The sequence below is a fragment of the Myxocyprinus asiaticus genome, chromosome 30, assembly GCF_019703515.2.
Source record: "Myxocyprinus asiaticus isolate MX2 ecotype Aquarium Trade chromosome 30, UBuf_Myxa_2, whole genome shotgun sequence".
Lineage (NCBI taxonomy): Eukaryota > Metazoa > Chordata > Actinopteri > Cypriniformes > Catostomidae > Myxocyprinus > Myxocyprinus asiaticus.
Window position 1 is genome coordinate 12113224 of NC_059373.1, and position 144179 is coordinate 12257402.

A 144179-nucleotide genomic window follows, 5' to 3' on the forward strand; every position below is an offset into this window, starting at 1 on the left:
TTCCGAGCGGGATTCAAACTGGCGTCAGCTGGTATGGGAGGCAGGCACACTAACGAGGAGGCTAAAGGCTACAGCCCCTTGAGGCCAGGGGAGTGAGGTTTACACATACCGCACAGCTATCACGTACCAGCTGGCTCCCGTTACACTAGCATATTGTTGTGCATTTAAACAAACTCATTGTGTTGGGCTTGCAATGTGTTGAGCAATGTTTTGATAGCGCTACAGTGTTTCCCTTCTTTTGGGGGAAATCGACCTAAGAAAGGCTTACTTATACTTATCTATGCACATTAAGCTTTGAACATATGAGAGGACCAATGTCGTGTCAACATACTTAAAAGATAATACAGTAACTGTTTTAAAGATTGGTTCTCTCTAACCACCTTCAAAAAATCTGTAAAATAATCTTACCATTAGGACATAAATAATCCATGACGGTAATTTTGTAGGCCAAAAGTTGCCTGCTTAAACATTAGCTAATTGGCTTGGCAACGTAAACTGTTGCACAGATGACTGGAAATTTCTAGTCTTTAAGTGAACACATGTTTGCTCTCTCCTACCCCTCTTATTACAGATTTAGCCATAAGTAATTTTACAGAAATATATCAATGAACAATTAATTAGATTTGTGTGTTTAAAGCCCCACAGGGCAGGTCATACAAAACATATGAGCTTTAAAGGAATAAGTAGTTCACTTCCCCTCGTAGTCAGTCCTGGTCAGTGTGGGGTTTTTTGCAGTTTGTCCAAGGACTTGGCTGGTCTCTGTCCATATGGCTTTTCCACATTCCTGTCAGCAGGGTGCTGGTCATATCAAAGGGTTTCAATCCCATGTCCAGTCAGGGGCCCTGTCTCTCTCTGATCATCAAATCTCAATATGTTAGCAAATTAGTCCAACAACATCCTCTATTGCAATCGGCTTAGGCTAAATCTGATGTCTGAGAAGCAACTCTGACAATTAAGAGACATTTGTTAATGAAGAAGATTAAAGGGTGATATTAAAGATTTAGAAAGAAAAAAAAGAACGAGCATTGAGATGGTTTTGAGCAGAAGCATCATTCCAATTTCAATGTGCCCACCTCAGATTTTAGAGGCAAGTCGATTTCGAGTGCAAGTTCAACAGATATGATTTGTTATGATTTGTTGACAAGTAAGCTGCATGACAATTATAGGTGAAAAGGGTTTGTTCAAAGCACTGTAGCAGAAATTCAAGTCTAATTTGGTCAGTCCATTCGAGTCCCACCTTCCGCAAATCAATTGCTTAAACTGAACATTCTGTCATCTATTAACTAGGGATGCTTCATCAGGATTTTTTACAGCTGATGTGATTACTGATTTTCTTGTCATCATATCAGCCAATTCCGATCATTTAACCTTTTTCAGGAGCTCTGTCATAATCAGTTGTATGTAAGCTCACTGTTAACTGTGAATTATCCTGTTGGTAATAAATACCACAGTGGTCACCTGTTTTTTGCTGACAAAAATAGGTTGGTTAATTGATAATCAAATAAACAAACAACATTTTTTTTTAATATGAATTATTAATTAATAAATCACTTATAAAATTAATAATAGAATATTAATTTTCACGTTTTTTTCAATAGACCTTGGAAAACAATACCCTCACACAACATATTCTCTGTATTAGCATAGATAGCCCTATTGAGAACGAAGCTTAGTGTCAAATGAAGTCGAACTGATAACCCATGTTTCATTAAACATAATGTGACAGTTTTACTCATTTGTCATCATTTATCATTAATTATTATTAATAATTGTTTATTATCTCTATTGTATTTATTTTTACATGTTATTTATTGCATTATATTATATTATCTAAATATTTTAAACAGAATTATTTTATTCATAGCTACGTTCCCTGCCTTTTCATGTTGTTGGGTGTTGGTAATATTAGTTCCTGTCTTAAAGAATCTGCTCGTCTTTTGCGACCTGGGTGATCTGTTTATGTGATTGATCAAATTAGGAGACCACAGATCGAGTCACAGGACGTGAATATTGGCTGATAATATCAACTGGTGGATGGTCGATCAGAGTATCCCTACTATTAACCCTCATGTTTTTCCAAACCCGTATGACTTCCTTTCTTCTGTGGGACACAAAAGGTGATCTATCCCATTAAAATTGATTTTTGGAATGAAGAATGAGAAGCAAAGTGTCTATCTGAGACATCTTTGGGGTTGACAGTACCAGTGTGAGCATCTTATTACAGTTTATAAATACACAAAATGAGAATGACCAATAAGACAGAGGACTGAAAATGAGAAGAGACTAGGACATGTTCGACATCAATGCTTTGGAAAACGAGCTATTCCCATTTTAATGTATCGGTGGTCATGTCCTGGAGATGACTCGAAGACTCACCACAGGCTATCATTCAGGAACAATCTCTTGCGCTGCTATGCCATGTAAATCATTGCACAGGGCTTAAGGATATCTGCAAATAAAGGCTTTCAAAAGAGATTGATAACAGCTAATGTAGCCCTCAGGAGTCAAGAGACAAGTCATATCCAACATTTACTAGCCCGAAGGCTGGGCTATTATTGTACACCCATGCTGCGTATGGAAAAGGCTCAATGCAATTCAACATCCACTTCATACTCAGTACAATGTGTTGGTCCAGGCTGTCATAATTGATGTACATTTTATATAAATGCCTTTGGACAATGGTACGGGGGGAGACGTGTGGTGGGTTTGCAGTGCTGAATAGCAATCCATTTCACTCAGCTACACTGCACTGGAGAGCTATTGCTAAAGTCACATGGATGAGGATTGCATGCATGCCCACTGATGGCACACATCCTCTTGAAATGGATAACAGACATGCCCATATAATTAAGCGCATCAGATAAGCTGGGCTATTATGGTAATTAGGAGATGTTATTACTGTGGATGTTGATATGAGATTTGCCTTTAGGCCCCCCCCCCATCAAATCCCACCCATGCCCCCGAATGTGATACACAGACCCACCATCTGACCCAGTTACAAACACTCAACCTCAAACTGACAGCACATTCTGATCATGCAGATACACAACTGATTGACTGTAGTGAATGCTTCAAAAATATAAATCTACATTTATATTATATGTTTAGTGCCGGTTGGTTCTTTTTATGAATCACGGACTGCAACTCTGGAGTTTTATGATTACAAATGCTTCCAAGGCAACACTCTATTGAAATTCCTCAATTATTCTGGTTAGGGTGTGTTCTCAACGCCTAATTTTAAGTATTAAACTTCTGCAATTAATTCAGTATGAACCACTTAATGTACAGACTCATACATTTAAACTCTTTTTTTATAGATCCTTTCAGCCTTAGGGGCCCTTCAGATTGAACGCGGTCTTGCACTAAAAAAAGCTAGAAAAGCTGTGTTTTGAGACACGATTCTAAAAGATGATGTTCCTTTTTTAACCCATCTTGGCATTTTAAAACGTGCCACTCTTGTGCGAGACACTGAAAAAACAGCTGGATATCAGTCCAAGACATCCATCTAGCACATGTTTATATAGAAAAACAATGGAAAAAGAGCGCAGATGGACACAAAAGCACATTTGGGGTGAACGGCCCTTTAGGTGTGTTATTTATTGTTACATTTGTAAAGTTCACAAAATCTAAGATTAAAGTTTGAACAAATCAAAATTTTCACTTATACTGATAGAATATTTGCCATTCAAAATCTATATATGTATACTGAATTCCGATTGGTCTTGTTTCTTACATTTGTTTACATACGGTCGATCAGAGTATCCCTACTATTAACCCTCATGTTTTTCCAAACCCGTATGACTTCCTTTCCACTGTGGAACACAAAAGGTGACGTTAGGCAGAATGACAGCCTCAGTCACCATTCTCTTTCATTTCAACTGAAAAAAAAGAAGAGGAATTGAATGGTGACTGAGGTAGTCATTCAGCCTAACATCTGCTTTTCTGTTCCATGGAGGAAATAAAGTCATACAGGTTTGGAAAAGCATGATGGTGATCACTGAATTTTCATTTTTGGGTGACCTATCCCTTTAAAATGGATTTTTGGAGCTAGGATTACCACTGGTGCCCCCTCCACAAAAAAAAAAAAAAAAAAAAAAAGAAAGAAAGAAAAAAGAAAATGGTGCATATTGCCCCTGATCCCTGAATGAAGAATGAGAAGCAAAGTGTCCTTTTGAGACATCTTTGGGGTTGACAGTACCAGTGTAAGCATATTGAATATACTGTTTGTTTTTCTTAATACAGTTTATAAATACACAAAATGAGAATGAGCAATAAGACAGAGGACTGAAAATGAGAAGAGACTAGGACATGTTCAACATCAACGCATCTGTAAAAACGCAAAAGTTGCTGTGCAGTGTGCACATGCAGAGATACTCCAGTAGTCACGCACGCATGTGATCGGCAGAGCAAAGACATTTACACTTAACGCGGATGTTTACATGGATTTATACAGTAGGCTGATATATTTCAGCACTGATATAAAAATGTATACTTAGAAACTGGGGTCATTAGAGCCCATAGTTACAGCATCACCCTAAAAATAATCATCACCATGACACAGTCATGTTATCACAATCGGCAAAACTCACCGCAATGATTTTTCTTAAGTTGGAGCTGTAATTCTAATCTTGAAATATCTGCTTGTCTTGGTGTAAAATTAAGGCATTGCCTAATGAAAGAAAGTGTTTGTTTCGAGCACTTGTTTCTGCAGCTGCAGCCATGAACTTGACTCCAGTGACAAAGCGCAGCTGCTGAGTTCTGCTGTTGTAAAAGTCCCATTAAAAAATCTCTCAATAAATTACGCATTTATTAACACTTATTTAATTAAAACCAGTAATGTAACGACAGGAACGTTACCCATTATAACGAAGTAAAAGTATTTTTTTTCATTCTAAATTTACTTGAGTAAGAGTAAAAAGAACACACTATTAAACCTACTCTTAAAAGTACATTTTGTCCAAAAATGTACTCAAGTAAATGTAACAGAGTAAATGTAGCTCATTACTACCCACCTCTAGTACTGAGTGTCATGAGAAAAGCAAAACAGCTCTGATGTGGCATTTCATAAACACAGAACAAAGTCTAAAATCAAATCTTACCTAGCACTATACTTTTGCTACCTTGCAAGCACTGGTATTTCCTTCAGGAACGTAAATGTGGTTTTATTTGACACATGTATCAAAGCAAGTTAGGACTGAGTGCTAATTTGTCATCTGATTACTCAATTTGTACAATATCGAGGCAAATGTCATGCAGTAAAACAATAAGTTATTCAACAGAGCCTTGTTCAGTTCACATAATAAGCACAATCAGTCTTCCTTTAACTGATATTCATTAGAAAACCAAAACAAAAGCTCCAAGTTGCTATTCCCAGATCTATAATAGATCAGTCCATATGTTAGGTTGCAGCTTCTGCTATGGCACCATCTCCCTGCATTCTATAAATACACTGTACCATCTCTGTGCCAGAGTCCCTCCCCTTGTCACCCACAAAGCAAGTGCCATTCTGTCCACCCAGCCTTGCTCTGTGTGCCACTTTGCCTTTCTCTGTGAGTTCTGGCCACTCTCCCCCCTCACCCACTGTGCCCTTCAAAATGCCTGCCCTCTCTCACACCTGCAACGCTGTCACAGTGGCACTCGTCAGTCCTAGCATTTGCAACATGTAGACTATGTGTGCAAGCACTTGTGTGCATCAATGCTTCTTCATGTAAAAGTTACTTTTTTTTAACAAAAGCATATGCTATATTAGATGGGCCGACACCTACACTCAATACAAAGTCTGCTATGAACTCTTTTAGTCAAGCAATTGCAACCCATTTTACATCTGTTATCTGACACATTTTAGAGTTAAACAAGAAATTCAACAAGCAAACAAGGGTTATAAGGCCATGGAAAACCTGGAAATATCAGGTTCATTTTGTGATTTATAGGCATGAAAAAGTAATAGAAATTGTCATGGTAAAATGGTTACAGAAATCTCTAATAAAAATCTCTACAGTGAATATACTGTACATTTTTCTAGGTATGCTCAGTTCTAAACAATCCCATTGTCTAGACATTTCAATCTGTGAGTGCAGTGTCTATCAAATGGTTTTAAAAATTCTTTATCCATAAATCATAAAATGACAGGGAAAAGTCATGGAAATGAATGGGGCTCAAAAATAATTTTAAGATTTACCATTTCAATTTCATAACAAAACTCAATCAAATTATATTGAGTAATCTTTAACAAGATAAAATACAAATAAAAAACTAAGTATTTTAAGTTTTATTAACTGAACTTTGCAATAAATTACACAATTCAATTTTATGGAATTTTGTTATGAAATTGAAATGTGCAAATCTTAAAACTAGCTTTTTTTTTTAAGTATACAGGGCAGGATTTTATACATTCCAGAATGGAGCAAGGTGGCTGGAAGGACATGGTTAAAAAATAAGAGTTGTGACATCAGCTGATGAGGAAAATAATGTCAGAGGTGGAGCAAGTTATGATACTTTGATTAAAGACTACATAGACAAACTTTCTTTTCTCATGAATAACGTGTCGTGCACCGATGAATTGTGCACAACAAGACCAGGAACGAGTATCGGGAAAGTAAATATGGTCAATTTGAGACATTAAAAATGCTCATGGGAACTCAGAATACTGTCTTTTTGACATAAGACAAATACTATAACTCTATAAACAGGGTTTAAAATAAGTTGCCACGTGAATGATTTCCAGAAACAAACACTCATGTAAAAACCTATAAATCCTTTTTGTTGAATGACAAGTGGTTAATGCATGTGACTTTGGAAGATTATAAGCTCCTTACTGTTAATTCCAACCTGGGCTCATATTGTTCAGTATCATTATTCGACCAGCTAAGAAAATGACAGACTGCAGACAGTAAAAACAGAGGGTTGAGGGGAGTGAGGATAGAAATGAATAAATAGCAAGCAGCAGACGTAAAGATATTGTAGGCAGCAAACAAACGAGAGACAAAGTGTGAACGAAAATTGATTTTTGAGTTTTGTTTGTTTCAATAAAGGCAGCATTCCCTCAAAGCACCATCTTCAGAAAGACTTCTCAGAACAAAATGTGCTATTAAGACAATAATAGGATTATTATTCCTGTTTGTTTGTTATGGTGGATCAACTAAATCAGGGTTAAAAGAGAAGAGATTAACTCAGCCTCGTTATCAGTGCTTCATGAAATTAGCACCAGACGCAAGACTCATCTGCATATTCATTTATTGTTGTGAGAATCTATCCCTTTAATTAGACATTGAGAGGAGATAGGCACTTGTTTGCGATAAACACACAGTGACAAGTACACACCCGAGTGTTGATTTATCACAGAATATTTTTCATATTTGTTTATTCCATCAAAAACTTGAGCATTCACACCACCTCGATGAGGCAAAGTGAGAGAATCAAGTGGGAGGTGATAAATTGGTCTTAAGTTGCGTCAGAAGTTTTAAAGCAGATGACATGTATAGGAATGTGACACAGAAGTGTGTGTGTGTGTGGGGGGGGGGGGGGGGGTGCAGGTTTAAGTGGTTTACGAGGACTTTTTTTTAGGTTACAAACTGGTAATTACAAGGGTTTTATGAGGACATTTCTAGTGTCCCCATAATTTAAATCGCTTAAAAAAACATACTAAACAATGTTTTAATGGAAATGTAAAAATGCAGAAAGTTTTTTGTGAGGGTTAGGTTTAGGGGTAGGGTTAGGTTTAGGGGATAGAATCTATAGTTTGTACAGTATAAAAATCATTATATCTATGGAGAGTCCTCATAAAGATAGCTGCACCAATGTGTGTGTTTGTGTGTGTGTGTGTGTGTGTGTGTGTGTGTGTGTGTGTGTGTGCATATCCATAAAAAATACCAATTAGATCTCTTTAATATCTCAACTGTTAATATCAGTTGTTTATATGTTAATACAATCTTTAATATCTCAATAGTAGATTTAGATTTTTACTCAAGTCTTCAGTAAGAGTCTCCTAGAAACAGAACTTTCAAAAAAGATCAACAATGTCTCACTGTCTGTGCTTAGATTTGCAAAGATACCAAAGTCTGAAATCAATCGCCTGAGATTTCAATCAAACATTTCTCATCAAATACTTCCAAGACCAAATTATCAGAGCTACGAAATCCACATTAATTTTATAGCTCTATCTCTCACTATAAGTCAACAATTGTCTCTTTAAAGTCCGTGTTAAAGCCATTTTAGGAGAAACATCTAAGGAATTGATACTTAACTGAAATCTCAATGTAGTCTCCTGAGCTATGAAAGACCTGAGCAAGAAAATTTCCTCTGGGTATGAGAGAAGTATTGTGTGTATACTTCTGTTTACACTCCATTGTGCGTACCTGTACATATTTCTGCAAGGTCTGTTCTTAACAAGCAATTAAACAGTCAAATGAAATTGTCATTTGATTTTAATTACCATGTACACATTGAGACAGCCCTTAAAGTCAGCTGTGTTTCTTTCCAATTCTGATATGTTGTTCAATGTGAGAGGATAATAAGACAGGCTGTTAATTAAAATCCCTCGTTATTGTCAAGCAGAGTGACTAAACATCGTCTATACCTTCAATGAGTAATGCTGTTGACACACAATATCATGCAGACTAAATACATTAAATCACACCTGCAGTAATTAGAAGCACTCCACTCATTCACAGCTTAATATATCTGAACTCAGATCAGATTCTTGTTTGTCTAATCCTAATCAGGGCCATACAGGTCACACAGAAACACTGTTTACAAAACAGATGACACTGATTATTAACCAAAACAAAAGGGAAATAAATATAAGAAATTGAAACAGCTGTTTCAAGTTGTTAAGAAAGCCAGACATGAATTGAAACACTTGAATTGTAACAATAGGCCTAAATATGAAAAAAATATATAAACAGAATAACTTTATAAATAAGGTTATATATACTGTATATTATGTAATATATACAGTATACATTACTAAAATAAAAAGTAAACAATTTTGCCATTGCTGATGGTCCACTTTTATGTATTTTACAGTGAATATACTTATTGTCATAATCAGCTGTAACAGGCAGCATATACCTAAAACATTCCAAGGCTAATCATATAAAAAATGTGCAACCCTTTTAACCCTTCACAAAAATTTAACATGGTGACTATAGCTTCTGCCAAAATACTACTGTTACTATAGCGTATTGTTATTACCGTCATATTAAATTAATATGGGATCACCTATGGGACACAGTGTAATATGGGACACAGCGGACACACTGTGTCCTAGCCACGCAAAGCGCGACAAGTTTCAATTTTCAAGCACCTAGTAATTTGTTCACATTGTACGCAAAACTACTGTGTGACACAAACACAAACGATCAGAATATATTTGAGGCTGAATATACCATGTGATGTAATATTTTGTCTCAAAGACAGCTGTCTTTTCCTCAGTGTAACGTTTGAAAGTAGACCCCAAGTGATCCACAAAATGTCTAGTCACGACTCCCTTGTAGTGGGGATGAGGTTGCAACTCCTTAGGACAAAAATGCTGATTTAAATAATTTACAAGAGCCTTTATCTCTTAGGATATGACATGGAAGCTTTTAAAATCATTCTGTCATTTTGTATCATTTCTTTTATGATGACAGTAATGTCTATGAAGTGATCACAGTTTAACCATAGTAACTATGGTTTTTGCCTCAAATAGTGATCAACTCAAATATTTTGCCATGCTTCTGTAGCTCAACTGGTAAAGTCTGGTACTAACAATGCTTGAACAATGTAGGTTCGATTCCTGACAAGCACAATGATAAAATGTATACCTTGAATGCCCTGTAAAGCTCTTTTGATAATGCATAAATGTAAATGTACATTTCTGTGAGGGAGGTTTAGTAGCAGCATTCTCCTGTATATTTTATGAAACACCAAAAAACTAGTTCTTCAATTATTATTTTTTCCCTGACTTAATTTTCTGAGCTTTGAGAGGCCTGAAAAGTGAGTCTAAACCCAAAAGATTTCAATTTTGTCCTTTTTTCAGAACTACTATCTAAAAAGTGAAGAGACCTCTTTAAAAACCACTAGTGTGAATTGCACTTCATTAAATTTGACTTTTTTTATTCCCTCTGCTTCACTGCTTCCTCTCTGTCTCTCTCTCTGTAATGTAATGACCATTTTGGACTCATTTTGGGAGAGGGCTCTATTCACATCACTGCACAGAATGGGTTGGTACAGCAACCCCCTCCTTCTACCTGCTCTCCAGAGAGAAAAATCACACACGACAATCTCACACAACACTCAGCAGACAGACGGCTGGAACATCAGAAGATGGACAAGATGCCATGCTGTATGTCTTTCCCCCCTTTATCTCTCTCCTTCTCTTCCCTTACTTCTGTCTACTCCTCTTTCTCTCTCTCTCTCTCTCTCTTGTTACATGCTGTGCCCTGCCGCTGTTGAATATCTGTCCATCACACAGATCAAAAAGCTGCTCTTCTGCCCCGCAGCTTCATGGCCAGACTGTTCAGATTAACCCTGTCACTGCTGGGGCAACAATAGTCTTTTCTATCAAACCTCAGTTAAAATTCATGATACCGGGGGGAAACCGGGGCTTGTTGTCACATGTTTTACTCCAGTGAATATTTATCAGGTAAGGTTTATTTTTAAAAATCAATTTCTGTATAAGCACACACCTTAATGTCTTTGCTACAGAAAAGCAATTTAATATTTCCACCCTTACTGGCCAAGTAAAAAGACACAGCTTAGTGCATTTGGTGGGCTAAATGGGGCAAGTTGTCTCAATGGATCCTGTCACTAAACAGCCTATATAAGCAACATTTAAACAGTAAAACAAATATGAATATGATTGGAAACTGAGAATGACTCTTTTGAGTCAGTTCTTTTGAACTGCGCCACAAAACATGCATCGTTACCTCCCACATGAATGACTATTATCTGTCTTTTTTTTTTTTTTTTATTGAATGAAAAATGGACAGAAACGCAAGTCTGTCATGTCCGACTCCAATTGAATCAAGAACTGTTCCTGTGTTATTTGTACTTAAAGCTTGTGAGACTTAAATTAGAGTAATGACTGGAAGGTTTTTGGCAATGTGTAGTTAAAAATAAACTTGATACATTTTATTGTATTTAGTGGTATTTTTTTTTAATATATATATATATATAATAACTGTATAATTCTGTTTAACACACACCTTTTGCAAGAATCGGTTCTATTAAAATATAAAAATAATCTCATCATGTGTTAACATGCTGTTGAGGGCAGTAAACTGCATTTCTTATTTCCAAAGTTGCTGTAAGAATAGTTAATGGAACCTTTAAGGACCCAGAATCGTTCAAAGGAATCAGAACCGGAATTGTTCAGTTCCTTACTATTGATATTTCTAAATATAAAACACTAAAAAAAATTGAAAGATAACATTCAAAAATAGCAAACCATTGGTCAACAAATATTGTAAAGAATAATATTAAAACTAATAACATTTACAAAATATGCGACAACTTACCCAGACTGGATATCGTAATCTACACCTTCATTATACTGTATAGTTGAGCCTTGTTTAAAACCTAACATATAAAACCACTGCTAAAGAAAACACACCTTATAGTTACTGAGAAATATCCCCTGTGATGTGAGAAAACTAGCGCCCATTTCCCCTATTTCATAGTCAAAACATTTCTAGCACTTTGGTTAATGCTAATTACCAGCAGTATCAGCTTCACTTACCATGCTATTCAAAACACAAATGGTGCAATAGAATAGCCTTGTAACTCATTTACAGTCATAATATGTGGCCCATAGCTGTGATAAAAGCTATCATTTTCTGATTTCCATAAGCCCCTGGTACGCCCAGCTGTGGTAAATTTGGATTGTAAATCTGGATGGTTTGAATGATGTTTTGAATGTACAGAGTGACTGATGGTTAGCATCAGGACACCTATGAAGGGTTATGTGATCATCTGCGAGAACAGGTGGGGATATTAAGGAGTAGCTCACCCAAAGATTAAAATTCTGTCAGAATTTATTCACCCTCATGCCATTTCAAACCCATATGACTTTACATTTTACTTCTATGTTGCCATTTTCAATAAATATCCCGGTTCATCTTTTCAATACAATGACACAGTGGCTTGCGTATTAAAAAACAGCTTCTCTCATAGTGCTCATGAACGTGTGATGGACATCAAGATTTTATAGAAAAATTACTTAAATTCCAAGTTGTTTCTCATCTAAACCTATCTTATGCCTAAAAAACACTGCAATATGATGCACAAGTCTCATAGACTACTTACATGATGATTTTGTGTCCTTTTATAAGTGAGTTCCATTCAATTGCTATTGTGTTGAAGAGACGGACCAGGAATATTCATTAAAATATCCTCTTTTGTGTTCTGCACAAGAAAGAAAGTCATTCAGGTTTGGAATGACATGAGGGTGGGTAGATTATGACAGAATTTACATTTTTGGGTGAACCAAATTAAATTAGACCTCTACCTCTCTCCAAAATCCCACCCTGTCAGCAAACCCAATGGCAGGAAACCCAAATGTTCAAAATGACTGACAGGCAGGGAGTGTATAAAAGTCTTGTGATTGGCTAAACAACAGCATCCCACGACCGGATGTTTTTTTGTTTTTTTTTTTTTTTGTCTTTTTATAGAGCCTAAGGCTACAACATGTGTGATTTCTCAGGACACCTTTTTCAGTAGTATCTGTCAGGTGGTAGTGAAATTTTCTGTGTGATATTCCATAAAAAATAAATAAATAAATGCTTACGATACTTTTAAGAGATTGTGTCTGGTTAGGGCTACAGTTAAGTAGTGGTTTTATTAAGGCTGCTTTTGAATGCCCCCCCCCACACACACACATACACACAACCTTTCCTATTTTTATATGTTAAATAAGACATGGTTTAGTACCTTAAAGTAAATAATTTTCTCATGGAACTAACTTTTTTGGACATGTACAAATACCATGGTATTCTTTGAAGTAATACATACTGAATGTGAATACCATGATACATAAATATGGTATTCATTAAGTACCATGGTATATATCAAAGTACCATGACATTGCCATCACTATACACTATAAAGTACTTTGTAATGCTATAATGGTATTTGTACTTTTTAACCCTTAAATAACTGCAAAACCTACACACACACAAACATATACAGTACTCCATTCATCATGTAATTTGACAGACAGATTGCTGCGTGACACATTTTTAAGAAGAAGAAAAAAACAGTTCTTGACTCAATTTCTCTTAAACTGATAGTAGTATTTGAGCTCCGCCTCGCTATGTCTGTAACACTCACTCTGGGTGGCACATGGCTCTTCTGACATGTTTGATTTGCTGGCTTCCAAGTGTGTGTGTGTATAAATAACAAAAGTGACTCTCGCGACAGTGCTGTATGGGGAGGAAGGTGAGGATTGCCAGTCTTCAGCTTGTCTCCCAGCTGCCTTGCCACTGACAGTTCTGATCACAGAGTGATGACAGCCTATGATTGTCAAAATACATGTCACTGACTGGCAGCCCCAGTTTTGGCATGTGCTGAAGCTCAATTTTCCCTTTCTTTTTTATTTTGTCATCTCCCTCTCTGTCTCTCTCTTGAAAACTTGGGTTTGGTTAACACTAGGCGAATGTGGAAGAAGAAACATACGCAGGTGGGAATTAACTAATTAGTGTGTGTGGAAGAAGTTGCAGTCGAAGTCTGTGTCACATGTTCGTGTGCGTGTGTGCATGTGAGGTGACAGGGAACAGCATTGGGACGTGTCAGCCCTGGAGTAGAGACCGTAGTGTCTGAGACAGCTTTCAGATAGAGCTAGATCTACCTCTCAAACTCCAGAGAGCAAGGAGAGAACGTGACTGACAGCTTGCCTTGTGGTTGTTGTTTTTCAAAGAGTGTCAATAGAAACAGAAGCAGACCACAGACCGAAGGTATTGAAACAGGTCTTAAAGGGATAGTTCACCCAAAAAGGAAAATTCTGTCATCATTTACTCACCCTTATGTCTTACAAAACCAGTATGACTTTCTAAAAAAACGCAAAAGGATATGCTTTTTTTTTTCAATTAACATTTTTATTGATTCATAGATTTAACACAAAGAAAAAACCACAACATATATGTAATGAATTACATTTAACATTAAACCCCTACTATAACCTCTTTTGTCCATACCGAGTGCAAATGCGAGTTAACGAGGTGTAACTTAACTTCTCCGATTAGTTTGATAGAAAGGCTTTGCAGTGGCGAAATAGGGGCAAGGACTTCCTGTCCAATACAAAACCAGGGAGGGACTCTCTCAGGTGGAAGCAACCAATGAGCCAAATGTCTGAGACTGAACGCATAATAATAAAATAAAATCTTGGGTAGGCCTAGTCCACCTTTGTCAATCAGCCTATGCAGCTTACTGAAATGTAATCTGGGACATTTATCATTCCAAATGAAGGAATTCGCTATGCTATCAAATTGCTTGAAATAAGAGAGGGTGACATCTACAGGGAGAGACTGTAATAGGTAGTTACATTTTGGAATACAATTTAAATACATTTTAATAACATTAACCTTCCCAATCATAGATAAATGTAATGACGCCCACCTGCCCACATTGCTTGAAAAATGTTTTATTAAGGGGTCAAAATTAACTCTAAATAAATCAGACAAATTTGCTGGGAATAAAATGCCAAAATACTTAATGCCCTGTTTGGGCCACTAGAAGGTGGCCAGCTGGAAAGCCGTTACTGGGCAGTATGCTGTCAGAGCCAAAGCTTCGGATTTAGACCAATAACTCCTGAGAAAAAAGGAATTAATAATTCTGTGGAGGCAAGGTATAGATCTAGTAGGGTCGGAGACGAATAATAAAATATCATCTGCATAAATCAGAAGCTTATGCGCCATACCTCCCTCCACCACCCCTGGAAAATCATCTTTCCTTCTTATTGCAGCTGCTAATGGTTCCAAGGAGAGACAGAACAATAATGGGGAAAGAGGGCGACCCTGCCGGGTGCCCCTATCTAGAGTAAAATAATCTGAAATTAATCCATTTGTTTGTACCGCCGCTACCAGGTGTCTGTAAAGTAACTTAACCCATCCAATAAAAGTATTCCCGAACCCGTATATTTCCAAAATCTTAAAAAGATAATCCCATTCTACCATATGAAATGCCTTTTCAGCGTCAAGTGAGATGGCCGTGAATGGAGTCTGATCATTCGCCACTGATCACATAATATTTATGAGACACCTAATATTATCATAAGAGCTGCAGCCCCGAATAAACCCCACCTGGTCTATAAGAGATGTCATAACTTTACTTAATCGGTTAGCCAGAACTTTTGACAATATTTTAACATCTAGCTGGATCAGGGAAATTGGACAATAACTCTTACACTCACTTCGATCTTTGTCCTTTTTAAGAATCAGACTGATCCGGGCTTGTGTCATGGTTGGCAGAAGCTTTCCATTCTTTAATGATTCCGTATAAACTTCTAACAAAAGTGGGGCCAATTCTGTAGCATAAGATCTAAAAAACTCAGTGGCAAAGCCATCTGGCCCCGGAGACTTGCCTGTAGGCAAGGCCTTAATTACCTCGTCAAGCTCCTCCAAGGTTATCTCAGAATCAAGAGAATTTTTTTGCTCAGTCATCAGTTTAGGGAGTTCTAATGGTTCCACAAAATTTATAATATCTTCATCAGTAGATGAAGGCGTGGAACTATAGAGATCAAGATAGAATTCTTTAAAAGCATTATTAATATCAATGGCCAAGGTAAAAATTTCACCACCAGCAGAATTCACTGAGGGAATGGTAGAAAAAAAACTCTTTCTGCTTTATATATCAAGCTAAATGCTTTCCTGCATTGTACCCCGACTCAAAGTATGACTGTCTTGCCCTGAATAGCCAAAACTCCACCTTCCACGACAAAATAGTATTATATTTGTATTTCAATTGGGTCAGTTCTCTGAGGCCATCAGACAACATTCGGTGCTTCAGCTCTGCCTCTGCACTTTTAATATTCCCTTCCAACTCCACGAGTTCTCGTGTTTTGGATTTTTTGTTGAATGAGGCATACTGTATGATCCGACCCCTAAGACCCACCTTAAGTGCCTCCCAAGCCATGCCCACAGAGCATACTGAGGACCAGTTGGTCTCCATATAAACATTGATTTCAGCCTTCAACATTTGTTGGAAATCAGGATTTTGCAAAAGGGATACATTGGCGCAACTATATGTTTTCTTTTTCTCCAAATGTGGCAACACCTCTAAACTCACCAGGGCATGATCTGAGACATAGTTGTTCCCAGTTGAGCAATCAACAACAGATGAAACGAGGGACTTAGATCTATTCTAGAATAAATCTTATGGACTGATGAAAAAATGTATAGTCCCTATCAGACGGGTTCAAAAGTCTCCAAATATCTGTAAGACCAAGATTCCTACACATTCTGTGAAGCGTCAGTGTTGCTATAGGGGGTTTACACACTTTTGCTTCACCATGATCAAGGACTGAATCCATCAATAGATTAAAGTCTCTTCCCAATATTATATCATGAGGTGTGCCAGCAGCTTGCAACATCCCTTCAAGATCTATAAAAAGCCCTGATCATTAGGGTCAGGTGCGTAAATATTAGCCAAAATCAACCTTTGCCCCTGAATTTCTGCTAAAACAATAATGACTCTTCCTAATTTATCTTTAATCTGTTTGAGGAATTTGAATTGTAGATGTTTACTTATCAATGTAATGACTCCCCTACTCTTACTTGAGCCAGCACTAAAGAAAACATGTCCACCCCATATCTTCCCAAATTTTTCAGCTTCCTGCGAGGAAAGATGCGTTTCTTGAAGAAACACTATATCAAATGTATTTCATTACGCCTACGAGAGCCCCCCGCAACAACTTTGCTGTCAGTTTGCTCAAGTCTGGTGTTTCTATACAAATTTTGTATGTGAGACAGAATTACATAACAGAAGGAAATCTATAAAACAAACTCCAGCCAATAGGCAGAATAAAAACAAAGAAAGTGTAGATTCACAAGACTGTCCCAAAGGTGTGTTCCTCCACAAAAAAAAAAAAAAAACTCCAGTCTCTAGCGGAACAAGCAAAAAAAGAAAAAAAAAGCCATTCAGTTTCCTAGGACAGTCAAACGAGTGCTCAGTGAGCCAGCTGTTCATGAGTGCAGCGATGACCTAATCCTTTCAATGTCCTGCAAAAAATACTCCACAAAACAAACTCCAGCCAATAGGAGGCATAAACACAAGGAACATGCAGATTCATCCACAACTGTCCTGAAGGAGTGTTATTTCACAAAACAAACTCCAGCCGCTAGACGGAACCAGCACAAACAGACACAAAACAGGCGCCCAGTTTCCTCAGACAATCAAGTGAATGTTCAATGAGTCAGTCCCACTTGGCTGCAAAGCGAGTGCCACACAATGACTCACTCATTCCATAGACCCTATTAAGGATATTGCATGTTGGGGACAAGTAAACACTCTACGGCCATCCTTAGCCTCTATTCTCAACCTGACCAGAAACTTCAGTACAAAGCTACCCTCCGTCGATGCAAAAGTTTCTTGAAGGAGTGTTATTCCACAAAACAGACTCAGGCAGACTCTGGACCAGCACAAAAAGAAACAAAAAGGCGCCCAGCTTCCTCAGACAATCAAGTGAATCTTCCGTGAATCAGGCCCGCCAGGCAGCAACATGAAAATCACCAAATTACTTACTCACCCCATTGTCTCTATGAAGGACAATGCTTGCTGTGGGCATGTAAATATTTTGCGGCCATTCTTAGTATCTATTCTCAATTTGGCCAGAAACATTAGTGCAAAAGTGACCTTCCGTTGATGTAAGAGTTTCTTGCATTCCTTGAATTGATCACATTTCTCTCTTGTCGAATTAGCAAAGTCTGGGAACAAGAAACTTTTGTGGTTCTTCCAAGAAAGCCTTCCTTTACTCCTCGCGTAACACGAGATCTTTATCGGATGATCTCAGAAATTTGGCCAAAATTGATCAGGGCCTGTCTCCTTCCGTGGATCTCCGAGCCGGAACCCTGTAAGCTTGCTCGATTTCCAGCTTATGGCCTGTTATGTTGAGCAGACTCAGAAAGAGCTCGTCTAGGAATTTTACCATATCTTGGCCTTCCTCATGCTTAGGGATTCCAACAATTCGGACGTTGTTTCACCAATTAAAAGGTCTTCCAGCTTTTCCCAAATGCGTTCCAAATCTACTTTTGTCGCTAGCGGGTTAACAGCTAATTCCTTCTCCGATGACTCCAGATAATCGATCCGTTTCTCGACGTCCCTGATTCTTGTAACCAACTCAGAGAATTGAATCTCCATCGCAGTGATCGATCGACATATTACATCAAGATCCTCCAAGTCCGCCACGATCTTCACCAGCATTACAGACATGCTTGCCAGATGACGTTGAATCTCTCCCTCTGCACTATCCAAACTGAGTCCCTGGTCTGCGGCCCTGTCTGGTGTATCAGCTTGAGCACATAAGTGTCTTTTAATATCTCCAGAGCCCAAGGATTTGGAATTCTTTAACATGTTTACTTCATAGAACAGTTATGTAGCAGGGTGTATTGAATCTCAATGGTTTAAGACACAAAAATAATTAAAAACTAGCAAAGTGTGCAGAGCTCGTCATTCACATATCTGACCCCTGCATGGTGCCACGCGACTCCCCAAATGGATATGCTTAGCAGACTGTTCATGCTGATCTTTTCCAATGAATGAAAGCTAAAAAGAACTGGGCCTGTCAAGCTCCAATATGGACTAAAAAGCACCATAAATGCATCATTAGAGTAGTCTATATGATTCATTCTTTACATTCCATGTCTTCTGAATACATGTTTGGATAGCTTTGTGTGAAAAATAGGCTGAAAATTAAGTCGTTATTTACAGAAAGTCTTGACATCTGGCCTAGCTACCCATCCCACAAGACTCTTGTGAAGAAGATAAATTTGATAGGTTCCGTGGTACAACAAACCGGGACAGCGTTACGTACCCCAGGTTCCTATTCTGACTTGTCAAGTCTCACTGACTCATGTTGCTTGGCATGGCATGCTTTTAGTGGAGATGATTAGGAAGTTTGAAGTGACAGCCATCCGATCTATCTTCTCTTCAACTTTCCTATTTATATAGCCATTCATATTCATGAAGCGCCAGTGCATTTAACGTTATTGCAAAGATGAACTTCACCCTCACTGGCAGCTGACGGAGAGAGATTACTCTGGCCGACTGACAGTCAAGTGGCAGGTGGTGTGCTAAATCAGAACATGGACAGCGCCCATGAAAGTGAAGCTCATCCACAGACTTATAAAAACGCCTCTCCACATCACTTTGGGCATTAAGTGGATTGTATGCATTCGAGCAAGCCTGTTAAAGTAAGGTGAGACGTGGCACCTGATACCCCTTAATGGGCCTTGCCGTTATCTGGCTTGACGTGTACTGTGGACTGCGGAAAACTTGTGTGCGGTGATGATGGTAATGTTCTTGCGTGTTCTAAGCCTTAGTGTGTGTGAGAAATGTACTCTTCACAAGCAAGAAGGCAGTTAACCTTTAAACAGATGGATAATTCCAAACAGCACTGTAAAATTAATAGACTCTAAACACTGCTGCTCAAAGCAGCCAGCCATGTCATCCTGAGCATTCATACATCATTCCAAGCCAGCATCTGTCTGTGACAGTTATGGGACGTGTGCTTTTGAGGAATAAAAATTGCTTACGGTGAAAATGTTTATGAATCTCAAGTACATGCCGAGCATACCTGAACTTGAATAGGGTCATCACGCCACTGAGCGATGCATCGTTCAACTCAAGAAGAACACCGGGAAGAATTCTCAAAGCGTAGCACTTGGATGACTCTATGTAAGGAAAGAGGAAGTTTACTAAGCCAGGGAAGAAAAAAGCTCACCTAAACATACTGTATATATATAAAAAAAACTGTCTCCAAACCTCTTAAAATCAAAGTTAAAAGTATGACCAAAAGTATGCATATGCCCCCTTCTTAGTAAGGGGTTTGGATTTTTCAGCCTTACCCATTAATAAAAGGTGTAAAAAATCAAGCATACAGCCATAAAATCTCTTTAGACAAGCATTTAAAATCAATAAAAGTGATTTGATTTGATTTGATTTTCAGTAGAATAGGGTATACCAAAAAGCTCAGTGTTTTTTTTATGACACTATAGTTTTCAAGGTTCCCTTTCGGTCAGTTGTTGCCACTGCCCCCAACCATGTCCCAACGTCTATTAGAAAGCCTTCAGAGAAGAGTAGAGGCGGTCATTGCATCAAAACAGAGGACAAACTTCTTGTTAATGTCTATGATTTTGAAATTAAAGCGCAATAAACACATATGGGTGTGGTTCACAAACTTTTGTCCATGTAGTGTATACATGTACAGTGTTTGAGTACTATTCTCCAAACCTCTAGTAAAATCACCCTGGAGTGCAAAGTAATCGGATACTGAAAAATGTAGTTGGCGACATTGAACATCCATGGAGGAGAATTATCGTAGGCATCATAAACCTTTATGACCACACAGAGCTGGTATGAGCTGCCTAAAGCATCACTTCTATCCCAGCTTGTCCAAGTGAATTCCACTCAGCACCACTGGCGTGACATTAGCTCATTCTGTGTGGAGCTAACTACCGTTTAACAGATGGAGTCCATACACTGCGTCAAACACAACCCCAGGCCGATTTAGTAAGTTAGAGTAATCAATGAGCTCCGTTGGCGCAGTATGTGGGATTTCCCCATCGGTTTGGCCTTGTCAACCTCACTGCGGTCAGAGCAGGACCCCCAGCTACCCCAATAAGCCCCTCAGCCAGCCTAATCTTGTTATTACAGCTAAGATAAGGATTAACGCCTCTGCAGGGGAGGCAGCCACCAATATGACCTCTGATATGCATAATGCATGGATGGACTGATGGATGAGGCCTGTAAAATACCTACAGAGCAGTACTGCTGCATATATTAGCACTGAGCTGGAAAACAGGAATAGTATCTTTGACCTTTGATCGATTGTGCATGGATGCAACTTGAAAGGTAATGTACTGTTCGCAAAAGCAGAACTCTCGTTACCCGAGAAGACATGACTCAAGTACAATTGAGTTTGATTGTTGGTAATAGAATTATGGATCACCCATGATAGGTTGGGGTATCGAATCGTGCAGTGGAATGGTTGGTATACAACCTCTGTTTTCAACCACCCACAACTTCAGACCTGGCATTCCAAAAAACAGCATATATGAAAACCATGTTAGTTTGTAAAAAAAAAAAAAAGTACAAATATTTTCAATTAGCCTGTGCATTTGGCAGATACTTTTATCCAAAGCAACACACACAATGTCCTAACCAGATGTGATGCTATGGGATTCGAGCGATAAACAATCTGTCCACAATGAATGCGATAAAGCTGTATGTCAAAGCACAATCAAAGCCAATCAGAACATATTTAATGTTCCATGTGGATTTTTTACTAATGACAGTTCACAGTGGGTGGGGCTACCTGGCAAGACAATGCAGTAATAGAAACCAAGCAATCAACAGAATGTCCTCTCGCTTGTCGTGAAGCTAGTTTCGACAAAACTCTAATTAACGTGATATCTTTTATTGCATGTCGCTTTTTTGTGTCACATTAGGATCCAGTGCATTTGAGGTATACAGTACATTCTATCAGTGCATCGATTTCCTGGGAATCACCCCTTGACCTTGGAATTCCAAGCCCAATGCTCTTCCAGTTGAGCTACAGAACTATAAAAAAGTCGAGACTTTTCCAACAAACTGCAATGGCAGAGCCATAATTGTTTTCATTACGTTCAAGCTGTATTAGAAGAAGAAACTCACAGGTATGTTCCTTCAGGAAGGCAAAGCGCAATTGCTCCGGCAGGATGGCAAGCACAGCCCACTCCATGTAATAAGGAGGCAGCCATTGAGGGACCACTCCAGCTCTCTGGATGAATTTCTTCCCCTTATCTGTCTCTTCTTGCCTTTCCCCAACCCAGTGTCCCCTGTTCTCCATGGACCACTGACAGCATACCTGCACACAAATGTGGTGTTAGCTTAAAATTATGCAGGAGCGACTCGTGCTCGTCCGTGGGTTGGCTGCACACCGCTCGACATGTGTCAGGGCCGCCACTTCTCCGCTGAGCTAATGATGCTACACTGGACAGCCCACTGTCCTTCTGAGGGTGCGTATGTGTATGAGCGTGTGAGCCCAGATATGACATCGTCAGAGGAGACCCTACATCTGATTAAAACAAAACCAAACCAGAGAACGCAAGGGGGGGGGGGGGGGGGGGTGGACATGCTCGCATTGTTTGTAGAGGTTGGAGGTGGATTGTGTGGAAAACAGTTTTGAGTGTTTGACCTGCAACACAACAAGGAAAAAAACACAATGGACATCTTGCAAGGCAGGATGTTGTGTGAACTTTTCTGTATTTTGTCCCGAGAAAAACTAGACTGAAGCCAAACAAATTATAATAATAATAAATGCAACAACCGGCCGCACACTGGACGAGAAGCACCATGGAGTGTCACGGGTAGGACATGGCACAGGTTTCAAACACAGGGCACGTTGATGTGATTCAGGTAACAGATGGTACACGCAAAAGTTACCAAGGTTTTTCCCATCTTCAAGAATGAACAAAGTGATGATGAGTTTGCAGGTTAGTGCATGAAACTGGTGTAACAACACAAACTGAACGATTGTGACGTTTATAATTCGATTTCTCTATTGTAGCATTGAATGGGTTTCATTCAAGCTGTCAAACCCTAAAATACATACTCTTAACTGAAAATACATTGTGTAGGCAATATGAAAGACACATATACACAATATGTCATCCAGTGATGGCTAGAGTAAATAATTTATGTTCTTCAATAAAGATTTGGGTCCAGTTTAATGGAAAACTATTCGAGTTACAATTTGTGGTGAGGCAGAAATTTGAGCAGCCTCCGGAGTTGTAGCTGGGTGCCATCGACAAATGCTGAGCAACGGCGCCGGTGTGTGTACCTTCATAGAAAAAAGCTGTTTTGAATTTTAGAATGAGCCATGTGGTCCATCTGGTGTGCGACCCCCTTAAGAGTGTGGCCAAAGTTAAAGTTCGCAATTTCAGAACAGTCAATCTGAAACGAAAGAACTAATTGTCAAATTAGCCAGGGTCATCGAAGCCATTTTTACTTGTCCGAAAATGTTCCACACCTTTTTAAAATAACATTTGTGTTTTTGTTTGTTTGTTTGTTTGTTTTTATTGTTGTCGTTTTTAATTTATTTATTTTGCTTGTTCACAGTGTTATGAAAATTATTATATTATATTATATTATATTCGATAATTTTAATAAAAACATTAATTCAATAGAATGAAAAAATGTCATTACTGTTGCAATGTTTTTTTAATTTATTCTTTATTCTTTTTTTAAATGATAGCCTACTGATTTAAGTTTCATATAAGTAAACAAAACAAATCTTGCTTATTTTCTGAATGTAGCTTATTGATAACTTCAGTTCAGAGAGTCAAATATTAATTCAGAAACTGCAGTGAGTCATTCAGTGAAGATCTTAGTGAAGATTCAATGCGAAAAACTTGTGAGTGTGTGAGTATTTTAAACTATGCATTAAAAGAATTGGTTCAAAAGAGTCTGGTTGCACTGTTTTTTACTGTTTGCAGCCATGCAGAGGACAACTCAACCCATTACTCTGTGATACTTGTTTTGTTTTCATTTTATTTTTTATCTAATTGCATTCAACAAGACTGCAGGATCACAACTTGGGTACATTTTCTTTACAATGCAATTGATCTTGCTTTGGATTCAGTAGACAAGTGTTTGTTTCAAAGTGAACTTTTCACTTTTAATGAAAGATGCAAACATGAGTCATTTAAACTATAATACCCTTATTGTAATGCCATTCTGTCATTTTAGTCTTTCACTTGCTGCTGATGAATACTGTATTGTATGTAAAGACAAAACAAAAACATTTTACACTTACCAGTTTAGCAAGGAGACAAACAAATGTGTTCAGCCTGTCGAAACTTTCTTAGAGGAAACTCAGCTAAATTTGAAAGAACAATCACACAACAACAAGTGCTCAGGACGTCAGGGAGTAAAAATATACATTTTTCACCAATACATATGTTCATGGAAGCATGTTTGTGCTCATTAATTCACAGAGATTTCTCTCTTTCACTCCCTCCCTTCTTTTTCTCACTCTGCATTGCTCGTTGGCTTTTCCCTACATTAATTTAATCTGAAATTGCACACAAATCCCACAGCAACATTTGCAGAAGCTTTTGTTTCACAATGCATTGCAGTCTAGCAAAAATCACGGCAGGCTGACAAAATTCAATCATTCACCGTTGAGTGAATGGCAAAAATCACTCTCAGCTCAGCTTCATATAGATATTTTAACAGAAGGCCAGGAATTTTAAGCACTTTTTACAATTCCGTTTAAATGCCAACCCTTCAATGTAAAAGGAGGAATAGTGCACAAGATAATACAACGATTAAGGCAAAGGTATATTAGACTGATGTTAAACATACAGTCACTTTACAAGGTGTTGCAAAACTGCCTTACAAAGCATAAAGTCTGATCCACTTTGTAGCTTATTCTGGCTAAAAACTGACCAATTAGACAGAAAGTGGCCATCTTTACGCTTACATGATATGAAACAATAGACTGGTGTGCACCAAAATGGTACAGAGACAATTTAGCTGAGATAGACCACTTGTATTAAAATGAATGGGAGAAGCTGGAACAAATTCAGTGAGTAGTTCCTTCTACTACAGTAAGTGTTCAATGTAGCAGCCTTCAGTGTTGCAAGCACAAATTTGTTTCCTTATGACACAATAAAATATGTGCACTCTGACTCCCAGAAACAGATGCAGCCAGCCAATCAGACTGGAGTCGGCAGCTTTGAGAAAGCTCTTGCTATTTTTTTTATTTATTTTTTATTTTATTTTAAATAATGTGTGTGTGTGTGTGTGCAAAATGCATCAGTTTGTGAATGAATGAAAGCAGTTTCTCAATTCTGGAAGATTCCACACTGCACATTTTGAATGTCTCCCTTATTTGACACATCTAAAATGTGTATAACTGGCTGTTCTTTAGAAGAACCAAGATTGAGAAACACTAGTATACAGCATCCCTACACAGAATGAAATGGGATCCATTATATTCAGTGTCTCTCTTCATACGTTCAGCTTCAATTTGCCTGTGGAGAAGATGTTGGTCTGTCTAAGCTGCTTTAAAACTTGTGCTTCTTCATCTGCTACCCAACTTGACATATCCAACACTGGGGTTGATGCTCTTAACCTCTGTATAAGAAAAAGTCAGAGAAGACCAGCACTTGGGGGCAGGTTTTAGCCCGGGCTGTGGTGGTGACACTCCTCCCTTCTGCTTTACGTCTGGTGCAATAGCATTATGAGTGGATAGGACTAAAGCATAGCCAGTCCTCTCTGCTCTCCGTGAGTGATGAGCAACAGAATAGACAGGCTGTCACAGTACACCTGTAGAACTGGCAGCCAAGTCTATCACAGGGCTGAGCCTTCAGTGAGATTAAAAACACTGCATCCATTAGACCCAGTGTCAGCCGTCATTATTCTATAAAGAAGCGATTTTGTCACATCTCCATTCTTCAGGCCGCTATCCACACGCAGATGAATAAGCGGGACATTCCATCTCCAAACACGGCTCACTTCTGACAGGAACACAACCATTTGTGATGCCTCATACCCAACATTTCACACATCCGTTGGGAAGGAAGCATCAAATAATTCTTAATGCAATGATCTCACAGTCTATCACCTGATGGGACTTTTTTTTGAGCCATGTTTATTCTTCAAAATGTACGTTTCGTCCTTGAGCTGCCAATCAAACAGACTCACAATTTATTCTGCCACATGCATTTATCTGACAGCCCTTTGTTTTCCTTCAGTGTTCAACTGCGATTCAATTTTACACACTCTGCTTTGTAGTTTGACAGCTGTCATTTGACAGGAACATGGGCCTGATTGCGGACAGCTTAAGAATAACAAATCCCCTCTCAAAATAGCCAGTGCAGCGGGTGGTAAATGAGTTTTTAAAGGCTTAAAACATTTAAAATTTAAAGGAGGAACACCTTTATGTGTCATTGCTGTTGCACTTCAAACTGTGTGTTTTCAGAACTGTGCATTTGAACTTGGATTTATTGATGAGGACTCAAGGAAGCACAATTTGGGGTGAAGGTTATTTAGACCATTGTTGTGGTTTACAAAAATGATTCTCAATTGTTGGGTCGCTGGTCTACAGGGTTGAAAACAATGCAAATCACAAATTATAAAATGGAACTAACTGTATAACTGTGTACAGTTAGGATAGCAAAAGTTAGGCTTATCAACTAAAAAGGGAGGAAAAACATTTCCGATAAATTTTGTTGCTGACATCAAAGGCTGTGTTCAAATAAACTTGAGTTTATTTGTTGAGTTGTTTTGGCACAAATGCATCTGTCATTTATAGTATATAATTAATATTTATTAGTTGTTATTATTTAGTATAAATATATATAGTAATAATTAACCATATTTAATCATTATTAATTTAATAATTATTATTAATATCAAAGGAATATTCCAGGTTCCAAGTTAAATTCCAAGTTAAGCTCAATCAACAGCATTTGTGGCATAATGTTGATTACCGCAAACAAAAAAATTGACTTGTTCCTTCTTTTCTTTAAAAAGTGAGACACAATGGAAGTGACCGGGGCCAATTTTTGGAGGGTTTAAAGGCAGAGATGTGAAGCATTTAATTTCCTAAAAGCATTTACATGAATTCTGTTAAAACTGGTGTATTATTTAAGCTGTAAAGTTGGTTAAATTGAAGCTTTCACAATCATTTAAGGATTCGAGCGTTAGGTCATCATTGCAATGAAGTGGTAAAATTGATCATAACTTTACACAGAAAAGGTTAGTAAGTGATTTTGTCACAATAAAACCATTTTTATTGTGCATATTGTTTGTCTTGAGTATTTCAGTGTTTACTTTTTGTCCCCATTCACTTCCATTGTAAGTGCCTCGTTTTCTACTCTCCACTGTTTTCACTCGCACCAGTGCATGTTTATGTAATGTGTAGTGTATTATTTACCAACAAATACAAAGAATAATAATAAAAAATGGGGCTCCATAGTGCCGATAATTAACAGAGTCACAATGACCAAAGAGAACTGACATTTAAAAAACGTTCACGAACGTAAACAGCCATGAGAACCTCAATGACATGACACTCAATATCTCAACCAGCCAATTTTAAACCAAAGTCTTTTAGTAAACATATTGTAAGCAACTGACAAACTAAACTTACTAGTGATCATTTGAAGTGAAAACCCACTATAAAACATGGCATCTTTCCTGAGAATTTGCATTTATGAATGTGGAATTTAGCCATTAAAAGAATCAAACTTATCAAATATATGTGAGTCTGCCTGTCTTTATGATTCACAGTAATACCAACCAAAACATGTTTCCACTGTAAAGTTTTCATCAGTATTCGACATGCCTGAATGCATAACTGAAAGCCTTCACCAGGTATTAATAAAACAATTGGATTGGCTGACGAATCTGACAATCTGAAATTTAGATTCCTATTCATTTACACAGTTGAAGAAAATACAGACAGCCCTAAGCTTGTAAATCTATATATTATATTACATTATATTATATTAGTAATGCTGGTAAACCACACTTTTGCCATTATATATTTACAAAAATGGCAATTATTCAGAATCTCAGCTGAATAATTTTCCATACTGTTCAATGTTTGCTTTTAAGAACTTTGTTATTTACTTTAATACCATTAGCAATGTTGGTACTTAGTCGGGTCACAGCTTGATGCCCAATGTAAAATCTGAGACCTGAATCCCAACAAGATGAGAGCCACTGGTTTACTGTGTCCAAGGAATTGTGAATTTCATGTTGTTGATCAAATCAGCAGTCCATGTGTGGGTTGATGAAATGTGATAAATGTCACTTGCTGGCCTTCTTAATTGTATTCTATTGTATATTCAGAAATTCTGACATTCATGGACCATGACGTCATTTTCCAGATTCATTCACTATTTTCAATGTCACATGATTTCTCTCAGTGAAAGTGTGTAATTTCAACAGGTAACAGTTCAATTACATTGAGGCTCTCGGTCTAATGTGTTTTTTGAGAACAGCAAACTGTTACCAGGTAAAATTCATCATAGTCCCTCTATCAATCAATTCTTTTGTGTGGCATCATATTTGTGCTTCTATCTCTGTATGAGTGGTCGAGCGGCAATGAAATAGTCCAAGATGATTTATTTCCTGTTTGCTTAAAGTGAAATAACAAAACATGAGACACTAGTTCAGGCTGATGAACGCACAGTGATGAGTTGCATCAGTAATGACATTGATGTTTGACATGCTGTGCAAAGATTTGTTATTCGAAATTTAATTTGTCTATGAAAAAGTAAAATCTTGAAGCAGATTAATGAACATGTTTGTCAGACTTGAGTAAGTATTCAGAAAATATGTTTTGAATTCCAAATGTGTTCATGCACAAACAGAAATTTATCTCTATGCTGATTAATGTCCATAGAAGGGATGTTCTTGGCAGGGATGCATACAGGCCGATTAAGCATGGGATGCCGCTTGTTTACTGCTCAAGAACTACAGTATTTGCCACTTATAGTTGCAAGTTGCAAAGTGTTTACCTTTTCTGTCTTTAACATTGTCTCACCTAAAGCTTTGTATTTGCATTTGCATTTAACTGGAGATTTAAGAAAAAAATGCATGCTGTGAATTGCTTTGACAACCTTTTGTTTCAGTACATGTAAAAGATTTCTGCTGGAAGGCAGCAAGTCAATTCTTTAAAAGAGACCTGGCATGGCCCTTTATCTCTGTGTGCTTCAGGACCCCAGATGTGAAAAGAAATGGAAGGCTTAATTTTATAATGCACTTTCTGCTCAGTACTTTAAAGGTATGATTTCAATAACAATATTGCTTTCATGTTTTTATATTGAGAATTTTCCAACTTGTGGAAAGTTCTGCTAGAACTGTGACTTGAAAAGATTAATAATTTTAAATCTACTATACAGCCTAAACTTGCGTCTTAGCCACCCATTTATGAAACAATTCTCTGGATGACATATTTCTCTCAATTTATGCAAAAATACTTTTGGATTTATACACCTTAATATTTTGATAGTTTCCACTGATATCCCGCCACAGTGTCTTTCGAAGGAAAACAAAAAAATAATTGCAGTAATTGAGGAAAGCTAAACTACCAGATGGAGGCTCAGAATATTCAGTATGGTACCACTGGGAAATCAAAATATGCCAATCTGAGTGAGAGGATACTTACAAATAGGGTAAATAACAAGGGTTTTGATACTGCAACTCCCCAAAGCAGCTTCAAATGGAGATTGAGATTGTGCAAACACTACACATTTCAATCATTGCCCCTTCTTGTTTCGTTTCCCCTCAAGCCCCGTGTCCACATGTATAATCACTCAGTAATGGAGCTGAAAAGTGTAAATCTTTGATTCCCATGAGAAATTGGGCATTTATTTCTTCATCTGGAAAACCTGTGAATCGCTTGGAGAGCACTTGTGTGAGCAAGGAAATAAAAAATAAAAAAATGCAAATCTGCTTAAACTGTGTCTATCTGCCGATGTTTCACTCTGCTCTGCAGGTACTCACAATGTCGCAGTTGTCATGATTGCTGTAATTTACATAGATTATGTACAGGGACTTCACTAAGATCCTCCAAAAAAGGGGAGGGGCTGGATCAATGCTTCAGACTCGGTCATGAGAAGCCAGATATACAGGCTTTATGGAAAAGGATTAAATCCATAAATTCTTTGCCCATTTTGGCTACATTGAGAGTGCTCGCTATTTACCAGCAGGATTTGGGCCTGGAAACATATCTCTCATTTACATGCAAGACAGAAGAGGTAAAGCTGCATTCTTTAACAAAGACTAACAAAGGTAAAATGGACAATAAATATTTCAACTCAAAGGAGTGCTTAGCTGAAATAATTCATGAGCAATTCAGTGCATGTTTGCAAGATTGACATAGAAAGTTTAAGAATTAAAATGCAAAATGAACTAAATTAATTGCTTTCTGTTAGTTTGGCTTCCTTAAACAGAGAGTATTATGGGATAAAGAGAAAACGCATGAATGAACATGTGGAGAACAGCATTAATCAAGAAATGCTTCAGGTTTTATTTTACAATTAATGGACAAAAACATTTTTTTTTTTTTTTTTTAAATTAGGGAATTGGTGGGGATTTTCACAATGGCATGATAAAACATTGAAATGTACTGTATTTCATGTTTTGCATTGCTTGGTTTCCCCTCACGCATCATGCATCAACACAGATGCAACTCCTTCAGTCAATTCATATTAACCACATCCCAGAACATAGTTCATTGGAAACTAAAGGATGAATTGTGGTTCTACAGCACATATACTGCATATACATCTCTGTACATATTTCCTTTTTGTTTACTATATATAAAATGACAATATAAAAGAATGCACACCATACAAACAATGTTGAGCTGCTGCAACTGGCAAGATATGATGATGAAAATTTACACATCTTCGCTGATCTTTTAAATATATGTGCTGTATATAAGATTTCAATGAAGTCTTTACATGTCGAAACTGATGCGAAACCATAGAAAGAGAAATAGTGGTACAAAGAATACATTACAAATTGCTACTGTATAAAATTATATTAAAAAAAAAAAAACAACAACAACAACAACAACAACATAAAAACAATGATTATTAAAAACAAATAAATGCCTTTGAAAAACCAAAGTGTATAATCATAGGCAGCTGCCTATTCAAGATCTTGACAAAAGTTAAAATCTTCAATATCCTTCGAGGTTTAGAAGACTCCACAAAATCTATGATGCACTGTTTTAACTTCAACGGGTTGCAAAGTTTTGAGTTGTTTCAAGCCAATATCTGAAATTCTGAGCTCAAATTAACAAAATAGGCCTGTCTCATTTTGTACATATTCTCATAACATTCAACACTACGGAGTGCTTTAATGAATGTCTTTTTTTTTTTTTTTTTTTATGAACAGTAAGTGTTCATAATGCAATTAATTCTATTCTATAAGTTCTTTTGCCTTTTTGTTTAGAACATGCCCACGGATACCATGTTTGTTTCATTCCCAATTCAACAGAGTACAAACTGTAAATTCAGTTTGAATATGAATTTACTCAAAAGAAGAAAGGGGGAAAACAACATGCACATAACCGACACATTTTAGATAAATACAATACAAAGCAAGAGACTCAAAAACAAAGGAAAATTGAAAAAGAAATTGAAACAGATCATGGTCCAGTCAGGCAGTTTCACGATATAAGTTGGACTGAATCTGAAGGCTCAGTTCAGGCGCAGTGCAGTACAGTGATGTAGTGCAATGATTCTCAATCCAGTCACTTCACTGCCACCAGCCTGCTATCTTTAGGGCTTTTCTAACTTTTCCAGCTCAGTAACAAAGACCAGGTGGTCCTCTGGTGACTTTCCATGCGTTTTGCTGAGGTGCAGTTTTACTGCGTGCTTGCTGACAAAAGTCCTATTGCACAGTTTGCACTGAAATATGGAATTCGAGTCCTCCTCAGTCAAGCCAAGGGCACTGAATGTCTTGTCTGTGAACATTTTTGTGACTGCTTGCTGGTCTCTTATGAGGTCTATTGATAACTTGGACAGGTCCTTCAAGCTAAAGCCCAAGTGGGATTCTAAGTGGTTTATGTATGTGGAGGGAGTTCTGAACTGGGAGGCACAATCACTACACAAGAACAGTGGCTGGCCCGAGTCTATGTTCTTCAGAAACTTGGTCCCACCTGTCCGCCTGAGCTGGTACTTGACATTTGCCAACCAGTGGGAGATGGTGGTCATGGAGAGACCTGTAAACTTGCAAATATGTACTCGCTCCTGAGGACCTAGGTCTGTTATGATATACTTTCCGTCAGGGGTTTCTCGAAGGCTGGATGCAAATTGAGCCTGGAGAATGAGCAGATGCTGAGGGTTCCAGTTTGACTGCCTGCCTTTCCTCTTCTGAACAGGGCAAAGATCTTCCAAGCCATCCTCAAATGCACAGCCATCTGCATCTGACTTTTCAGATATGGAGGAAGGTGTTGATGACTTTGGCGTCAAGCGACCTGTGAGGTTCTTCACCATGTCAGATATGTCCATTAACGCATTCTCCCGAAGAGGAGATGAGATTGATTCAGCCAAAGTGGATAAGATGGGCCGGGAACTGTTTGTGATGCTGCTGTTGCTGTTGATGACAGTAGATGAGCAATTATTGGTGGGCCCATTGCCACTTTTGGACTTGGTCAAGTCCATGGGCTGATCATCATCATTGTCGTAATATCTGTTGATAGACTCAACTTGCTTGACCTGAGCTGGACTATACATGGGTTTCTCTATCATGTTGTTGCTGATCTTGTACAGCATTGCTAGTGGGTCCAGGAGTGGACTGACAGTTTTGGAGGCCTTACCCAAATGAGTGTTCATGATAGATTGCAATGCACTGAGGGGGTTGACTAAAGGCTGTTCTGGTGAGTGGTCAGTGATAATTCCTAAATTACTGCAACCATTGCTGACTGGTGTTTTGAGGGCATCCATTCCATTCTTAACGGGAGTATCTGCATAGCTTTCCTTATATTCCCCTTCCCGAAGAGAAACATGCTCCAACACTTTATCTGCTGTGCCGTTCTTTGTTGGCTTGCTAAGATCATCTGGTCTTGGCAAGTCTTTTCTGTCTTTCAGGACAGGAGAGGGTAATTCAGCAGTCAGATGTTTGGAACTGCGTTCAGTAGATTTCTCATCCCTGTCCTTCTTGGATGGGATTTTGCCTGTTACTTTCTCCACCAGCTCCTCCATGGCTAGGACATTGCTTTTATGGTTTGGAGGTGGAGAGAGGCTGCTTGGGGAATGGATCAGAGCACCGGAGTCAGAGGTCAAAGATTTCAAGCTGCTGGCATTGAATGTTGGCTGAATCTGGACACTCTGAATGGCAGGGAGAGATTTCACAGACCCTTGGAGCTGGTAGGCGGCATGAATGCTAGGATATCCACCCCAAGTTGGTGTACCTGTCTGAGCCTTACTGATTGCACTGGAGACTGTATTTTCTAATGACTTAAGAATATCTAGTCCACCTTTAGGAGTCTCTTCAAGATCCTCCTCTCTTAGATATTTGTAATGGCTAGGCTTCTCTGTCTTTTCCGTTTTCTCAGAAGGATCTTCCTTCTCTTGCTTGATTTTAATCTCTTCACTTTCCTCCATTTTCTCATCTTCTAACTCCTTCCTTTCATCCATGGTGGAGGGGTGTATTGGTGAATTTGGTTGGGACTTGATAGTGGGAGCTGGTAGACGTGTTGTATTGGGTGGAAGAGGAATCGATTGGATTTTCTCTTCCACCACAGGGTCAAACACTAACTGCTTCCCCTTTTTAGAAGCAGAATTTGTGACTTTGAGAAAATGTCCAGTTACCATCATATGGGCTGTCAACTGTTGCAAAGTGTCATGGGAGCTCCCACACTCCATACACTTCAGAATTTGAGCTTTTCGGGCCTCAAACTGCCAAGTATAACTTGCACCATTTTGGTAACCATAACGGTTATTAGCCGTGACATATGGGTTGGAAATCTTCTGATCTTTGGTGGGCGCAGTTTCTGCCAATGGAATACCAGTGGTGCTCGAGATGGACTCCGGTGAGCATGGAGACATCAGATCCTGGAACACTCGCTTTTTGGTGGAGGGCACCAGCTTTGAGGCAAGAGCTGGCATTGGTTCTTTGAGAGGCACTTTCTGGTAGTGTTTCGTTTTGATCATGTGGACACTCAAGTCCTGCAGGGATTCGAATGAGTGGCCACAATACATGCATTTCAAGACTTTCTGAGCATCTTCTTTGCCCTCCATCTCCATCAGGGATCGCTTCCGTGGCTTGGACCACTTCTTGCCCCTGTCCTCCTCTTTGTCCTTATTGTCATCACGGTAATGGCCTGTTTCATTCATGTGCACTGTGAGACCAACTAGTGTGTCATAGGCTGCACTACAGTCCTTACATCTGAACTTGCTGGCACCTGTAAACACAGGCCCATACAGCTTATTGTTTTGCCGGTACAGCTGCACTGTGCTGAAGAGACTCGGTTCAGGCATGAGGTGGTAGGGAGTATGCTGTAAGGTTTTAGCAAGTGCTGCTTGGTGCCAGTCATATGCAACACCCCCACTATTAGCACCATTGATATTTCCATTGTTGGCATTGTTTAAAGTGGTGGTTTTTGTCGAATTGCTGTTTGCTGTCACATTTGTCTTAGTGCTAGCACTAATGTTGCTGCTGCTGCTGCCGGCTCCACTGCAAGCAACGTTATTTGCATGGCTATTCACAATGCTGTTGTTTCCCTTGTGGCTGCTTGGAGTACTGCTTGTAGTGCTGCTAGCACTAACCTGCTTGCTTTTCATAATGTCTCTTGTGATACTTGACCAGGAAGCATCTGAAATCAGGTTTGCATAGACGGCTTTCATCTGTGCCAGGCTGTCCTGCAAGGACAGTCCTGCATCGGTCTCCATCTCTTCGACCTCCTCTTTATCCTGGCCCTCTTTGGAGGAGGTGCTTTTGAAGTCAGCCAGGTGATCACTGGTGTCGCTAAGGGGTGAGCCATACCCAGCATCTGGGTTGGTGCCATTGCTGAGTGGGGAGTTCTGGTAGCTCAGCTGTTCACGGCCATCGTCATCTTCATTGCACAGGTATTCTGCATCCTGACCATCTAAGGAGAGACCGTCGTCTTGCAGGTGCTCCTCATCGATCTTGGCTGCCTTAAGCTCGTCCTCCGGCATGTAGGCTGTGAAAATAAAGCAGATGAAAAAAAATTAGATAAGACAAAAGAGCCCCAAAATGTGCAAGTTCAACATGAATTGCGATGTTGAATAAGTACATTCACTATGATTTTTTATTTTTTTTTTGTCCAAAAAGATTGTAGGGTGTCACTGCAAGAGTGCGTGTGTGTGCATGCCTACATAATGATCCTAAAGAGATATTTTGTCAATAGTCTTGGCAGAGGACGAAGGTTTGCAATTATAAAGTGGCAAACATCCATATCTTGACTATGATAGATAGCACCCTTCACTGCTGAGACTAACAAAGCTATCCTGTGTAACAGCTCAGCAAGGGTAAAGAGGGCAGAGAAGAGTCCTCCTTTGAAAAGCAGCCCTCTTAAGCAAAAAAAAAAAAATGGGATTTATAAAAAAGAAATGGTTAAAACAGGTGAACATTTTTTAAAGGACACACTTAAAACAAACAAGTAATGCCATACAAAATATTGCACAAGTAGAATTGTGCTCTGACAGGAAAAGGGCCATAAAATCACAAATGTTTTCAGCAGGATTGTTATGTGGCGGTAATTGCAGACAATAACTAAGGATATCTTTATGAAAGCAAAAGCTCTCATTTCCAAGTGGGGGTAAAAAAGAAAAAAAAAAAATATCCTAGTAAAATTGACTGTCTGTTCTCAATAGTCGACTAATTTACAAAACATAAACTAACGATGAACACCATATTGACTATTTTCTCATTCTCTCTCTCTCTCTCTCTCTCTCTCTCTCTCCTTTTCCCACTAGTTAGAGGGCACAGGCTGTGTGTGACATTGATCCAGTTCTCCCATCCACAAGCCAAGCTAGACTCCTCTGAGTGTGAGATTGCATCTGAATTATTGCCAGGGATGCAGCGCAAGGTTCAGCTTGCCTCAATGCTGTTGGCAGAGGTGATGGAAGTTCTCGCAGCGAATCATGCTAAAATGCAAGCGGAAATGTCATGTTGTCATGGTCCATGCTGTACTAACTCCCATGGAGTCAGGAGTGTGTGCAGCCACAGGAAGAGAGAGAGAGAGAGAGAGAGAGAGAGAGACGGAGGAAGCATAAAAAAAATCAAATAAAAAAAATCTGTAGTTGCCGTACATTCTAATAATAGACAATATATCGGCTAGGCCAATTATTCAGTCAGTATTTGGCAGTTTTTATTCGACCAATAACCAAGCCTGAACGAGAGCTTAACAGAATGTGTGTACATTGCCAGGCCAAAAAAAAAAAAAAAAAAACGTTTGGATTTAAATAAGCAGAACTTAAGAGCCTATGATTAGCTCATTATTGCAATGATTAATATGTTTCAGCTGGCAACAATTCTTTTAACCCTAACTGATGCAGCGTGTAGCTTCTCATTTCTTAAACAACAATGTTGCAAGATGCATCCCGTGGTCATGGAAAAGATGTTACTGCGTTTCAGAATGGGCAAATTATTGGCCTGCATCAAGCAAAGTAAACAACTAAGGAGATTGCTGAAATCACTGGAATTGGGTTAAGAACTGTCCAATGCATTATTAAAACCTGGAAGGACAGTGGTGAACTGCCAGCTTCACGGAGGAAATGTGGTCGGAAAAAAATATTGAATGATCATGATCAGAGATCACTAAAACGCTTGAAGTCACATTGCAAAAAAATCAACAGTAGAACTCACGGCTATGTTTAATAATGAAAGTAAGAGCATTTCCACACGCACAGTGCAACGAGAACTTACAGGATTGGGACTAAACAGCTGTGTGGCCACAAGAAAGCCACTTGTTAGTGAGGCTAATCAGAAAAAAATTATTTCAATTTGCTAGGAAGCATAAAGATTGCAATGTGAAAAAGGTCATGTGGTCTGATGAGTCCAGATTTACCCTATTCCAAAGTGATGGGCACGTCAGGGTAAGAAGGGAAGCGCATGAAGCAATGCACCTGTCATACATAGTGGCCACTGTACAAGCCTCTGGAGTAGTGCCCGACTGATTTATTGGTCGGCCGATTATTATCCTTATATCCTCATTAGCCTTTCACCGATATATCGGTATCGGCGTATATGTTTACCGATATGCGGAGATATGAAAACTTTTTTTCAGAACATATAATACAGAAAACAATGCTTGAATTGGTGTCATAACATAGTTTGTCCAGCAGAGCGCGCTCCGAGCTGAGCTGATGGTGGCTCTGCAGACAGGGCGGAGCTCAGCGGTGCGGTGTTAAGTGGTGTCTTCTCTGTAAGTTGCTAACTAGTTTGTGAAATACATAATGGAAAGTTAATAAACAATGATCCCATCATTTTCCCTTTTCAATACAACTAATAACGTTAACCCTGTCGCTGACAACCATGTCACTCATGTTTATCACATCTTTGTTTGCTGTTAGCCAGCTATAGTTTGTCAGTGCAGTCAGTAATGTAGCAGACTGAAAGGTAAACATCAGAACATCTTTTTGCAGCTCAGCAGACAACGGTGCGGTGGTGGATTGTGTCTGTTGAGTGTTGATTTCACGCTACGTTGTTACCTAGTTGGTGAGACGCAATGCTGGAAAGTAAATATTGTAAATAACGTCCATTGTTTACTATCCGTGACAACGAGCTTATAGCTAACTAGCTAACCATGTAGCTACTTTCATTGCTTGTCAGCTGAGTGGAAGCGTGTGTAAACACGTATTCACCAAACTGTTTTGTTCAGGATTCGCAGTTTGGTACCCCCTTCAACTGAACAATTCCAGTCGTTGCATTTACAAAATGTAATATTTAAAAGTATGGTTTTCCACCGGAATATGGTGTAACACCGCTGCCGCTGTTTATCTCGACTCGGCAGCAGCGAACCATGTGTTACTGTTTGTGACTGTTTTGTTATAAATTTACAGTGAAATATTGCTGATGATGTTTTGATAAGCAAGAAAACTGTACTTCAGTACAATTTAGATGTACTTGTACTTTACTTGAGTATTACCATGGCATTTTCTATTACTTTATGCTTCCACTCCACTACATTTCAGAGGGAATATTGTACTTTTTTCAATGCTGACAATGTATAATAATAATGTCAAATATTCTTTGATACAAATATTTAAGAAAGCAGCCTTCGGAGTACCTTTTTATAGTCAAAATCGGTGCACAATCCACATAGAAAAGGTCTGTTCTCATTTCAGCTCAAAAATGAACTATATCGGCCACCATATCGGTAATCTGTGAATTTCCCCTCTAAAATCAGTATCGGTCTCAAAAATCCCATTTCGGTCAGGCTCTACTAAAGATAATGTTAAAGAGGTGTGTGAACTTGCAAAAACGATGTCAGACACTGTAATATGCTCTGGCCCCCTCCCTGCTTGTCATGGTGACAAGGTTTACGGTAGATTAGTGTCACTGAACGGCTGGATGTCTGAGTGGTGTCCGGAGAATAGCATAGGATTTATAGACAGTTGGAAGAGTTTTTGGGGTAGACCTGACCTGCTAAAGAGAGACAGACTCTAGATATCATATATAGACTGTCTGTTTCCTGAACTATCAAACACAAACCCCTCACTAAATCATTTAGAAAAATTTTATTAAGGTCAAACTTGAATTTTTTTTATTATAAATAAATATCACATAAAGGTAGGGCTACTAAACATTAGACCTCTTTCAAAGCACTAATTGTAAATTAAATTATTACAGATCATAGTTTGGAAGTGCTCTGTTTGACTGAAACCTGGCTTAAACCGGATGAACATATTTAAATGAATCTACTCCCCCAGGTTATTGTTATAAACACAAGCCTCGTCTGAAGGGCAGAGGAGGAGGTGTTGCTACAATTTACAGAAGTTTTTGGTGTTACTCAGAGGACAGGATATAAGTTAAGTCTTTTGACCTAATAATGCTTAATGTGACACCGTCAGATATAAACACAAAATCTCTGTCGTCTTGTGCCATTGCTACATTACATAGATCACCCGGGCCGTATTCCGATTTCCTTAGTGAATTTGCACATTTTCTATCAGATCTAATAGTTACTGTAGATAGAGCTTTAATTGTTGGTGACTTCAACATTCACATAGATAATGAAAATGACACATTGGGATTTATCGATATTCTCAATTCTCCTGGAGTCAGACAAAATGTGACAGGACCAACTCACTGCCATAATCATACGCTAGATTTAATTATGTCATATAGAGTTGATGTTGATATTATAGAAATTCTACCGCAGAGCGATGACATCTCAGATCATTACCTCGTCTCTTGTTTGCTGCGATCAGCTAATGTCACTCAATCTACACCACGTTATATTTCAGGTAGAACTATTCTTTCGACTACTAAAGATAGCTTCACTAATAATCTTCCAGAATTGTTTCACATAACTCAGTAAGCCAAATATTCTAGAAGAACTTGATGTAATAACAGAAAAATACAGCCTTCTCTAGCACTCTTGATAGTGTCGCCCATCTTCAATTAAAGAAAATTGAAGAAAAAAGCCCCTCACCATGGTACAATGATCACACTCATGCTCTCAAGAAAGCAGCTCGGAAAATGGAGCGCAAGTGGAAGAATACAAAATTAAGAGTTATTTCGTGGTGCATGGAAGGATAGTGTCTGTAGCTAAAGACAGGCCAGGTCAGCATATTTTAACAAACTCATAGAAAATAACCACAACAATCCTAGGTGTTTATTTAGTACTGTGGCTAAATTCGTTAGGAATAAAGCCTCGACTGAACCAGATATTCCATCGCAGCACAACAGTAATGAATTCATGAATTTCATACACCTAATTTGTCCATCAACTCACAATTAGGCTGCTTTAGTTAGGCCTGCCGGAACCAGAAACATTTCTCAGAAACATTTCTCTTAATCTATAACTCTGCAAAAAATGTTATGGCATCTATGCTAATAATAATTCTATTTGTTTCCCTGTCTCAACCTCAGGATTCAAATCCCAAGGTTACCAGAGCCGGACAGACCCAGCTCCGTTCCTGCTTGGTGTTGGAATCCACTGCTATGTGTCGCTGAGTGATGACGACAAACTACAGCCGGTGCAAGCTAGACATCACTTCAGTCTTTTACGATGGACTTCAGATGATGAACTGATGCCAACTCCAACTGTAAGACATTGAATACTTCATATGCCACTGCCTGAACCTTGGACGTAGGATGGACCCCACTGAACCTCACCGAAAAATGACCTGCCGGTTGAACTGCGATGCACCTCACTGATCTCTGCCTGCATCATCTTCGTTTATTGATGGACTACACTCTTAAAATGGAATACATAGACAATCAATTAATTGCCAACAAAAGACTTCATCAGCCAACTAACAAAAGACAATGCATCTATGTGAACTTCTGCAGTTAATTCAGGATGGACTTCAAAGACATTAGTCATTAATCTTACAGTTCATACAAAATCTTTGTTTAAACACTGGCCCTTAACAGTTACTTAGTTTACAAACTTTTAAACCATGACTTGCAATGCACACAAATAACTAATACTGGCATTACATTCATGCTGCCAGAGGGGAACTGGCCCCCACAGTGAGCCTGGTTTCTCCCAAGGTTATTTTTCTCCATTAAACAACATCTTATGGAGTTTTGTGTTCCTTGCCACAGTCGTTTTTGGCTTGCTCACTGGGGTTCTAAATACAATTATTATTTAATTATTTAATTATTTATTTTTATTGACAATTTACAATCATATTTAATCAGACTACACAATGCCGACTAAGACTTTAACAGAAAATGAAACCGTAATATCTATAAAGCATGATTTTCTATAAAGCTGCTTTGAAACGATGTGTGTTGTGAAAAGCGCTATACAAATAAAAATGACTTGACTTTACAGAGTGGTTCGACTCTCCCATCTTCAACACAAGATCTCGACCAAAAATTAATGCAAATCTGGATGGAAATAAATGTTGTGATGTTGCATAAGGTTGTCGAAACAATGCCACGACAAATGCGTGCTGTAATCAAAGCTAAAGGCGGTCCAAAGAAATATCAGAGTATGCAACTTTATTTTTGGCCAGGCAGTGTATGTGTCGGTATTAAATTCAACTTACAAAATATTTATTATTATTTGCCAATTTTTGCAAATAGGCCTAAATTTGGTGATTCTTAAAAAAAAAAAAAAAAAAGTAATATATTAGTATATTGCCATTATATGCTGAAATGTATCGCCCACCCAGTCCTCTAGATATTGGCATTTATGTCTTCCTTGTCTACATTTTGACCAAAAGAGTACCAACATATTGAGAAGAACCAGTTAACGCATTGATTTTTAGCAAAAACAGCAATGGGCCAGAAGTGTGCTTTTCAGCACAGAAATACACATTAATGCCTATTTGTGCAAATCAGGCTTGTTCGCACTGCGTATTACTGCTAGGTGCACATTATTTCTCAAGGTAAAAAAGGACACTAGAAAATGTTGCCTATGCCACAAGGCAGAAAATGCTTATTTTCCTCTGCTAAATGAGTGGTAATAAGATGTACTGTCAGATGCATTACACAGGGGGAAAGGAACAGAACAATAATGTTCACAAATGTAAGGTTTCATGTTTCAGCCACAAAAAAACTCCTTCACTCTATTGTGTGCCGACAAAGCTATGACAGAAAACAAAGTGATAGCCCACTGTCTGCACCCACGGCTGCAAGACAAAAACACAGAGAGAGAAAGAAAGAGAAGAGAATGCTACTCATTTAATTCGCTTAATGAAAAGAGAATAAAGGTCCATGAGACCAAGTGCTTAATGAGGAGCGGTAGGATTAAATTCCTGTTTCATCAGCTGCTTTCGATCTGCATTGAGAGATAAACAAAATGAGCTCTCCATCATCGAAAAACATCAAAGTACCTCTTTTGAGTGTGCTCATGTGTGTACGTGTGTGTATCTTCACAGCATGTCCTGCTATAAAAAAAAAAGCCTCCTATACGCTTTGTGAGAGCGGTATTGTTATTATCAGCCATTTTGAACACAAGAAGAAAAGCTACAATGACAGCCTGCACAACTTTGAAGGCAATAGGAAGAGAGCAGGAAAAGAGGGGAGCAGAGGAGGAGATTTAGGGAGTAAAGAGAAGAAAAAGAGACAGGCAGCGCTTGAAGAGTTGTTCCTTTATCTCAGCGAGCCACCAGGAGATGTCTGTCCGAGATGCCAGGATCCGTCTCAGTGGTTGAAGCAGATGTGCTGTCAGCTTCAAACGCCATGCAGCTGAGCACACGTAATCAGAACGGACTCCGTACCTGATGTTTGTAAGGTGCCATTTACTGCTGCATGGAGGAAGCTGTAGGGGTGTGAACAGCTGGGAATGTGTATGTGCAGCGTTTACGTTATTTGCATGTGCTCTTGGATATTCGTAAAGGACGGCTTCTGATCCAACTGAATCTCGCTCCTAGATGGATTTCAATCCGTCGATTCCTCTGAGAAATCAAGTAGGCGGTATTAAAGCGAAAAGGATTTAGTTGAAATAAACATTACAAACTGTCAAATAAATGACTTTTTCAAATATCACTTTAAAAGAAATGTTCACGCCGCAACACGGTTCAGTGGATTGAAGCCCTGATAATTCCCTCAAGTCACTGCAGCATTTAAGACAGCTTATCACGTTAAAACAAAGAGAGAAGTTTTTCATCTTTGCTATAATTACAGAGAGTGATAGAGCGCTGGATGGAGGAGCAGAGAGAGCAAGAGTGAGAGAGAAGAACGTGAGATGGGGAGTGAGAGAAGAAAGCGGGAAAGGGCTTTTTCCCGCAGAAAGATGGGCAGAACCTGACACTAAATCGAGCATGTCTTCTCAGCCCCTGACACCGCATGGCATCTGACAGGCATGCGCGTTGGCATGTCACTGTCCTCACATCAAGCCATCAAACCACACTTGGCAATTTTTTGCCATCTGCGTCAAAAAAAAAAAAAAAAAAAAAAAAAGATAAATGCAACGACAGCTCACACTTAATAACCCAATCAGAAGTTTGACTGGTGACATCTCTTATTGGGGGCCTGCTTTTAAACATCACGGCGAACAATGAGAGAGGGATTAAGATAAGAAGAGGGGGGGAGGGGCTTGTTGTTTTTGTCAGTCAAAAATAAGCCTGCATTGTACTGTCTGGAGAAAATGGCAGAAATAAGTTGTTAATACACACAATTAAAAAAAATCAATAGCTGCTATAAAAAGAAGATGCTTTTGATACGGAGGGGACAAAAAAAGATGTGAGAAGTTTGATTCACTGAGTGTAGCCGATTGAGAGGCGTTCAAATGTGCAAAACTACACATCTGCAAAATTGACTTGCCAGAGGTTGTTTGCGTGAATGACTAAACAAATCGATTTTAAGGCAGGCCTGTATATTTAGGCTGGTTTTGGGTTTAACTGACCCCGATCGGACATGTTTGGGGGCCATTCACGTAAGATAGAGGGCAGATAGATGGATGGCCAGACAGATAAATAGTTCGATAGATAGAACAAGTCAACATTGCTAATTGACTAGTCGGTTGTTGGATGACTTGTTGATCATCTTGACCTATCCCTAATTTAGTCCACACTACTATGTCTTTGTTTTAAAATGCATTGGTAATGCTACATTTAAACTAGAGGTGTAAAATAATATTGAATTGTACTGTTTTGTACGATGCAATGCACACGATTCGATACCAAATGAATCATACAATATATAAAGACATAAATTATAGTGTAATTAAAACCAAGCAGTGCAACGTTTAGAGCTGCAAACCGTTTCTTCCCAGAGAGCGCTGGGCGCTCACAGGCAAACATAGGCGAGAAGAACGATGGCAAATGCCAAGTACTGTAGATTGTACTGTAGGGGTACAGGTTGATGAACAGTGTCATGTCCTGATGCTACAGTACATCAAACATGTTGTTTTATTTACACCAACATCACCACACAAATCGGTGCATTTGTGATGCAGAAACAGCAGCAGCAAGTTTAACAGCTGCCTCTCCCAGCCGACACGGAGCGTGACATGAACAACGAGACACTCAAATCTATCAAAAAACAGCTTTACCAAAAAACTGAAGAAGTATGAAACCCGCGATTACATGAGGCATAATTCTCTTCTCTTTTTTTTTTTTTTTTTTTTTTTGGCCTTTTGTATGCTTTTATTGACAGAGTTAGTGGAGAGGAGACAGAAAATGATAGGGGAGAAGAGTGGGAATGGGATCGGGAAAGGACCTCATGAGCCAGGACTCGAACTTGGGTCACCTGCGATGCATCAGCACCACATTTCATGAGCGCAGCCCGCTTGGCTACGGTTCTGACAATTCTCTGCTTTTGCCGTCAAATGTAAACGGGCATGATGAGCATCACTAGCGTGCATTGGATAAGCCGGTAAAGCTTAAATTTACATTTTCTCATAACAATAAAAAAAATAAAAAAATGCAGTGCTGTTGTTACTTTACAGTAACAACGTTACGTTACTTTGAGTTACTTTATTATAGAGCTCTGCTTTTTGTAGTTAATGTCAATGTTGTGGCATTTCTTTTTTTCTCTTTTTTTAAAAAAATATTCCGATTTGGAATGCCCAACTCCCAATGCGCTCAAGGTCCTCGTGGCGGAGGACGAATCTCAGTTGCCTCCACCAATCAATCTGCGCATCTTATCACGTGGCTTGTTGAGCGCGTTACCGCGGAGACCTAGCGCGTGTGGAGGCTTCCATACACAACTCACCACATGCCCCACCGAGAGCGAGAACCACATAATAGCGACCATGAGGAAGTTACCCCATGTGACTCTACCCACCCTAGCAACCGGGCCAATTGGTTGCTTAGGAAGCCTGACTGGAGTCCCTCAGCACGCCCTGGATTCGACTCCAGGGGTGGTAGTCAGTGTCTTTACTTGCTGAGCTACCCAGGCCCCTAATGTTGTGGCATTTCTGAAATAAAAGACATTTATTTTGAATCCTTGAAGGAATCCTTCCATAGCTGCATGCTTTGGAAAATGATGATGTTTGGAAACTGAAAACAGAGTTTTCAAAACTTAAATGGATTAGTGTGGATGTGGCCTCAGATTAGCTCTACAGTATACGGATTCTTAAAACTTTACCATTGTTCCCCACCACTATTGAATATTTGGATGTATTCTTGGTTTCAAAAAGCTTGCAAGCAAGAAGACACTGTGTGTGATTTTGTGTGTTCTTTCAAACACAACACACCAATATGGACAGATGGAACTAAGGTGTGTATGTTCCTGAGTGCCCACCAACATCTAAAACGTTCAGCTGGAGCACAGAGGCCTTGTGGTTGTGTACATGTATGCAGTGTGTGAGATGTGAGAGGTGTGTGTATGTGTGTGTGTTGTGCAGGAGAGCGTGGCCATCTGTGTCCAGAGTGGAGCTGTCAATGTGGCTGCTGAGATCTCACTGAGTTTAGACAGGTGACACAGCAACGGGACATGAGCGGCGCACACACACACACACACACACACACACACACACACACACACACACACACACACACACACACACACCCCCACACACCCATCTCAGCCACAGAGTGAACCTTCTTGCTATATACACCAATGACACCACACACACAAACACAGCCAGTGCCAGCTCTTAGAAACACTGCCCACATAAGAGCACTCGGGCATTGCAGTTCGCATACAGTTGCCCAACAAACAGTTCACAGTTACCTAGCCTTGACACCTAATGGCCTTAGTTGGTTTCGGCAATAAAAAGTCTTCCAGAAATAACCTTTTATTTATTTTTTTATTCTTTGGGGCTTATGCCATTTTAAATGGCAGTGAAAGTGGAGAAATGACAAAAAATGTTGGCGAGAAAGAGGGAATGGTATCGGTCATGTTGTGGGCCAGATTGGACCCAAATATTTCAGATGAGCTCCATGGCTCAATGCTAAGTCACAGCTCCGATGTACAAATACACATTACATGACAAACTCTTTCATAAAGTCATAAAGACTTCAAAAAATGTCATGTTGGCCAAAACATTCATACACATCTCATGTCCTTGTTTGCCATTTCTAAACGTTCAGCTGGACAAAATCAGGTTTGTCTGATTGCTGTAGCTGTTGGCTTGAAATCTGTCAGGCCTAAGTGTTCAAACTCGAAGTGAGGAAAGAGAAGAGAATGCTCATGGACAGACCGCAGATGCCGATGGCCTCTCCTTCCCTGACTGTCATTGCTCGGCCCCCCGTCGCCTCCCCTTTCCCCCTGCCTCCTTGCTCTTTTTTATTTATTTTATCGAGGAGGAGAGGGAGCAATCACTACAGTCATTTGCACTACTAATGTCCAATTCTGCCTTGCCTCAGTCTGCTGATTTAGCCGGTCAGAGTGGTTTTGCAGTGTGCAAGGGAAAGCAGCACCGTTTACCCGACATTTTAATGGGAAAACTGGCAAGTCTTATTTGGCTGGCCGATGTGGTTTGTCACTGGGTCTCCATTACATGCCACTCAGCTTTGATGCCTTTGGACAGGGTTGATCAAACCATGTCTTTTGACCTACGCAGCATGCTGAAGGCAGACAGGAAGAGAGATGGGGGGGGGGGGGCAGGACACTGAAGGCTGTAAATAAAATGACATTATTATTTCCTCTGTCCTATCATGTAGAAAAGCCAATTATGGTAATGCTCTGCATGTCAGTGAAAATGCAGCAATCTCTCTCTCTCTCTCTCTCTGTCTCAGTCTCAGTCTCTCTCTCTCTCTCTCTCCCCCTTTTCCAGGGCAGTTAAAACAAGGCATGATGCCGTCTGGCCCAGTCCACTTATGGCCTGCTGCAATCTGCCAGGGCTGTCTGCGGAATTGGCAATGGCAACTGCGCCACCGTGAAATGCGCCGTTTACAGAAATTACTATATAGTGTGTGTATTACAATTGTGCTTTGCAACTTTTTTGTCTTATGTCCCCCACAGCCCCAACAGGAAGTATCCTTTCATTGACACAAACCAGAAATGTGCCCCTATTTACTCATTTCATATTGGATATAATTTAGTATTGTCATTTTAAAGTAGTTAATATTATTAAAATCACATTGATACTGGGGATGGAAAACAGGCTCACCAAATAGCACGTATATTCTGCTACGAATGTCATCTACTTAAATGTATAAGATTTAGCAGCACAAATTATTTTGATTTCTAATACTGTAAAATATTTAAAATGGTGAGATTAGGAATGTTGAAGGTACAATACAAGTCAAGCTCAATCGACAGCATTTGTCCCTGTTTATTTAAAAGGCATTGGAAGTTTAGTCTATAAACGTGTGCTAAAATCTTGGATTTATGGGTTTAACAGAGTTAACGTGGCATTACATTGTCATGACAACAAAGTTGTAATATTGGATATAACTTTATACAGATAAGGTTAGTAAGCGATTTTATCACACTAAAATCATGTTATGCATTTATAATGTTTAGGGGTGGGTAAAAATATTGTTTTTCCGATTAATCGCAATCTCATTTGAAAGATCTCGATATCGTTTCTTAAATTCCAAGATCGATCTTTCACTCAGTGCGCAACCCTGTACTACAATGAGAGGAAATCACTCGCATTTGCAACCAAATTTTGCGCTATGCGACTAAAGTGATTATATTTGGCAACTGTCTGGTAAATGATTAAATTTCACTCACCAGTAATTGTGTAGTTTAGCTGTGACGTGTTCAGCAGCGAGATCCTTTCACAGCGTGTTGAGAGTAAAAGTTTTTCCATGTAATGTGTGTCCAAGACGAGATCCACGCAGCCCATTTGTCATTGAATACTATCTCTTTTAATACCCTTTCTGTTCTTTACACTCAGTTGTTGATAAAAAACCACTACAAAAAAAAACATTTAATTCTAATCATGCATAGCACAGATGAGGTAAAGCCATTCGAGTCCTCTCTAGTTAACATGCACTCATTTAAAGACACTGTTTACACAGTTTTTGTTAAAGAGACAGTAACGGTTTTAGCACGTGTTCAACAAATTAATGTAAATAATTGTAAATAGTACAAATTATGCAATTAAACAATAAATATGTAACAAAAATAATATGAAATATAATATCTTATTTATTGATTGAATACAGTTATTTGTTCATTTTTAAAAAGCAGAAATGTGACCAAAATGATGAAAAAGTTATTAAATATAATTAGTAAAATTTAAATTTTCCTAATGTACCTAGTTAAAAAGTCCCCTGTATAATTAACAGCATTAGCTGGGAGATAATTTATTTTATATGTAAGCAAAAGGAACATTATAACTGAAATAAACCTATAAGAATCGAAATCAGAATCAAATCGAGAGCTTGTGATTCAGAATCGAATTGAATCTGGAAATCTGTATCAATACCCAGCCCTAATAATGTTTATGTCTTGTGTCTATACTTTTGAAATGGTGTATATTTTAATGCTTATGGACTGGCCCCTTTCACTTCCATTGGAAGTACCTCATTACAACCTCTATTATTGTTTTTCTAAATAAATGAGGGACAAGTCAAAATTTATTTTTGGGGTAATCAACATTATGCAACAAATGCCCAGATCATTCATGTTATCTATTATTTTCTTTCTGTTTTAAAGGTTTAACAAAGCAAAATCAAAATCTTTCCAACCACCCCCCGGGGTAAATGTACCCCTTGTTAGAAATCACTGTATTACAACATATTACAACAACTGGACGAGAAAAAAAATAAAGCGAGAAGCACAATATGTTGTATAGGTGCAGCAATCTGTGGAGGCTCCTCCTGTAAACGTGTTTGCAGAGGTTTTTTTTAGCACATTTTTCCCCAATCAGTTTATTCTGAACACTGAATAAAGATCGTTGTTTCTATTCTGTGGATGCACATTGATTGATGGTTGCTTTTCAAAGTAATGAGGGCACTGCGGAGATGGACAGATTTCTGGGGGGGTTTGGCTTGTAGATCTGACCCCCACCCTCTTTCTCTCTCCCTGGCCCAATGTGAACCTACGAGAGTAGAAAGCCTTCACATTTTTCACAATCTTGCACACAATCGTCCTCTCTGAGGACTTTCTTTGTGCTCTGTCTCTGGGCTTTTTTCATCCCTTTCTCTGTGAGACACATCTAACTTTATTATAGACTAAACAAAAGAAGGCTTTGAAGTGCAGACGGGCGTTTTACATGGACCCTGCCCACCTCTCCGTATCCGCTGACAGTGATTTGTGCTCCTGCGGACACACTGGAGTAGGCTCTCTGAATTAATATCTGCTTTGCCTCTTTAAGCATCTCTTGTAAAAGGCTGGCGCTGGCGCTGGCGCAGCGCAGCGCAGCCCCCCCCCCCCATCCTCCATGTGGAATAGGCCACCATATGGCGGAATAGCTTTAGGCCTCCGAAGAACTGGTGTGGCATTCCATTCTGCGCTCCAAATTCATCTTTTCACTTTAGATACTTCTGGACGAGTATGGATTGAGGTATAGAACTAGGACAACAGACTGTTCAGTAAAAATCGAGTGATTTGCATCAAAGGGAGAGGAGGAAACAAGAATAGATAATAATTGCACAGTGATGACAGCTCACTGATATAATGTACGCTGACTTGTTCTATTAACTTTGAATTACATTAGATTCCCCGCCTATTAACCAAACATAAAGTAGAACTGAATCTTTTTCTATTTCACTTAGAGTTAGATTCCCTACCGATTAACCAAACATAAAAATGCAGGACTAAATCCTTTTTTATTTCACTTTTAAAAGAAAAGATATTAAAAGTTAAATAGATTAAAATAGTAAAATAGATTTTAAGTGAAGAATATTATGGCTCCAATTGTGAACGAATATTTTAGAAATACATAAACATACAATTAGCCTACTCAAAATGTAGTTCACCATTTACATCTAACATTTCACTCTATTCCTTTTCAAGTCTAAAAGCCATTAACAAAAATTTGACTAATGCCTTCCGTATCTTTAAATAATGTTAAAAAACAGTAATTGCAAAGTAGATGAGGGAACTAAAATACTAACGTGTCAATGCTTTCACCTCACCTTGCACTGACAGACATGGCAATATCACTCACTAACACGCACTCATGCATGCTCCAATGTCAAGTCCATACTTATGCAAAATGCAGCCTACTTTGTCATTTAATTTTTAAAAACCCTGAGGTCGTATAACACACTTTCCCTGTCATTTGCAAGTACATTAACTCGGTGGCCATGCGACAGCCAAATTATGCTAATGGGATGCTAAAATGGGTCATATAAACAGTGCGTTTTACATTAGCTTCAAACAATAGGGAGGCACAGTAGCACCGGGGGAGTGAGATGGGGTCTGTCTCCTTTGCCTGCCGTTACGTCCTCATTCAGAGCAGCCGGTGAATGGAGGTCTGCAGCCGCGCAAAACCACAATAAGGCGCTCACGTCCTGTCACGTCCCCTAAGACTGCTAAACGCTGATATCAAAATGCATGCTGAATAATGAAAGGGCTCAATTAACGGATTATTAACAGCAATTTACTTTAGTTAGGTAATCCGCCCTGTAAGAGTAGAGGCTGAACATATTTTAAGGAAACGTTACTGCGGTGCGATCGTTTGCTTTGCTACATCAATAGAGCATGAAGCCATCTATATATAAAAAAATTTCAAAAGAGTGTACAGTTTATTTATTTTTATTTTTTTACTTCAACAACTTATCTTAGCCTAAACCTTACATGATAGGATCAAATTATGCAGGCCTAGAAAAATGCTTAACATGAGCTATTTTCCTTTTGCTGCAAGACCAAATAAATAGTACGCAAAACTACAAATTGTGCTACTCTGTTATTGCGTATAAAATTTAAATCAATTAAATAACTAAAATACAAAACTAAAATACATCCCTTCAACAATATGTGGGTGGTTGGAGATTTCCTTTTTTTTTTTTTTTTTTAATTAACAAAGATGTTAGGTTAAAATTTATATGAATGCATTAGGGAAAGTGTTTATCTTAGGTTCTGTAACTGGTCTCCATTTCATAAATTTTTTGACCATTTTTAGTCAATATTTTCACTTTCAATGGTCCTGCAGTACATACAATGTAGTCTCTCAATTGCTAATATGAGGATATAAAAGTTGCATGCAAAATAATTATAAGAGAAACAGCTAAATGTATATAGCAAGTCACAATGCAGGACATGTCAACTTTCCAAAAGTAGCCTGAATCATGTCAATGACTCATTTACAAATTATAAAACATGAATCAAATAAAAAAATCTTCAGTAGGAAATTTGTCATTAAAAAAAAAGCAAAAAGACATTTCCAGGCTGACTGAAACAGCTGTGCTGTTTTGTTATTGCAAGAGCTTCTCACAGTGAATCAAAGAGAATTGAGTAAACAAGAAGAGGCTAAACGAGTGCATGTTAGCTAATTAAATAGCACTCGTGATTGCTGAGCAATTGAAGGTTCTTCAATCTTCACCTGAACACTTCCACAAATAATTACCTTCTTGTAATTAGCGTTGTTGATAGAGTGTTTGCATGCAACACACATCCGAAACAGACACACATTTGTTGGAATTTGCGCTTGGAAATTAATGAAATTTTGAGGTCAATTAAATTAATGTTTGTAAACAATCATTCCGTTTTATGTTTAATACATGTTATTCAGTGGGGTTCGAAACTCCACATTGAAAATCTAGGATTCAATATCTAATTTAAACCTGGAAATAAAATTAAGAAAAACAAACAAAAAATAAAACAAAGAATAAATATTTAAGATTCTGCTCTATATCTAAGTCACTAATCAAATAAGCAAATTTGTGACACTGACCATGTCAACTTTGTATGAAAGGTCTGATTTTCATGTTTCCATTGTTGGATCAACAGGTATTGTACAAACTTGAGTCCAAGCAAAAGGGGGGCAAACCAAATAAGACATTCTTTAATTTAAGTTCATATGTCAACTTTTTAAATCAATTGTTATGCTGATATTATAAATTATAAGAACAACAACTACAAAACTGTTAAATTACAAAAATGTAAAATAGAAACATTTCCTAAAGTAAACTCTTGGACTTTTGAACCTCACCATACGTAATTAATGTTTTTTTTTTTTTTTTTCTTATTGCAGGACATGTGGTTCACATGAACTCCGGTGAAGAGCTACACTGTCAATCAGACGCAAGAAGAATGCAACAGGACCAATTTCAGGGGTTCTGCTTGATCTTGAAAAAAAAAAGTGTGTTGCGTTGCGATCAATAGTGACTTCCATAAGTGAATTGCCAACCACCTATGCAGCTGTCTCGAATAATCTCCTCAGCTGTAAAATAAACACAAATACTTCATATTGTTTGTTTATTTTTGCAATCTCCCATTACTTGTTCCTGCATTGCAGGGGTTTTTTTTTCTTTTTTTGGGTTTTTTTTTTTTTCTCTCTCTCTAGCTCTTTTTTTCCTCTATACAGGTTTGGTTGTAGCAGTTGGTGAGCCGTCGTGCCGTCAGGCGCAGTCAATAAATCACCTTTCACCATTGTCATAGAGGAGCAGCCCAGCCGTGAGACAATGGCCATTATATCCTAAGCACTGCAGTCTTGTCCCCATCTGGCCCTTTACGGGGAAACCACTCTTTCTGATGTTAGGTGGCGGGGTGAAAAAGTGTTCACGTCACACAGGTTTTATGAGCTTCATAAAGGGATGGTTGACCCAATAATGAAAATGTTGTAATCATTTACTCACCCTCCTGATTAGCGATTAAACACAAAAAACGGTTTCAGTAAATAACAGCTTAAATTTCTGTATGTTCCTCACAAAATGCTATTGTATGTCTAAAAATCATATGGATTTAGAAACAACATGAAGGTGAGTAAATTACAGAATTGTCATTTTTGTGTGAACTATCCCTTTAATCTTGAGCTCAACTGCAAACATGCTGCCCGTATAGTGTAGCATCCATGCCTCCCTTATGCCATGCTCTCACCAAGAAACAGATAACACACCATCCACCCTGGTGCTCAGAGACACAACAATGTCTGAACAGACAGAGAACCCCCATGTGGAGGGAGCAATGAAGGAAACAAGCGAGATGAAGGGAATAATTTTTTTCCCCATCACTTTAAATCCCCCAGCACAGTCTTTTTTACCAGGCCATCACCTGAGCCGAGTACCTGACAGAACTTGCAAGCCCAAACACACACACACACACACACACACACACACACACACACACACACACACACACACACACAGCAGCTGCTCTCATTGCCTAGCAACTACCAGTTGATAGATGATCCTAAAGATGCATAATTACCATAAATCAGGTTACTCTGAAAGAGCAGAAATAAAAAACAGTGCTCTTGCAATACTAATGCTGGGCAACCCTCATCAACACACTGCAGTCTTCCTCTGCTCTTCCCCCATACTTTTCTTCCCTCACACCTGTCAGACCACTGCAAGTGGCTTCAGCGCTAACGGACAACTTTTTAAAGACGTTAAACTTCAACAAACACCACTGATGAAAACAAAGTCTCTTAAGTATCTTTAGCATCAAGTGTGTAATTTTTTTCAATGTTAAAATATGTTATCCTAGATTAATTTGCACAGACATCAATAAGTAAGCCATTTGTAGGTTGACTGTCTTTAAAATACTTTAATGCTGTGGGTCTATGGTGAGCTTCCTGACCAGCAGAACACAGCAACATTGGCTCAACCAACGCATAAGTTTGGGCTGGGACCATGTAAGCCGACAAATGCAAGTTTGAATCCAGCCTCTGACATTCCCCATTATTTCCTGTTCTCTCTCCACATCTATATAAATCAAAGTGGCAAAAAAAAAAAAAAAAAAAAAAAAATAGCCTTACAACTAATTTAAAATTGAGCAGAAATGTAATACACGACCTCAGTGTTTGTTGTCGTATATATCACGAGTTAAAGACTTCCTGTCAAATCTCTGAAATGCAGCTGTTTGGTGAGAGATGGGCTGTTTGTGATCTAATCTGGAGTGAATCTGAGGAGAAAAAGCAGGGCCCTGTCCAGCGCCTGCGAGCGCGGCGAGGAGAGTGTCCAGCAATCGCTCTAGGCGATAAGTTCCTAACTCTGAGGGATAAAATATGACTGCAGCAAAGTACAAACAGGGTTTGATAGCAGATCATAGATTTAGGTCTAAACCATAACAAAAGTGATTGCAATGAGAGCACTTTGTCGAAAAGTTTCTTGAAAGAGGACACTTGTGATGAATGGCCATAATCAACATGAAACTACAGAATATAATTCATGAAAAAATCTACAGGAGGAATCCAGGGAAGTGAGAAAGAAAACAGAGAAGGAAAGGACGGATAGAAGATGTTCAGTGAAAGAAAGAAAGAAAGAAAGAAAGAAAGAAAGAAAGAAAGAAAGAAAATGAAGATTAAAGAGAAAGGTGCAGGAGCAAGTATGTAATAAAGAGAAACAGAGAATGGCAAAGATGTCCATGTCACTGAAAAGGACAGGAAAAAACGAGAAAGCAAAAGGACAAAAAGCACCTCCTCTCCCGGGTTGTGACCTCACCAGTTCTGTCTAGCTGAGTCTGGTTGCACAATTACCCATCAATCAAATGTGCCAGTGCCGCCATACCACCCCTCAGCTAATGCACACATACATTCCCAGAGCCTGACCCTTCCCTGACCGGGAAATCCTGCACATGCAAGGGACAAATATGGGATGCAGTCGTTCGCTGGAGATCCACGGATGCACACGTATACACATATACCAAAACTCTGGCCGTTGGCATGGATCCTATAGGATATAGACAAACATGGGCAGCCACCATTCACTGGAGACCCCCTCATATGCTGGAACATTGTGTGGTGAACAATCAGACCAGATGACATTCCAGGAGCCAATTTATGGCAGAGCCCCTCCCTAAATGTCAAGGCAAAGAAGAGTGGCTCCATTTTGACTGGATCATGGCAGGACCAACATAAACAAATGCCAATCATAGCCATCAGATAAGCTGCTCGGACAACTACCAGATACTTCAGAAAGTAAAACCATAAATATTCTTCAAGACCTCTCGAAGCAGCATTAACTTACCATGTGGCAAAATTTGACACAATGAAGCCACAAAGACAAATCTTTACACACAAACTTTTACTCCTAACATGGACACCAACTGCAACACATCCACTCCATGTATGTTCAGTGTTCACATAACAGCTGCAATTTACATAAACAGTTCAATTAGCACAACAATTCACACAAACTGAACTATGTTGGTATAAATTAATGCATGTGTAATATGTAATTTTTCAATACCATGTTTGTTCTTTATATCTTCAGAAAAATGCCAAGAGTATTTTTGAAGATGTTTGGAAAAGGAACAATGCATAGATGAGTCTTTAAAGACACTGTTCTAACTAAGTACAAATGTTCCACACAGAGAAGGGAGGGTGAGCCACACTGTGTGGGCCCCCTCCGATGTCAGCAGCCAATCATAACCCTAAAACAAAAGCACCAAACTGAAATCTCCTCCAAATCAGGAAGGTATAAATCTATCCTCGGATGACCACACCTTTGTCCTGAGTCCCTGTCCAGAGAGTCATTAACAGGATACACTTCTAAAACACCTTTATTCTGGTCTCACTCTACAAGAGAGAGGCAATAACAGAAAAATTATCAACGTTCTGAGTTCCCGGCTGTTCGAGTTTGGTGAGCAATAACAGAATAATAACACTTCTTCGTTCTGGTCTCACTCTACGAGAGAGGCAATAACAGAATAATAATGAACGTTCTGAATCTCTGGCCTGAGTGGTAGGAGATGTAACAGAATACAAACCAACCAACATGCCAAGTCTCACTCCATGAGAGAGAGGATAACAGATCATCCAAAGTTCTTTGTCTCCATCCAAGAGACAGAAGATCGACCTGTCTCACTACAAGAGACTATTGCAATAGCAAATTCGGAATCCCTATACCAGGGAGGTAACTACAGCGACAAGGTTTAGCTCTGGTGAGCAAACCCTCTCTTCAAATTTCATGCATCTGCGTGTTCCAGATGATGAATCATGCACCGACATAAGGGCAGTATATCTGCATGTTCCAGATTGCAAGAACCATCTTGGTGCTTCCAGGAGATCAGCATTCCTCAGCTCCTTCGTGCCCAAGGCTGTTAAAAGGGAATCCAGCTCCTTTCCCACTGTAACGTGGCCCTGAGCCCCAGTGGAAGACATCGCCGTCACCGAACACATTGATCGATCAAAGAAAACGTAAATATCACTACTAAACCTCTTTCCATAATCAGTTTATGATCATCTTATGTTCCTTAGATTGCATAACCTGTCTATCAAATGTCTTGCAAATAATCTTTGTTTAAATAGAAATAAGGTTTTAACCTTATTAATTAACAGAGAAACAGCAATTTATCTTTCATAAAATAATAGTCATACTTTGCCATTGCTACATCCAATTCAACCACTTGAATTTTTCCATCCTATGCACTTTTATTTACCTATTCATGTTATCTTTAAGCATATTAGTACCATTTTGTAGTTTTGTTAGTTATTCTTTTTTTAATTTCATGTTGATTCTATGCCTATTATATCATCGGAAAATACCAGAAAATATTTGAAGTAATAATAACAGTTCTACTACTAAAATAGTTTTTTACTGAATTAAAACTTTTTTTTTTTTTTGTTACAATCTAGATTCAACTTGGCTAACTAGCATAAGCACCGTGGCTAAACGCATTGAAGCTACTGCACTAATACTAGGCCAGCAGTTCTAACACTTTGTTTTTTCATTGTTGTTGACATTTCATAAGGATGTTCTGTATCTTTTAGAACATCTCACCTTATTAAAAAGAGATTAAAGCTAACTAGATAAAAGTAGAGAGAAAAAAAAAAAAATGCATTGAGTTGTTGCTATTTCAAAAACAGCCTCACCTCACCTTGAACACATTGAGAGACTGAGGCTCCTGAAGAGCTTATGATAAATTTGTTGGTAAGAGTCCCAAACAGACACCCTCCTCTGACCCCCGGGCCCAGCCACACAAAGAGGTTCTTCCTTTTTTTTCAGAAGCTTCTGTGATGGACGTGAAAGTGGGTTGAGAGAAGAGAGGAGTGTATAGAGGGTCCTGAGAGGAGCACTAAATCACGCAGAGGCCCACATCACACACAATCAATAACAAAACATCAGAGACAGAGAGAGAGAGAGAGAAAAAGAGGGGGAAAAAATGAGCAAAAAGCTCATCCCTCAACACAATATGATATTTCCAGGCAAAAGCAAAAGCATTGCAAAACTTGCTAAACCTTCCCGAAACAAACGACCTCTCCTTCCGCATACACACACGCGCACACACAATTTAACTTTCTCAGCCTTCCAATTGCCCTCTAACAATAAGCAGCCCCCCCCCCTTGTTCTTCCCCTGCACCTAAATAATATTCACCATGATAAATGATGCCATAACTCCGATATCCACAATCAATCTGGCCTTTAAAGACACATCCATCTTGTGTAATGTTGATGGGGGACTCAGTCAAACGGAGAGACGTGACTGCTTTGCTGACCTGAGAGTGGTGGGGGGGGGGGGGACCTGCGGCCCCATTGACTGATGTCTGTCAGCCCACATCTGGCTTCAAAAATAAATTAGGCTTATGAAGACAAATGAAAAGCCCTGCCCCGCCACAGAGAGGGAGGGAGGCAAATAAGAAGGGAGGTTGAATGTGAGGAGAGGTGGAAGGGAGAAAGAGAGAAAAGGGAATTTGTGAAAGGAAGATCTGCAACCTGCTGAGAGAAAATTTCATCTAAAGGGAAGACCTTGCTGTAGCTCACAACGTATGAAATATTTATTTTATTCATTTAATCTTTCTTACCATTTTTAAAACCTGAGGACAAGAGCTACAGAACAACCAACAAATGAAGTATCAGAACAAAGATTCATATTCAAGAGTGAAAATTGATATGGATTCGTATGATCGTTGAACTGATGGGGATGGTGGTGCACTAACTGCTAGGCCATGAATTTAACAGTTCATTGTACTATTATTGTTGTCGAGATTGACAAATGATGCGAGCCAGATTCAAATTCACATCACCCACATGAGCACTGTGGCCTAACGTGTCAGAGCACATTAACTGCTAAGCCCCGGCTCCAACACTTTATTCGTTCTCTCGGAAAGAGTCTCAGAACAGAGATTCATACTCAGAACAAAGATTCATACTCACTCAGAAGGAAGAATCAAACTTGGAACAAAGATTCACACTTGGAATGAAAATTTGAACTCAGAACAAACATTTGTACTCAGAACAAAGATTCACACTCTCATCTGACATTCATAGTTTACAAACCAATTTTTCGAATTGTGCGCAAGCGGGATTTTCTCTCCATCTTTGTCTCTGGGTGATGAGCGAAAATATTTCTGTGATATTCTTTGCATCATTAAATGTTTACAGCGTGAGGATTATTACACACCACAAATTCAGAACTCATTTAAAGGGTTGAAGGTTGTCTGCAGAGCGTTGGAACTCAGCGTTCAGAGTCTGTGGAATTCATCTATTCCTGCCCCTCAGAGTGAGAGATAGAAAGCACATTTTGAGTGAATGGTGAATGTGCTCTGTAGAGAAGTACACAGCGGTGTGAACTATATTTGACCCCTCTCTTTCCCTCTCTCTCTCTCTCTCTCTCTCTCTCTCTGTCTCTCTCTCAACTGGAGCAAGTAGACTTAAGAATGAAGTTTGATCAAAATGATGAATGGATTCCAACAAAGTAAATCTCACACAATAGAAAATATCTGAGATGTTCAGCTGCACTTTATCACTTCAAATACGCATGATTCTAAAATAATTAACACGGGAATCATTTGAATGAAGTGTTACTGCAGCAAAACAACTGAAAACAGCTCTTTAAATAATAAATAGTAAAGAGGGAAAATGTACGTCTTTTTTTGAAAGAGAGAGAGCGAGACGAAAAAACAGCAAGTTGCCGTGTAGATGACAGAAATATTACAGGCCCATTTTTTGGCAACAGGCGAGCAGTGAAAAAGTGGGAGGGAACTGTGTGTGTGAGAGAGAGAAATAGTGAGAGAGTGGAAGAGCAAGAGAGAACAGAGAGATGGATTATGTGTGTGTGTGTGTGTGTGTGTGTGTGTAGTGGATAAGGGGGAATGAACTCTCCCAGGCTTTGTCATACGAGTTTTCCCAAGCTCTGGCCCCTTTGATAAATGACACATGTCATTCTGTCAGAGTCTGACAGTCCAGCTGGGAGGGCCTCTGATGTATGGCCGCACTGCAAAAGGAAATCAGGCTTTTCTGGCATGGACGCAGACCATGCCCTTTATATAAGGTCCCTGCTTTCCTACACGACAGCTTTTTTTCTCGTTCTTTTCTCCTCCTCCTTTTTTTGAACGCAAAAGGAGAGCCTTTTATGAGCAGAGACACAGAGCTGAATTTGCAGATTGATTTAAGGTTTGTGGTGGGGGAATAGCAAGCGCAGGTCAGATGGATTATGGGTAAAAGGCTTTAATTCCACAGCTCTGGGGTTTCTCTTTACCTGAGGGGAAACAAAAAACACAAACACACACACACACACACAATGACACTCCTACTCAACTACCGAGCTGTAATATGCTTGTAGAACTTCACGTATTCTTGTATAAAAACATCAAATGGAGATGTGATCCATGTCTATTCATGTCTCTGCTGAATACAACCACACATCAGAGGAAGTACTACAGAAATACTCAAATCAGCCTCATTGTCTTTACAGCTGTGACCTAAATTTAGTGTGAGAAAAGAGGATACTGAGGAAAGGAAGAGAGAGGGAGTGAGGGAAGGAGAGAGTGGTTTAATTTTGCATTTTGTTAGTTGACAATTCGTAGGAAAAGCAAAAGGAAAGGTGTAGGAAAGGCTTGTGAGTTGCTCAATTTTTTCGCTCAGACGATTCACAAACACATTCTCGCACATTCTGAGGCCACGTCCACACCAATATGTTTTTGTTTGAAAACACATTGATTATGCAAAGTTTACACCTCTAAGCTACACTAGACGGTTTTCCTTTCCGAAAACAGAGTTTGAAAACGCTCTCCATTACTGCATTACTTTGGAAAGTCATAACGTTAGGAAATGGATTAGTGTGGATGTGACCTAAATCTGCAGATATTTGCAGAGATTTTGAGGGGAAAATCAGTGGATTTCGGCAGAAAGGATTTAAACACAAGTTCTTGTAGCTCAACTGGTAGAGCAAGGCGCTAACAATGCCAAGGTAATGTTTTGATTCCCAGGGAAAATGCAAACTCATAAGTTGCACTGCAAGTCATGTTAAATGAAAGGGACTGCCAATTAGGGCTGGGCGATATGTAAACAATATTTTATTGATAATCACCTGCCGAGGGTCTGTGAATTAGGGATGTGCGAGACTAGTCGACTAAACGGTACTGATGCTGCTAGTCGACACTGGAATTACTAGTCAGTTAATATTTCCCCCCATTAAACTGATCATCATTTTTACACATTTACATTTGGCTTTATATTTTTACAGAGGCTGTGCTTAAATTATTATCATATTAATGCTACATATTTTAAATAGAATTAATAATACAAATATTATAAAAAAAAAAAAAAAAAAAAAAGAGGATTTCTGGAGCAGATACAGAGTTTAATTTCACCTCAGGCTGCGTGTGCGTCTTCCCTCTCTCACTCGAGGCGCGCGCAGAAAAATGTCTTCTCGCTAGACAAGCAATCTCGGCAAAGTAGTTATGAAATCACTTCGGTGGTGCGGGAATCGGCTTTCCAAATGTTTGAAAGTCCCTATGGATGTTCTTTACATCTGTGCATGCTTGTACGTTATTTTTCCGCTGAGCAGGCTTTTTCAAGCGCAGGTGAGTCAAGTCCCATCTTTCACCGGACCATGTCGACGGGTTAATTTTGCTCATCAAAAAAATTATGCTTTTGAGTAAGTAGCCTAGAAAATAACTGTTTTAGGCTAGGTATTCAATTTTTTAATCTGCTGATTAAGAAGGCTATTTTCAACGAGGTGCCGACTGCTTAACGGGTTAAACTATCTTTTATTCTGTGTGCATGTCATGTTTAGATTACATTAGGTTTATTGTAGGCCACATCACAGGCCTATTTTTTCTATCCTATAGCTACTTTTTATTTATTTTTACATCGTAACTGTTATTGGTTGACGTTCTTTACCGAACAGCTGTCATATTAGATCAATGGTTAATGCACAACTGCATGTCGTGAAATACGCCCAAATTTTCAGCACATATTTTTTCTCTCTCATAGATTTGGCTTTGTCTACCTGTTAATTATTTTCAACAATGTCCTGACTGTTTTAATATGTTAAGTAATAAATATTTTAAATGGGTCGCATATTTTTTTTTTTTTTTTTTTTACTGTTTTCTGAAGGTTGGTTTCTCTTTAGACTAACGACTAAAACACTAAAAACTTAAAACAAAAAGACATTTCTAAATTGAAAATGCACTTTAAATGAAATGAAAAAAGCAGTTAAAATAACAAAGTGATAAAAAATCTTATAAAACACCTCCCCAAATCCAAACATTTACCGTCTCCAACGGCCCCATTTGCCATCACGCAAGTATCCCTCAACAACAACAGGTGGAAAATTACTAATAGCCTACAAATTAAGAACTGAAGACAATTATAAATTGAAAGATAATAATAACAATCATAATAAATAAGCCTAATAAATTCCCTTGTGTTCCCATAATAATGCTGCCAAATGTGTGTTTTTATCGAATTTTGTGTTTGTATTGCATTTTTGTAATACAGTTAATGCTGCCTAAAGAAAAGAAAACAGGAATACAATTTAGGTTCAAGGTGAACGTGTCTTGTATTATTTTATGATTTAATCACTTTCGTATTTGTTTCTTTGATACAAGTATATATATATATATATATATATATATATATATATAAATTAACCTGCAGAGTTGCATTCACAATGCATGTTTTCCGCAAACTGCTCCGTGGAAATAAAGCAAACTAAACTCACAGCACCTCCTGAGAGAATCATCACAGATCATCTGCAGCATTCTCATAGACGACAATATTCTTGCAAACAGTTTTCACACAAATAAAACAGAAAAAAAAAAGAGTGATAACTCTTTACATGCCAGGCAGACAGGCTCGCGCTGCACGCATCTAAACATGGGCATTGACGGCTTTTCTTTTGTCTGTTCTTAAAAATATAATAAAAAATGTGTTTCTTCAAGCACGTCTTTGTGTCTAACAGCATTTCTTGGAATGTGTCACTCCGAGACATCTTCCAGATCGCCCGCCTGTTGTGGGTAGATGAGCGAAATTACCTGCGAATTAAATACCTGCATTTGGATGAGGAGCCTGCGAACTGGATTCAGCCTTGTCACATTTGGCAGGTGGCGGGTTCTAGTTTCACAAAATGGGCTGCTGTTTAATAAATTTGGTGACTTCCCAGATCCATGGTTTTGCCATTTCCCGATACTGTCGATCATTGTCTGTCAATGAGTGTCGCAATCGGCATCGGGATATTTGTAAGATATCGTCGATATCCGATTACATAGTCTTATCACCCAGCCCTACTGCCAACTGCATAAATGTAAAAGCGTTAAAATGTGTTAAACATTTGGTGAAGGTACTATAATGTTTTTGGTTGATGAAAATGTAATCAAAGTCAAAATATTAAATAAACGAAAATACAAGGGGACAGAGCATCATAGAGCTTCGCAAATGACAAGCATTCAAATCATCAAAGCTTTTAGTAAAGTTCTGCAGGCTCTTCCAAACAACAAAATGTATGAAAGTGTGAATAATTTACATGTCCACATCTGCAATCCTGAAATATATACAGCCATTTAGTTACAATCAACAGACACCTTTACACAAAGAAAAAAAAGGGCTAACATATTTTAGTGACAGGAACAGATAGAGACTTTTCAGCTCTTAAACCACAATAACAGCACAGAGGCAATAAATCTGCCACCGGGCTGAAAAAACACCTCGCACGCACACACGCCGCGAGACTGACACCAGACAAACAGGCGGCGAGGCGAAAAACAGAGCAAGCCATGAAGCGATGGCAATAAAGTTGGGGAGAAATCACCACCTGGACAACAGTTTAGGGAAAAACATACACATACACTCTGTCAAATGGACCCTGGAGGGCGTGGTAGCACTTTCCTGACTACCTGGGGGTCGTGAACTGTGGATGACCCCGGGTTTGATTTGTGATGGGTTAAGAGAAGGAGAGAATGGTGTGGCTAAGCGAGAGAAGAGTATCATTAACCAATGAGTGATGTGTTTTAGACAGTGCAAGCCCCTCCCCCCTCCAAGCACTGACCCAGAACAGTGTCCTAACACCCAGACTAAGAGCTGCTATTCAAATAAAAAAAGCCTAAACACTGCCATTTTGACACACAATAACCCCCCTCAGCCTCCAAAGTGATAGTAAACACCAACTCTTTCAAAACTAAATTGCGGCTTTTTGGTGCAAGAAACCTTGACTAATATTACAAGTCAAGTTTAGGAAAGAAAATGTTTTTTTTGTTTGTTTTTTTTTACAAAAGCGTATAATACAGCCCCTTTAAAAACAGGTGTCTGTCAACTAGGCTTAATAAGAGCAGCTGCAGTTTTCTCCTTCGATTTCTAGAGCATGCACCTCGTGAAGCAGCAAGGTATCTCCCCCTATGTGCAGTACTGATGGACGACACTTGAAACAGAGGTATATTTACATGAAAGAAACGACACCTCAGTTTTTATGACATGTCCTTGCTGAGGCTCATCACATGGAGGCTGCTCTGACGGCTCTAAGTAGGGCTGGATTGTGCTGCCATAACCAATTTAACATGGAGACGGTGTGGTAGTGAAGAAGAGCTACACACACATACACATATGCACACACAAAAACATGCCAACACACACATCAACACTATGTTTCAGCAAAATACTGAAACTGCTTGTTTTCTAATGCTGGTCAATAAAGACTTCCCTGGCACATTCTGATGTTTTTGCAAAATATGACTGACACATTGTAATGTTTTGATCTAGAACCGGTTTAGGCCTAACTGAGATATTGAACTTGTGAAGAGACATGTCATAACAATCAAGCCTTTCAATCTGGTCAGACTCAAGGGGTCTATTAGCTCACTGATTATTTAAAGGGATAGTGCACCCAAAAATAAAAATTCTCACATCATTCCAAACACATGATTTTCTGTCCTCCATGGAACACAAAATCAGATGTTAAGCAGAAAGTTCATACTGCTCTTTTACATACAAAGACAGTGAATGGTGACCAGGTGCTGCCAAGCTTCAAAATTGACCAAAGCACCCTAAAAAGTAGCATAAATGTAGCTCATACAAATTGTGCATCATAAGTGTTCTGAAGACATACAAGAGATTATGTGAGAAGTAGTTTCTTACTCAATCTTCTACACCACAACTCACTTTTTATGGTGCTTTTCTGTCCTTTTTAAAACTTTACAGGCCCTGGCCACCATCCACTTTCATTGCATGGAAAAGGAGCATTAACAATGTCCTAAACCTCTCCTTTTATGTTCAAAGAAATAAAATTATACAGATTTGGAATGGCATGAGGGTGAGTAAATGATGACAATTTTCATTTTGGGGTGTACTATACCTTTAATTCTTCCCCATGAACACATGCTAGATAGGGTTTGTCATGCTTTTACAGTGTCTAAATCTGTTGATGGAAGAGTAAATATTTGCATTTCTTTTTTTATGCCACCTGACTTATCTTCTTTACTGCACATTTGCTCATCAGATCTTTAAAGTCGTAGTTTCCAAGCTCACAGACTTTTGAGGCCGAGTAGAACAGGTCAGTGATCAATGATGCGTCCCTTGGTTAAAGTTCCACCAACCGTATGTCTTTCAGTCAGCTGGACAAGGTTAATAGCTGATCTTCATATGTCGAGCCATTGGTGTGTGTGTGTGTGTGTGTGTGTGTGTGTGTGTGCGTGCGCGTGTGTGTGCACGTTGAAGTCTAACAGGGAAGCATATGTTTTTTTTTTTTTTTTTAAAGAAAGCAGTTGCCAGTAGTGAAGAGGACCAAAAAAAAAAAAAAAAAAAAAAAAAAAACACACAACAGGAAGGGGAGGGTAAGTGGGGGAGATCTGAAGAGGACACCCCCACTGGTTTCTCAGACACAAGATTCAGTGCAAGGCTTAGTGGTATGATTGACACTGTCTGGGAGAGCCAGTCTCCAAACAAGCTTTAGGCCTCTCAGAACATGTGGCATTTGGCATTTGAATGTGATTGTGTCCAAATCACTATAAATACCTATAAAGTTGAGTCTGGGAGACGAGTCAAGATATGTTCACCCATCTATTAACAGATATGCAGAGGATTTTACTGCAGTTCATGTCCCACAGGGCTTCTGTACGTGAATGAAATAATAACCAGATTTTTCTAAATATATTATAGAAATATTACAGCTATTCTCATAGCCACATTAGTTATTTTAAAATGCAAATCAGCTGTGCATGGATTTATCAAAGCTCCTAAAATATAAATGTAAGGGATTCATATTTTAGGAGATTGTTCTGAGAGAAGATTGAATATATAAGTCAAAGAATGGAAAAGTATATACAGCGAGTATGCTGGGAAATATATGAAATATTTATGATATTTTCTACCCATTCTGTTGCCGATATAAATTTTATTTTTAATAGCAAAAATGTTAAAATTAATTTTATTATTATTATTTTTTTTATGTATTTATTTTGCATAATCAATCCATTAAAATGAAATATAAAAGTTTAGTCCTGAAAATCAAAATATTTAAAAAAATTAAATTCATGTAAATGCTTTAGTCCAACTGAATAGTATCCGTCTGATTTTTGCTCATTCGGAGCCACATACGCAGATAATGTGACTGTAGCTCAACTTTGTCCAGTATGTATACACATTTATAATCAGACCACAACCAGCCTCAGTGTTAACGTGGAGTGTATCTCAACACTTCCTAAACTGACCCTTCCCTCACATATTTGATTACGCATTGTTTCATGTATAGGCTACTTGGACAGGCAGATAAAGACTGTAGCTCAACAATGCAAAAAACCCTTGTAGATCGACTATAAGTGCACATGTAAACATACTGTCTCAAAAAAAAAAACAAAAAAAAAAATTCTTAGAAGTGTCTGTGTGCACCATTTGTTATACTAAAATGTTTTGGTAAAATAATGTAGCTGTTTATTACTAACTACTGTAAAATTGGTGCATATTAATGAAAATGAAAAAAAAAATTCTTTGCATTCAATTAGTGAAAACCTGTGTGAAATGTTTAACTTGTTTTTTACTGGGTTTAATATGTTTAACGCATTTCTTAAATTAAACATTTTGAATCTACATTGCTATAGCCCTAAACAGCGGTTATATACAGTGTGAGAGCGAAAGATAGAGAGAATTAAACAGCAGATGACCTGCCTGTTGTCCATCTAAAAAATAAACAATGCCACTTTGCTTTTTACTTCCCCTAGATGCCTTATCAGCACCATAAAACTGGGGCCAAAAAGAGAAAAATTATATTCATTACTTTCTATCTTCCTATCAGCTAAATAAAACACTTCTCCACCCGGACAAAAAAAATATTACTTCTAAGAGCTAGTAGCTACTGTCTATATGTGCAGGCGGGATTTTATCAATGACGCTAGTAAAAGTGACCCTCTGCAAGGGATGGGGGTGACACAGAGCTCTTTACCTAGCTTTAGGGGTGATGGACTGCAAATGCGGTCTTTAAAGCTGCACAAAAACAAGCAATGAAAGTGTCAAGGTAAAAACACAAGAAAGTTGAGGCGTTTTGTGCGACCATTTGATGGTGGCTCGTAAAAATGAAGGCAAGTCTTTATGAGAGCGATCCGGAGCAGTGCATTATAGGGCTCAATGAGAGTGTCAACACAAGCTGGAGGCTTATCTTTATCCACTCATTGTGTGTCCAGTGGCTTAATGTTCATAGAGGAGAATGGTAATGCCTCTGATCAAGAGTGGAGGGAGAGGGACCTCTGGTCATACATCCTCACATCAGGGGAACTCAGGGATTAGGTTCTCTTTTTAGTTCCTTAGGGCAAGGGTCACACTCGAGCAAACACGAATCCCTCTCTTGAAACGAAAAAGGACATAATCCACCACTATGCATGGGAAAGAAATGATTTCAATTGGGAGTTTGTTGTCACCTCATCCTAGCGCATATGCATGGTTTGTTTACACAGGTGACACAATAACCCAGTTCTTATTCAGCTAATGAACACACAACATACAGTGACCCCATGAAGTATTTGGCACTTATGCCAAACCTAAATGTATGAATATATTTTTACATACATGATATCAAACCAAGTGGCATTTATTTTTAAGAAATATAGCACAAACACACTTTGAAACAAAATATGTTTGTTCCAAATTATAAAATATTTGATAGATTCAAAATTGACATCAAGTATTCAGGAATTCAAGTATTCACACACTTTCTGGTTGTCAAATGTTAGTGGAACATGTCCTAGTTGTTGTAATGAACTATACCTGTGGTTACATTGCTAGGACACCTGTATGAACTTAAGGGGAACTGACTTCATACAATTACTAAAAATCAAGTTGGTTTTAAGGAAAGTTAGTTTTGAGAAAAGGGCTAGAAATATTTGTTTGCAGTTGCCCCTCTGGTTTGTTATTTTGTTAACTATACTATGAAATTCTAAATTGTGAAGTGTCCAAATAATTTCGGGGCCACTGTAAGACAACTAATAAATCCAAAAACACTGTAATTTTTTTTAATCTGTATTCTACAGTATTCTATCTTGTGCCGTCACACTTGTTGCATTACTATGAAGACATGCGCAAAGCATGTGATGATGACTTAAAGTTAAGTATTAAATAACCGCAGGCTTGAAAATAAATGTAGCAAAGGTGCAGCATTCCTTCACACAGACATTACCCAGAAGCCTCCTATCTGGTCAGCCATAATTCTCGGTAACCAGGAGCACCTTCCACACCAAAGCCATTAATTTAGCTGAAACGGACCACGACATCTCACTAATACTCTTGCCTTTTACAAGCCCCTCTCTCTCTTACACATACTCATACCCTATCAGCGTTCATCCAGAACCTGCCTGAAATGAGGCTGTATTTCAACCCCCACAAAGGTGTTGTGCATGTTTGTGTGTGTGGGTCTGTGTGAGAGGACCTAAGAGGGGCCTGTCTCTGTAACGGCCACGAGTGATGGAGGGCCCAACAGGGCCACTAAGACTGTGCACTAAGATTGTTCTAGACCTCGGGGCCCCAGAGGAAACATATATCCACCTGGCAACAGGGCAGCATGCAATGAATGTGTGTGTGTGTTCATGTGTGCGGGCAGATCTAATCAAGGGCTAATAACAGCACAGAAGTCGTCGTTGGCCCTCGTAAATCAATGTGCAAAATAATTGCTAATACACTGGTTATCGATTAGCGTTGGGGCGACTCATTTTCGGAGGCTATGGCTAGGAACTAACAAAGTGACAAGGGTAAAGTGTTATTTCTCTACTGCGTAGACAGCTGGGCTGCACAGAGGACTGAGGCAGGCAGTAATTCTTAATTGACACCTGTCAGGATAATGACTGCAGTCCCAGCTGCTGCGGGAGAATTTCTCCCCACTTCTGTTCATCTATCAGCTCTAATACCTTTCTGAGCACCACTCCTTTCTTCTCTCATTCTCTTTTTATTTTTTCACTTCCTCCTTATATCTCACATTCTGCATCTCTGTCCATTGCCACTCCTCAACTAATTCCTCATTCTCCCATCCTCAGTCTTGATTCCAAGGCCCATCCTCTGCTAAATGATATTCAGAAGTGATTTAATCTCAGTCAGCATTCACTTTCATTGTATAGAAATAAAAAATTACTACATTTTGACATCAAAAGAAAATAATCTGATGATTTCAAGTCTAATGTAAATGCCGTTTTCTTGTGTTGACAAATTTTTTGATTAAGACAATTTTTGGTAGTTATAAGCATGTTAGTGTGCATGTAAACACACTCATTGGCTCAACCAATGTCGAGAGTTTAGGTTGGGGCCGTCTCTTTGTCTGACCAGTGGAAGATGGGGGGAGTGTTCGGGAAAACTGTTTGAAAACGTACTTTTAAAACAACGTACAAATTTTAAAGGGGCTTTCAGTAGTTCTCTAGCTAGCGTTAGCATTGCTCTTCTTCGTGTATTTTAAGTACCGATGTTACAGTGGTGTTAGATGCTATACTGCCATCTTTCAACGTGGATCAGCATGATTGTCTCTGCTGCCCCCATCAGCTCTGGAATATCATTTGCATCTGGAAAATGTCAGAGCTTGAGGTAATTTCTAAAGTTATTTATTACTCCAATAATATAATTGCTTTGCCTAAAAACAAACATCAGAAATCAAGTGAACATGCTTCTACTGTTAAGGATAGATTATTATTGTCCCTCATATCAATAATCTTTGGAGACTGTCTACATTTCACGTTATTTCTAAAGACAGTTATAACCTTAATTAGAAAACTGCTTAGCGTAAAATAAACCTCAATTATCTAGCGATACAGAATGTTATGGTAAAGGAAAGATTATAATTGTTTTTGATGATCAAATTTTACATGTCCATGAATACAATATTTGAAGAACTCGTTTTATTTCCAAGCAAACAACGTCATAGTTTACATAAAATCCACAAAAATCGCTGTACCAAGCTACTTTGCACTAAACGAATGAATATGTAGATGCTTTACTGTTACCGATGTTTACTCTAGTTTTTCGCCTTTGCCGATCTTTCTGTCTTCTCGCTTGAAGCAAGTTGCTTCAGACCTTTTTTTGCTTCTTCGGCAGTACAGCTACTGGATCTCCCGTTGTCTCCACTGCTAAAGCACGATAAATAAGTATGTTCCCTTGTGTTCTGTCACCATGACAAATTCCTTGTGTGTATAAGCATACTTGGCAATAAAGCTCATTCTGATTTGTTTCGCTCTTCGCGTCACCAAACAACTATGTTCTAAGCATAACCAAGAGTATCTACACAGGTGGCAGCCAATGAGCACGAGGATTCTCTTCTTCAACGTTTAGTGAAACACCACGGGTCATGTGATTTTAACATAGTGAAACACATTTAAGGGGGTGACCCGCACCATGTAGAATAAAACACTTTTTATAGAAAACTATTATGAGTACAGTCTTCATCTCATGTGAGTGTACACCATTCGGATCAAATTTCACAAAAACACAATTCATTCGTTAATGTGTAAAACTTTTTAAATTGGCTCCAAACTACTCAATGCATCTTTAAGACAATAAAGCGAAGTAACCAAAGGACGAAAAAAAAAAAGCTGTGTTGTTTCTTCTTTCATCTGTATTTTGCTGGTCTTTTGTGTTGAGGCAGGCAGGATATTTTGAGTCCAGAGAATACAGTGGTTTGAAGGGAGGAGGAAAAGCAAGTCCCAGGACATGTCTACCCTGAGTTTGAGGGGGTTTTATGGGTGTTTACTTAACATCATCAAAGAGCTTCCTTTCATTTCATGTTCATCTGTCAAAATTAATGTTGCTAAATACTGTATGTATGCATGACCACAGGGCCTGGCTGCGTCATCCTTAATACACCTTGCCTTTTTTGATAAACGATGTCAATCGTTAAAGTATCATGCTCGCAAGGGTATCTACAGGGTTTCAACACCATTTGTCTATGAGTTTCCATAATTTTTTCAGTTGCTTGCGATTACTAAATGATTTTACACATTGCACTAATAAAGCCATTTCTAGCCATTTAAATATTTTTGAGCATAACTAGAACAAAGATCTATTTTCACAATTTCTATGGTTTTACAATAATAATCATGGTTAAAATATGGTAACTGTAGTAAAGCCATGGTAAACTGGAACGGATAAAGTTGTTGCGAGAAAACCCTCAAAAATTGCGAGAGAATGCAAAATTCGGAAAGCCAAACTTCTTGTGAGAGAATGTAAAACTATTGAAAATTATTTCCATTTTCACATAGAAATTTCCTTAACTTTCCATTACTTTTACATGTTTGGAAATCACAATTTAAAAAATGTACTTATGTTTCCGAGATTAACAAATAGGATCCTCGTTTCTATAAAAACTCCAAACTAATCAGCACACCAAAGAATGTCACAAACTCTCACAAAAGCACCATCCTGTTCGGGATGCAGCACGCTCCTCAGATCGTACAACACAAACATCAAAGCTCAAACTCCTGCTGGGCCATTATAAACATCGGCGCAGATCTGTTAGCCATGCCGTTTATGTTTTATCTGATGAGGATGTATACAGCACACCATGAGGAAAATGCCACACTGGGATGAGAAAACTCTGGCCAGCCTCTAAAAACACCCCATCCTTCCTCTGAGAGAAAAAAAACACACAAAAAAACTAGGTAAAGCAGCAACAGATGAATGCGGGGCAGGACAGAGAGGAGGCAGACGCGGACTCCCCTGAGTACATGTTGACCTCAGTGTACTCCTCAAGCTTGGAGACTCCCATTGCTGGGTCATGACTCAAGCTTTTCTCTCTTTTGTCTTTCTCCCCCCCCCCCCCATCTTTCTGACTCACTGTGGACTAAATTAGCTGAGAAATGAAACATGGGGGATCAAAACAGACAGGACGAGAGAGAGAGAGAGGGAGAGAGAGAAATAAAAAACACAGCTGGCCCTTTTGATAGTTTTGAGTCCCCATAATGTTACAGTACCTCTAATCCAAACCTCCTCGGGTGACACACTAGCTTTTTGTGGTCCCGTGTGTACTCGTTTTTAAACCGAGGCGTTGAGTAACTAGCAGCGGACATGCTTGCTTTCTCACACACAACATTCATGTATACACACACACATAATGAACAAACCTGGAAGTATTCTTAATTTTAGACTCTGCAAACTGGTAGAGACCAGATAACTCCCAAATGTGTACAAGCTCATTAAACAGAGCTGTGTTTACCGCAGACAGCTCCGGGCTATGTACCGTCACATACTTGGCTCGTGCGAAGTCGCAACATATTTTCATTTTGATCCACTCTTCCCATAAAACCTGTCATCGATTTTCATTACTCAAACTCAACCTCCACGTTCTCGGAAAAGGGGAGCGGCGAGCTCGAGAGTTCAGAATAACTGGATACTCTTTGATTTCCTATAGGCCACTGGGTTGATCCCCACGTGAAAATTAATCTATTAGTAGTAAGTGGTGGGTCCCAACATGAATATTGACTAAATGGGTCAATGTCACCTGTTAATGACACAAAAGTGGATGAGTCTACCCTCCAGTGAAGGCAACACAAGGTGAGCCCTGATGTCATGCTGCATATTTCTGTTAACATCTTTCAGAAATAATGCAAGGTTTCAAATTCTTTGCCATCATGAAAATGGTTGTTGAAGAAAAGGAAACAGATATACATGGTATGTAACATCTAAATGTATCCAGTAGTCTTATTTCCATTATTTGTACTGTACATACAAAACAAATGGTGTCTGTCAATCCCTATCTCTATGAATATGAATACATCCCAAGTTGAGAAATTATTATTCTGAATATTTTATATTTCTCACCAGGTATGACAGTGAATACAAGAGTATAGCTTAGAGACACTACGCATGTTTAATAGACTACAACCAAACCTCAACATTTTTAACAGTACAACAAATCTGCATCTTGAAAAACTAAGCGAATGAAAGCTATTAACCTCCTACTCATGTTACAAAAACACACCAAATCTCTAATTAACTGTAACAGCACTGCACATAAATAAAAGCACATACTAAAGCATCTGAAAATGCAGCTCTCAAAAATAGAGATTTAAGGCAAGCATGATTCTCATCGCCCTTCAAATTCTGACAGTTTTTCAGATTTCACAAGCGTGCTAGTGCGATTATTGTCAGCAGGAGCGCGGTGAGTCTGTACACTCAGAGCTTGAATGCTAGTGTGACCAATGACACAGAACAGTGGTATGTCCATCAACATGGAGACGGTATGATGGTGTGTTTGCCGCACGCCAGGCCTGATTGGCTAATGCAGGGGCATTCTGATTGGCTGCCTCAAATGCTTTCTAGGCCCAGCGGTGCGGTTAAGAGCCTGGATTACTGAGGTCATTAGGCAGCATTGCCACGGTGACGTGATTAGTCAGGTAGCAAAGTCCATTTGTCACCTGCACCAGAAAATTGAGTTAATTCAGCACTACAGGCTAAAGGGACTGTATAATATCAACTTGATTACATCAAGGCAGCTGCAGACCTGACACTTCGCTGAATTTGTCAGCTTTAATCGTTAGAGCCTGTCACAAATCCATCAGGAGCTCAGATAATTAGGGTTCCTCCCTAATGAAGCCAGCAAAGGAACCTTTACCTTTATGTCTGATAATTAAGAAGCCTCTGGTGCTGAAGACAGAGCGTGTTTTAATGACTCCCCGTGCTGGTTCGTCCCTTTACACGTTTTATTTTTCTTCTTTCTAATGTGACTGTCTGTGTTTGTGTTTTTTTCAAAACTGAAACTATTCTCAAATGTGAACTTAAAATATTTTTTAATTGCCATCCTTAAATTTAGCAACAAAAAAAAAAAAAAAAAAAAGAAAAAAAAAGAGCTAATATTTCAAATAAAACAGCAATAATATCGTTACCCCCTTTACGGCTGCTTGCTCATTTATGCCTCAGCTATCCGGAGGACAGAGGTGCGTGGAATGGACTGAGCATGACTCTATCTGTGAGGGAGGTTGTGAAAACACAAAACCAAATGAAACCTGAAGCAGCAGGGAGATACCACATTCATCGCTTGAGTCCTCCCCTGGCTCTTCTCTCCTAGAGCTCAAACTCACAGCCACAGTTTGTGCTCTACATGGGAGGCCCATGTCAGTTTCAGAGAAAAGCCAACAAATAAATACAAATGACTGCAGCAGCCCAACACAGAGATGGACACTCTGATCCCACTGCACCAAAACGACCTGAACCGAGGAGCCAAGCTCACAGCCGATGCACGTAAATCACCCAAGAGCAAACAATGGCAATGATAGCAACTGAATCGAGGCAAAGTCATCCGTTAAAAGAGGTGGAGCATAACGGAAGGTAGAATGCGTGTTTAGCCTTCACGCTCTAACACATTTTTTTTTTTTATTGTAAAATGTTTGGTTTTTTTTGTCAATTTTTAAAATCTTCTTAAAAACAAGTCACCTTGGAGCAATGACCAGACCTTGTCAGAAGTAGCATGTTTTTTTGTTTTGTTTTTTCTCAATCAATAATTGGTATGTGTATGAAGCACTCCGTTCCTAACATTTTTGTTTTGATGGAGATGGGAAAGTGTTAGCGCTGGGAATTATGGAAACAACGTGCCTGCCAACTTTGGAATGACCATTAAAGCAAATGATGAACATGCCTGTCAGAATAGAGAAAATTAAATCAATATTCAGCCGAGGTGGAGGGAGCTGATGGCTTGTTTTTGTGGAGGAGCTGCCAGGTCAGATTACCAGGCGCCATCTCACCTCTGTGAGCTTTCGAACTCCCCATGTCTGTCTCTCTATGGCAGCCCAAACAGCCAGGAAGTTTTAAAGAAAGACAAAGACAAAATAATTCCTCAAAGACACAATTTCCCTTCATTTAGCAGAGAAGTTATTGTGAATCTGAATTAATAACAAGTTTTGGAAAACAGAGATGGAACATTAAGTATGGATTGCACTTGTTAGGTGTGAAAATTAAATAAAAAATAAAAAAATAAAATAAAATAAAAAAAATCAGCCTTGTGTTTGGCATTACTGTTTTTCCCTCATGTTTCAAATATCTGGACCTAATTCTGAAGATCGGTATTTCGTCAAACTCTGCTGATGCTTGAACTTGAAAGAGAGCCTTCATTTGGGAGAGAATGGACCTGTTAGTCACAGAGATTAAAAAAAAAAAGGAACAAAAGAAAAAAAAAAAAGAAACTCAAAAGGAAAAAGTGGAACTCCCTTAGTACAATGTACCACAACACAATGGTTAAATATATTATGGCTGTTTTTTGTTTAACCAATCCATGAGAAACCCAATCAGTGTTCATCACAAATCAGAGGTTAAGTCTTTTCATCTAGATAGTAGATTTAAAAATAAAATAATTTAAATATCAGCCCTCTTTTGAACATCAAAGAGCACAGGTACATTTCACATTAATAAACTGAGCAGAGAGGGAAAACAGATCTTAGTACAGAGGCCTTGCTCAACGACATCTACCAGGGAAGAGATGTTCTTTCCAATACATTTTGTGCTCTCGACACGCCCCAGCAATCCCTTATCCCCCTTTCCCTGTTTCTCTCCCTCTCTCTCTTTGAATGACGAAAAAGGTACTGTATAACCCCGCCGAAAAGTTTCCTCTTCCTTTCTCTATTTTCCAGCACGACGGGGGCAAAAGTTGTCCTTTGAGTGGCTGTGGCCGCACGGCGCATGCGTGTTTCCATGGTGAATGATTTACTGATGTTTATCAGGAATGAATAGATCAAAGGCGCCCAAATGACAGGCGATCAATCAAGCATCAAATCAAGGATGGCAATCCGCATCTAAATAGAAGAACTGGAGCACTTTGAAACTCAAATTTCACTCGAATATATAGGCCACGGTGGAATGCGAAGTTTTAATTTGGCACAACTTCAAAAAAAAGTTATTCCAGCATTCTTTGGAAAACTAAATTGGCTGCATTTTAAGAAAACTTTGATCCTCTTTATGTTATATATATATATATATATATATATATATATATATATATATATAAAATAATAATAATAAAGTTAAAAAAAATACTGCATACAATTTCCTAATTTGGTATATTTAAAGCATATAACGAAGTGTAAGATGTATTTTGCGTATTCAAAATGCATGTTCTATATTAACAATTATTCATACACTAGAAAGATCCATGCATGCACCGCTTACCTGAAGATCGCCTCGGCGCTTGCTGCTTTCTCCGCGGCATGCTGTCGTCCCACTCCCTCCACTTGACTTCTCATACAGAACCAAAATGCCAGTGATGGAGGGAAAGAATCAATTTAAAAACTGTATTACAAAGCATGTAATACTGCGTTCCTCTTTTCTTCAAAAGCAACCAGAGTCTGATTTTTATTTTATTTATTCCACCTCTTTAAAAAGTCACGATGCAAAGTCTAAGAGGGGTCAATAGGTCTTGAGATGATGTTGCTTTTTCCAGACCACAAATGTCTGCAAAATAAAAATGTCACGTGAAGGTGTATCTGGCCGACAAGTCTAAGAAGTCATAACATGATTGCCAAGAGCTAAGATGTATCTCCCCGTCCAGTCTAATTGCGCAGAAACACAGAGACAGAGAGAGAAAAAACGCTTCCTTTGGTTGTCCTTACTGCCATCCGGATTATGGCAACACTTTGTAGCAGATGCTCATCAACAAACAATACAAAACGGAAGAAACTTCCATAGTTATGGAGAGCCCGTCCAGCTGTATTTCCGTCCTCTCGCTCCCCTGTTCGCTGGAAACCCTAAAGAACGGGACGAAACGAAACGAAGGGAAGAGAGAATGAGGCAGACAAGAGACAGTTAATGTCAGTCACAAACAGCTCAAACGGGGCTCGCGCTCAGTGGGCATTTTCACCGGACTAAATCCCCAACGCGCGCGCCAGCGGAGAGTCTCTGTGCTCGCGCTCCTCCCGATATTCACCAACACTGTCCGTCCATGCTCAGGGAAAACATGTGGACAGTTGATCTGGCCAAGCGTGACGCGTTTACTACAAAGCGGTATATCAACAAAACGCAGTCTCTCGCGAAAATGAACGTGAGCGAATTACTCTTTAGAAAAAGAAAAACTCCAGGGAGTAAAACGGGCGTCTTCGCTGAAATATGTATCGCGCGTTCAGGATGCGTGAGAGATTCAGACAGTCTCAACTGATAGACAGACACATCGAGTTGCCTTTCCTGCCTCTCTCTCTTTACTCCACCCCTCCGGAGCGTCACTCTGACAGTGAAAACCCACCTGTCAATCTTTTTAAGTGTTCTGTTTTTCCCCTCCCCGCAAAACAGGATCGTTTGAATGACTAGGAACTGCCTTTTTAGAGAAGACATCACTTGTTTCGGTGCTGTCCATTCAAAACATATCAATACAGTTTTATAAGAAAAAAAAGCGAAAGCATTATTACATTACAGTTTAGCCAGTAATGAACTGTTTGTGTATAGCTACTGGAAATTACTTTCTCAACGTCGTATCATAATAATAAAACAAGTTGCCCACTCTTGGGGACGTCACGCATAATAAACATAAATAGGGGGCGTCCGCTTCAACTACTTGGGCTACTAAAAATTGGGCTACATTCTTGATATCACTGTAATTTCGTTCTTTTAGTTTGTTTGTTTGCTTGTTTCAAAGACGTTTTACGAAGAGAACGAGAACTATATCTGAGATGTTCCAGACGAGCATGTGCTCTGGGGAATTTCTTTACAACCTTTTTTCCATCGCCGAAAAAACAGACAGTTGGAAGTTACAGATTGATTCGTTCCACCTTACTAGGAAGTGAACACTTTGCACGGGAAGGGGAGGGACTCCTGGAACAAGTTGAGTATGACCGTAACAAGCCTCTCAACAACGCGTACACATTACTTATTCATCAATTGCAAAACAGCCACAAATTAAATAACGAGTCTACGGTGTTAGACATTTTAGATACGATTAGGTAAAAAAACCCAAGATAAATCCAACGCACTTCTCTTCGGCACTTTGTTGACACCAGTTTACCTGGCAAACGCGAAATTCACACTTGAATCTCAACTTTGTTTTTGTCTTTATACCAGCGTTGACGCAATGTCCACTCTTTCTGTAAGTTGGCGAGTGGGTGGGTGTGCTTTTTAAAGCGCACGGAAGGGGAACACAAGAAACGCGAGTGAATTTTTTAAGGGTGGCCTTGACGCGCTCTGGTCGCCTGACAACAGCGCGCGATGTTCCTCGATTCTAACGGATTTTAAGGTTCTTCCTCGCGCGGCGGTTCGGCGCGCGCGTCCTGCTCCAGCACAGGAACACGGGAATGCTGCTGTGATTTGAGCGGATAATTTAGCCTCTGGACCGACGTGAGAGGTTTTTGACTCTTTGAGTATCGCATCTCGGTGAGTGTACACATTTGTTAGTACATCGCGACACACTGAACGCGTAAATGTAGGAATAAGTCAGGCTAGAATGTTACACCTCACCAGCAAAGCGTTGATAATTCTGCACCAAATGGTAATCGGACGCTAGGATGAAATGGTTGTCTTACCTTTGACGGCGCTGCGCATCCTTGAGCTATTGCCAGTTGCAGTCTAACTGGTCATTTATGCCGTACGCCTGTCGGTAGGGGCTAATAATGTGGAAATATGTCCAAGTTCCGCCCCAACATCTGTCCATCTATCCATCCTCGCGACTGCCTCGATCAGCCTGTCGCTGTTGATGGCTCTTACGTCACCAATCTCCCATCAGAAACTCAACGGGCTCAAAGAAGCCAAGATTTCTCCCGCTACAGGGCAGGAGTATTGCTAGGTTTAAAATAATGCGATTTTACGCGATTAGTGTGTGTTAGCAACAGATCTCCCTCTGTTTGAGTGCGAGGCAACGGTACAATGATAATTAGCTTGTCATATTTAAATAAACTTGCTTTAGAGAGACGCTGCACTATCGGTAAAGTTCACCTATAAATAAATAAATATATATATATATATATATTACACTAACATTCCACAGCTTTGCAACCTTTTTATTTTTATTGTAATATTATTATTATCAATACCGTGCAAAAAATACATTTGAGAGCAAATATATGTAGCTGAATCTTTTGTTTTCTTTAACTTTAACGGTTTCTGATTGAGAGTGCTGGTGCATCCGTTAATAGAGTGAAATAGTATTACAATACTATACTATTCTATACTATAGTAATAGTATGTACTGTATTACAGTCCCACTGAAAATCTCTTGCACTTGTTTTATGTACGTTTGTTAGAAAATGAGGGTGTATTATGCCTCTTTATTGAGTTTACGACAGTAAAATTAGTGGTCTTGTATGAACGCACTTCCAGTTCCTTACAGAAATAATGTTTGATATTTAGCTTCGTCATGAAGTTGCTCTTTCTCTTTAAATGTGAAGCTTTACATTAAAGTGTCCATACTACACAAATATGAATGAAAATAATTACTGTACATGCAGCTACAATAATGAGTATGCACCATAGTTTCCACAAAATAATCTGAACCTATTAAATAGATTAATCAGAATCAGAATGAGCATACCATGGCATGTTAAATTGCACATTAAATGTTGTAGTTTTTTTAATTTTTTTTTTTTTTTTTATGTTGCAGTATTACACTGTCTGCTTAAGGAATTGCAGATGTAAACAGAGGGAGATTTGAGGTGATAGGCTTTGAAGTAGTTTTTTATGTGTAGCATGTCACATTGCATCAACAAATTATGATTCAAATTGCTTGCATGCCACATGAGGCGGGATGCCGTCATGTGTCCTCGGACATGTATGGCAAGATCTGAAGGTTTATAAACAATAACATAGCATGCTGTCATTACTGTATTTTTGAGTGGGGTTACTCTTTAGACTGTCACAATGACAATATTTTCTTAGACAAAAAAAAAAAAAAATCTGTGTATGTTCACAAGCTATGTGGCATGATCACACAGTTGTCATGTGTGCTGGATATACACAATTACTAATCGTGGACTGTGTTTGGATGTACTTGTTTTATGGAGTAAACTTTTACGAGCAATCATACCTTTCTCATAAAAATTAAATTTACAGACTCCTTATGTGAAGGGCATAAATGTGTAAAGCATCTTTTTAGGCAAGATAAATGGCAAATATGCTGCAGCTTTTCTAAGCAAAATAGGTTTCCTTTGTAAATCATGTTTAAAAGTACTCTAACCATGTATATTTCCAAAAATGTTTTTTCCTGTCTTGTAGGTGATGATGCCATTCTCTAAAAAGGACAATATTGCAACCAACAGGTCAAAGGTCAGCAATACTTAGTTGTTTAAAATAATTGGATATTTTTGAGAATTGGGCATTGCAAATTGGGGAGAAAAGGGAGAACCCCCCCCCCCCCCAAAAAAAATAAAATAATAATTGGATATTTTTCTCTCTAACTTTAAAAATAATTGCAGATTTTTGTAAAGCTGTATCTTTACAATTCTCACAGTTGAACATGAAATCATCAGATGTTGCCACTGATAATCACATGGGCATTAATGTCAGTACTGCTAAAATGTTAATCGTACACTTAGGCACGGCCACCCAGTTAGTGTTATTACTCTAGATCGGCTCTGGTGTAAACCTTAGATCTGTAATCACAATAAAATCCATTTTATTTGGCGCCACTTGAATTAGTATTATTAGAATTATTATCATAAATATCTCTAGTTGCACTTTTATACTGAAACCATGATTGCATTCCTCAAAACTGTTGTTTTTACCACTGATGCTTAAGCCTTTGTGGCTTTGCTAATTATGGAACTTTTTTTTTTTTACATTTTACTGTATTAATATAATACAAGTTTGTGTTTTTCACTGTTTATTAACATTTAAATGTTTGTTTTAATGCTTGATTAAAAAAAATGGCTGATAATTCTTTTGTTGTTATTTATAACCATGCAAATAAATGATAGTTCACAAAGTTATTGTCTTTTGTGGCAAGCATTTTAAATTTTACATTGTCATTTTAATTGCTAAATATGACTTAAAAAATAAAGGGAAAAAACTACAATCTCGGCAACTCAAAAGAGAGCGAGCAAGTTTGATATTACTCAAGACTCTTAAGTCAGAAATCTATTTTATCATAATTATTCCTTTTATATGGATTTCTTTTTCATGAAAGCAGGAGACACTTCTCACACTGCAGAGATTTGAAGCTCTTGATTTTATATATATATATATACACACATATATAAGAATATATAATACAAAAATAATAAAGAGAAGGCATTTACTGGGAAGAATCTTGAAATCCATCAGATAAGGCAGGATAATTAAAATGTCACATTCCTCTGGAGGAAGGAGGCCCATCACATCTTTACATAACTCATTACTTCTGTACTTCCACTAAATGCTGATCACAAAACTTATTTGATGAATTGAGAATCTGACACGGGATAGAATCGATCTTTTTCAATCTATATTTGTATAATATATTTCATCCCTTCAAATAATAGAAAGCTCTGTTTTATGGTTTGACCATTCATGATGAATAAATAAATATTTGTGATTTAATTAGCTGTACACATTAGATGATTAGGGAGCAGATTTATTATGGACTGTAAGCCATAAGAGATTTAAAGTCATACTGTTGTGCAGTTGATTGTATTTTTAAATGCAGATTTACTATTTTAAATATAGTTTAAATGCTACCGAGGCAATATATTGATATGTGATTAGGTGCATAATATTCATTAATCATAAATACTAAAATTTTTATTTAGGTATCTTTATTTATGCAACAAGTCATGGTCTCGTTGTTTGGGACTGACTAAAATGTTTCTATATTTTACAAATAAAAGTCAATGACTGGGACATTTTAGGACTGACTGGATCAGTATGTAGATGTCTATCAGGACCTTTCAGGTTTCTTCATCATGTCTGAATCTGGTTATTACCTCATAAACGTCTCTTCCCGCTCTGCTGCACCTCCAACATTCAGGAGGGGCTTCTGTTTCTCGATCCTCCCCTCCAAACCCCACACATTTGAGCAGGAGTTAAGTGACACATTTCACATTTCAAAATACCATCCTCCAACATGAACTCCGCTGCCTGCCATCACACCACTTTTGTTTTCTTTGACACATGCAGTCTCCTTCCAATTAGCATTTTTCAGCCATTAAAGAGGAGAGAGGAGTGCTGAAATGTTTTCCTGTTTCATTACCACTGACTGCAACTCTTTGATTGGTTGCAGAGGGAAATGTTCTGTAAAAACATCATTTTCCGCAGAATCTCTGAAGAGGGTGGCCAGACAGTGCACATAAACTCCTGGAGTCATATTTAAGCATAAAGGATTATTGGAACATCTCTCTCAGCGCTTTATTGACTGGATGAATTGTTATAAAAAGTGAAAGAAAGAGCGTGAAGACCGAGATTAGACACGAGAGCTACATACCGTGATTTATATTCAGTTTTTAAAATGGAGATTTCCCCTCTTTACGCATCTTGTCATTAAATAATATAGCAGTGCAGCTCTGTCAGTTTTTATTTATTTATTTGTTTGTTTGCTCCCCAGGTCCTTTTTCACACTGTAAAAAGCAAGGCAAAGATGGTGAAGCGATACAAATGTAAAAAACAAAAAAAACACTTGGTTATTTCATACTTCCAACACATAATTATTAAGATGTAACCATTTTAGATCAAATATATGCATGAAGTGCCTTTGATAATGTATGGTTTTTAAGAGAAACAAAATAGGATGTTTTTTCCACTTCAGTCAAACTCATAGCCTGAGGGTTTCAGTTAGAGAGAGAGAAATCTTCTCAATACTGATGCAACAAAGAGAAAAACAGCCTCTTCAAGTGCTCTACTTCTGATGCTCAGTGGAAAAGTGTTTGTTTTTTAAAAGATCTAAAAGCATTAATAAGAACAACAAAAAATGTATCCTCTTTTCTCCCTTAACCAGCTAAAATATCCTGCACGATGCCAACCTGTTATGATATCGCTGTGCATTTGAGTTGATTCTAATGGATGCAGATTTAATGCAAAGACAACTGATCTGGGACATGGTAGAAACTCACGTAAAAAAAAATTCCTACAATTTTGTAATTGATATGTAACCCTCAGGCTCAGTTGGGATTGACTTTACTGTTTTATGTTTAGGGTCTGAGAGACCGCAATGATTTACTTATCATTGAAAAATAATAGTACTCATTTCTGAATCAAATTCTCTTTTTTTATTATTATTTTATTAAGTTCCTCTAACCTAATCAAACCCCAATAGGCAGATATTACTGTACCCATGACCTTCTGTTTTACCACAAACTATGAACTTTTCAGAAATGACTGAAAATTGGTATCCATTCTAGTAATGTCATTTCAGTTTGGGGTCAGTTTGACCCAAGCAAAACACATTGTAGAAAAATACAATAAAAGAAGTAATTTAACACATTTTATGATTAAAATTCATTATAAAGTTGAAATTTTAAATAAGACTGGGAAAATGTCATGAAGCATCAACATGATATTATATCAACCAGAAGTATCAACCTGATGATAATTATTAGTACTTATTTCAAGCTATTTAAATGGCATTAGGGTCTCTGAGACCCCAAACAGAACATGAAGGTTAACCTAAAATATCTTTCCTGGCTAACACAAATCACGCAGCCAAACCTGCCATTCTGTTTATTTTAGCAGGTATGACCACCTATCAAAACATAATTCAGTAGTCAGGAGGTGTTTATATAGGGGTCTTGGTTTATGTAAGACTGAGGAGGCTCCGTACACACCATTTCTGTCCATACTGAAAGTCCCTTTACTCTCTTAGCCAGAAATAGGTTCATTCAAACAAAGGCTTCTATATACTCTCATTGCCTTTGATCCGGGTGTTGAACCAGGCTAGGCTTCCTGGCCCCTCTGTGTCCTTCCACACCCTGACCGGAGCCTACACACTGCCCCTGTCCCCCCAATGCCCGAGCAGCACTGGCTAGGTGAGGTACCAGTAGCAACCAATGACACCAGCCTCAAGGCTATATCAGCAAAATGCTTTTCGAGTTTTGTGCTTTTAATCAATGTTAGCTTTGAGGTCTATATGCAAGCATACTCCTAAACGTTGTAAAAATAAACTTTTAGAAATAGGCATTTATAATTATCAGTCTTTCTCTTCCAAAATTAATCCAAAAATAGTGATGACTCATCTTGCACCACACAGATTTTTGTCCAATCAAATTCTCTCTTGAATGAGAATGTCCCTTCTCTTAATACAGTCTGGTTCCGAAGAAAAAATGTCTGAAATTGTGAAATTGATTATTAACCACAACTGGTTGCACTTTACAATAAGGTTCCATTCGTAAACATTAGTTAATGCATTAGGTATCATGAACAAACAATGAACAATATATTTTTTACAGCATTTATTAATCTTTTGTAATGCTAGTTTAAAAAGTACAATTGTTTGTTGTTAGTTTATAGTGCATTAATGACTGTTAATAAAGACTACTTTGAATTTTAAAAATTTATTAGTATATGTTGAAATTAACATTGACCAAGATTAATAAATGCTGTAAAAGTATTGTTCATTCTTTGTTCATATTAACTAATGTTGTTAACTAATGGTAACAAATGGAACTTTACATTAAAGTTTTAACCAATAACTTATTAAACTTTAAAGACAGACCTACCATGAGCTCCGAGGTTGTAAAACGATGATATATGCTTCAGCTGAAGCCATCAGCCTGCATTATTTCAACTTCTTTTTTAAAAAAATTCCTAGTGAAGAACTACACTACCCATGATCCTGAAGGAAAATGACTCACGAATTAGAGAATCGTGACAAACGAACAATGGCAAAAGAGCTCTGCAGCGACCCGCCCACTTCCATGATGCACTGCGATTGACGCAATCGAGTGTCCCTAAACTCTCAAACTGCTTATATATTTGAAAATATCTGAATATTTTCAATATACTTTTAATATATTGATTGTATACTTATAATCAACAACTTTAAATCAATAGTTTTATATTTTTCCATCTTTTTTTAAGTTGATTACATCATTATTAAAACATTTCATGTAGTTCTTACCCTCATTAAAGACACAGTCTTGTAACTTTTACTTGTCTGATTTTTTTCAAATACTTTTTTGTTTCAAATCAAAGTTTGTAATGTGATTGACCTCGGAGCTGGTTGGTTTGTTTCATGGCTTAGCACACTTTTATGAATAACTTTATTAAATCCCTAGGGGGAAAAAAAGTGAATGGGAAAAATACTTTCAGCACATTGTGGCGCTCTCAGCCGCTAATCCCACACCTACTCCTAAACCTAACCATAATCATTTATTAAGCATATGAAACAGATAACAGGTAGATCAATTTAATCACAATAATTTATTCAGAAAAAAATGGCAAAATTCAGTACATAAGTAGTCCAAAGGTTGATGCGCTGGATCCGATGTGCTCCCTGATGGCATTGTGTGATGTGGAGAGTAGAATTTAAATTATTAATCGCTGTAAATCTTCTCCTGATGCAATACATAACGGACCTGTCATATCTCATTCAAATGTATACATCGCAGAATACGGCATGTCGCAAATGGTCATGAGAAACTTGAGAGCCAATGAGTATTTGACATCACTGCTGTAAAACCGCTGGTCGTAATGCTTGAGACGGCAATTATTGAATTTTTAAAAACAAAACCAATGCATTTTAAAGGTTACAGCAGGCACGACGGCGCTGCATGGATGGAGACAGAGATCGTTGAATAAAAAGCTTGAACTTGGGTCTGTTCTTCACAGAAAGTCTGAAGATTTAGATTATAGCTAACAAATGTATGGATTAATTTTATTATTGTTTTATGGTACTTTTTGTGGTTTATTTTGTTTTTTGGCATATTCTGAAAATGTGTCCCATGGCAAACAAAAATAAAATTAAATGCTTAATAAATGATTAAACGATTACACAGTTTTTATTCATTTAAAAATGTTAAAATGTAGTCTTGGTTAAAGTGATATAATCCTTTAAAACGTTGTATAGGGCAGCAGAAATCACACAGAACTGAATGAAACCATTAAAATGTCATTTTTATGTTAACTGCATTAAATAAATATGATGGCATTGAACTAATCTCATTGATTATAAAATAAATGTAATTACCTGATTAATTCTATGAATTATTCAATATTAATCAATTCAAACAATACAAGTAAACATTTGTACGTTTCTATAGGTGTTAATCCGTAAAATGTTGACGTTTAGATGCCAATATTGTACGTTTCGGTGTCTATGCAAACGTAAGAGAATGTTTGCTAGAACCAAACTTTACGTAAGAATACATACGAATTCTCATGAGATCACGTTTGCACTCTATACCGCCTACCGCCGACTAGCATGTAGTAAATCAATGTTCATGGCTGTGATGTCACTAAAGTCCAAAGGCACATGAACAAATTTTTGGCAAGGGGTGCTGAGGTTTTGGTGGATGATTTACACATCATGCACATGTAACGAGGGCATCAGAGAACCACGTGTCTCCCTATCACTGTATGGCCATTGTACAAAGGGGCCTCATTTTGTTCCTGGGAGGCAGCAGATGCCCTAACCCCACCTCCACCATAATCCTAACCGTATGGAGCCTGTAAGGCTCAGTACCTTGCAAGTAACAACCAGAGGCGCCTTTCTCCCATCGCAGTCTCTGTACATATAGACATACACACACACACAAAACGCTTTCACCTTCAAATAAGTCATTTAATAAGCCAGCCAAAGCTAGTTACATTCTACCACATTCAAAACTGTTGTCAAGTCAGTGTGAATGAGAAATAACCATAAAACACAATATAATTGTTCAGACAAAACAGCTATTAAAATGAACAATATTAATGCTACAATATTAAGCTATTAAGAAATATCCTACCTGTTACTTGAAGACCCCAAATGTGGCCTTGTGCTCAGGGTTGTTGCTAATATCTTCATGAGATTTTCAATATGCAAGCGATTCATGTTAAACACAAACAAACACCAAAAGATGAAGTTTTTGCTCAGCTGAGGTTTTAGCACTTTCCACACGGCGACAAGAGAACACAAAAGCTCTGACCTGTACTCCCCCCCCCCACCCCGCCACCCTTTTTTGCCTAAATTATTATAATTTCAAAGGATAAGCTTACACATGAGTAAAGTACAATATTCTTCTGAAGAAAAACACTTAATATTGAGGATTGATTAATTTGTTTTTATTCATAAACTGTAATATTACACTACAATATATATTATTAAACAACAATAATGATACAATAACACAATTTAATCATAATTTATTGTCAAATTACTGTTTCATTGTTAACGATCACTTTTTTGCTTTTGTGCAAATAAAAGGAAAAAAAGGGAGAATAAAAAGTTCACTAGTATCTATCCCCATCACAAGGGCTCTCTTCAGTTTGGCAGAGCCCTGCCCACAAGCATGATCTCTCCAAAATGGGATGGCATTTTTATTAACATAAATCATATACTGAAAGTGAAAATTGCATTATATATACTGCATAAATACAATGAAATATATTACATTTCATTGATACTGTTTTCCAGTCTTGCTCACTAGGGGGTGCTTCAGCACCCTCAGCACCCCAATTCCCGTGCCTTTGCCAAAGCCTATTGGCAATAAAAAAATAATTAAGTAAAAAAAAAAAAAAAAGGGAGGAGCCCTTTGATATGTCCTGCCCAAACTTCCAGTTTCAGTATAAAAATACCTCAACTGCACTCGTCAAGCGATTTTATGGGATTTTTAATACACACACACACACATACATACACACACATACATACACACACTTACATTTCTGACCTAATTACTCAATCTTACTAAACTAATTAATCACAGTAGCCTAATCATACTGACAAGGTTGGCTGGGTGACATTCTCCAAAATATCCATTTAGATTTTTTTTAAGTCCCACATGATCTCTCTCTCTCTTGCTCCACTCATTTCAATAATTTCTCAAGGTTAACAGGTAGAAAATGTTTTTGCCATGACGAGTGTGTCGGGCTGTTTTAAGTCGAGAATGCTCCAGTGGGGTGTGGTGGGCAAAGAAGGAGGCGTCTCTTCTGGTTGCATTAATCAGAGAGAATGACAAAACCATATCTTTGATGACAGCGACGGCTCAGCTGCCCGACTCAGCTGCTAATGGAGGAGGTGGAGGATAACTTTATTAATCAACATCGCCTGATTAATTGTTATAAAGTGTCATCCATAAATTTACCTTCAATTTAATAATTCTTGTGGAAGACTTAACAACCTTCGTGATTTGAGTTTTATTGAGGGCTGTAGCGAGCGAGGTGTGCTGACATAAAGTAGCATCTCTGTGGCCAGTCTCTTCCTCACTGATAGATATGAAATACAATTATCAGTGTGATCTGTTTAAAAATTAATCATCAGCTTACTGTCTACAGAGGAGAAACACACTCTCTCTGTCTCTTATGCTCATACACATGCACACACGTATAGCATATAGAGTGGTCATAACTGATAAGCTGTTGTATCCATTATAAATTTAATTCTCTCTCTCTCTCTCCCTCTCTCTCTCTAGCTCATTACGTTGTTTTAACTGTGGATATTGTATTATGTGCTCTAGTGCAGCCCCTTTATATTAAAACATAAATCACAGGATAATCAATCAGTAAATGACAATGCTGAGGCAAATCACTGCTATCATTGTTTCCACACCGAATATCATTAATATGACTCTTATCAGAGATGAAACAGACAAATACAATAGAAACGACTCCAAGTATGGCTCACAATCCATTTTTAAGGTGACCTAATCCTAACTATACATTTATACCCCTTTTCCTCAAATTTTCAGTGATTATACTTTTCATAGGGGAGACTTGGACTGGTTGTCACAATTTTTTACTGCAGTGAATGCCTCTTGGGGTAAGTTTTTTCAGATTAACATTTTTATTGGTTGCTCCTCAAGCATGACACATAACAAAGCAAAACATTAATGTACAGAGTCAACCTTTATCCCTGTTAAACCCCATTATTTCCCTTCCCCCCTCCAAATCCCCAACTCCACCCCGACCCCCAACAAAGATCCCTGTGGCCAAAGTCCGAGTACACATGCAGATAAAACAAAATTAAAAATAAAATAAAAAACAAAGAAATATATACAGTATATAATTAAAAAAAAGAAAAGAAAATAATAATAAACACACATTTAAAACTATAAGTCCCTCTACACTGCCCCTCCCCGAGAGCCCTCCAAAAAGGGCTATTTTTATCGAACAACTCCTGGTTGCCTAGCCTTCTATACGATGACTCCTCAAATGCCACCACCCTGCCTATCTCTGTGCACCACTCCAGAAATGAGGGCGCTCCAGCCGACTTCCATCCCCTAAGGATGACCTGATCATAACACTGGCTAGGACCTAATGTTATATGTACTTATCTCCTATATTAATGACCGCCCCATCACCTAAAATACAGAGTCTGGGGCAAAATTAAATTTGAGTGCCAATACGTCACACATAAAACTCTGAACCCTCAACCAAAATTCTTGGATCTTAACACACCACCAAAAAACATGGGTTGTGTCCCAATCTTCTGATTGGCATTGTCAGCAGGTGGGTATGTCTTTAAAACCAAGCCTATACAATCTAGAGGGGGTCCAACAGAATCAATGTTAAACCTTAAATTGCATAAGGCACACCCTTGCATCTCTAGATGTAGACTTGATGCTTTTTAGAATCCTAGCCCATACTCCCTCCTCCAATACCAAGTTTAAATCTTTCTCCCATAATCTCTTGAGAGAAGTTGAAGCCCCCAGACTCTGAATTAGCAGGGAGTAATACACTGATGCCTCATGACCTTTTCCAAAAGCAGTAATTACCACTCCCAGAGTATCTTCCGCTTTAGGGGGTAGTATGCCACTCCCAAAAATAGTACAGAGGAGGTGGCGCAGCTGTAAACACCTAAAGAATTGAGACCTGGGAATCCCAAAATGTTGAACCATATATTCAAAGGATCTCAACACTCCACTCTCATATAGGTCACCGAGCATATTAACCTCCCTCACAATCCACTCTGTCCAAACGAAAGGGTACTTATTAATACATAATTTTGGGTTCAGCCATATGCTCGAAGCAACATTTAAATAAATGTCAGAATTAAACACTCTGGACACTTTTGTCCATACCGAGTGCAAATGCGAGATAACAGGGTCCAAATTAACTTCTCCGGTTAGCTTGACAGAAAGGCTTTGCAATGATGAAATGGGGCAAGAACTTCCTGTTCAATACAAAACCAGGGAGGGACTCTCTCAGGTGGAAGTGACCAGTGAGCCAAATGTCTGAGTCCAAATGCATAATAATAAAACAAAATCTTGTGTAGGCCTAGCCCACCTTTGTCAGTCGGCCTATGCAATTTACTGAAATGTAATCTGGGACGTTTACCATTCCAAATGAAGGACTTCACTATGCTATCAAATTGCTTGAAATAAGAGAGGGGTTCATCTATAGGGAGAGACTGTAGCAGGTAGTTGAATTTTGGAATACAATTCATTTTAATAACATTAACCTTCCCAATCATAGATAAATGTAATGAAGCCCACCTGCACACATTGCTCGAAAACATTTTTATTAAAGGGTAAAAATCAACTCTAAATAAATCACACAAATTTGATGGGAATAAAATACCCAAATACTTAATGCCCTGTTTGGGCCACTGGATGGCGCCCGGCTGAGAAGCAGTTACCGGGCAATATGCTGTCAGAGCCAAAGCTTCGGATTTAGACCAATTAACTCTGTATCCAGAGAACTTAGAAAAGGTATTAATAATTATGTGGAGGCAAGGCATAGAACTAGTCGGGTCAGAGAGGAATAATAAAATATCATCTGCGCAAAGCAAAAGCTTATGCGCCACACCTCCCACCACCACTGCTGGAAAATCATCCTCCTTTCTTATCGCAGCTGCTAATGGTTCCAGGGCAAGACAGAACGAAAATGGGGAAAGAGGGCAACCCTGCCAGGTGCCCCTATCCAGAGTAAAATAAACTGAAATTAATCAATTTGTTGTACCGCCGCTACCAAGTGTCTATAAAGTAACTTAATCCATCCAATAAAAGTAATCCCAAACCCTTATATTTCCAAAATCTTAAAAAGATAATCCCATTCTACAATATCAAATGCCTTTTCAGCGTCTTTGTCCTTTTTAAGAATCAGACTGATCCAGTCTTGTGTCATAGTTGGCGGAAGCTTTCCATTCTTTAATTATTCCGTATAAACTTCTAGCAAAAGTGGAGCCAGTTCTGTAACATAAAACCTAAAAAATTCAGTGGCAAAGCCACCTGGCTCCGGAGCCTTGCCTGTAGGCAAGGCCTTAATTACCTCGCCAATCTCCTCCAAGTTTATCTCAGAATCAAGAGAATTTTTTTGCTCAGTCATCAGTTTAGGAAGTTCTAATGGTTCCACAAAGTTTCTAATATCTTCATCAGTAGACAAAGACGTGGAACTATAGAGATCAAAATAGAATTCTTTAAAAGCATTATTAATATCAATGGCCGAGGTAAATATTTCATAACCAGCAGATTTTACTGAGGGAATGGTAGAAAAAGACTCTCTCTGTTTTATATATCTAGCCAGATGTTTCCCTGCCTTGTCCCCCGACTCAAAGTATAATTGTCTTGCCCTGAATAGCCAAAACTCCACCTTCCGTGACAAAATAGTATTATATCTGTATTTCAATCGGGTCTATTCCCTGAGGCCATTAGACGACATTAGGCGCTTCAGTTCTGCCTCGGCACTTTTAATATTCCCTTCCAATTTCCAAGATCCGGCCCCTGAGAACCGCCTTAAGTGTCTCCCAAGCCACGCCCACAGAGGATACTGAGGATCAGTTGGTCTCCATATAGACACTGATTTCAGCCTTTAGCATTTGTTGGAATTCAGGATTTTGCAAAAAGGATACATTAAAGCGGCAATTATATGATTTCTTTTTCTCCGTATGTGGACAGCAGGGCATGATCTGAGACTAAAATTTTCCAATTGAGCAAACAACAACAGATGAAATGAGGGACTTAGATATGAAAAAAATGTATAGTCCCTACCAGATGGGTTCAAAAGTCTCCATACGTATATCTGTAAGACCAAGATTTTTACACATCATGTGAAGTGTCAATGTTGCTCTAGGGGGCTTCCGCACTTTGATGGACTGAGTCCATCAAAAGATTAAAGTCTCCTCCAAATATTATATCATGAGGGGTGCCAGAGGCTTGCAACATCCCTTCAAGATCTGTAAAAAAGCCCTGATCATCAATATTAGGTGCATATTATATTAGCCAAAATAAGACTTTGTCCCTGAATTTCAGCTAAAACAATAATGACTCTTCCTAACTTATCTTTACTCTGTTTGAGACATTTGAATTTGAGATGTTTACTTATCAGTGTAATGAATCCCCTGCTCTTACTTGAGCCAGCACTATAAAAAAAAAATGCCCACCCCATATCTTCCCAAATTTTTCAGCTTCCTGCAGAGAAAGGTGCATTTCTTGAAGAAACATTATATCATATTTCTTACGCTTAAGAAAAGAAATAACCTTCCTTCTTTTTATGGGGTGCCCCAACCCATTCACATTCCACATGGTGAGAGACAATCCACTCATATTAACATTTGACATTTTGACATATAAGAAAAATAAATAATGTTTCAAAAACAAGATTATAAAGACCACATTCCAACATTAGTGCACCAATCAAACCCCGAACATCCCCTAGAACATAAAAAACAGAAAAAAGGAAAATGTGCGCATTAACCCCACGCACGATTTATCGAACAACTCCCGGTTGCCTAGCCTTCTATACGATGACTCCTCAAATGCCGCCACCCTGCCCATCTCTGTGCACCACTTCAGAAATGAGGGCACTCCAGCCGACTTCCATCCCCTAAGGATGACCTGATCATAACACTGGCTAGGACCCAATTTTATATGTACTTATCTCCTATATTAATGACCGCCCCATCACCTAAAATACAGAGTCTGGGGCAAAATTAAATTTGAGTGCCAATACGTCACACATAAAACTCTGAACCCTCAACCAAAATTCTTGGATCTTAACACACCACCAAAAAACATGGGTTGTGTCCCCATCTTCTGATTGGCATTGTCAGCAGTGGGTATGTCTTTAAGACCAAGCCTATACAATCTAGAGGGGGTCCAACAGAATCAATGTTAAACCTTAAATTGCATAAGGCACACCCTTGCATCTCTAGATGTAGACTTGATGCTTTTTAGAATCCTAGCCCACACTCCCTCCTCCAATACCAAGTTTAAATCTTTCTCCCATAATCTCTTGAGAGAAGTTGAAGCCCCCAGACTCTGAATTAGCAGGGAGTAATACATGTGCCAACTGGCATCCGTCCCTCCAAACTCCACCCCAGCGGCAACTTTGCCATCGGATTGCTCAGATCCGGTGTTTCTATACAAATTTTGTGAGACAGAATTACACAGCAAAAGATAATCTATAAAACAAACTCCAGCCAATAGGTGGAATAAACACAAAGAGCATATAGATTCATCCATAAAACTGTCCTGAAGGTGTGTTACTCTAGCCACTAGGCGGAACCAGCACAAAAAAAGCGCGCAGATTTCTCAAACAGTCAAGCTAATGTTCAGTGAGCCGGCCCACTCGGCCACAACATGAGTTCAAGCAAATGACTCACTCACTCCAATGACTTTGCAAGAAATGCTCCACAAAACAAACCCCAGCCAATAGGTGGAATAAACACAAAGAGCACATAGATTCATCCATAAAACTGTCCTGAAGGTGTGTTACTCTACAAAATAAACTCCAGCCGCTAGGCGGAATCAGCACAAAAAGAGCACGCAGATTCTTCAAACAGTCAAGCGAATGTTCAGTAAGCCTGTCCACTCAGCTGCAATGTGAGTACAACAAGATGACTTACTCACTCCATTGACTTATGAAGGACATCGCTTGCTGTGGGCATGTAAGTGTTTTACAGCCATCCTTAGCATCTATTCTCAATTTGGATGGGAATATCTGTGCAAAAGCGACCTTCCATTGATGTAAAAGATTCTTGCATTCCTTGAATCGATCACGTTTCTCTCTTGTCGAATTCACAAAGTCTGGGAACAATAAAATGCTGTGGTTCTTCCAAGAAAGCCTTCCTTTACTCCTCATCTCGTGTAACACAAGATCATTATCGGATGATCTCAGAAATGTGGCCAAAATTGATCAGGACCTGTCTCCCTCCATGGATTGCCGAGCAGGAACCCTGTAAGCTCGCTCGATTTCCAGCTTATGGCCTGCTATGTCGAGCAGATTTGGAAAGAGCCCATCCAGGAATTTCACAATATCCTGTCCCTCTTCACCCTCAGGAATTCCGACGATATGGACGTTTTTCCACCAGCTATGGTTCTCCATGTCCTCCAACTTCTCCCAGACACGCTCCATATCCACCTTGGTTGCTAGCGGATTAGCAGATAATTCCTTCTCCGAGCCTTCTCGGAGGCCTCAGCTTGAGAACGTAATTGTCTTTCAATGTCTCCAGAGCCCGATGATTTTGAATTCTTTGACCTATTGTCCTCCTAGAACAGTTATGGAACAGAGTGTATCGAATCTCACCAGTTTATGTTATTAAAAGTGTTAAAACTAGCAAAGTGCGCAGAGTTTGCCGTTCACATGTCCGATCCTTGCATGGCGTCACGTGATTCCTTCTCGGGGTAAGTTTAATTTTAAATATTTTTGAGCCAGTTTATGTTTTGGCCACTGGCGTAGAATTGGGGGAGATGGGGGGCACATGTCCCCCCAATGCTGTGAAGGACTGATCATGCATCAGTCCTTGTTTATATATTTTTATCAATGTTGAAAATAATTTCGTATGAGATAACTTGCAATTGCGTGGCTGTGAGTCTGTCATATTGAGACAAAAAACTGAAGTCCCCCCTCCATTGTATGAGTTGGTATCGCCCAACTAGACGGCGGTGTCATGTGGTACCTGTTACTTTTCTCAGCGCTGGCCAGGATGCATGAACTCACAGTCGTGTATTATTACTGGATGAGGATTTGTAAAAATGCTTTTAGAGATAATGCAGAGGTGGATTTTCATTTGTATGAATCCTTTTATCAGTTTTTATTAAAAATAACTATCCAGTGTAAAATGTCTCCAAATGGATATAAAGCATTCTTAGATTTAAATGTGGATGCATGGAGGATTCAGTGTTCAGAGCGTGAAGCATCCCCTGCAGGAATAAAACTCACAAGACAGTCAGTTGCTGACAATGTGCAATTTCAGTCTGTAAGTCAGTTACCTACACAAAACTTTCATATGAATTTAGAAAATATGAAATATATCACATGAGTCATATGTGGTCAATGAAGATGTTAAAGGCAACCATAGAAATAATCAGTTGTTTTTTTATGGTGAGGAAAGCAGACAGGCATTTCAGATGAGCAGGTAAGAATTAAAATTTTCTAAAAGGGTAATTTTTTTCTGAAACATTAACCCTAATGCTTTTTCTGAATGTTTGATATGATACAGTGTATAAATATTTAAGAGTATGCATTGGATTAGGGATTAGTGACTATTAACCTCAATTAAACATATCACGGGTAATTTAACCGTAAGAATTTAGAATCCACGGTTAAAAACCGCAAAATGTGGCAAAACTATTATTTAATGTAAAAGAGTTTTTCGTAAGATTTTGGGAAAACACTTGCCTGTGCATGTGTGGGTACTGGAGCTGTTGCTATGGTTACGGACGGTGGCCGCTTGGTGCTTTAATGGCCAGGTGTCACGAACTGAACGTGAATTTTCAATTCACATTCTAAAAATGAAGCTTAAATTGGCATAGACCTTAAAGTCTTTGCTTCATAAAAGCTATTGAACATTTCCAACGTTATTTTAATTGTATTTTATTCATTTATTTATCAGGGACCATGCACAAAAAACATTAATCTCACAAGAGAAGAGATGCTTTGCACCAGATTTAGCTGCTAACTCATTTCCATCTGCAGTCCCTGGGAAATTGTGTCAGACTACTTAGGGTAAGTTGTCACAATAGGAACCTGCCGTAATTTTTTTAAAAGCTATTTATAGGCCATTTAAGGGTTTTTTCAGTCAAATTTAAACAGCAAAACAATTATAAAAAAAAAAAAAAAAAAAAAAACAGAGTCATGAAACAACATACCTGTAAAAGGTAACAGTGTATAAACATATCAAACCGTTGTTTTATAAGGTTGTTTTATACAATATAGGGTACTTTGTCAAAATGGTTACTTGCCATTAAATAACCGAAACAGCCTTTTAAAGGATATTAAATGGCTATTAATTTTTCCACTGTGAAATTAAAACCGTAAAAGAATAAAGTACAATTACTGAATGCAATTTATTACATAAATGCAAAAGGTATCATAAAAATATGAAAAAACTGGTTTATATGGTTGTTTTTACTATCTGAGGCAAGTTGTCACAATGGTATCCTGCCATGAAATAGCCTATTCAGCCTCTTAAAGGCTATTTAATGGCCTTTTCCCCCTGTGAAATGTAAACAGTAAAACAATTATGAAGCAAAAGAAAAAAGAATCCTGAAACAAACATATATGCAAAAGTTAACATAAAAATATTAAAACATTAGTTTATATGGTTATTTTATACTATAAGGGGCAAGTTGTCACAATGGGAAACTGCCATTAAATAACCTAAAAAGCGTTTAAAGGCTATTTAATGTTTTGTTATATTTTAAAAAATAAAATATTAAAACAATGTTTTATCCAACAGATGTTGTAATTAATAAAAGGCATGGTATTACAAAAAGATTACAATTAATAATGTTTGATATACATATTTATATTTTGCACTTTTTATTCTTTTCTTTATCATTTTATTTTTTATTTCTTGTTTTTCTTATATAAAGTGCCTTGCAAATCTACATTTAAAGGTGCTATAGACAAATAAAGTTTATTATTATTAATATTATTTTAAAAAACACATGTGACAGCCTGCCCCAATTTAACATCAGTTGTCCTGTCCTTTCATTTGGAATTTTTGTTTGGAGGATAGAATTCGCAATAAATAAATATATATATATATATATATTTTATGAAAGTTTTGACAAATGTTTTAAACCAACATAAAAAAATACTGCTATTGAAAACAAACATTTGTGTAATTGGATTTTTGGCTGAAAGTTACTGAGATACTATAGCCTGTGTGGAAACTTGCCCCAGACTCACCTATAATATTTCATTTTTCAAGTGCAGTCATACAATATCTTTGTGAGGCTCATGGAATGCCAGTGTTTATCGATATTTACATTTGTGTTTTAAACAAAAACAAACTCTGTGGATGCTCACAAATGTAGAGGTACACCCCACATATTTCTTTAATTAAGGCTTTGGCCCGTTATCTCTCCATTGTCTCCATTGCTTTGACAGCTGTACTGCAAAGATGCCGCTGTCCTCGGCAGACTGCTGGTTGCCAATTAACCAGTGAAAGGGACCCGGCATCCACACCCACCTCAGCTGGCAGCTGCCCAATTTACAACCGGTGTGTCACCATGTGTCTGTAAGTGGGCTGATCTACACGTGTCACAGCTGAAGTTTGCAGTCTGCTGAGACCGTGGATGGACAGATAGTGCCAGCCCAACCTCACCCAGCCCCCCCTTCCTCCTCTTCTCTTCCTCAGCTGATCAAGGACACTCCTATCAGCATGAGCACAGAGAGGGGCCATCCATCAGGGCAGATGCGTAATAGAAACACTGTGTGACAATGGTCATCTGTGTCGAAAACAACAGGCTATGAACATCCTGTGACGTGCTACAAGGAGATGGTGGAGCGGAGGTGATAAAAGCAGGAATTGAGACAAAGAAAGAGAGCATGAAAAGTTATTGGAAGTAGAGACTGAAAAATGATTTTGAAAGACAAGGGATGGTAAAATAAATACATTTGTTTTTGTGACTATGGCCACTGGAGAACAGGACACCCCTGCAGCCTCCAGGGTGTGGGGAAGAGCCCAAACCTATGTGGGAGCACCCTCACTATGTTATGAGCCAATTATTTTATGGAGAAATTTGCCTATTCACTGTAATAATAATAATAATAATAGATTTAACTGGAAAAGAATGTACAAATGCTTGAGTAAAAAAAAAGTAAAGTTCATTAGTTAACTGTTAGTTACCTTTCCATGTAGCAGCCCTACTGTTTGTCTCCATTAGTGATACTATTTCACCCCAGCACAAACGCTTGTACGTGATAGGGCCCCCTAGATTTGCGCTACATCACTGACTACAGCTACGTTCACACAGCAGCAGAATACGGTTGGGAGGGACAGCTGCATTCAGTAATGTCTCTGGTTACTCATGTAACCTTGGTTCCCTAAATTGAATGGGATTGAGACATTGCAGTGAACGCTATGGGGAAATTTCTTTTCCATGACCTAGTTGAAGCCCTTGTATCATAACGCTAATCTTAAGTTTTGCAATGATGTTTGAGCCCCGCCCTTTTAGATGTGCATTTGCCCTATATAAGCGGGCGATCAAACATAATTTCTTCCGAATTTTCTGACTGAGGGACAAGAACGCGTTGCTCGTTCCCTTCAACTCAATGAACCAAGGTTACATGAGTAACTGGGGATGTTCCTTATCGATTCAGTTCACTTGACATTGCAATGAAAGCTATAGGGAATGGAGTCCCATCACGCCGCACTACGTAGTGTCATACCCTAAGATGTTCCAGGGTAGAAACACTTATAAGAATATGTATATGAGGTCACGGGCCCTTCGGGCAGTGACTTATATGTCTTCAAGTGTGTATGAAAATGAATAACCCCACAAGTTGAAGTGCTTGTGACTTCTAGTGGGAGTAAATTGGATAGCGGCCTACACAGGTGGCTGTATTAAAATTATAACAGGCAGCCCACCCGTAATAAGGAGCTCGGGCTCACCCGCTGGGTGATGGAATAGTAAGCTCTCTAGACAGAGAGGACTCACGAAGTGATGGACGCCACATCTAGGTTCAGCAAAGACCATCCTGCTGCAAAGCATATATCCTGTAGGGATATACCATTTGTCCATGCCCATGAGGAACCCATGCCTCTAGTTGAATGTGCCTTTATGCCAATAGGGCATCTAACGGCCTGTGACTCATAAACGAGGGCACTTGCATTACCGATCCAGTGAGTGAGCCTTTGTTTGGAGATGGACATGCCTTTTGTACATCTTCCATAACAAACGAAGAGCTGATCTGACAGTTAAACTGGCGAGTGCGCTCCACGCACATGTGTGATGCCCACGCAGGGCATAATAAATGCGCTAACTGCTCCTCATCTGAATTAGACGGTGGAGAATAGAAAGCTTGCAGGTGCATTGTCTGAGCCCTGAAGGGCGTTGAAATCACCTCAGGCACATAGCCATTTTTGGGTTTGATGGTGGCTTTTGAAAGCCTGCAAAGTGATGTTCATCACAGACTGAGCCAGTTCGGGCTCGTTCGCTGTGCTCCGTTCAGGGGCCATACGTGTAGGTTCCACAGCTCCGGCTGGGGATGCCAAATCGTGCCCTGCGCTTGAGAGAGCAGATCCCTTCTTAGCGGTATTTCCCATGTAGGGCTGCCTAATAACTCCATCATTTCCGGAAACCATGGCTGGTTGGGCCATTTTGGCACAACCAACAGAACCGTTTCCTTGTCCTCTCGGACTTTGCTGATGACAGAGTGGAGAAGACTTACCGGGGGAAATGCATATTTGTGTTTCGTCGGCCAGTTGTGGGCCAAGGCATCCACAACAAGCGGGACTTGAAACATATAATACCAAAGAGTGCAGTGTGCTGTCTCTGTGGAGGCAAATAGTTTGACTTCCGCTTTGCCAAACATTTCCCAAATCCTCAGAACCATCTGAATATGAAGTCTTTGCCGCAGTTCAGATGGCCTGGAACATATGTCACGCACAGGGAGAGCCCAATTTACGCTTAGAAAACTCCTGATGTTGCTATAACAATGCAAAAAGCACTTACCAGAGCTTGAAGTGAAAATCAGTTCTCCTTTCATGTTTAATTAATCAATCGCTCGATCATGCAGAACATCTCAGGTTTTTAAATCCATAAGGATCTCTTTCTTAATGGTGATGTGACAGTGACAGCCGTCTCGTCAGCAAGATCTTGCGCTCTTCGCTTTCTAATTACATACATCACTTAAAGCGTGATTGTGTCACTCAAGGCCAGCTAGAAGGCCTGGACTGGGACATGTCCTAGACCACAACCACCAAGAACAAATAAATCAATCTGATTGGCTGATGAATCTGACAATCTGACTTTAGATGCCTATTCACTGCAGTGTTGAGGGATTCTGTGGAAATTCTGAAGGCCTGATGGGGTGGAGCTCAGACTCACATGCTGCTTCGGCTAAGGAGCATGGCTTCGGGCATGTGATTTGTGAAACAGGTGTCACACTTTTCTTGTGTAAGAATAAATTCTGATTGGATAAACTTTTTGTTTTTTGCTGTTCATTTGTAGATGAATTAGGAGTGGAAAGCGACTGAAAATACATAGGCAAAAAGGTAAATGAGAATGAAAGGATGAAAAAATATTTATTTATTAGGCATATTACGCCAGCAGAGAAAGCTTTGCTGGCCCTGATAAATCGCCACTGATATACTGTATAGTTGAGTGCATACATTTGTATTCCCCATAAGTTTTCACACCCCTTTCAGAATTTATACAAATATGAGAGATAAAAGATATTTTATATATTATTAAAAAATAATGTGGTACCTACACGCCGTATCGGCGATCATGCCAAATTAACAAAAACATTTAAAAAGAGAGGGAAAAGGCCAACACGCAGTGGCAGCAGGAGAGAAAGAGGAGAGAGAGAGAAAAAAATTTACTTGCCGGTTCTCCGATACGCCGTAGCCTGGTCCTCAGCCACTCCTCCACCCTCTGATGGACGACAGCCGTGCCTCCCTGGGCGGATTGGAGGCAGTCCTCCAGCCCCAGGTGGATTGAATGCCCCTCTGCGTTTTTGGTAGACGGAAGGGGTCTCCCCCGCCCCTGGCGGTTGGCCAGGAGCCCCTCCCCGCTCGCGGTCAGCGGTCTCAGACCCCGCCGCGTTACAGCGGCTGGTAGGGGTCTCCTCCGCTGCTGGCAGTTCCTCCGCTTTCAGGCGGCCGGGCTCCTCCTTCCCCCGGCGGATGGCCGCGGCTGCCTCTTTGGGGTGGATGGTAGTGGCAAGGACTCTACTACGATGCATCCCTCCTCCTTCCCGGGTTTCGACACCAGTGTAACACATCAATGGAAAAGAGGAGACGAGAACCGGCTTGATAATATAAATAATAGTTTAATTAAAAACTGAACCAAAAAGACAAACACACACAGGTGTCGGACAGCTGTCCGTAACTCTCTCTCTGTCACACTGCCATCACCAGTCGGTCTTTATTCATCTCGGGCTAATCAGCCTGATTAGGGGCCGGGTGTGTAGAATCACGACCCGGCCCCGCCCTCCGCCCTGCCACAGTATAATATGCATATAGTAGTCTGTTGCCTTCTTGAGCATCAGTGAATGTTTGCACATTGAATGAGTCCCTCACATATATGTATATATATATATATATATATATATATATATATATATATAATTTTAAAAAATCATAGTCTTTCTTTACCATGACTAGATGGTCCAGACACAAAGACTGCAAGATTGCAAATTGAATGAAATCCCAGATGCAGCTGATTGTGCTACTACAATCTCAATCAATAATAACCAGGGATAAAAAAGATTTGGTACATAACACAGGACATTTAAATATAAACAAGCCTGAAATACACATGGGACAACTATTTTGAAATGTCTGCACTCCCAGTTGTGATCTCACTGACGGCTGATTTGCTGAGAAAGTGACTTGAATTCAAACTGCTGGCCTGAGCTCCTGATTTCAAACGAGCTCTTGTCGGGTGATTCATTATAAAGACTCAGTTCAAAAATTTGAAATTGGTTCATGAATCGGACTTCATGGCTCGCTGGTTGGTTGTTGCATGCAGCCAGCGAGCTCATATCATCAACAGAAAGGGTGAAAAGCGGCACAAGACAAACTGGCGCTGTAAATATGTATTCAGTAACTCACAAGATGATATCTGAGAAAACTGCACATGAACACACACAACCCGACTGTCACTAATGGCAACTAGATTTTAATTATTGTCGCAATCATTTGTTTTTGGTCACATTTGCGACCATTTTAGTCGCAGTCTGGAGCCCTGTATAGTGTTTTACATCACTTGGACAGAATATTACATATATACATATATATATATCAAAGGATATAGCTCTTGCCTGGATACTACGGGAAGTGGGTCGATGTCTCTACCATATCCGGCGTTGAGGCATAGAGACTTCTTCACTGGAACACTAGAGGGGGCGGGTGAATCATTCGCTGCAGACGCAGATGCAGAGTCAGGCGAAGAATGTCCTGATGCATCTGCAGGGAATCTCATGCACTGATGGGTGTCTGTCAATGATGAAGAGAGGGCTGATCCAGATGCGTAGTCAAGACTAGGCAAAGTTGGCTTTAAAGGAAGAAAATCATAAGATTGGCGTTATGATACAAGGGCTTCAACTAGGTCGTGGAAAAGGAATTTCCCCATAGCGTTCATTGAAATGTCAAGTGAACTGAATCGATAGGAAACCAAAGTGACTGTTGTGAGACCTGAACATTAAAAAAATTAGTTTGATTAGCCTGTGCTTTGTAAATGGAACCACAGTAGAAAACTATATTGTCATAGAATGTGTGCCACACACAAAGCATTTTTTCCGTTAACTCAAAGAAACTGAGATATGAGCTTTTTAGGTTTTAGATCCAGTTTCTGTTTTCCACTGGAGCTGCTCCCATCAGATTTGTGGTCTAGGCATGACCCCAAATGCTGGGCTGTACACGCCATTAAAGTAAAACACTTTTGTGGCTACTCAGAGTTCGAGAAGACTGATTTTACAGTGAAATTGAAAACAGTAGTTTGACTTCTCTTTTGCTAAAATAATTTAAAAAAGTGTTTACTGAAATGCCAAACACTGAGCCCACTGGCCAAAGCGGTAAGTGTTGTTGGGCGTTGGGCGTGTGAGCTCCATTTTCCGGGTGTAATATCTAGGGGAGCCAGAAGTGAATTGTAAAATGAGTTGTTTTCAGATGTACATGCTACAATACAGTGAAAAGGAATGCATATTTGATAAACTGTACTCTCCAACCCAAGTCCCAAACCTAAATCCAACCATCAGTGGAGTAAAAATGTAATATTTGAGGGAAAAATTACAACCTCTGAATTGTGCTCATCGCTGATTATGCGAATGTGATTACTTTCTGGCTTCAATGCGGGATCTGAACCTGGGTCTCCCACAGTGCTGACACAGTGTGCTTCTGGTCACGCCACAAGGGAAGGTGAACAAACTGGAGCCGATGCAAACATGTCTGAAAGGAGATGCTGCTTGTCAGTGAGTCCACATAATGGGCTCTATATTCATGACTGCGCTAATTCAAAGTGCAATTTTCTTGCCAGAGCAAAGTGCAAATGGGCATGGGTGGGTGTGTTTGTGCTATTTGTGGGTGTATGCATGTAAACCATGGGTGTATTGTATGTTAATGAAGTGGCGCAATGTGGTCATACATTGTGGCTGGTCATATACATTGCGGTCCGGAGCAGCGCAGACGACAAACCGAGCAGGGAATGCATTGTATACAGCCCCTTTATACTATCAAATTCATATGAATGGGCTATCTTCACTTATAGCAGTTTTGCTTGGCAGGAAATTCTATACATAACAGAACACAGAAACTGCAATAACAGGAGAAGAACTCCGTAGAATTAAATTGGGTCAAATTGCACTAGACCCAGCAGTTAGAGCTTTACATGCATGGTTTTGCCAACCCACTTGCACTTAGACTTAGCGCATGCTTGCACAAAAATATCACAACTTCATGGCAATGCCCACTGACTTTGTGGTATGCTTAACGCATAGTGCTCTTAAAATAGGGCCCAATGTGGCCGATCATAGGGTACTGGAACTCTCGGAAACTAAGGATGTGCACGAGTAATCGAGTAATAGAATATTCGTTCTGGACCAGCTACTCGAGTTTTAAAAACACTACTCTAATATTGCAAATTCATTTTCCTGTCTGCAATTGCCTGCAGTGAGCAGTGCTGAATTACACAGTTTTCACACTGAATCTCTCACCAAAACTCGCAGTTACAATTGAGTCCACTGGGGGCGCTGTGGATGTGTGTCGTTGAGGTGTTGAGTGAGAGAAGAAGATGCAATGGTGTCTGTGTTTTTGAACAAAGCCAAGTGAGGCAATACTTGTAATGTTTTGATCCTTATTGAAATCTGCTCTATTTGTATTCTGTTCCTGTTGGAGTTATGCAAACCAACGGACGAGGATCTGCTTTTATTAGTGGAAAGAAAACGTACTGGTTACTTGCATAACCTCCATTCCCTGATGGAGGGAACGAGACGTTGTGTCGATGTAGTGACACTAGGGGTCACTCTTGGGAGCCCGAAACACCTCTGGTCTTTGATAAAAGGCCAATGAAAATTGGCGAGTGGAATTTGCATGCCACTCCCCCAGACATACGGGTATAAAAGGAGCTGGTATGCAACCACTCATTCAGGTTTTATGCTGATGAGCCGAGAATAGGTCTGGCCTTTTCAGCGGGTAGTTCAGCGTTGTGGCAGGAGGGACACAAAGTCTCATTCCCTCCATCAGGGAATGGAGGTTACGCAAGTAACCAGGACGTTCCCTATCTGTCACTCACTCGACGTTGTGTCGATGTAGTGACACTAGAGGTCCCTATACAAAACGCCGCAACTGGCTGAACTGTGTTACGTGAACTGGCGGTGTGTGATGGGCAGACAACTGTGTGCTTCGTAGCCAGTGCACCAGGTTGACACGCAACCTCCCCCAACATAGTTATGAGTGTCGAATGGCCCTTTGGGGACAAGTCGACTACCCAAAAGATAGAGACAGGCTAACCCAGTCGTGGCCTCTTTTCCCCTTCTTTTTTTCCACTCCCTAAAAAACAAGGGGGAATATCCGACTGGGCCGCCAGGTCTAGTCGGGGGGTGTCCCTCCCAAGGGGAGGACACCGCAGAGACCACACCTCGCCCAAAGAGAGGGGGGCATATTTAAGTGGAAAATACGTCACATGGTCTTGCCGACCCTGTGAAGAGTCTCATGGTAGATCCTACCCAATGGGGGAGGGGTTACTACAAACATGGAGACTGTGGCAGAGGGGGCTCTGCCAAAAGAAGATGCAGTTTGCCAACAGGGAAACGAATTAGTGGAAGATATTCATCGCATGGGGTTAACTTACAGGGAACCACCACATGCGGAGCACCTACCCCAGAGCAGGGCTCTTAGTTAGCACGTGTACTGAGCCGGCAGCTAGTCTCTCTGAAAACTCGACTGCCACAGGGCTCGGAGGAAGTCAACCAGGAACATAGTTTGTGAACACTACTGGGAATTAATGGCGCACGTCTTCAGCTCAGAGGAGGTGAAACACGCTATGTGCAAGCAATACACCCGGCCGGCTATCCTGGGCTTATCCGCTTGTATTGCGTGCCACTACCTGGGATGAAACCGGTTCCACCCGGAGGTTGTAGAACCTTGCAAAGGTGTTGGGTGTTGCCCAGCCCACTGCTCTGCAAATGTCTGTTAGAGAGGCACCCCTGGCCAGGGCCCAGGAGGCCGCTACACCTCTGGTAGAATGGGCTCGTAGCCCTAACGGGGGCGGCATGTCCTGGGCGTGATATGCCATAGCTATGGCGTCAATGAATCAGTGGGTGATCCTCTGCTTGGAGACAGCACTTCCTTTCCACTGTGCACCAAAGCAGACAAAGAGCTGCTCAGAGATCCTAAAGCTCTGTGCGCGATCCAAATAGATGCGTAAAGCGCGCACCGGACACAGCAACGACAGGGCTGGGTCTGCCTCCTCCTGGGGCAGCGCTCGCAGGTTCACCACCTGGTCCCTAAAAGGGGCCGTGGGAACCTTGGGCACATAGCCCGGTCGGGGTCTCAAGATCACGTGAGAGTAGCCCGGACCGAACTCCAGGCACATTTCGCTGACAGAGAACGCTTGTAGGTCTCCTAGCCTCTTGATGGAAGTGAGCACAGTCAGGAGGGCAGTCTTCAAGGAGAATGCCTTAAGCTCAGCTGACTGCAAAGGCTCAAAGGGGGCTCTCTGTAGATCCAGAAGAACTAGAGAGAGGTCCCATGAGAGAACGAGGCGCGGTCTGGAGGGGTTCAGCCTCCTGGCGCCTCTCAGGAACTTGATGATCAGGTCGTGCTTCCCTAAGGACTTACCATCCACTGTGTCGTGGTGTGCTGCTATAGCAGCAACGTACACCTTCAAGGTGGAAGGGGACAGCCACCCTTCCAACCTCTCCTGCAGGAAGGAAAACACCGATCCGACTGCGCATCTCTGGGGGTCTTCCCATTGGGAAGAACACCACTTAGCGAACAGACGCCACTTATAGGCATACAGGCGCCTCGTATAGGGGGCTCTAGCCTGAGTGATCATGTCTACCACCGCAGGTGCTTTGGTCTTCCACATCCCGTCCAGGGGCCAAACATGGAGATTCCAGAGGTCTTGTCATGGGTGCCAGATGGTGCCCTGTCCCTGAGAAAGAAGGTCCTTCCTCAGGGGAATTCGCCAGGAGGGGCTGCCGCGTGGAGCGTGAGGTCCGAGAACCACGTCTGGGTGGGCCAGTAGGGTGCTACCAGGATGACCTGCTCCTCGTCCTCCCTGACCTTGCACAGAGTCTGTGCAAGTTGGCTCACTGGGGGAAACGCATATTTGCGTAGGCCAGGAGGCCAGCTGTGTGCCAGTGTGCTGACTATGCCGAGAGGTGTCTCGGTCAGGGTGTACCAGAGTGGGCAGAGGGAGGATTCTTGAGAGGTGAACAGGTCTACCTGTGCCTGTCCGAATCGACTCCAAATCAGCTGGACCACCTGAGGGTGGAGTCTCCACTCTCCCCTGAGGATAACCTGCCATGACAGCGCGTCTGCTGCAGTGCTGAGGTCGCCCGGGATGTGAGTGGCTCGCAGTGACTTGAAGTGCTGCTGACTCCAGAGGAGGAGACGGCGGGCGAGTTGTGACATACAACGAGAGCACATACCGCCTTGGCGGTTGACATATGCTACCGTTGCCGTGTTGTCTGTCCGAACTAACACGTGCTTGCCCTGGATCAATGGCCGGAACCTCCGCAGGGTGAGCAGAATTGCCAACAACTCGAGGCAGTTGATGTGCCAACACAGCTGCGGGCCTGTCCATAAGCCGGCGGCTGCGTGCCCATTGCAAACAGTGCCCCAGCCCGTTTTGGAGGTGTCTGTCGTGACCACGACACGCCTGGATACCTGTTCTAGGGGAACACCTGCCCATAGAAACGAGAGGTCAGTCCAAGGGCTGAAGAGACTGTGACAGACCAGCGTGATGGCCACGCGATGTGTCCCGCAGCGCCACACCCATCTCGGGACTCGAGTCTGAAGCCAGTGCTGAAGCGGTCTCATATGCTTCAACCCGAGCGGGGTGGCCACCGCTGAGGATGCCATATGCCCCAGGAGCCTCTGAAAGAGTTTCAGTGTGAACCGCTGTTTTCTGTTTGAACACCTTCAAACAGGTCAGCACCGACTGTGCGCGCTCGTTCGTGAGGTGCACTGTCAATGAGACTGACTCCAAACTGAGAAAAGAGATGCTCTGAACCGGGAGGAGCTTGCTTTTTTCCCAGTTGACCCAAAGCCCTAATCGGCTGAGGTGCGAGAGCACCAAGTCCCTGTGTGCACACAACATGTACCGAGAGTGAGCTAGGATTAGCCAATCATCGAGATAGTTGAGAATGTGAATGCCCACTTCCCTTAACGGGGCAAGAGCTGCCTCTGTGACCTTCGTGAAGACGCAAGGGGACAAGGACAGGCCGAAAGGGAGGACCTTGTACTGATATGCCTGACCCTCGAATGCAAACTGCAGGAAGGGTCTGTGTCAAGGTAGAATCGAGACGTGAAAGTACGCGTCCTTCAGGTCTACCGCCGCGAACCAATCTTGACGCCGGACACTCGCCAGAATGCGTTTTTGCGTCAGCATCTTGAACGGGAGTCTGTGTAAAGCCCGGTTCAGTACTTGCAGGTCCAAGATTGGCCGCAACCCACCGCCTTTTTTCGGTACGATGAAGTAGGGGCTGTAAAATCCCTTTTTCATCTTGGCCTGAGGGACAGGTTCTATCACACCCTTCCGTAGGAGGGTAGCGATTTCCATGCGCAAGGTAGCAGCGTTTTCGTCCTTCACCAAGGTGAAGTGGATACCGCTGAACCTGGGCGGATGCCTGGCGAACTGAATCACGTAGCCGAGTCGGACGATCCGGACCAGCCATCGTGATGGATTGGAAAGCGCAAGCTATGCATCCAAGTTCCGCGCGAGGGGGACCAAAGGGACAATGTCGTCAGATGTACCGGCAGATGGGGCCTCGCGGCAGGGCGGAGCTCAAGGTGCTATACCATGTCGTGGCCGTGCTGAGTCTAGGGACATCAAAGCACTTACCTGGCTCCTTGTGACCACCCCCGGAACAGCCTGGGATGGGGGAGGAAGAGGCCTGTCCTCACTACCCGTGAAGACTGTCACATCGGGGGCGGATGTGTGCCACAGCTGGGCACGCAGAGGCGGGGAGACCGCCGCTGGAGCGCCAATCCTGCAAGGGATAAAAGGTGGACGGTGGTCATGATGACAACCGTGCACACTGGGTATGTGACCCAGGGAAGGAGTAAACCGCTCTTTTGCTGAACTGTTGGATACCGCAGCCACTTGGGCATGTGGTGAAATCAAATGAAAAAGCAACAAAAGATTGTCCACCCAGCCCTCCACCTGGGGACGGAGTGGTCTTACTACCAGCTCCAATGCAGTGGGTTTTGTCGACCCTGGGTCGCCCGTCTCAGGGGCGCATTGACGACCTTCGTGGGTTCTTGGCAGCCGGCCATGAGATGGGTGGCGTCTGCTTCCTGCGGTGGGCTCCACGCTGGGGCCGGATAGGCCAGCCTGGGAGATGGGGGCAGCAAGGAACCATGTCTTGTAGGCCTCACCCATCTCGACCAGGTTGAGCCAAAGGTGGCGCTCCTGGTCCACTAATGTGGACATCTTCCACCCGAGAGACCACGCCGTGACCTTCGTTGCTCGGAGTGCAAGGTCGGTTGCTGAGCGCAGTTGCTGCATCAGATATGGGGTGGAACTACCCTCGTGCAGTTCTTTTATCGCCTTGGCTTGGTGGACCTTCAGGAGAGCCATGGCGTGCAGGGCAGAGGCGGCTTGTGCAGCAGCACTGTAGGCTTTGGCTGTCAGGGATGACATGATCCTACAGGGCTTGGACGGGAGCTTTGGGTGTCCGCACCAGGTGGCAGCACTCTGCGGGCATAGGTGCACCGTGAGCGCCTTATCCACCGGGGGAATCGCCGTATAGCCCCTGGCCGCCCTGCCATCGAGGGTAGTGAGGGCGGGGGAACTGAGAAATAGGGACCGGGCAGTAAAAGGTGCCTCCCACGATTTTGTCAGCTCCTTGTGCACTTCTGGGAAGAAAGGCAGCGGCTTTGAGCTGCGCCACGAGCCCAGGAACCAATCATCGAGCCGCGAGGGTTTAGGGGAGAGCGGAGGGTTCCACTCTAGCCCGACGCTCACGGCCGCCTGGGAAAGCAGGTCCGACATCTCTGCATCAGCCTATGACTGGGCAATCGTCGCTGAAGGGGGGAGCCCAGCTGAGGCTTCTGCGTCCGACTGGACAAGCCCGCTCTCCGATGCTGCGCTCGAGAGCTCATCAGCTTCACGGGCTCCGAACAAGAGGTCGAACTCGCCATGAGACGAGCCAGCGGACTCATCCGGAAGCCCGATCGGGGCAGATGAGCGTGCTCAAGAGTGACCCCTAGTGTCACTACATCGACACAACATCGAGTGAGTGACATATAGGGAATGCAAGCAAACCCTGAAGCTGATCAGACTAGTATGCGTGTATGTCTGTTAAATCTCTGAAAGCTAACTTTCACTACAATTTTTTTTTTATAATATAATGTGAAATAATAAAAATGTGATAGCCTTTATAAGCAGTCAGAGTTTATTTATGTAAATAAACCTCATGCAGTCAGTATTGGTTTCTGTGTAAACTCCAGGTAAGTGCACATGTTTTTTACTGTTATTTTTAAATCTTTTTTGTTTTCTATTTTTATTCAGACATATTGTTCATTTTATTTTTTCCTAAAAGAAAAGCATAGTTTGTTGAAGTTGTCTTATTTTGAAGCTGTTCTTGGTAACATTTGTGAATAAAAGAAAATCTAAGATTCACATCTGTGTCATACGTGTTATTTTAAATGTGCATATTCATTTATGATTAATCGGTTAAAAAATGTTTGTGGGTTAGAGTACTGGACTACAAAATTACTCTAAAATGCCCACCCCTTCGGAAACAACATGCCGATTTCCCATGTGATCATGCTGATCAGAATATAAACGGGGCTTGACTTTGGATATAAATGGGGGCTTAACCTTGATTTTATGCTCCTGTAAGCTGTTGTATGAACAGGACAATTAGTGTGTCACACCTGTTAGTATCCACCTTTTTCCTGGGGGTCTTACTAGGGAAACTAATGTGGGTGGAACATCCGCCAGAAGCCGTTCTATAGCATTCCCTAGCTCTAGCTGCAGTCATTTTAAGACCCTGTTTACAGCTGGTGATTCGGATGGTCCGATCGCAAATGGTCTGCACTAAATATAGTTGTAAACGGGGTGCAAAATGTTTTGTGATTGGATCACAAAAACACATAAATAGGTAGTCAAAAACCACATCGCATTTGACGTTTAAAACGCCATCCTGATGCGTCCCGGATGGCAGCGAAGCACCGCCTCTCACCTGTCAATCACCCGCCAAACAAAAGTTTAAACTTACGTGTGGATTCAAAATTAAATAACCATCCGATTGGAAAACTTGAAAAAGCGATTACGTAACCGAGGACGAGAGCTTCATGGCTCTTCCTTAGTGTGTCTGTCTGATTTGAACATGCAGGGTGATAAGTACAAGCACACACATCTGACGCTGAACTAACACAGGTACTCCACATAAACATCCGATAATTTTGCTCAAAATGTTGCGTTTGTGCTTAGATTAAATCTCAGCTGCATCTGGGAGAAACAGTGCGCCAGTTTTGTTCGCACTTTCTTTGTCTTTCTTACTTTTTTGCAGTTTATTATCATTCAGTAACACACTGATATAGTAATTGATGTATGTCCTCATGAAATCATACACGCTCTCCTCAAAATCCCAACACCGCAATGAAAGAATGAATGGACGAACGCTGCAACAACAGCTGTGTTAACTTGACAACGGATGTAACGCCCACATTTGGCGCTAAGCATCATGTGACGTAGGAAAAGGTGGATATGTTTGTCAATCCCAAACACTGACTGTGTGAATTTAGCTCAACACAAGCTAAGTCAAGTTCTGTCATAACGCTGTGACTGATTATATCATGGACTCAACACCAAATGACACAGAAAAACAAATTGACAGATATAACTAAACGAATGAGATTAACAAGAGTTGTGATAACACAGAAAATCTGGTGTCTTCGCTAAAACAACCAAATAACCCCGAATGATTAGTTTTGTCCTCTTTTAAAGTCTCGCCAAAAAAAACACCACAAAATAGTTTTGACTTTTGATGCCCAAACACTTTTATTTATTTACCTCGGCATATATTTTTCATTTTTTTGCTCACCAAATAAAGACTAATTAAAGGAGAGGATATGTTTTAAAATAGGAAGCCTGGGTGGGATGGTGGGATTTTTTTCTTCCTCTTTTCTAAAATTTTGTCACCTTTTTTCTCTCCCCCATCAGTTTAATTAGCCAACATTTGTCTCAGTTTTCCTGAGCAGCGTTTGTTTATCCTAGTGTCACTGCTGACATTGGCCAATTAGTGTGGTGAAACTGTTTAGCCTCAAAAGCACAAGCAGTGGAAAACACTCCCGAGATGTTTGCTCTGAGCTCATGGGGAGATAGAGACAGAAATTTGGGGGAGTGAAGGAGATGTCAGAGCATTTAGGTAGATTATGAAGAATCATGACCACATGAGGGTTTTGATAATTGTTAATGCTGGGAAAGATGTTATTTGCTGTGGACTGTATTGTGACAGCAGTGAAATATGAATAGTGTTGAGGCTTAAAATTTATAAAAATGGCTTTTAAAATAGTATGTAAATATATATATATATATATATATATATATATATTTAAATGTTAACAATTAAGAAATATTATTTGAACATTATACTATCATGGTCAGTCACTTGGCTACACTTTACCAAGACGTTATTATAATAAAGTTATAATGAACCATTTTGCCTTGGTATTTTGCCAGATGGTTACCATGGTGAATTCTTGGATGTACCTTTATTGAAAAGTTGTCAAATGGACTAAAAATACATGAAAAAGAAACAAATCAGCAAACATAAACCATTGCCATTGCTATGCCATTCAGTATAACATTTGAACGGTTGCAAATGCTCTCTGGGAAGTCACTACAACACACACATACACACACAGACAGTTTATGAAAACTGAAGCCTACGGTTATAATATAAAATGCCTGCGCTGTTGATAGTCTCTATAGGTCGTTTAAAGCCATTGTTGTGCTGAAGTTTGAATATTTATTTTGTGCTGGCACTGTAGACTGACTGATGTGCGCGACATGACATGCTGCAGGTTTGAGTCTATGGATATGAAGTGCTAATACATCCCCCGCTAGATAAGTCATTTTGACTCATTCTTGCCTACACACGCATGTCGGAAAGAGAGAATCTATGTGCCTCAAAGAGAGAGAGAGACAAAGAGAGAAAGAGAGAGAGAGAGAGATTGACTCGACATACTGCCTACCCTCACACAACAATTACCGCAGTCGAGGCTCACTGCAAAGATAAATTAATGTCTCCTCACCGGACAAAAGATTTTCTGTTTGGTAAAATACAGAAACTATCATGTAATACGTGTAGAGAGCTTGTATATCATTTAAAATGGCCCTTGGAATGAAAGCAAATAACTTGTTTAACATTTTAGAGCTGAAGTGTTTAATTTCTCACTGCACCTATAGCGTCACAAAATTGAATAGCGAAATTGAATCCCGAACAATCCCTTTGCCTGCCATTAGTCGGACGGTCAGATAGTCCAGCCCCAAACTCAGCCTGTATTGCAATGTTGGACTGGTTGGCATGACCAAAAACAAACCAGAGCAAAACAAAACATATGAATTTAGGAAACAAGAAAACACTATTTGCCAATGGGGTAAGGAAAGTTCTGTGAAAACTAGTCTTAACTTAATAAGTTGTTTGGTTCTCAAGAAAATTAATCTTGTTTTAAGGAAGTTTATACAGTGTATTTGTATTAGAAACCAAGCAGTGCAGGTTGGATCCAACAGCCAAGGTCACAACAGCGTTTCATGAACACACTACCCTCTGTGTCTTTGCTTCAACTGAAAGATGCATTTTAAGAGGCCGTTCACACCAAATTGCGTCCTTGCTGTAAAAACTTTAGACATAGTGCCACAAATACAACAAAACACAGGTGTCAAACAGAACGAGACACGTTTTAAAAAGTTAAAGTCATTTTTTACTTGACACGTCATCTTAAAAAACACAGTGCTCCGGCGCAAGCCGTGGAAAAAATAAGCGACACATGGTGCAAAGACAACTATCTAGCACATTTTAACAGGAAAACAATTGGAAGAATTGCACAAATGAACGCAAAAATTAGTTCAGTGTAAATGGTCCCAATTTATTAATGGGGGAGGCAAGTAATAAAAAACTGTTACGTCAGTAAAAAAATAAAAAATAAATTAACATTGGGTTGTTGTTATTATTGGACTACGAAAGGACTACGAAAATAAAAATAAATAATTTTTCCATTGTCTTTTTCAAGATGTGCTCATTAAAGTTTTAAAGCTTAGAAACTCAGGCAAGAACGAATGTTACATTATTGTGCCTGATGCCACGTTCCATTCAACTTGGAAAGTCGGATTTTCCAACTTCCTACTGGGAAAAGTGCAATGGAACACCACTTGAAGTCATAAATCCAACTTGGAAAGTCGTGCGGAAATTTTAATCGATTTCTCCGAGATGCGGTGTGTGACGTCACACAATCATGTCGGCACCCAGGAAGATATCAAAATAAGTGATAAACATTCACTTGTATTAAATAATATCGATAAATGAGTCAAAGTTCCAACATTACATGAAATTAAAGTGTGTTTAACAAATGTTAGCAGAGTAGCAGGTGTTCAAACATGGTAAATTATACTCTCTTTTAATAATTGTACACCTGTAGCACAAATGCTAGCGCTGCAAATTGTTTATGAATTGGGTTGCTAGGAAACATCTCTGGTGACAAACACCTGCTAAGCTAACGGGAGCGTTGCAGTTTTGTTTCCTTAAATGTCCGAGCATCTGGCATGGAATGCATTTATGGTTGGAGATCAGAGATATCAAGTAGGAATATCCCACATCCGATTTGAATGGAACGCAACATTATTGTGTGCATATACAGGGCCCTTTCTCATTCATTGCTGTGCTGTTATGTAACGCAAGAAGTGAGGACATTTTTGATGTAAAGTTTGTGAGGGGGCGTTGAGTTAATACGTTAAGATACGTCAAATTCACATAACACAGTGCACAGATTAAATTTAGTACTTCCTACGTGCCACCAGAAACCACATGTGAGGCGTTTCAAACCGCAGACTCCCAAACAGCGGCCGACACTTTCATGGCAGCCTCCAGTCTATCTTATCTATCTTCCCATCTGTATCATCTTCGTCTGAGTGGAACAAAGACAAGCAGCACCGCTGAAGTGGCACTGACAGCTTTGCAGGGGAAGAGTGAGTCTTCTCTGCGGGGAGAACTGGGAAACTGTGCAGCCTGTGGTGGCAGGGAGACGCCAGCGACTCTTTCATGCCACCATCAGCCTTTTGCTCCGGGCTCCCACTCAGAATCACACACACTCATGTCACCCTAAGGCAGCAGTCTCAAACACTTAACTCAAATCCAGAGGTGTTTATGGAACTTTATGCTCAGCCCAAGTTTCTCGCTCATTCAGTCCCAGAAACTGGCAGCCTGACTGCTGGTTCGGATGGTGAAGTCTAATTATGTGTAGACACACTGATATAGTATATGGAGTGACCACACACACACCAACCACAAATAGACAAACACATATGCACACACAGAAGCATCATGACAATTCAAGCTGAGGGGGTATGTGATTTTTGAGTGGATAAAAAAAAAAGTGCAACCAATCAAGTCACCTTTTATAGATCTATCGTCTAACCGTCCTCATGTTGCTCAAAAGTTCTATGAGGAGTTATTATTAAAATGCTAAAGCTGCTTCTTCCAAACAATGAAAAGGCATGGTCACCCCCGTCAACAGCTTTGGAGGCGTTGAAGAGGGTTTTGCCCAAGGCGCCATACAATTCCCCCAACCCCCCCCCCCCCCAGTCAACAACTTTTGGGGGCATGTTGAAGCGGGCAGGGCACCGTACAAGATAGAACCGCTACTGGGCATAGTGATAGTTGGCTGTCAAGTTCAGTTGCAATTTTGCTTTGTATGTTTAAAAAAAAAAAAACATTGCATGCTAAATGAAAATCATGCTTTGTCTGACAATTACATAAGGGACTACTAAGTTGTAATCTTACAAGTGAACCAGGACTGCTACCAGTGCCCCCTCAAAAAACAAAACAAAACAAAACAAAAAAACTCTGATATGCTCTGATGCAAAAATATGCTCTGTTTCAAAACCTAGCGAGCTGCCTCGCTGCCTACTGCCTACATAGGCAGCTACCTTCTAAGGCAACATCTGAACCATCATGAACCCTCATAAGTGACCATTTAGAACAGTCTACATAGGCAACAACTCCGCAAGGCAAACAAATAGCGCTTTACCTGGGACACTTGATTCGCAATTGATTTCAACATAGTTTGACGTTAGCATGTTGCTAAGCTAACAGCATGATAATCTAATAGCATAGAAATACACAGCACACACAACATTTGTGTTAAAAAATCCATTTTAACTACACTGAACTATTTCATTGATATTTTCAGTGAAATATAATGTATTTATAATCAACATTTCTCTTGCCTCGTCCTTGTTATTCAATGGATAGACAGCTAACTTCTAAGGCAGCATCCTAACCATCATGGGCTTTTAATAGTGACTAATTTGGAATGCTCTACATAGACAGTAACATGCAATTCAAATAGAGCTTTGCATGGGAGACTCGTCTTGCAATTTATTTTAACAGAGTTTGATGTTAGCATGTTGCTAAGCTAACAACGTGATACTCTAATAAGCATGAAATTTGATGCATGAATGATGTTTATTATTTATTTTTAAATGAAATTTCTCTTGCCTCGTCCGGCATTTATTCAATGCATACACAGCATTCTAACTGAAATGGACCCTCATTAGTGAGAGATTTGTAACGCTTTACATACACAGCAACTCGGCACGCCACAGAAATAGAGCTCCGAACGGGAGACTCCTCTCGCAATTGATTTTAATTGATTTTGAGTTTGATGCTAGCATGTTGCTAAGCTAACAATGTGATACTCTTATAAGCATAAAAATACACAGCTCGCACAAATATGGGGCCAAATATTGAATTTTAACTACAATTAACTGTTTTATCGATACTTTTCAGTATCGAATGAAATATAATTTATTTATAATCAGTATTTCTCTTGCTTCGTCTGCCATTTATTCAATACAAAGGCAGATACCTTCAAAGGCAGTGTCCTAACAATCATGGACCCTCATTAGTGACTGATTAGGAATGCTTTCTATACTGTACCCTACAACTCCGCACGCCACAGAAATATCGTTCCGCACAGGAGATGCAACAGGCAACTGATTTCAATAGAGTTTGAGGTTAACATGTTGCTAGGCTAAGAATGTGATACTAGCATAAAAATGCACACCACACACAGAAATATTGGGATAAATAATCAATTTTAACTACACTGAACTATTTTATTGATACTTTTCAGTATCGTATGAAATATAATTAATTTATAATCAACATTTTTCTCATCTTCTCCATATTTTTTAATGCATTCTGGGGCATAAAGGATACATGCAATGCTGACTTAGAATTTGGCCAAAACGAGGCATCTTAAGAGGTTGAATAATTAAGTTGCCTACCTTTTGATTAAAATGCTGCCTCCATAGGCAGCTCACTAGGATTTTGACATTGAGCAAATGTATACACAAGTATGGGACTATATACACAAATACATCAACACACACACACAAATATTTACAGAAACAAGCGCACACACGAACACACCCACAGACACCGTAGAAGAATGAATTTCACAGCCAGGCAGCAGATGCTCGCGCATGTGTGTCAGTGCGCAGAAATGTCAGATATTAAAATCTTGTGACTCTCAGGGGATTGGAGGGTATAATTTTGTCACCGTTTCATTATGACTGTGAGATTGTAATTGTTGTGGCTTACCTGATATGGTTCGGTGGCATATGTGTGTGTGTTTCTGTGTTTTCATGTTCACACGTTCAGCCGATGCCATGGACTGAGACGGCAGCGTACAGATGGACGGTTGACACTGGCACAAGGAGAAAGTATAAAGTCGAGTAGACAGGAAGAAAAAACGAGGGAGTCAAAAAATACATCATCATCATTCTCGCTGACACTGTTGGTCTTGACCTTAACAGGCTGGAGTGTTGTCAGAGGCAGCAGAAAGGCCTGATGAGAGAGGCAGGCATGTCTGCAGGCACAGGACTCATTCAGCTGTAGAGGCTGCGCTGCATCTAAACGCGCCACAACTCATGCACAAATAACAATCTCAACACAGCTGAGGCATGTTATTAAATATTTCATATGACTGTGATCAAATTGTCTCCACATTCACTGTGTTTTACACAATTTCTGGAACTTTCTGGTGCTTTAAACCTGTAGCATCCCAGTTTTGTGAGGTACAGTACAGTATTTCTCCCTTACACAGTAAAACATGTTTATAAGCTCACCTAAAATGTACAGCATCTAAAATAGCCGGTTTTATTCAAGTGAAATACTGTAAATTGTTTAATATGACTAAAGAAACCTGACTTCATTGGGTCACACAAATGCAATACATTTTTAAGGGTCAGATCAGGCTAAAATATAACCTTAAAGAGATAGTTTACCCAAAAATGAAAGTTCACTAATCATTTACTCACCCTCATGTTGTTCCAAAAACATACAGTATGATTTTTGTCTTCTTTCATCTGTGGAACACAAAAGGAGATGTTTGAAGAATTTTCAAGCTGGTCTTTGCCACCAAAGTTTAGTTTGAATTTGCAGAAACACAAAATATTTTTAGGCTATGACAGAGGGGAAGATTATTAGTGAAGTCTAATCCTCTGAACAGTCTGTTCCTCACACAAAGCTGTTGTATGGCTTCAGAAGACTTTGAATACAGCATATGGATTACTTTTATGGTGCTTTTATTGAGCTTTTTGTACTTTTTTTTTTTTTTTTGGAGCTTGACAGCCCTTGGTCACTATATGATTTTGTTTTCTGGAAAAGAGCAGTGTGAACATTCTGCTAAGCCTTTTTTTATTTTATTTTTTTAAATAAAGAAAAGAAAGTCATACGGGTTTGCAATGACATTAGGGTGAGTAAATCATGACAGAATTTTCATTATTGCATGAACTATTCCTTTAAGGTAACAACTGCACATTTTCACATTTTACAGTTTCATTGTGCAATGCTAAAGAGCAATTTTCAACCAACTTGTAATAAGTACACACAATAAACAACATATAAACAATCTCTGACACTGTGAGCTTATATAGAGTACACAGGATTTCTCAGTCTTGCATCTTATTGAGTCACCCAACAACAAATATAGTGTGTACTTGTTCCTCAGAAAATCACGGAGAGCCAATTCTCCCATAGGACATAGGACAAGCTCTGATCTAGCCAAAACCTCATATGATCATTCCACAATACAGACCACCCATTCCTTTGTTGGTCACACTTCACATGCATTCACACACAAACACACACAAAAGTGTATTTCACACAGTGTCAACACACGTCTTATGTCTTCCCACATGAAATCTGGGATGCATTTTACACTTTTTTCATTTGGACATTTATTTTACAATACTTCCTTTCATTTCTGTGCCATGCTCTGCATCTTGAGGAAGTCCCAGAAGAGGAGAGGAACCATTAAAAGTGTATTATAAAAATATTATTGACCTTTGAGATGTGACACTAGACCAGCCTTACACTGGGTTTTAAGACTTGATGCCTGTTCCTTAGATTATCAACATATGCCAGTCTTAATAAATGTTCTGTCACTTTATTAAAACATTTTAAGTACAACAGTATAATTTTTATGGTCCCATAAAGGTGGAGGTAGCACATATTAATTTGTTCATGCACAGTGAACTTTTCTAGCACTATGCAATAGGTTACGCAATTAATTTCTGCTTAGCCTGAACTACTGGCCATGTATTTTAACCTTTTACCTGCACACCTTGTAACTCAACTTTTTATCAGACCTTTCCTTAGTGCCTTCTAAGTGTCACTTTGTGTGTGTGTGTGTGTGTGTTTTTTCAAAAGTAGCTAAATCCGTTCCTGGACCTTCCTGGGCGACGATGATCCACGGTAGGGGCATGTTGCTCTGTCACAACTGGTAAAATAAATTGTGTGTTTTTAACTCAGATTACGCAAAAAAAATGCAATTTTACCATCTTGTATAGCTAATGCGCATGCGCGTTCCCGAGATTAAGAGGCGATTTCTGTATCTGGTGATTGGTTATTTTACCTGTAAGGCGGGGCTTCCTTTCTACATCTGTTGACTGTTGGCTGTTGTTGGGCGTTCCAATTTCTCCCAATCATTTTAATAGAAGTCTCTGTTTTGACAAGCAGGAAATGTTCATAGAACAATGATGTCACTTGACATCACCAATGAACAGTCCTTGAAATGGTCTATAGACAATTAACTTTACATATAAACAACAGAAGTCTATGGAATGTCAGGATTATCTCAGTAATTGTAGATATTTGTGTGTAACAGTTACATGTACATTTTTGCATGTTGGAAACATAAAATACAGTATCTGAAATGTAACATATCAGTGTATTCATGCCATCTAATACATAGGCATTTTTGAGTATGTACAGCTTTAGAGATGTACAAATCTTTACGAATCCACTGGTCGTAACTGAAATTCAATTACGGGACTTTTAGAACTGACAAAATCCCATTACAGGACTTTTATGTATCAGTGAATAAAAAAGAAACATTGTCAGAGAAAGCATGTTAATGGCATGTTTTTTGTATAAATAACATCCAGATAGGACTTAAAAATGTTTAATCATTTGGAATCTTTTTGAATTTAATTATCAAATCTTAAAAACTATAATATTTTCAGCTAGGTAAATGTGTGTGTGTGTGTGTGTGGGTGTGTGTGTGTGTGTGGGTGGGTGGGTTTGGGTGCTTTATGAGGACATTTTTTTAGGTTACAAACTGGTAATTACAAGGGTATTATGCTATAAATGTGGTTTATGAGGACATTTCTAGTGTCCCCATAATTCAAATCACTGAAAACATTACGGGTAGGGTTAGGTTTACAGGATAGAATCTATAGTTCGTACAGTATAAAAATCATTATGTCAATGGAGAGTCCTCATAAGGATAGCCACACCAACATGTGTGTGTATGTGTGTGTGTGTGTGTGTGTGTGTGTGTGTGTGTGTTCCAAAAGTCATGTTTTCTCTTAATTAGCCAACATTGATTAACATTATTGGTCCTGGAACACACATTCCTTTTAAACAATTATAGACCAAACCATTACCAACCCCTGAAATCAGAGAAAAATAATAAGATTGATTAGGATGTTGTTCAAACTTCTAACCCCAGCCTTAAGCCTAACCCTAACCCTTAAATCTGATTGGGTGGTAGGAATGTTGTTTCAGGACCAGTAAGGCTGTTGATACATGTCCAACTTGGGTAAACCTGATTGTGGTTCATGAACTGGAGGTTTACTAAGATCGGCCATTACATTGTGCCTTTGAGTAACACACTTAACCCCAGGTTATTCCCTTTACTAACTGAACTGTACTTACTGCACTGTAAGTCACTTTGGAAACAATCCATCTGCTTAAATTCAAATAACCAAATCCACCAGCCTCCCCTGTCCCTGCCCAGCTCCATGTTGTTCTGTAATGATGTTTCAGAGTTCTAAGAAAGAGATCTTCCTCTCTTTAATATCATCACATCTCCCTGCACAAAATATGCTAAACACAGCCTTAAACAAACACATTTACCGTTCATGCCCCCCATTTAGTTCAGCTGAGCATCTGTATCTAATCATTTGTCCACATGGAGCAAAAATGAAAGAGAAACAGCGGGGTGATCAAAAGCTGCACACCACATGACAGCATGAGATCAGGCCGATTTTTTTGTACCAGTAGGAGTCGGGGAGCCCAGGGCGGGGTTTCTTTTATGGCTCAACTCTACAGCACAAAAAGAGAGTGAATATGAAAAAGACAGAGGGTAAGAGAGAGACAGTGGTAAGTGTGGTATGAGTTAGATCCGGTTCTCCATGGTAAATGGTGAAGAGACAGATAGTAAGTGGACGCAAGAGAGGGTGTAATGAGAGGTCATCCACAGGCCAAAGAAAGGCCACAGGGACAAGAGCATGAGGACTCCCCCTTCCCATCTCCCCCAGTCCTCTCGCTTTTTTACCATACTGTTTTTCTCCATGTCTTTGATCTCACTTTTAACAGTCAGCTGGTATCATTAGATCAAATGTTCTCTCCTTCCATGTACTGTAGAATAGAAGGATGATATCTCTCACTTTCAGTCAAAACTGTATGACTTTCTTCCGTGGAACACACAAAAGGAGATTTGAAGCAGAATGCGAGTTTCAGTCACCAATCACTTGTATTGTATGGAAGAAAGATGCAATGAAAGCCAATGGTGACTGAGGATAATATTCTGTCTAACATCTACTTTTCTGTTCTAGGGAGGAAAGAAAGTAATTCGGGTTTTGAACAACCCCCAAGGGTTCGGGGGCGGGGTTGTGGTTACGAAAGTGGGCCAAGCTTATGACTGTGGATCCGGGCCTGAGTGCAACACTCTATTAGTTGATCTATCACACAATTTTATCACACTTGAACAACCATATACATGTAGTTAGATATGCACAAGTCATGCAATAAAGTAAAAGTGTTTAGGTTTTATAAGATATTCTAAAATAATCAGAAGACAATCTGCCATTGTACTCGCTATTGTTGCAACTCTAGTGTTCATTTCCCCATGATAGTGCTGCAATACGCACAACGAGCCGCGCGAAAATAATTTAGCAAAAATGTAGGTATAGTAGCGTGATTCAATGAGACCAGGTTGTCAAAAATATGACACCCCTGCTCATGTTTTCTCTATTTTATGGTCTTTGTGTCCTCCTGCAACATTTAGATGTGTGTTGAAAATATAAAGTGTCTCTTTCTCTCTCAGTAACATAGTTCATCCCAGCTGAAAACAGAGTCAATCTGTCAAATTCAGAAAGAGAGACCCACATTGGCACCAGCTGAGGACTTCAAAGGCAGGCCACTCAGGTAAGCACTCCAGAAATAGTCCCCATTTATCTAAGATGTTTCTCTTAGCTGAGCTTCAGAAGGGACTCAAAAGAGACTACATTAACTGCTGGTGCAGCTTCCCTTCAAGTGCTCAATGTTCTTTCAATATTGTTGCAAGCTCTCATGGAGTTTGTAACTGAATTTTATGACACCATGATGAAGGATCTAATTTTCAATAAACAAGCATAGTGATGATTATGGTGGCAATTAATGGGATAAGTATGACAATAACAATAATAATCAGAGGAAGAACATTTAGCTACATTTATTTAATGGCTTTCTGGAATACTTGATCTTGATTGGTTAGATAATTTGCATAAGGACTGATGACATAATGACTTGTCCCCAGCAACCAATTTCCTACATACTGTAACTGTGCTAGTTTTTATGTTTTTAATAAAATAATTTCAACTAAAATCAATGCTTCATGTCCATTTAGCTATTTTTTCGTAAGTAGCCGTTTAACAAGGGTTTCATGCCAGGGTTCCTTATAACCCTGTCAGGGTTTAATTTTGTGATAATGACCAGCTAACCAGCATTATCCCTCTTGTTTTTTCTCAGCTGACCCTGAAACATTTACAGAGTTCGATCTGGGATTTGTGGCCTAGCAGTTAGTGCAAGTTTGAATCCTGCTCACAACTTCTGCAGATCCTGTTTTCTCTCCATTACTTTGTGTCCTCTCAATACTGTGTATATTGATAAACGTGGACAAAAATAATAAAAAAACAAACATTTACTGTATGTACATTATACATTAACTGTACAAGAAAATGCTCCTTATTAGTGATAACTACTTCAGTAGAAGAAGATAAAGTAGAAAAAACATGCACAGAAGTGATGTTATGGCGTTTAATTGTTATTCATGAAAATATTTTAACATGTCATAAGTACTTGCTAAATCCAGTTCCTTTAGGTTCCACTGAGAGATAGCTTCATCAGTTTCACTAGTGTCACCCAATGTGTCATCTCTGCTTAGGCCCAGCACAGCACTGAATAACTGCTAACAGGATCTCTGCCTTTAAACTGGGAGATGAGACAGATCTTGTTGGACAAACAGCGCTGGAAGAACAAATGTCGGCAGTATAACTTAACGAACGCGCTAATGAACACAAGAGGGGATTTAACAAACACGTTAACGAATGAGAAAAGAAACGGAAGGTGTAATCAGTAATATGCGACGCACATTCTCTTTTGTGTGTGAAAATGCTAAACCATTTTAATCCGTTTCCTGTGATAATTGGTTTCTGATGCGCCATTTATCTTTATCTCCCCTTCTCCCTCCTTTTTCTCTTTCTCTCTGTCTCACTGACATGGCAAGTCTCCATCCCCTAGTTATTTTAATTATGTAACAATATCCAATTTGACAAATCTCAAAATGTGATGAAAACAAAAAGTGTTTAGTCTTGATAGCTTGTTACACACCTGACAATTTCCTTTGTCCGTTGTTGAGTGGCGAGATCTAAAACAACATTTATTTATTTATTTATTATTTATTTCAAGAGAGAGAGATTAGGGGACGCATGTATGTTTAGTGCTTTGCGATGTCACAATGACAACTGTTTCCTAGAAATAAAAGTAAGCTGCAGTTGCATCAGTGTTTGTAATCATAGCAGTATTTGATGTATATCCAAATAAACCAATGTGTGCTTAATTGACCCATGTAAAGTATGCATATTACAGGGATCTATCCAAAATCAGGAAATCATTTTTAAAACTATAAATTAGTTTCCCAATTACGGTGTGGTTCAGTGATGAAAACCAAAGGTTTACACGTACAAGTCGACGTGAAATGTAATTTGCAACACATATTACTTCTGTAATGTGATAGAAATCATTCAACATTGAACGCTCCAGATGGAGCCAGATTAAATGCAAGTTTTCAACTGATTGTGGAGGACAACTCCCCTCCAAAACCAATGCCAGCACCATCTTTTAAGGAGGCATTTTGACCGGTATGTAGAGGCTAAAGGGCAAGTTCAATTTCAATTTAATATATATATATATATATATATATATATATATATATATATATATATATATATATATATATATATATTTGTTTGGCAAATGACTGTATTTCTTTGTTGCACCATAATTAAATTACTGCATTAAATAACGATCCATACAAATCCATTGGTTAAATCCACTGAATTTAAAATGTCTTTAAAAGAAATATGATAGGTTTGGGTGAGAAACAGATCAATATTTAAGTCCTTTTTTACAGTAAATCTCCACTTTCACTTTCTTCTTTTGTTTTTTGGCGATTTGCATTCTTCGAGCATATCGCCACCTATATGATAGGTGTGGGTGAGAAATAGATCAACATTTTTATTTTACTTTTTACTATATATCTACACTTTCACTTTCATCTTTTGTTTTTGTCAATTCATATTCTTCATGCATATCACCACCTGGGGGGATAATTCATAGTAAAAAGGGACTTAATACTGATCTGTTTCTCACCCACATCTATTATATCACTTCTGAAGACATGGATTTAACCACTGGAGTCTTATGGGTTGCTTTTATGCTGCATTTATGTCCTTTTTGGAGCTTCAAAGTTGTGGACACATTTGCTTGCATTGTATGGACCTACAGTGCTGAGATATTCTTCTAAAAATCTTGATTTGTGTTCAGCAGAAGAAAGTCATACACATGTGGGGATGGCATGAGGGTGAGTAAATGATGAGAGAATTTAAAATTTTGGGTGTACTATCCCTTTAACTAATGGCATGCATGGCCTAGGTGGCATCAGCTAAAAGGAAAATCAGTTTAAAGGCAAGGCAGGGCAAGTTATTACATTTTAATGAAAGATCAAGTTTTTTTTTCCCTTAGGAAAAACATTTACTGATGATTCATATACAATAAGACCCCAAACAAAGAAAGTAAATAAGGTAAATTTTGATTTCATGTTGACTCTAAGTAGCCGCCGCTTAATTTCAGACATGTGTTCAAATAAAGACTTGATTCGAGAGCTTGTAACAGTGGAGATGTCTCTCAGCCTGCAGTGTCTCTTTGATGTGTTGCCAACAAACCGTCCCTGACAGCCCCTAGCCCCACTCGCCATTGTTCCCCCTGATTAATTGAGATGCGCAAACATTGACAGAACTCATTTACTGTTTTGGAGAGGTGTGTTCCCCTCTGCATTACACAAATTTTTTACAATAATACAAACACACTTGCGGATGCACACACAGAAATGCACACACCATTCCTACTTGAGACACTGATTGCTTTTAAAGCGGAGAACCTGTTTGAGGCATTTATGTGGATGCTGAAACATGATTTGAGATTGATTTGATTTAAAGAGTGAGAAGAGCTTCCAACGCTTTTTAGTTGTGCGTTGTGAATGCACGGGCCCCCAAAGTATGACAACGCTGCTAATGAATTTCAATAATTTCAATATCACCATTTCAGATTTCAGAGAATCTGATTCCCTATGGGCTTATGAAATCCAAATTGTAGTTTTGTGGCTATGGGCTTTGAAGCAATCTATATCCTAGTGTACTCAAGAAAGTTGACAAAATTAGCCTTGAGAAGATGTACACATTTAAAATGTAAAGTCCTTTACTTCCAAGAAAACAGACCAAAAATCTGAAAATCTATACTTTAACTTTCACTTCCACATTCTGGTGTGGAAGTGACTTTCACTTTCACATTTAGCCACCTACTGGTTGGGGCTTGTCAAAGGTGGAAATTTATAGTAAAAAAAGAACTTAAATATTGATCTGTTTCTTACCCACACCAATCATATCACTTCTGAAGATGTGATTCTTAGATTCTTAGATATTCTTCTAAAAATCATTGTTTGTGTTCTGCAAAAGAAAGAAAGTCATACACATCTGGGATGGCATGAGAGTAAATGATGTGAGAATTTTCATTTTTGGGTGAACTATTCCTTTAAGTAGATATGATGGCTTCAACAGAAGCACCATCACCCACTATCAATATCCATTGCTAACACTCTGCCACACCTTTATTGTTTTCAGTCTTTCCCTCCCTCCTTCCTTTACCATGCCTGCTCCAGGTCCTCCACCCCTTCAGCACATTTCTTTATCAGAAACAAAGACCTCCATGCCATTCTTTTCCATCTACCCCTTTCTCTCTCTCTCTTTCTGTCTCTCTTTTACCCCCTGTCTCTGCTTCAGCTGCTGTCATACTCTTCTCATTAATTCACACCTGTCATCCGGTCGCCTGGCTGTATCTCCCTGCCAGGTGACAGCTTTCCAATGACTGACAAAGGCTCTTTAGGTGAAACAGAAGATCTTTTGCAGAGCGAGTTTTGTAAAGTGCCCCTCAAATGTCACCCTTTTTCCCCCCTTCAGAGCTTGAAGCTGAGGCAAGGGCCCTTAATCGTGTGCTCAGCAGGCCAGAACAGTAAACAGAACAGAGGCCTCTTACGCCAGTCTGAGAGATGGTGCTCAATCAAAGCTCATCTCTGCTCTTATAGGCCACAGCTCTTCTAGGAGAATTTTGCTTTAAAGGTGAAGTGTGTCATTTCTGTGAGGCACCAAACAGAATTGCAAAAATAATGAACACTCCTACTGTCTGCCATTGGTCCAGCAAACAGATTGTCCCACCCTCTGCTAAATGGGCTGGATGCTCAAAGGGCACAATTGTGGTACCACCTTGCAGGGTTTGAACCTACAACTTTGGTTTACGAGCCCAGATCTTTAACCACTACACATTTACATTTATCCATTTGGCAGATACTTTTATTCAAAGCAACTTACAGTGAATTCAAGGTACACATTTATTAGTATACACTCACAGAGCACTTTATTAGGAACACTAGGGTCCTAATAAAGTGCTTGATGTGGTCTTCTGCTGCTGTAGTCTATCCGCCTCAAGGTTCAACATGTTGTGCATTCTGAGATGTTATTCTGCTCACTACAATTGTACAGGGTGGAGTTACCATAGACTTTCTGTCAGCTCAAACCAGTCTGTCCATTCTCAGTTGACTTCTCTCATCAACAAGGCATTTCCGTCCGCAGAACTGCTGCTCACCAGATATTTTTTGTTTTTGGCACCATTCTAGAGTAAACTCTAGAGACGGTTGTGCGTGAAAATCCCAGGAGATCAGCAGTTATAGAAATACTCAAACCAGCCTGTCTGGCACCAACAATCATGCCACGGTCAAATCACATTTCACATTTTTTCCCATTCTGATAGTTAATGAGAACATTTACTGAAGCTCCTGACCAGAATCTGAATGATTTTATGCATTGCACTGCTGCCTCACACAATTGGCTGATTAGATAATCGTATGAATATGTAGTTGTACAGATGTTCCTAATAAAGTGCTCAGTGAGTGTATGTGTTCCCTTGAAATTGAACACATGACCTTGGCATTGTTAGCACTATATGCTCAAGGAGTTGTGCCACAAGAACAGGACGAAACCTCAAAAATATATCTATCCACAAATTACCAGTGAATAAAAAAATAAATAAAATAAAATAAAATAAAATAAAAAACTCCAGAAAATATGGAATGTGGATATTTCTTGTGACCTAGGACCTGATGACTTAAATGAACTGTACTTCTGTTCTTCATAGTCTTGTTTTCATTCATATCAAATTAAATATGGAAAGTCTACAGACCTTAAGCATAAAGACAAAACAAAGAAAAAATGACCTCACATATTCTGACAGCACCTTGGAAGCACTCACAAAACTGCCCTAATTTACATCCCAGCAATGATTAAAACAGTACAAGCAAAGACAAAACACAAACTATTCAGTATAAAACAAGGTGAAAAGGTCCAAAAGCATTCACAGAATCATACATTAACATGTAGCCACAGGAGGCAACTATGAGAAGTTCATAAATACAACTTCAAAGCCATTGGTAATTGTTGTCATCCCTCGCAATGGCGTTTTATTTTTTCATCTCTCTCATCAGCGGTGCTCCCACCAGCCTCCACTTTGTTCTGATTGTCAGCATGTGGAATAATGGTTGAGTCGCATGTGTACATTTATCTAATTAACGTGACACACTGAGAGTCAAATGAAAGGCACGGCCGGGGATCGCCGGTGAGCTGCAGAAGAAAAGCTGCCTCCCACTGAAGTCGCAGTCGGACTAAAGTCGCAGTTTGTTAACAGACCTCTACCTATGTTTGTGCCAGGATTCGTTTGTTACAGCAGAGGAGAGATGATGGAGGGAGGAGGAGATGACAGGATTGAGTTTTCAGTCACTTTTTTGTTCAGATGTTGTCTTGTTTAAGATCCAAAAGTGACAATCACTGCTGAAAATAAAAACAGCTTAAACCAGCCAAAGATGGATTGTAGGTTCTCCTGAGCTGCTAGTGTGGTTTGCTGGTTTAAGAGGGATTTGGGGCATTTGACAACTGGTCAGTCTGGGAAACCAGCTGTTAGACCAGCTAAACCAGCTGTCAGACCAGCTTGGCCATGCTGAGAGACCAACTAAACCAGCTTAAACCAGCTTGGCCAGGCTGGGAAAACAGCTAGACTAGCTAAAACCAGAGTAGCCAGGCTAGAAGACCATCTGAATAAACTTAAACCAGGTAAGATCAGCAGTCTTAGAGTTTGGTTGACCCAGTGGCTGAAATTGAAAGTTTTATAGATTTCACAATTATCATACTCTTTAAAACAACAGTTACTAAAAACACCATATTATTAACAAATATCCTTCACTGTTAAACCTTTGTGTTTGTAACAAACAACTTCCCCTTTAAAAGTCAGCATATTCAAAGAGGTGAACGCCAAAGAAGACAAGCATTACAAAAGTGAATGTAAGAGGAGAAAGGGAGATGAGAAAAAAATTAGGCTAGTCAAACCCGAAGGGAGATGCTGATTTAAACAAGTAAATCTTGGCTTGTCTATTTTCAGCAGATGCAAAGAGAGAGAGAGAGACAGAGAGTATCAGACGAGTGAGTTTATCAGCATGGCACCTGCTCTGGTACATTCTTGATGAAGCAAAGGTTGTCTTCATTAAGGGCATTAATATTCATGACGCATGGTAATTTTGACACAGAAAAGGTCTCCGTAACCTTTTCTTGTGTGAGAATTTTTTACTTCTCAAGGAAATTACAGTCTGGCAATGACTTAATTAATGCTTGCTTTCTGGGCTGCAGTTTGAGGGCCTGTCAGTTTGGTGCTGCCCAGGCTGTCAAGCAGGCACACGGCAGAGGAGAGGAGACAGATTGAGAGAAGGAGGGAGAGATGCAGTCTACACCCAGAACAAGACCAGGTTTTCTCTGTTTATATGTGCTTTCATATTAACTTATTTTAACGTTTGCATTTTTACAGTCGCCCATGACTTTGTGCTGTAGCTAAAATGGTTAAAACTATAACCTTTAGGGGCTATTCACACAGGACGCATTACTGTGTGAAATTTTTTTTTTAAAACTTTATTTTAACTTGGCACAGCATCTTAAAAATGCTTTGTATATGCACGAGGCACGTCACAATGGTCAAAGATAGATGAAAAATATATACTGTGTGAACGGCCCCTTACTCACCTTCAATACAATAACACTTCTTGCATTGCCAAAGCCTTTGTACTTCCCAGTCACCTATTCATTATGTCAAATTTGAGATTTAAAATGCTGTAATGCTGGATGAGTGTGGATATATGATGCACTGTGGTGAAAATACATCTTCTAAGCAAGCTAAATCTCTCTCTCTCTCTCTCTCGCTCTCTCTCTCATGCCAAAGACGATGTTTTCTCTGGCAAATTGCAACCATTTTCGCCCACCAACATCAGACTGTAAAAAATGTGAACATAAGGTAGCATTTCCTTTATCATGTCTCATAAAAATAGCAATTTGCAGAAGCTCTTGTAGCACAATATGAAAGGCGGTGTGGCTTGCTGATAATGTTGAGATGACAGATTGTCCTATACTGGGAGGTTTCCGTCGAATCTGTTGGCTGGCGTAATAAATTGTGTGGAATGAGAGAGGCAGAGACAGAGAAAGAAGGCTAACGAGGGGTGGGTAGAAGAAGAATGTGGTCTTTCACACCAAAATAAACCCTTGAGTCAACAATGAAAACTGAGCTTGCGGTGTGATTACACACAAAAAGAATCTGCTTGTAATTAGGTTGTTATGGCCTCATCGCTAGCAAAGCTGCTGCCTCATAGACACTTTCATGGCCAGACACATGGTCAGACCATGCTAAAGCAAGGGCTAAGGGGTTTCCAGATCTGAGAGCCCCATCTGAAGGTCTTGTAAGAACAGACAGCACCTCAACAACTTCCTCTCAATTCACTCCCCCCTCACATGTTCCTCAGAAGAGAGAAAAGCTAAACAGTAGTGCTGAGAATGACAAGAATGGCTTGATTAGGCACTCGGGTGGGGGGTGGGGGGCGGAGGGGGTGCTGCTAAAATACGTCTCAAGGACAGAAATAATTAGCTTGAGCGGAGACAAATTCTGACAGAAACTGACTAGAACATCCTTAAAGAACTCAACAGCACATTTTGGTAAACAAGTTGCTAACTTTCCCATCATGTGCCTATGAAGCACAAACAGAACATGCTAACATACAGTATCCATAATGACAACTCACAAACACATCCCCGCTAGCATATATTGTTGGAATATTGCTAGCATACATTTAAGAAGTAACCAAACATTAAAGAATGGGGTGGGGGGGTGGGGGGGGGGGGCTATATTATGCCCTGCATTCAAAAACAGTTGGCACTTAATGAAGGGTTACTTACACAAGAGCGTTGAATGGGTACCCTAACTGAAAATTCTTCTGATGTTAACCAGGTTTGTGTAGTTTTGAGTTAGTCAAAGATTGTCATTAGCTTCATGGTCATTAGCTGGTCTGTGCTTGTCCAAGCTGATTAAGGTGGTTGACCAGCTAGACTACCAGCTGGTGGGGCCAAGGTCAAACTAAAAAATCATCTTAGTTTACCTGGTGTGACAGAATGACACGCCCCTCCTGTGAACTCAATGAAGAGCCTCATCACCGCTGCCTTTAAAACCTGAGTGTGCTTCTCCTCAGGAGACTGGTCTCTACCTGCTGGCATCTTTGTAGGTCCAGGAATGGAGCGGGGAGGGTCCGGCATGAATTAGATGCGATTGGAGCATGTGTTGCGGCCGACGGGCAGGATGTCGGACAGCTATTCCCTTCAAGCACTGAGACCCAGGGAAGCCAGGCCGCTCAAGAAGATCCGCTGCCCCACGTGCCTCGGAACCTACGAACCTGCCCACTAGGGCCTGGACTTAACCTTCTCTGCACTACCCATCCTGCACATCGCCCCATGCACTACGAGGATGCCAGATTCCCCTTTGTTTTGGACACTTTCCCCTTTGGACACTTTATTCCCTTTTTTCTGTTGTTATTATTTTAAATAAATGTCTCTGAGAGGTGCCTCACCCACTTTGTCTGACTCTTGCTCACCCTGCCACACTGGTTAGGACTTGAAAACTACCTTGCTAAGTAAGCTGGTAGAGACTTGCCTTTACGGTACATGGGTATAAGTGAGAAAACCTGGGTTCCTGTAGCACAAGCTAACCTAAGCTTGCACCTAACCCTGTAAATCAACTGGTAGTGCATTGTGCTTGTGATGTTTAGGTCAAGGGTTCGATTTCCACCGAACACACAAACCAAATGTACACACTGAATGCACTGTAAGGGGCCGCTTAAACAAAATACATTCTTGTGCAAAAAAAAAAAAAAAAAAAAAAAGGTAAATGCAACACATTCGTATTAAAGTTTAAATTAAACTTCGGTTTTCCACATGAAGGTACATGTTGCACAAAATGCGAGTGCAGACTGTCTACGTGCTGCCTAGTTTTTTCTGGACACACAGACAGTTTACATCTTTGCGCGTAAAGAGTGTGCTAAAAATTTATCACCCAGCAGTCCTAGTGTGCATGCATTGAACGCGTCTGAATGGGATTGATGTAAAAAGAGTATACTATGAAAGGCTGAGCACTCGACCATGTGCGAGATGGAACGCCACATGCAACAACAAATTATACCCAAGCCTTGAGTCATTTTGAATAAAAGCATCTGCCAAATGCATATATTTGAAATGGCAGTGCAAGCTGTATAAATTGTAAAAAGCTAATATCAAATAGCTGAATCAATGTAAAATGTAACATTTTTAATTTTTTTACATCTATAACATCAGTAAATATTATCACTATAGATTATATTCCAAAGCCTTGTCTGTCAAATTGGCCATGTGTGCATGGCACCCATGACACTAATTGAAGCTCTTCAATAGGGCCCATGGTCCTTCCAGCAGAGATAGAACGCCATTAGTCACACAACACTTCAAACCAGTACTAGCACATCCTGAGATCCCTAACAAGAAGCGCTCCAGCAAAAGTTGCTACCTCAACTTACCTTATCTTATAGAGCAGTTATTCACAGGATTCTGCTGCCTCGTTCTTATAGTGCGCCTAGCACCAGATCGCTGAGGATTGTTCCTGCGGTAATGATACTTTCCAAGCAGCAAACATCTTCTACCACAGCTCATTTCCTGTAAACACGCAATGCAACGTGTCAATTATGAATTCATTACGAACAAACCTGCAGATGCTGCCAGCCTCTGCTATTGACTGTTTATGTGTGTGTTTGAGAGAAAGAGAGCGAGAGAGAACATTGTCACACATCTCTTGTCAGAGACAAAGAAAATATAAATATGTAAATTGTATTGTCACAGACATTGCAGATGATTAGGTGTACAGTGTTCTTAAGGAGAGGAGTCCTCAGTGCCTTCTGCGGTCCTGTCACAGAGTGGAGTGCCTGCTTTGATCACTCACATCGCTCAAAGTGAAATCTGTCTCTATGACTTACTGTGCTGAGAGAAGGATTAATTATTTCTGCAGATGGAAGGAGAGTGAGTTCTGCTCTGTGTGGGCTGCAGGCTGTGGTGGGGTTTAACGAAAAAGGGAATCATGGGAAGAGTCCAGATGCTCTCTGGATTCGGACACCACTGTATGGGCATGGCCTACACTGATGGCTGAATACTGATTAGCTGAAGTAACTATAGTGAAATAAACATGTAAAGAAAACATGTAATCATTTGGAACATGGTTACCCACTAAAAACTATCAGTTTCTAACAACAAAGTCTGATTCAAAGAAAGAATTTTGTCTTTATTTAGGATCAGATGACCTGTTTAATTTGCCTCCATGACTTTCATGGATGTCTCTATAGAAAAATATTAAAACTTAGTTCAAATTATGGGCAAATTCCAATCCAAAGTTATCACTATGCCCTACTCACTTCGAAAAGCAGAGAACTTGAAGTGGGTACTCTACAGCCTGGCATGACTGTATGAATGTACCCTTCGTTAAAAGTCTTGTGGAAGTGTCCTTCTTGAAAATATTAATTTTTTGTACTTTGGTTTGGATCAACCCTTCAAGTGGCATCCCCTTCCTGCAGTGCAGTGCTGTTTGGAATATCGCCCACAGTCTTCCTGGAGCAAGCTGGGGTTAAATGCTTTGCACAAGGGCACAAAGGCGATGACTCAAGACAACCCCCCCCCCAAAATTCATATATTTACATTTATATACAGTACATATGTAAAATGTGTAAGAACCATATTTTTTCCATAAAAATATAAATAAAAAATAAATAATAACAAAACAATATTGGCTGATGTAATTATAGTCCCACATTAACTTAAAAAAATTATATCAGGGTAAGTTTCCTACTGGCATGTTGTACACTACTAAGATCCATGTTATGGTAACTTGGTGTTAAATATGTATTTAAATTAATAGGTCTCATTAATGTTCCTTTCATTAGGCTACTGTGAAAATTACAAACTAATAACTAACACATACACAATACGCAATAAACTGTTAAGTTTTGTATAGCTAATATGAATGTAGTAATGTTCATGTTAAAACGTTATCTTGTATTACTTGAAATATAAATTTAAATGATTTGATATCACAAGAAAAAAGCACCACCGACAGCAGAAAAGGCATAAAAAAAGAAAAGACATTTGATATAATTACGGGACACAAGAGCATCAAAAACTAGCATGGGTGCAATAACATGCCATATTTTCACAAAGTTTATCTGCATAAGTTAAATTTAAATGTGTGTGTTTGTGTGTGTGTGTGTGTGTGTGTGTGTGTGTGTATATATATATATATATATATATATATATATATATATATATACACATACATACATACATACAGTGTTGGGGAGTAACGGAATACATGTAACGGGATTACGTATTTAAAATACAAAATATAAGTAACTGTATTCCACTACAATTACAATTTAAATAATTGGTAATTAGAATACAGTTACATTCAAAAAGTATTTTGATTACTGAAGAGATTACTTTGCATTTTATTGTCATTTGCTTCATTTAATATTTAGTCCTTTCAGATGCAAAACATTTATACATATAAATGTTGCGATCCAAAGTGCATTTGAACAGCAGAGAAACACTTTCTTATGATGTGTTACGTTCATACGAGCAGACAGAGAAGTAAGTTTGAAGTAAGTTTGGAGCAAAAGAAATAGAAATAAACCTTGTGTAAATTGTCAGCTTTATGCTAAGCTAAAATGCAATTTCTAGCCATTTTACATACACATGTTACCAGGCACAATCATATTTGTTTATCAAGAACATTCACGTTAAATCATAATTTATTTTTTCTAGTAAGACCTTTGATATTAGGGCAAAAATGTGATTCTTGTTTGAGAAACAACACTGCATAAGATATTTAGGTTTTTCAGAGAATGTATTTTTAACGTGTATTTTTCTGTGAGTTTTTATAGTCAAAACAAGTGAAAAAATCTACCAGTGCTGAAGAAGTAATCTAAAGTATTTAGAATACATTACTGACCTTGAGTAATCTAACGGAATACGTTACAAATTACATTTTACAGCATGTATTCTGTAATCTGTAGTGGAACAAATTTCAAAAGTAACCCTCCCAACCCTGTATATACAGTATATACAGTATATATATATATATATATATATATGAAAAATTACTATTAAAATGTAAAAAAAAAAATTAAATACTTCAATGAGTTCTCAACAAAAAATCCTCCATGTGTAGCAATGACAGCTTTGCAGATCCTTGCATTCTAGCTGTCAATTTGTCCAGGTACTCAGGTGACATTTCACCCCACGCTTCCAGTACCACTTGACATAGATGTGGCTGTCTTGTTGGGCACTTCTCACGCACCTTACAGTCTAGCTGATCCCACAAAAGCTCAATGGGGTTAAGATTCATAACACTCTTTTCCAATTATTTGTTGTCCAATGTCTGTGTTTCTTTGCCCACTCTAAACTTTTCTTTTTGTTTTTCTGTTTCAAATGTGGCTTTTTCTTTGCAATTCTTCCCATAAGGCCTGCACCCCTGAGTCTACTATTTACTGTTGTATATGAAACTGGTGTTGAGTGAGTAGAATTCAATGAAGCTGTCAGCTGAGGACATGTGAGGCATCTATTTCTCAAACTAGAGACTCTGATGTACTTATCCTCTTGTTTAGTTGTACATCTGGGCCTTCCACATCTCTTTCTGTCCTTGTTAGAGCCAGTTGTCTGTTGCCTTTGAAGACTGTATTGCACACCTTTGTATGAAATCTTCAGTTTTTTGGCAATTTCAAGCACTGTATAGCATTCTTTCCTAAAAACAATGATTAACTGACAAGTTTCTAGAGAAAGCTGTTTCTTTATTGACATTTTTGACCTAATATTGACCTTAAGACATGCCAGTCTATTGCATACTGTGGCAACTCAGAATAAGCAATCTATCTACAGGAGTCTGCAGTTGTGTGTAAGTGTGTTTATTTCATTGTTTTACTTTGTTGAAGAGTGGTATTCATTGCTAGACTTGTGCTTTTTGTTTACTGTCTTGAACTCACGTCACTTATACGAAGGTTGGTGTGTGTGTGTGTGTGTGTGTGCTATATTGTTTTTGACTTGTCCCAGGTTATTCACTGCTAGATTTAGCGTTGATTGGCCAGTGTGTGTGTAAAACTATCGTGGTTTTTAGTGTTTATAAACAGTGCTTCACTTGTTTTAGGGTATTATTTATTGCTAAAGTGCAGCATAATTTATTTGCGGTGCACGGAAGTCGCACTTGTCACCTCGCGCGACCCTTAGTTTCGGCTGACCACGTGACTAGCTTTGTTGTGCTAAGTAGCATTAAGGCGTCCTGCCTTTTTCATTGAACGGCTCATTATCATCGCGTATATATTTGACTCGAATGCTGACGCGGACGCGGCAGCGGAAGTGGTAGCCCTCGTGTAAAGCCCTCCTCGTGTGAAGACCTAGTTGTGTAAAGACCAGCGAGTCTACCTGTGCGAGTCCACCGAGCAAGGACACCGACAAGGCGCCACTCACCATAGCACTTAAGTATCTTGTTATTGTATCTCTTTTCCTATTTTCCTTCTATATACTAACATGTCTACTTCACGAATAACACATGCCTTCAAGCACATCCCTGTTATCTGTTACAGACCGTTTACACGATATCAATGCGAGACCAAATGCAACCCACACAACCTACGGCCACTTTGCACTTCAGCACCTGCTCCGTTCTCTTTCTCAGTGGGACTCTGGAACTGCCAGTCAGCTGTGAACAAAGCTGACTTCATTCCAGCCTTTGCCACGCAGTCCACCCTCAGCATCCTGGCACTGACAGAAACATGGATACGTCCAGAGGATACAGCAACACCTGCTGCTCTCTCCAACAACTTCTCCTTCTCTCACACCCCTCGACACACCTGTAGGGGCGGGGGAACAGGTTTGCTCATTCATAACAACTGGACCTTTTCAACACTCTTCATTATGTAACAATACTAGTTTTGAATTCCATGCTATTACTACAATGCAACCCGCAAAAATACATGTTGTTGTCATCTATCGCCCTCCAGGTCAGCTGACAAACTTTCTTGAGGAGTTGGATGTCCTGCTTTACATACCAAGACCGCCCTGCTGTCTTTCACCAAGTCGCTGAGACGGGCGAAAGCTGAATCAAGATCATCAGTCCTGATTCTGCTGGACCTTTCTGCAGCCTTTGACACAGTCAACCATCAGATCTTACTCTCTACCCTCTCCTCGCTGGGCATCACAGGAACTGTGCTTGACTGGTTTAATTCCTATCTCTCAGGTAGGTCCTTCAAGGTAGTCTGGAGAGGTGAGGTATCCAAGCCACATCAGCTACTTACTGGGGTACCTCAGGGATCAGTGCTTGGGCCACTTCTCTTCTCTATATACACAACATCACTGGGACCCATCATTCAAGCACATGGTTTCTCTTACCACTGTTACGCTGCTGACACGCAACTCTACTTGTCTTTCCAGCCCAACAACACCACAGTGACTGCTCGAATTTCTGCCTGCCTGGCGGACATCTCGGCCTGGATGAAGGAGCACCACCTGCAACTCAACCCAGCCAAGACTGAACTCCTTGTCTTTCCAGCCAACCCTGATGTTGAACACAACATCACCGCGCAGCTGGGTGCAACTACAGTAACGCCTTCCAAATCGGTTAGAAATCTAGGGGTAACCATCGACAACAGACTAAATTTCACAGACCACATCTCAAAGACTGCAAGATCATGTAGATTTACACTCTACAATATCAGGAAGATAAGACCCTTCCTCTCTGAACATGCCACACAACTGCTTGTCCAGTCACTTGTCATAACTAGACTGGACTACTAGGAACGTCGCCTTGTTGTACCAACACAAAGAGGCACCAAAACACTTTCCCGGACTTTCAGCTTCATCATACCACGTTGGTGGAACGACATTCCCAACTCCATCCGTGAAGCTGACTCACTCTCTGTCTTCAAAAAATGACTAAAAACACATCTTTTCCATGAGCACTTAACCAGTCATTAAAAAAATAAAATAAATAAATAAATAAATAAAAATTCTGTTGCACTTTATTCTGTTTTGAATACTATTATGATGCTAGTGATACTTTGTAATACAGCACTTTTCATACCACTGTCTCCTAAGATGATTTGCTTATGTTTTCCTCTCTTGTAAGTCGCTTTGGATAAAAGCTTCTGCCGAATGAATAAATGTAAAATGTAAATGTAAACTCAAAAACAAACACAAAGACAATGTTAAGCTTCATTTAATGAACCAAATACATTTCAGCGGTGTTTGATATAATGGCAAGTGATTTTTCTAGTACCAAATTAGCAATTTAGCATGATTACTCAAGGATAAGGTGTTGGAGTGATGGCTGCTGGAAATGGGGCCTGTCTAGATTTGATCAAAAATTACTTTTTTCAAATAGTAATGGTGATGTTTTTACATCAGTAATGTCCTGACTATACTTTGTAATCAGTTGAATGCCACTTTGGTGAATTAAGGTACCAATTTCCTTCCGAAACAGCAAAATCTGTACATTATTCCAAACTTTTGGCTGCCAGTGTATACGTTTAACAGGGAAATAAATTTACAGCACAAACTCCAGGGTTGTTTCTGCATCAGCATAAGACTCTGGAAATTTCCCACCCCTTACTGAAACAGAAAATATGATTGGTTAGCAAATATCCAATCGCATCTGAAATGAATGTTCTGATTGGTGGATCAGGTTAGTCGGACTGTCTGTCTTACCTGTGCCATCAGTTGCGCTCCTGTCTCCCGCTGCTCCGTGCACCATTTGCATGTGAAAATTATCAGTGGTGAAATTGCGGCAAGTTTGCAGCAAATTTGCCATGAACTCTCGATTTCCATAAGGGACAGTAACCATAGTTGAACTATAGTATATGTAGTAAAACAATAGTAACCACAAAATTTACCATGGTTTTACTAATGTAAGCATATTGCTGCCATGATGTTTGTAGTAAAACCAAAGTAATAATACAGGAAAACCAAATAAGTACTAGCTAAAAAAAAAAAAGTAAATTATAATTTGTAAATTGGTGTTTGGTTAATTTGTGTTTTTTAAACCAAGGTTTCCACACACACACACACACACACACACACACACACACACACACACACACGCAAGCAACAACAAGAAAATGTCCTTACAAACATTAACCATGGTTTCACTGTAGTAAAATGGTAGTAACCATGACTGTAGTAAAAAAATTTGTGGTAAGAACCATAAAAAAAATAAGAATAAATGGTGCATGTAACACAAATTCAAGTGTTCTATAACTATAGTAAAAATTGCTTGTTTTTTTACAAATGATTCTGATTTTTATTACCATTGTTTTGGTTTTCATGAACTGATACTATGTTTTTACCACAAATATGGTTAAAGAGCACCTATTATGGTTTTTCAAATATTACCTTTGATGCAGTGTGTCATTGAGCTGTTTGTGAATGTAAAAAAGTCTGCAAAGTTTCAAAAATCAGAGTTATTGACTCCCAAAAGAAAGAACCGATTCTGAACACCTGAAATGAGTCGTTAGTAATTCTAGACTTACTTCCTGTGCTAACCTACATAATTTGGTAACAAAAAACCCGCCTCTGGTCTTCACTGGCTGCTCGCAAACAGCTTTGACCCGCCCTCAAACACTACACTAAGCAGTAGACCAATCACAACAGACTGGGACATCTGCCCAATCAGAGCAGATTAGGCTCTCTGAAAGGAGGAGTTTAGAATGAATCTTTTAGAACGGATCATTGAACGAGTTGTTTTTGACACTGGGAAAAAAAGATAATGCTGCAATTTAAATTATGAGCAAAAGTGTTTTTTTTTTTTTTTTTTTTTTTTTTTTACCTTGGATGCATGTAAATCTATTTTATGAGACCTTTAAAACAAAATTAGGCATGTTTAAAAACCATAATAGGTGCTCTTTAAAATATAGTTACTGTAGAAAACATCATGATACATTTTGTGGATATGGATTTACTACAAATAATATAGTTCAACTATGGTTACTGTAGTGAAACCATGTTTAATTTCCATAAGGGATGGATAAACCTGTTGCGAAGAAACGAAAAAAAATTGCGAGGGGAAAACAAAACGTATTGCAAGGGAATGTTAATTATAGTGAGGGAACGCAAAACTATTTCAGGAAAGAAATAACCTCCCTGTCCTCTAAAGGCCCTGTAAAATAGTCCTTTTTAATAACATTTAACTTTATTATTTTTACTTGTCAGCATTGATTTTAATAAAATATACATGTTTAAACAACATTTCTCTTGACTCGGTCAAGCTTTTAGAGGATTTTTTATTTATTTTTTTTTTACTTCATTTTCAGCCTTGGAAATTTGGCCAATGTGAAGTATCTTAGAAGGCGGAATAATTTAGCCTATCTCTCTCTCTTTCTCTGTGTCCAGACAATCTAATGGCAAGAGGGAGCATTGTCCCCAGACCTCTTTATCATAGTCTGTCATGACTATCACGCCTAATTTCTGTTCATAGAACAGAAAGGCTCATCATTTTCCAAACAAAAGTCCCTTCTTCAAATCTGCAACACTTCAGAAATGAATGTATCCAGGCTGTGCAAGCTGCTTGAGACAGTTGGATTCAGGGCCATCTGTCAAAAACACCAGGATTTGTCTTTCCCGATTCATTTGGCCAGAACAGAGGCCTCAGCAAAAATAAAATGGATAGGCATGTTCTGGTTAGATCTTGCTCATTGTGGTCATTACAGCTATCACAGATATACACACAGCTATATTGCATCCCTGTTGAATGGTATACTGGTGTGCTGGTGTTACCAACCAACTAGTAGTTTCTTAACCAGCTTAAAGTGATAGTTTACCCAAAACTATAACCAGCATTATAAACCAGCCTGGAAATTTGCACTGGAGTTTTCAGCATCGATACTCATGCACTTAGTTTTTCTTTTCATTTTGGACACGACCCATTTTAGCACATACTGTATTTCATGTGCCACTGACATAAAACAACGCTCTACGCAGACCTGAGTCAGGCCTTAATATAACGTCGACTGTAGAATCTTGTTCTGAAGGATTCCCAAACACCCCATTTTTTCATCTTAACCTTTTCAGTCTTTCATGATCGCTTCCTTTTGTTTCCACAGCTGGACCACTTGAATCTTTCTGGTCTCCTCCCAGTACTCTCTCTCTCTCTCTCTCTCTCTCTCTCTCTCTCTCTCTCTCTCTCTCTCTCTCTCTCTCTCTCTCTGTCTCTCTCCTTTGTCTTTCTCACCCCTTCTCTTTTATGTATGTATCTATCTATAGTCCGGCAGATGCGAGCCCCATTTGTACTTCCCTTGACACTCCTGCAGGGGCTTTGCTTAGGGATGCGGGAGACACAGCCAATCCCGAGTGCAGCTCATGGATCAACCTGACACTTGGTCAGCATCAGCAGATTATGAGCTATAGGAGCCTGACAGTGCTGTATTGTTCTCCCATCTAAATATGAACAATATGGTCCGAGAAGCACGCCACTGACAGCTTATTCCCTCTTATCACTCCTGTGGTGTGGCAGGACATAATCTGCTGGGACTTTCTCTCCACATACACACAAACTTACATACACATACACACACAGATATGCATGCACTCACCTGTGGTTTGATCAGGCATGGCTGAACCAGACACCTAAGACTCAATTGCGCATATCTTGGCAGAAAATAAAGTGGTTACACATGTAAATAACAGCATGAACACTGCAAAAATCATTTTCTTAATAAAAATAATGAAACATTCTTAAAACCATCATGAGATATTACTTTTATTTTTATTCAAAAATATATATAGAATTAAGATTATTTTTCTATTTTTCTTACCTCATTTTTATTTTTTTATTTTATATAATTAAGCAAAAGTAACTTAGGAAGCAATATTACATGAGGTATTAAGAATTGTTTTTACAGCATACTGTATATATTGAATTCAATTTCTGTTTCTTATCCCACTGCAAATAGTTTTCTGTTGTTGTTTGTTTTAAACATAAATTTATTTTAAAAAATGTGAGTTATGTTACAACAAGAAAAAAAATATCCAAAGGGGTAAGAAAAATAAACTTAACCCAAGATATATTCTTTGTAAACAAGCGTAATTATCTTACAAAATTTTGCTTCTAAAATAAATGTATCTTGTATCTTGATGTTTAGATATTTTTACTTGAAAACACAATAAAAATACTGATTAAAGAAATATTTATTTATTATTTTTGCAGTGAAGACACTGAGATACTGTAAGAATTTTTATATTCTGTGGAAGAACAATGTGTAACCTGAATTGGACACATCACTTAATATGTTCATTATTCTTGTGAAGATTGTGCTTATAGATTTTAAATCTCTATACTGGTTTATTGTGTCTATCTACATGTTCATCACTTGCATCAGAGATTCAAATCACCAGCTATGTCATCCATTTATTTCAATTCTGTTCAGAGCAAACCATGACTAATGCACCCAAACTATAATTAGTCAGTCTCAGCGAACAGAAGGGATGCTCTATAGCATTCTATAGGATATTCAAAAGAGATCAGACACTCAAAAACTGTAAAAAAAAATAAAAAATAAAAAAAAACTCTGAGAGAACGTTAACGTCATGGTTACTTGCGTAACCTCCGTTCACTGATGGAGGGAACGAGACGTTGTGTCGATGTAGTGACACTTGGGGTCACTCTTGGGAGCCCGAGACACCTCTGGTCTTTGATAAAAGGCCAATGAAAATTGGCAAGTGGTATTTGCATGCCACTCCCCCAGACATACGGGTATAAAAGGAGCTGGTATGCAACCACACATTCAAGTTTTATGCTGAGGAGCTGAGACAAGGTCCGGCCATTTCAGCGGGTAGTTCAGCGTTGTGGCAGGAGGGACTCAATGTCTCGTTCCCTACATCAGGGAACGGAGGTTACGCAAGTAACCTTGACATTCCCTATCTGTCACTCACTCGACATTGTGTCGATGTAGTGACACTAGGGGTCCCTATACGAAACGCCACAATTGGATGAACTGTGTCACGTGAACTGGCGGTGTGTGGCGGGCAGACCACTGTGAGCCTCGTAGCCAGCGCACCAGGTTGACACGTAACCTCCCCCAACATAGTTATGAGTGTTGAATGGCCCTTTGGGGATAAGTCAACTACCCAAAAGATAGAGACAGGCCAACCCAGTCATGGCCTCTTTTCCCCTTCTCTTTTTCCACTCCCTAAAAAAGAAGGGGGATTATCCGACTGGGCCGCCAGGTCTCGTCGGGGGATGTCCCTCCTAAGGGGAGGACACCATGGAGACCACACCTCGCCCAAAGAGAGGGTGGGATATTTAAGTGGAAAAATACATCACATGGTCTTTCCGACCATGTGGAGAGTCTTCAAGGTAGATCCTGCCCAACGGGGGAGGAGTTACTACAAACATGGAGACTGGGGCAGAGGGGCTCTGCCCAAGGAAGACGCAGTTTGCCAACAGGGAAACGAATTAGCGGAAGATATACATCGCATGTGGTTAGCCTTACAGGGAACCGCCACATGCGGAGCACCTACCCCAGAACAGGACACTTAGTTAGCACGTGTACTGGGCCGGCAGCGAGTCTCTCCGAAAACTCGACTGCCACAGGGCTCGGAGGAAGTCAACCAGGGAACAAAGATTGTGAACACTACTGGGAATTAATGGCGCATGTCTTCAGCTCAAAAGGAGGTGGAAGGCGCTATGTGCAAGTGATACACCCGGCCAGCTATCCCGGCATCCACTTGTATTGCGTGCCACTACCTGGGATGAAACCGGTTCCACCCAGAGGTTGTAGAACCTTGCAAAGGTGTTGGGTGTTGCCCAGCCTGCTGCTCTGCAAATGTCTGTTAGAGAGGCACCCCTGGCCGGGGCCCAAGAGGCCACTACACCCCTGGTAGAATGGGCTCATAGCCCTAACGGGGGCGGCATGTCCTGGGCGTGATATGCCATAGCTATGGCATCAATGAGCCAGTGGGTGATCCTCTGCTTGGGGGCAGCGCTTCCTTTCCACTGTGCACCAAAGCAGACAAAGAGCTGCCTTTTAATTTTTTTCTCAGAAATCCTAAAGCTCTGCGTGCGATCTAAATAGATGCGTAAAGCGCGCACCGGACACAGCAACAACAGGGCTGGGTCTGCCTCCTCCTGGGGCAGCGCTTGCAGGTTCACCACCTGGTCCCTAAAAGGGGTGGTGGGAAACTTGGGCACATAGCCCGGTCGGGGTTTCAGTATCACGTGAGAGTAGCCCGGACCGAACTCCAGGTATGTTTCACTGACAGAGAACGCTTGCAGGTCTCCTTCCCTTTTGATGGAAGTGAGCGCAGTAAGGAGGGCAGTCTTCAAGGAGAGTGT

General features: G+C 39.6%; 1 protein-coding gene and 1 long non-coding RNA gene across 2 annotated transcripts; one reads left to right on the top strand and one right to left on the bottom strand.

Annotated features, from left to right (window-relative positions):
* Positions 1–30196: 30196 nt before the first annotated feature.
* tshz1 (teashirt zinc finger homeobox 1) lies at positions 30197–79598 on the bottom strand. The gene is made up of 3 exons (XM_051664424.1): positions 77909–79598; positions 75573–76147; positions 30197–34867 (listed from the first exon to the last, which is right to left on the bottom strand). The coding sequence occupies exons 2-3, from the start codon at positions 75610–75612 to the stop codon at positions 31482–31484; spliced, it is 3426 nt and encodes a 1141-aa protein (XP_051520384.1). The 5' UTR covers positions 75613–76147; positions 77909–79598; the 3' UTR covers positions 30197–31481.
* On the top strand, positions 77072–79668 carry LOC127421425 (uncharacterized). The gene is made up of 2 exons (XR_007893991.1): positions 77072–77759; positions 79593–79668. It is a non-coding gene; the product is annotated as an uncharacterized LOC127421425 (long non-coding RNA).
* Positions 79669–144179: the final 64511 nt, after the last annotated feature.

Coding starts and splice junctions, on each gene's coding strand:
- tshz1 (XM_051664424.1), bottom strand. CDS start 75,612: ATGCCGCGGAGAAAGCAGCAAGCGCCGAGGCGATCTTCAG. Junction 34,868..75,572: donor AGCGCCGAGGCGATCTTCAG/GTAAGCGGTGCA, acceptor TTATTTTCACAG/CCTACATGCCGGAGGACGAG.